Here is a 140,351-nt window from a genome sequence, read left to right as displayed (position 1 = left end):
AAGACGCGCAGCATGTCCGGAGTCGCAGGGCCGCCGCGTGCGGGTTTCCACGCATAGTGGAGACGGGATTTCATAAAATCCCCTCCACTATGCTGGAACATCTGGACGCTGCTTGTTTGACGCTGCAGCTCTGCGCAGCGTCAAACAAGCAGCGTTTCCTGACCGTGGAAACATACCCTAAGACGCATCGGACCATAAGACGCACCCCAAATTTGGGGTGAAAATTGCAGAAAAAAAGATTTTTTTATAAGATGTGGGTCCGTCTTACTGTCCGAATTTACAGTATCTTACCTGAGGGCTGGCGGTGGCAGAGCAGGGTCACAGGAGGCATAGTGTCGACAGAGGTGGGGTGATGCGGGACGGCGTGCACCTGAGCAGGGTCCCTTCCTGCGTAGGTGGTCGACGCCTTGGCCTGGTGTCCATGGGAGGGTTGCTGCAGTGGTATGGCGACGGCAGAGGTGCGGGGATAATGAGCGGTATGGTTTGCGCAGGGTCCCGTCCACAGGTGAGGTCGTCCACAGCATTACACATATATTTTACTCGCTGATATTGCACCTTTAATTCCACAGCACATTACAGACATAATAATTTTTCATTTATTTCATACATTGTACCCCAATATGGTCATAAAAGCCCTTTGTGGGGTGGACAATTCAATATTTATACATTTCATTTAATTGGTGATTTCCCCTGTAACTGAGGCTGGCACATTAGGGTCGGTTACAGGGGACATTCAGCCTGCGGCCTGCACTTGTAGAGCTAATCTGGGATTAATAACACCCAGACAGACATCTGTTTCGGGGTATTTGCCCCTCATCAGTGTGGATGTCTGTGCTGTCTGTGGATGGATTCCATGTTTTGGCATAGGTGGTTTTCCATTATTGGATGCTGCCCTTCCCGTGGTTGTTCCTTCCCGGTGAAAGACCTGGCTATTTATTGCTTGCGTTGAGAAACACGGGATGGTGTCTCCGCGGCTTTTCTGCATGCATTTGCATATTTCCCATAAGGGATGGGGGCAGTGTACTGGATCACTGTGTTGAGAAACAGGTGATGGTGTCTCCGCGGTGTTGGATGTTTTGATCTCCCCGAAGTCATTCATCCTTATGTTTATAGCCTTTTCACTAGGCACTGCTCCATCTAGCCAGTTTCCTACTCCACACTGATGAGGGGCAAATACCCCGAAAAAGCTGTCTGTGGATGGACACCATGTTTTGGCATACTGTAGGTGGTTTTCCTTTATTGGATGCTGCCCTTCCCGTGGTTGTTCCTTCCCGGTGAAAGACCTGGCTATTCATCGCTTGCGTTGAGACACACGGAATGGTGTCTCAGCGTCTTTTCTACATGCATTAGTCCCAAAAGCGTCTGCTCGCCGCTGCCCAGCACTAGCTTCAATGGCAGAAGCTGGAAAAGCAGCAGTAACCCTTTGCCAGACTCAGACTGAGCGAGACGCTGGGACCAACGTCTCCGCTGAGCAGGCTCCACTGCGGCAGAAGAAGAATGGGAGACCGCAGCGGAGATGGCCTGAGATTCCCCCTGTGCAGAGGCGGGAACTCGACCCCTAACACCCGTGCTCTGATTTTGGCAGATCGGTACCTATTCTCTGTAATTCTTGGGTATATTCACACTTTGCACTTTTTAAGGTCATGTGATCCTTTTTTAGACACAAATGTTCCAAATTCGCTAGGTTTCACCTGTACTCGAGAGGTTATAGTTGTATGATTGCTGGGGGTCTCGCTGCTGGGACCTCCACCATTCTCGAGAGTGAGGATCCAAAAGTCAACTGTGTAAATGTAATAGTAGCGATTATGTACCATTATTGTTCCATTCACTGTCTGTAGAAGTGGTGGTCACGCATGCTCACTCCTGCCCCATTCACATAGGGGGCTTCAGGTCTTTCCCGACTAGTGGGAGTCTCCGCAGCCGTACATGAAATGAGAGAACTTTTTTGATGACTTGCAGTCGTATATTCAGTACCCTCTTGACTAAAAGGACTGTTGAGTAGTCTCCAGTCTGTCCACAATAACTATCTCTGGGTCTTGGATAGAAATATTAGGCTAATACTTCTCTCCCAAAAAGTGCCAGATGCCCCACTTTTCAGGGTCTCTACAGGCCTTGTGCCAAACTTCTTGGCCTCCAGCCCACCATATCCTGCAATGGACAAGCCAATCTAGCCTTTGGCCACCAATGCTAGTGCAGCGCCCCAGAATCCTGGTCGTTGCAGTACTGATGCTCCGCCGCTAAGGGGGGCTATGGTACGTCTGATGGCACTGAAGGAGTTCACCTGACCAGGTATCACAGACACCAATACACTTCACAGTCTGGCCTCCAGGGGGAGCTAAGGGTGCTATGTATTAGGCCACTCCTCACAATCTGGTAAAACTGGGAGTTAGATAGCAAGTTAGACAGAAAGCTGACTGGGTTGGAACCAGGCAACATCCTGTGGCAGAGGGTGTTGCAGGGGAAGATTCAGGGGGGTCCCTGTCAGGGGTGGGATCCTGACAGAGGCCTAGCGAACAGAAAGAACGTTACGGGACCGCGCCTGCACTTTATAGCGGCGGTACCCCAAGAAAGGACAAGAAGCGAGGTTTATTGTGCTGAGTGAGAAACGAGATCAACGCAACAAGGAGAAACACCAGTAGGAGTCGTGCTGTAAGACGAGGCAACATCATACTGAGGCGCGCAGCCGGTGGCCGGAAACGCCGAGGAAGTATAGAGCTTCAGGCCTAACTTCAAACCAACGGCAGGACAGTCAGTTATAGGCGGGCTGTCTCACTCAAATCACCTAAGACGACATAGGGGGCAACAATAGGAGAGGGGCGACACTAGGGTCCCGGAAGAGTTCCGAGCCTACCCGTCATACAGGTGCGTCCTAGCCATATCATCTGGGGGACGAAGAAGAACATCATAATCGAGTTGTGAGGGAACTTCAGAAACAGACACAACAGTTGTGGGGACTATCCCATAAGCACAGCAGGGGAGGACCACAACACACAAGTGCTAGAAGGTAGGCACAGATTTCCACCTGCAACGGGAACTCTGGAGGTGCCATCGGACCGGCCGGACTCAAGCAGCCCGGTTAACCGTATTCCGGACTGAGGATCCTGAAGCCTTCAGTAAAGAGGTAAAGAGACTGCAACTTGGTGTCCTCGTTATTTACTGCGACCTGCACTGCACCGCACCGCACCACCATCCACACCTCTCCTTGGGCGCCCCTCAGCAGGGTCACGGACCGGGTCTAGCCACCGTGACAACCCCAGAACAGAGACTCAGAGGCCCGATACCGGGTACCCCTCGGCCCTGCGGCAGTGGGGGCGCTGCAACTTGGCGTCACGAACAGGATCTACTTAAGCTTGAAGAATCAGGTCATATGTGCCTTGGAACTGTGATTTATTGTGCCTGGACTGAGACTTATTGCAAAGACTGTGTGTTGCCACTTGCTGCCAAAAGTTCCTGCCAAAAAAACGCCACCATTGCAGCGCCACAGGGAGCGCAGAGGAAGAAGGGCGTGCCATGGGAGGAGACTACCAAAGCGGCGCCAAAAGCAGAGACCACCCCCTCCGACTTCTGCTGCGAGATGACGACCTGCCCAGCAGCGGAGGAGAACCACCTCCTGATTTGGAACGGCGGGAACGAGGTGAAGAGGGAGCTCGACCTCGGAGAAATGGCGGAGTCAGGTGCATGCACGGCTGCCGATCTCAAGACAGCGAAGATGATCAGCAGGTGCCCGAGCGACGGCGAAGTGATCCCGTACGGGGTTAGTCAGTGAGTCCTCCTAGGAGCCATACAGAGATGGCTCAGTGATCTTGAACTGAGAGAAGGTTGATAAGTTCTATACTGTGTATAGTAGCAGAAAGGCAGTAGGCCCGGGCGAGAAGGGGCGTTCCTGCAACAGAACGAGAGGCAGTAGGCCTGGGGCAGATAGACAGGCGGTCCTGCAGATGTAAAGGTGGAAAATGAAGAAAAGTTGATTAGCCTTATAGTGTTTTATAAGAAGGTCTTTAGTGGATTCAGCGTGTACGTCCTTAAAGGCAATGTTAAATTATTGTTCAAAAATTTGCACTTAGTAGAATACCCGGCTGGGTAAGAAAAGTTATTTATAGTATGTTATTTCAATATTTAACCATGTTTGTAACGTTCAAGTGTCCTTACCTCCCATAAAGGGAAGCTCTGTTCGAATTTACTTGTTATTGCATTTCAAAAATTGTATGTCTTTTTGCTGACATGTATTGTTGTTTTCTTCCCAGTCCAGGAGTATTGGATTTAACCAGGGGGGAGTACAGAGCCCCAGAGTCCTGGTCGTTGCAGTACTGATGCTCCGCCGCTAAGGGGGGCTATGGTACGTCTGATGGCACTGAAGGAGTTCACCTGACCAGGTATCACAGACACCAATACACTTCACAGTCTGGCCTCCAGGGGGAGCTAAGGGTGCTATGTATTAGGCCACTCCTCACAATCTGGTAAAACTGGGAGTTAGATAGCAAGTTAGACAGAAAGCTGACTGGGTTGGAACCAGGCAACATCCTGTGGCAGAGGGTGTTGCAGGGGAAGATTCAGGGGGGTCCCTGTCAGGGGTGGGATCCTGACAGAGGCCTAGCGAACAGAAAGAACGTTACGGGACCGCGCCTGCACTTTATAGCGGCGGTACCCCAAGAAAGGACAAGAAGCGAGGTTTATTGTGCTGAGTGAGAAACGAGATCAACGCAACAAGGAGAAACACCAGTAGGAGTCGTGCTGTAAGACGAGGCAACATCATACTGAGGCGCGCAGCCGGTGGCCGGAAACGCCGAGGAAGTATAGAGCTTCAGGCCTAACTTCAAACCAACGGCAGGACAGTCAGTTATAGGCGGGCTGTCTCACTCAAATCACCTAAGACGACATAGGGGGCAACAATAGGAGAGGGGCGACACTAGGGTCCCGGAAGAGTTCCGAGCCTACCCGTCATACAGGTGCGTCCTAGCCATATCATCTGGGGGACGAAGAAGAACACCATAATCGAGTTGTGAGGGAACTTCAGAAACAGACACAACAGTTGTGGGGACTATCCCATAAGCACAGCAGGGGAGGACCACAACACACAAGTGCTAGAAGGTAGGCACAGATTTCCACCTGCAACGGGAACTCTGGAGGTGCCATCGGACCGGCCGGACTCAAGCAGCCCGGTTAACCGTATTCCGGACTGAGGATCCTGAAGCCTTCAGTAAAGAGGTAAAGAGACTGCAACTTGGTGTCCTCGTTATTTACTGCGACCTGCACTGCACCGCACCGCACCACCATCCACACCTCTCCTTGGGCGCCCCTCAGCAGGGTCACGGACCGGGTCTAGCCACCGTGACAACCCCAGAACAGAGACTCAGAGGCCCGATACCGGGTACCCCTCGGCCCTGCGGCAGTGGGGGCGCTGCAACTTGGCGTCACGAACAGGATCTACTTAAGCTTGAAGAATCAGGTCATATGTGCCTTGGAACTGTGATTTATTGTGCCTGGACTGAGACTTATTGCAAAGACTGTGTGTTGCCACTTGCTGCCAAAAGTTCCTGCCAAAAAAACGCCACCATTGCAGCGCCACAGGGAGCGCAGAGGAAGAAGGGCGTGCCATGGGAGGAGACTACCAAAGCGGCGCCAAAAGCAGAGACCACCCCCTCCGACTTCTGCTGCGAGATGACGACCTGCCCAGCAGCGGAGGAGAACCACCTCCTGATTTGGAACGGCGGGAACGAGGTGAAGAGGGAGCTCGACCTCGGAGAAATGGCGGAGTCAGGTGCATGCACGGCTGCCGATCTCAAGACAGCGAAGATGATCAGCAGGTGCCCGAGCGACGGCGAAGTGATCCCGTACGGGGTTAGTCAGTGAGTCCTCCTAGGAGCCATACAGAGATGGCTCAGTGATCTTGAACTGAGAGAAGGTTGATAAGTTCTATACTGTGTATAGTAGCAGAAAGGCAGTAGGCCCGGGCGAGAAGGGGCGTTCCTGCAACAGAACGAGAGGCAGTAGGCCTGGGGCAGATAGACAGGCGGTCCTGCAGATGTAAAGGTGGAAAATGAAGAAAAGTTGATTAGCCTTATAGTGTTTTATAAGAAGGTCTTTAGTGGATTCAGCGTGTACGTCCTTAAAGGCAATGTTAAATTATTGTTCAAAAATTTGCACTTAGTAGAATACCCGGCTGGGTAAGAAAAGTTATTTATAGTATGTTATTTCAATATTTAACCATGTTTGTAACGTTCAAGTGTCCTTACCTCCCATAAAGGGAAGCTCTGTTCGAATTTACTTGTTATTGCATTTCAAAAATTGTATGTCTTTTTGCTGACATGTATTGTTGTTTTCTTCCCAGTCCAGGAGTATTGGATTTAACCAGGGGGGAGTACAGAGCCCCAGAGTCCTGGTCGTTGCAGTACTGATGCTCCGCCGCTAAGGGGGGCTATGGTACGTCTGATGGCACTGAAGGAGTTCACCTGACCAGGTATCACAGACACCAATACACTTCACAGTCTGGCCTCCAGGGGGAGCTAAGGGTGCTATGTATTAGGCCACTCCTCACAATCTGGTAAAACTGGGAGTTAGATAGCAAGTTAGACAGAAAGCTGACTGGGTTGGAACCAGGCAACATCCTGTGGCAGAGGGTGTTGCAGGGGAAGATTCAGGGGGGTCCCTGTCAGGGGTGGGATCCTGACAGAGGCCTAGCGAACAGAAAGAACGTTACGGGACCGCGCCTGCACTTTATAGCGGCGGTACCCCAAGAAAGGACAAGAAGCGAGGTTTATTGTGCTGAGTGAGAAACGAGATCAACGCAACAAGGAGAAACACCAGTAGGAGTCGTGCTGTAAGACGAGGCAACATCATACTGAGGCGCGCAGCCGGTGGCCGGAAACGCCGAGGAAGTATAGAGCTTCAGGCCTAACTTCAAACCAACGGCAGGACAGTCAGTTATAGGCGGGCTGTCTCACTCAAATCACCTAAGACGACATAGGGGGCAACAATAGGAGAGGGGCGACACTAGGGTCCCGGAAGAGTTCCGAGCCTACCCGTCATACAGGTGCGTCCTAGCCATATCATCTGGGGGACGAAGAAGAACACCATAATCGAGTTGTGAGGGAACTTCAGAAACAGACACAACAGTTGTGGGGACTATCCCATAAGCACAGCAGGGGAGGACCACAACACACAAGTGCTAGAAGGTAGGCACAGATTTCCACCTGCAACGGGAACTCTGGAGGTGCCATCGGACCGGCCGGACTCAAGCAGCCCGGTTAACCGTATTCCGGACTGAGGATCCTGAAGCCTTCAGTAAAGAGGTAAAGAGACTGCAACTTGGTGTCCTCGTTATTTACTGCGACCTGCACTGCACCGCACCGCACCACCATCCACACCTCTCCTTGGGCGCCCCTCAGCAGGGTCACGGACCGGGTCTAGCCACCGTGACAACCCCAGAACAGAGACTCAGAGGCCCGATACCGGGTACCCCTCGGCCCTGCGGCAGTGGGGGCGCTGCAACTTGGCGTCACGAACAGGATCTACTTAAGCTTGAAGAATCAGGTCATATGTGCCTTGGAACTGTGATTTATTGTGCCTGGACTGAGACTTATTGCAAAGACTGTGTGTTGCCACTTGCTGCCAAAAGTTCCTGCCAAAAAAACGCCACCATTGCAGCGCCACAGGGAGCGCAGAGGAAGAAGGGCGTGCCATGGGAGGAGACTACCAAAGCGGCGCCAAAAGCAGAGACCACCCCCTCCGACTTCTGCTGCGAGATGACGACCTGCCCAGCAGCGGAGGAGAACCACCTCCTGATTTGGAACGGCGGGAACGAGGTGAAGAGGGAGCTCGACCTCGGAGAAATGGCGGAGTCAGGTGCATGCACGGCTGCCGATCTCAAGACAGCGAAGATGATCAGCAGGTGCCCGAGCGACGGCGAAGTGATCCCGTACGGGGTTAGTCAGTGAGTCCTCCTAGGAGCCATACAGAGATGGCTCAGTGATCTTGAACTGAGAGAAGGTTGATAAGTTCTATACTGTGTATAGTAGCAGAAAGGCAGTAGGCCCGGGCGAGAAGGGGCGTTCCTGCAACAGAACGAGAGGCAGTAGGCCTGGGGCAGATAGACAGGCGGTCCTGCAGATGTAAAGGTGGAAAATGAAGAAAAGTTGATTAGCCTTATAGTGTTTTATAAGAAGGTCTTTAGTGGATTCAGCGTGTACGTCCTTAAAGGCAATGTTAAATTATTGTTCAAAAATTTGCACTTAGTAGAATACCCGGCTGGGTAAGAAAAGTTATTTATAGTATGTTATTTCAATATTTAACCATGTTTGTAACGTTCAAGTGTCCTTACCTCCCATAAAGGGAAGCTCTGTTCGAATTTACTTGTTATTGCATTTCAAAAATTGTATGTCTTTTTGCTGACATGTATTGTTGTTTTCTTCCCAGTCCAGGAGTATTGGATTTAACCAGGGGGGAGTACAGAGCCCCAGAGTCCTGGTCGTTGCAGTACTGATGCTCCGCCGCTAAGGGGGGCTATGGTACGTCTGATGGCACTGAAGGAGTTCACCTGACCAGGTATCACAGACACCAATACACTTCACAGTCTGGCCTCCAGGGGGAGCTAAGGGTGCTATGTATTAGGCCACTCCTCACAATCTGGTAAAACTGGGAGTTAGATAGCAAGTTAGACAGAAAGCTGACTGGGTTGGAACCAGGCAACATCCTGTGGCAGAGGGTGTTGCAGGGGAAGATTCAGGGGGGTCCCTGTCAGGGGTGGGATCCTGACAGAGGCCTAGCGAACAGAAAGAACGTTACGGGACCGCGCCTGCACTTTATAGCGGCGGTACCCCAAGAAAGGACAAGAAGCGAGGTTTATTGTGCTGAGTGAGAAACGAGATCAACGCAACAAGGAGAAACACCAGTAGGAGTCGTGCTGTAAGACGAGGCAACATCATACTGAGGCGCGCAGCCGGTGGCCGGAAACGCCGAGGAAGTATAGAGCTTCAGGCCTAACTTCAAACCAACGGCAGGACAGTCAGTTATAGGCGGGCTGTCTCACTCAAATCACCTAAGACGACATAGGGGGCAACAATAGGAGAGGGGCGACACTAGGGTCCCGGAAGAGCTCCGAGCCTACCCGTCATACGGGTGCGTCCTAGCCATATCATCTGGGGGACGAAAAAGAACATCATAATCGAGTTGTGAGGGAACTTCAGAAACAGACACAACAGTTGTGGGGACTATCCCGTAAGCACAGTAGGGGAGGACCACAACACACAAGCGCTAGAAGGTAGGCACAGATTTCCACCTGCAACGGGAACTCTGGAGGTGCCATCGGACCGGCCGGACTCAAGCAGCCCGGTTAACCGTATTCCGGACTGAGGATCCTGAAGCCTTCAGTAAAGAGGTAAAGAGACTGCAACTTGGTGTCCTCGTTATTTACTGCGACCTGCACTGCACCGCACCGCACCACCATCCACACCTTTCCTTGGGCGCCCCTCAGCAGGGTCACGGACCGGGTCTAGCCACCGTGACAACCCCAGAACAGAGACTCAGAGGCCCGGTACCGGGTACCCCTCGGCCCTGCGGCAGTGGGGGCGCTGCACTACCGTGAGGAATGAACTCACTTAGGCCGTCAGTTCAACAACGCTCCTCCAATGGACATGCCAAAAGCTGGTCATACCCATTAGAAGCTGTCAGCCAAACGATCGTTCAGCCGACATCTTCCTCCATCTCCTAAATACACAACACTCAGCTCAGCCTTCCTGTGTTTCTATATGAGGGAACCGCTGCTGAGAATTATCTCCCCAGTAAACAAAAAAAGCATCAGGAGACTGAATTCCAACTACCCGATCCTTATTTACCCAAACATCATCTGTTCATGTAGATTTTCAGTGGAAATCAACCATTTTTAAAACAGGATTCCTACGATTATGCCATCTGAGAAAAGTGATGCGAATCATTAGAAATATCATGGCACCGATTACCAGCCATCAAATCCAGCATCCATTTTTACAATCATCCATTGCGTCAGCTTCTGAACTGTAATGACCTGGGGATGAGAGAGCACCAAGATGCACTATGGCGAGGAGCCAGTCTGCTGCACTGGATAAAGCTCTGCTGCGAAACCTTGGATCCTGGCATTCACATGGATGTGACATATATCAGCTACCTAAATAATGGACAGACTGAGTAACACCCTTTGTGGTAGCAGAGACCTCTTGTAGCGGGATGTGACATACCACTCTGAAAACAAAGCTCAGAAACTATTAGAGGATCACGACAAAGGATTTAAGGTTTCTCAGATCTCAGACTGATAGAACATCTGTGAGATGTGATGGAAGAACAAGCCCTACCTGTCACAGCTGGCACTAGCACCTGGCATACCGGGGCAAGTGTCAGGGTCCACTGTACCAAGGGATGGAGGGGCGGACACTCAGCGCAAACTTCCACTCATGATTCATGCTGTATACGTGCACTGAATGTATGTAGCAGTCTCCAGAGCTGAGCCTGCTCCATACAGCAAGGATGCCGGCTGTGTTATACAGTGTAACTGCTGCAATCAAATTTATTTGAACCCCCCCAGAAGCCTCTGTCAGTAGTGAGATCGACATTTACGAGTATCGGAATAATTACAGCAAAGCAGTGTAGTGTACAAGTCATCGATGGATCTCAGGTTAGAGGCCCATTGGGTCATCCAATAAAAACATACAAAAAATAAACAAAGAAATGTTTAACATTTTTTTTGGATGTTTAGTATCACCACATAAAAGAACAAAAGAATAAAATATAATATTTATCACATAAGGTGAGCACCAATAATAAAATGAATAAAATGAAAAATAAAATTGAAACCGCTATTTTTCAGTCATATCACCTCCCATAAAGACAAAGCAATAAGAGATCAGAAAGCGTATGGACCCCAAAATGGTGATGGTAAAAACTACAGATTGGGCCTAAAAAAAAATCAAGCCCAGATGCAACTGTATGGAACAAAAAATGAAAAAAGGTACAGATGTTGGAAAACAAAGAGGAAAAATCAAAAGTGAAGAGGGGCCCAATGAGACATATAAACCTGAAAACTGTAGGTTAGGAAGCCTCCAAATTCCAGGATCAGCTCTTGGGGCCAGATATCACGGGACACCATGAGACGTCTGGTGGAGTCCATGCCTTGATATATCACAGCAGTTTTCGGAGCATTAGGTGGACCTACACAATATTAGTCAGGTGGTGCTAATGTTGAGAATGATCAGCCTTACTATTGGTTTACTTTGCCCATGCATTATCATTGGCAGTCCCGCCTCCGAGGGGTCTTACCACCATTATATATGTACTATAATGCAGTTCAAATGATTTTTTTTTTTAATGAAATTAACTTTTTTAAAACCTGATCAACAAGATGATCCGGTGGGAACCTCATTGCGGCATATTAAAGTAAAAAAACGTTATTACAAGGAGTTTTGCCTCTGTCTCAATGTCTCTGTGCAGTTCCACCTACTTCCACCAGAGGGTGACAGCACCCTGGTACAGAGGAGGAAGGTGATGCTGTCATATTATGTGACTGCACAAAGCTGCTCCTGATCTTCCCTGCTCCCTACATAGCGGTGTCATGGCCTCCAGCTTCACGCCTGTGACCCACTGCCTTCTTTTCCTGACTGCTACCACATTTGGATGTAAGTAACCCATTGATACCCTGGGGATGCGTTGCTGGCTGTCGGGTATATTGTAGGGGCTGTCACTGCTGTATCTGGGAATGGCTATGTCATGCAATTGAATTTATAGGGAGAAAATCTAAGTAACGTAAGATCGGGTAATTACAAATATTCTGCCTCCGAGGTCCGGGGATGTGTGGAACATTTCATTGGCATTTTGCTGCATATTTCGGCATGATGTGGGAATATCTCAGCTGTCATTGATATATTGCAGGATCATTTCTCTGTTGCCATTTTTAGGGACTTTTTGTTTATTAAAGGGAACTGGCCAGGTCCCCAGACCGCCCCCATAGGCTGCACAGCTTTAGTCCTGCATTATAATGATGTGATTCTTGCATTATATAAATTCACCTCCTTGTGTATATAGCACGCAGACGATCTGTGGACTAGTCCGGGGGGCGTTTACTCCCCCATATTAACCCTCCCCTCAGTAGGTTCATCCACACCCCAGCGGACCTGATTGAGGTTCCTTACTCCGCCTGCGTCCTCTCGTCGGCCCCTGTATACACATATTACTATGATATTTGTATACACAGAAGGGAACTCTAGTGGCTAATTAGTGACATCAGCACCAAACACGTTTTACGAGACCGTTGACTTTGGGTTGAGAGACCCGCGACCGGTCTGTACATCACCGTCCGTACTGTTTTATGCTGCATGTATAACTTATGATATGAACCTATATTGAGAGACAAATATATTGGAAGAATAAGATATGCAAGGAAAATGTTAATTATAACTCATAGGGAATTTGTCAGCAATTTTTGCTACGTGTTCTGAGAGCAGAAAAATGTAGGGGCTGAAAGCCTGATTCCAGCGATTTGTCACTTACTGGGCTACTTGCTGCACTTTTGATAAAATCTGTTTTTTTTTCTGCTGCAGATCTACCAATTCTCTTTATAACCCCACCCCCACAGTGTAAACAAAATGCTGCCAAACATGGTGTAGGCGGGGTTATACAGAGTTTAGCATTCCGAGAAGGCAGTTCCCCAATCCGGCTCTAATGGCATATGTCCAGATCTTAGGATCTATGGATACGTCCTTTCTATATGCTGGTTGATTTTCCCGGTGTATATGTTAGGCTGGGGTCACACTTGGCGTAAGACAATACGCCACGTATTATACGTCCGTACTACGCGTTCAATACGCCAAAATGTCTCCGTAAGCGACTTCCGTAGTTCCTGCGTTGCTTAGGTGTGGTTGCGTATTTTGCGCATGTGCTTGTGCGTGTGTAATCCGTATGTGATCCGTATGGCGTATTTATCACGCACCATCACAAAATGGACATTTAACGGTTTTCAGACCTACAAATCATTTAAACCATCATTAACCACACTATTTAAGCCCTCTACAACAGGTGGAGCCCTCCCATCTGCCCTATATGTTCTCTAGCATATTTTGGCTGTGTTGCTTGGAGATTACAAACATGTCTGGCCCTGTGTATTTAAGCACAACTCAGCGGGTGTTGCTTCACTGGGTGTTGTCTTGTCGCTTTGGCCAGCCATATCAGGTCAATGTGGATCCGCGAAGGAGGAGACAAAGATTGTGGGTACATCCTCTATTGACCCAACGCCAGAGTAAAGGCCATTTCCAGAGACCATATTCAGCTTTGAGGGCACATCCAGAGAAGTTTTACCAGTATACTCGCATGTCCATCCGGACTTTTGACATGTTGTTGGAGATCTTACGTCCTGGGATCACCTTTCAGGACACCTGGATGAGAAAAGCCATCTCTGCTGAGGAGCGTCTGCTCCTAACCTTACGGTATGTATTCCACATTTGCAAATACTGTTTGGTTTTTTGGTATTCTTTCCAAATGTGTGGTGTCCTACTAGTTTTCATTAACTTCACTTGGACATGAAGCCACAAGCACATATCAAAGAATGTTGTCAATATTCTAGTCTATTTAGTTTGTCAACTGTAAATTTGTATACTGTAAATAATGTAATAGTAAATGAAATATACACTTTGGCTTATTCCTTTGTTCGTCGTCCTCATGTTTTGTTCTTTTCCCTTTTTGTTGTATTGCAGCTTCCTGTCCACAGGATTGTCCTATGCGGGTCTACACCTTGAGTTTCTGATTGGGCGGTCGACCATTTCAGGCATTGTTAGGACAACCTGTTCACAAATCTGGCAGAAACTACATGAAGCTGTGTTGCCTGAGCCAAAACAGGACGATTGGATTAAAATCGCCACAGGTTTCAGAAATAATTGTGACTTCCCTAATTGCATTGGAGCTGTGGATGGGAAACAAATCAGGGTGCGTAAGCCGCCGAACTCTGGTTCCCAATTCTACAATTACAAGCAGTTTTTCTCTGTAGTTCTGTTAGCAGTTGCTGACAGTAACTACAGGCTTGTAATTGTAGACATTGGGGCCTATGGGCGAACTGGAGACTCTAGGGTCTTCAATTCGTCCATAATGGGTCAGCGGCTACGTGACAACCAGTTGAACCTCCCACCACCACAACAACTCCCAGGCTCCAATGCGGAAGCAGTGCCTTTTGTTTTGGTTGGAGATGAGGCCTTCCAACTGTCGAGGCACGTCATGAGGCCTTACCCCAGGCGCAACCTTGACCACCGGCGGAGGTTGTTTAATTTGAGACTTGCCAGGGCACGGAGACTGGTTGAGTGCGCCTTTGGGATTCTTGTGGCCAAATGGCGTGTTCTTCAGTCTGCCATCCAGCTGAGTGAGGCTACAAGCAATGAGGTGATCAAAGCCTGTGTCATTCTACATAATTTCACAAGAATACATGATTGTTCCTCTCCAAATTTGGAAGATAACCTCATGAACAATGTTCCTAGGCCTACCCCATATGTCCCTCCTTCGCGTCCTTCACTTTCTGGTCTGAAAGTTCGTGATATCTTTACAAATTATTTTTTGACTCCTCAAGGTGCTATTCCCTGGCAAGACTATGCCTTTTTGCATGTGTAATTAATTAGCTCTATAAAGTATGTGTTAACCAAGTTTACAACTGTGTGTGTTGTATTTTATTATTTCACATATGGTTATCAGGATATCATGTGTGTGTGATGGAAGAATGAATACAGCGCATCCAGACGGTGATTGGTAGTAATAAAACGTTTTACTGTATAACTTTTTTAAATGTGTAGGTTATTGTTTTTTCATAACCTTTTTTTGGCCTTATAAAGGCCTATTTTTCTTGTTAGCCAAAAATTGCGCCAACAACCACAAGAAAACATGCTCTGTAGTGACAATACAAGCCAAAATATTGTATACAAATCATATAAAAAAAAAAAAAAAAAAAAAAAGGTTTAAAGAAACATAAAAAACAAACAAAACTAAAACAACAAAATTACAAGTCCTGGTAGGTTGGGGCAGGAGAAGTAGCTTGCTCATTGTCTGCATCAGGTGGCATTTGTAGGCCCAATTGTCCAGCACCCTGTGCAGCTGTTGTAGTGGCCTGAGGGACATTTGCCCAGCTATGATGCTGGGAACTTGGAAGAGTGGGGCGAGGATTTGGGAGATACCCCTGCTGGGGATGACCATATGGCCGGGAATCATAACCCAACCCAAAATGACCATATTGTCCATACCCAGGTTGGGACCAGCCTGCAGCACTGGGTGTGGACAAGTGGCCATATTGGGATGGTTGAAGATATCCCGCCATATGTTGCTGAGGTGGCCATTGTGTGTTTGATGGGGGTTGGGGCTGAGGTGTTGGCTGACGTGGAGGGGGTGCTTCAGATCCTTGTTGAGCTGCCAGGCCTTGTAATCTCTGAGGCCGCAGAACATTTTCAGGTGACATCTGCCACTGTTCAATCATCAGCATGAGATTGTATGGGTTATTTGGGGGGGTGCATGCGTCAACAAGGATCTGAAAACACCCTCTCACACGAAGCCTTAACTCCCGCTCTATGGACCTTAAGTAATGGGCCATGCTCCTGGTAAATCCCTCCTCCCCATCATCGTCTCGAACACGTGCCAAGTAGCTCAGGACCCCAGCATCCACGTTTTGGCGGCTTTGGTTCAATTCTCTTCTGCGGCGTGCACGCTGTGGTCTGACTGCAGCCTGTGGGGATGGAGCCAGGGCAACAGTTGGGCTGCTGCTATTTTCAGGGTCATCCTGGCTAGGTGGTGGTGCTGCTGATGAGGCTGCTGCAGAAGAGGCAAAATGTGGGTCCTCAGGGTGTGGTACGGAGGCAGATGGAGCTGCCTGACCAGATGAGGAGGATCCAGGAGGGATGGAGCCAGAGGGAGCAGCAGATGGACCAGCCACCTCTTCAACTTCCCCAACTGGGTCAATCACAAGTTCCGAGTCAGACCCTGTCTCCCTGTCAGTGAAGTTAGACTGAGTTCTGAAAAAAAAAATGTTTTAGGTACACAAATAATACAAAAACCCACAAAAAAAAATATTGAGATTGGTACTTACGGCCTGAGGTCCATGCTGGGATTCAGAAAGTTGAGCCGGTCAAAATATATGTACTTCTTTTTTTTGGGAGGTGCCCCGGCTCCACTTCTCTCCCGCTGCTGCCTCTCCCTCCTGTACTGGTCGCGGATACTCCGCCACCTTGTTGTAACATCAACCACTGAAACAACACAAAAAACACACATTCTTTAGCACATTAATCAGAGAGCTCACAAAAGGTGGAAATGACTACACAGATTTAAGTGTAGCATCCAAATAGGCCTTTGGGGAGAAGATTTAATCTTAAATATACCAAAAAGCCACAATTAGCAAGCAATGCCACAAGGACAGAGTCCACTAACCTCTATCACAGAAAGGACAAATAATGGGAAACACTGTTAGTAAGTAAAAGGGACACCTATTCTAAACATTCATGAAATCCGTTTATCATGTACAACACCATGTATCTACTGGTGGGCTTTCTAGTTCCTTCATGACTATTTACTAAATTCGTGAAGAGAAATTCAAAGTAGTAAGGGCCTGATAATTCACAAGAACATTACATTTCAAACATGGGTGTACTTATCTGTCGCTGTGCCTGACGTGGCTGCTGGTCATAATGTGGGAAGAGGGCCACACACACGCTCCTCCATGCTGCCTCTTTTTGTGCCCTGTTGGCATAATTAGGGTCTCTTTGGTCCCAGAGGACAGGCCTCTCTTGGACCAAAATGATCAGCATGTCCGCGTTGACAATGTTTGCCATGCTGAATATCACTCCGTGGAGGCGTGCAGCAGACTTCCGGGTTCACTGTCTGGCTTTTTCAGCTAATTAGCATGTCTCACCTGCCTGATTGAGGCCTTTGGACGTTTCAGGACATCTGCCAGTAAATCCGTATTTCTCGCAAGGCACACTGTTGTGAATTAGACTTTTTGGCTCCCTCTTGTGGTCACTAGTGATATGACACTTTGTTATTCCTTCCCTTGCTTGGCACCCACCTGGCCTCGTTAGTCCAGGGGTGTCGCTATTTGAACTTCCTGGATTTTCAGTCTGGTGCCTGGCATCGTTGTAATCAGATCCTTCTGTTTGCTCCTTCCTGCTGGTCCTGGTTCTTTGCAAAATTAAGCTAAGTCCTGCTTTCTTGTTTTTGGTTATTTACTGTGCTCCTATTTTTGTCCAGCTTGTACTAAATGTGATTTCTGATACTGCTGGAAGCTCTAGGGGGCGGATGTTCTCCCCCCGTGCCGTTAGACGGTTCGGGGGTTCTTGAATATTCCGCGTGGAGTTTTTGAGAGGGTTTTTGCTGACCATATAAGTCATCTTCCTATATTCTGCTATTAGTTAGTGGGCCTCTCTTTGCTAAAACCTAGTTCATTTCTTGCGTTTGTCTTTTCTTCTTACCTCACCGTTATTATTTGTTGGGGGCTTGTATCCAACTTTTTGGGGTATTTCCTCTGGAGGCAAGAAAGGTCTTTCTTTTCCCTGCTAGGGTTAGTTAGTTCTCCGGCTGGCGCGAGACGTCTAGAATCAACGTAGGTACGTTCCCCGGCTGCTGTTATTTGTGTGCTAGGTTCAGGTATATGGTCAGCCCAGTTACCACTGCCCTATGAGCTGGGTTTTATGTTTGCAGACTTCGCTATTTGTCTTTGAGACCCCCTGCCATTGGGGTCATAACAGCACACGCATGGTGCGTAAGCATTCCGTATTATACGCTCTCCCATAGACTTGCATTGGCGTATTTTTTGCGCGATACGCTGACAAACGCAGCATGCTGCGATTTTCTGCGCCCGTACAACTCCGTAAATTACGGATCCGTAATATACGCCTGATAGGACTAGACCCATTGAGAATCATTGTGCCGTATGTAATGCGAGTTTTACGTACGTAGTTTCTGCGCTCTTACGTACGTAAAACACGCATGTGTGACCCCGGCCTTAGATTTACAGTATACACTAAGCAGCCTTAAAGGGTTAAGGTACCGTCACATTAAGCGACGCTGCAGCGATATCGACAACGATGCCGATCGCTGCAGCGTCGCTGTGTGGTCACTGGAGAGCTGTCACACAGACAGCTCTCCAGCGACCAACTATGCCGAAGTCCCCGGGTAACCAGGGTAAACATCGGGTTACTAAGTGCAGGGCCGCGCTTAGTAACCCGATGTTTACCCTGGTTACCAGTGTAAATGTAAAAAAACCCAAACACTACATACTTACATTTCGGTGCCTGTCCCCCGGCGTCCGCTTCCCTGCACTGTGTAAGCGCCGGCCCTAAAGCACAGCAGTGACGTCACCACTGTGCTTTACTTTACGTCTGGCACTGACACAGTCAGTGCAGGAAGCTCTGAGCAGCAGCGCGGACGCCGGGGGACGTGACAGACATCAGAGGGTGAGTATGTAGTGGTTTTTTTTTACTTTTACAATGGTAACCAGGGTAAATATCGGGTTACTAAGCGCGGCCCTGCACTTAGTAACCCGCTATTTACCCTGGTTACCATTGTAAAACATTGCTGGCATCGTTGCTTTTGCTGTCAAACACGACGATACACGCCGATCTGATGACCAAATAAAGTTCTGGACTTTCAGCAACGACCAGCGATATCACAGCGGGATCCAGATCGCTGCTGCGTGTCAAACACAACGATATCGCTATCCAGGACGCTGCAATGTCACAGATCGCTATCGTTATCGTTGTTAAGTCGCTCAGTGTGATGGTACCTTTATTCCCAAGGTATTAACTTGCCTCCAATCCATAAGATAGTGGCTAGCTTACTAATCACTGGGGGTCCGACCATTGGGACCCCCAGTGATCCTGAGAATAGTCCTCTTGAACCCTGGAACCAGACTCTTCAACCCTATTGAATTGGAAGAAGGAAGAAATCGGCCCCTCCATCCAAGAATAGATACATTTATCAAAAATGTATTGGAAAATCATTTAAAACATGGGTTCCATGAATGTAAAAAGCTGATGCGTTTCTGGCGTCCAAGCGCCTGTAGTTATCCTATGACTTGAACTCCAGAAACACGTCAGATTTTTACATTCTTGGAATCCATGTTTTAAAAGATTTTCCAATACATTTTTGATAAATTTAATCTATTGTTGGATGGAGGAGCCGATTTCCTTCCTTCTCACAATTCATTGCTGTACTTCACCAGCGGGACCGGCACCCTCCATACGGATTTCAACCTCTAGCACTGGGCTGCACGTGAGCTCAATACATTCCCTCCTCACTTTTCAACCCTATGTTGAAGCGAAGGTGCACATGTCCAACCTTCCTTCCATTCATGTCTATAGCAGGGGTGGGGAACCTTTTTCCAGCCGGGGGCCATTTGGAAATTTCTACCATCATTCGAGGGCCACACAAAAATGAAAACCTTGAAAATTACCCTGGTATAGTTAGTCAAACAATTAATTACAGTAACTCACACTTAATGTGACGGCTGGATTCTCTTTGGTGCAGCTGTGATGTTAGGTGATACTGATCATGTTGCTTCTCACAGCTGCTTTTCCAGGTTTGTGTTGGCCAGGAGAGAAGAGCAGTCAACTTTTTGTCATAATAAGTTTTGTAATCATACACATCACATAGGAGACGCTGGGACTACTGTATATACATCACATAGGAGACCCTGAGACAGCTGTAAATACACCACGATGGGACTGCTGTATAAGCATCACATAGGAGACACTGTAACTGCTGTCTATATATCACATAGAAGACCCTGAGACTGCTGTATCTATATATCACATAGAGGACACTGAGACAGCCGTATATACATCACATAGGAGATGGAGGGACTGCTGTATATATATCACACAGGAGACGCTGGGACTGCTGTTCAAAAAGACAAATAGAGCTCCTTCCCTTGCGAGCCCTGCCATGCACCCAAACAGTACTATTCAATCACATATGGGGTATAGGCGTGCTCAGGAGAAATTGCACAACACATTTTGGAGCGCATTATTTCTCTGTTACCGTTGTGAAAATAAAATTTGGCTCTAATATAACATTTATGTGAAAAAAGTTAAATGTTCATTTTTTACTTCCACATTCCATTAATTCCTGCATAGCTCATTAAAGGTTAATAAACTACTTGAATGTGGTTTTGAGCACATTGAGGGGTGCAGTCTTTAGAATGGTGTCACTTTGGAGTAGTTTCTGCCATATAGACTCCTCAAAGTCACTTCAAAGGTGATGTGGTCCATAAAAAAAGGTTTTGTAAATTTTATTGTAAAAATTAGAAATCGCTGGTCAACTTTTAACCCTTCTAACGTCCTAACAAAAAAATACTAATGTTTCAAAAATGGCGCTGATGTAATGTAGACATAAGGGAAACGTTATAAAATAGAAAGAACTGCGGCACTCACCCTTTTGTGCTTGTGGAATCGTGCTCTTTATTGGACCGATATAGGAACGTTGTTACGTGTCTATGTAATACATCAGGCGTACAGGAGGGTGCGGGGATGGGAGGTGGAAGACAGCTGTTTCGCGCAAAGTGCGCTTCGACAAGTCCAGGTGAGTGATTACTGTTCGTCATTTCCTTTTTAAATGGTTTAGACGTATGTGCATAGATATACATCAACAAATGTATTAGAACATTAATCAAAGTGCATTAAAAACAGATAATCATCTATTACAAACAGACAACTTTAAACGATGTTTTGAAACTTTTTGGCACATTTTTGACATTAATATCGTCAGCTGCGTTTGTAAGAAAAACGGCATGTCTAATCTGTCATTTAGACCAACATTTAGTATCCATCTGGCTTCTTTTTGCATCAATAATCTATTGTGATCGCCTCCCTGTGGGGGGTATTTTATAATTTTCAGACCAGCGAACCTTAACAAATCTGGATTGGAATTATGTTTCTCTTTCATATGCTGTATTAACCTTAAACAGCCTTTACCTGTATTTATCGACTTGTAGTATTCTTTAAATCTCGTTTCTAATGGTCTTATTCTTTTCCCGATGTAGAAATATAAGCAAGGACAGAATAAAACATAAACCAGGAATTTACTTTTACAGAAAATGAAATCCGGAACCATGTGTGTAATTGAACTAAGCTGTATAGGGTTATTCACTATGTGCAAATGGCAGAATTTACCATTGCCGCACCTGTGGTTCCCTATTGGGGTATTACTATTTATCCAGTTGTTATTCTTAGATTACAATATCCTCTTGTGTACCAATACATCTGAAAAATTTTGAGCATATTTATATGCAAATCTCGGAGTACTGGCGTATAGGTCTGCTAGATCTTTGTCTGTCTGCAACACATGCCAGTTTTTACGAATCGAATGTATGATGATATTGTCTAAATTGCTATGCTTAAAGCAAAAGGAAAATCTCTCTTCAGTAGTATTCCCCCCTTGTTGGAAATTCTTTTTAAGAAGTCTGTTTGTGAGTATTTACTAATCCGATTTTCAGCCTCCTCCAACAAAAGTGAAGGATAGCCTCTCTTTTTAAAGCGCAATTTTAGGTCATTCACTTGTTCATTAAAGATTTCATTGTTATTATTAATCTTACGTAGTCTTACCGTCTGGCTATATGGTAGCCCTTTCTTTGTATGCAATGGATGTGCACTTTTAAAATGTAATAAATTATTAGTTGCTGTTGGTTTCTTATATAACTTTGTGATGATTTCACCTTCTATGATCTCTATTTTTACATCCAGATACTCCAGACTATTAGCTCCATAACAAGACGTAAATGACATATTCTCTGGATGAGTTACATTCCGATATTCCACAAAATTATTAAATTCTGCCCTTTCTCCATCCCAGATTATGAAAATATCATCCACAGATCGAATATAAAAACGAATATGCTTCAAAAATGGATTAGTTATGTTGGTTATATACGTTTCTTCAAAGACTGCTAGAAATAGATTAGCATATGTACATGCCGTGGGCGTACCCATCGCAGTCCCAACTCTTTGTTCATACCATTTGTCCATGAACTTAAAGGCGTTATGAGATAAAATAAATTCTAGACCCTCCAAGATAAACGAGGTTAACGCCATGTCTGTGTTCGTGTTTTGTAGAACTTTCTGAATTGCCTTTAAACCTTTCTCTTGGGGAATACGAGTATATAAGTTTACTACGTCTATTGATGTTAGTGAGATTGTACATGGCCAATCTATTTCTTTTAAAGCCAAAACAAAGTCTCCGGAATCTTTAATGTATGATGGAATTGTTGGCAATAATGGTTTTAATAACCAATCTACATATTGGGATAACGATTCTGTTAGTGAATTAATGCCAGATATTATTGGCCGACCTGGTGGTTTTTTCATACATTTATGAATCTTTGGTATACTGTACCAGTAGGGAAATTGTGGGAATTCTGGCAACAGACTTTCTGCATGTTTTTTCGTGAGTACACCTTTTTCTATATGTTTTCTTAACATTGTTCTTAGTGTTATTTTATATTTCTGGGTTGGATTATTAGTTAAAGGACAGTATGTAACGGAATCACCTAATTGTGTGAGTGCTTCTTCAGTGTAATAGTCACGATCTAGTACCACTAAGTTACCTCCTTTATCAGCCCTTCTGATGATTATATCACCCCATTTTTTAAAATCTTTTAATGCTATTAATTCTTTATTAGTTCGATTTTTACTCGGTGTACGGTAAAAGATAGCCTCTACAGCTTTGATTACCAGATCTTGAAAGAGATCAATGGTGTTCCCTGGAGAGATTGGGGGCATATATTTTGAAGATGTTCCTCCTCTGAATGGGGTTTCTTGGGGGGTTTTTGTATTCTCCCTACTACTAACTCGTGGTAAAATAGAATCATTTATACTGAGTAATAATGATGAGTCATCAATATCTGATGTATTTTGAGGTGGGTATACCATGAAACCCAGTGTTATTTTCCATGGTAGGTTGTGAGGTTTGACTAAGTGAGATTTGCTTTTTGCCCTTATTAAAATGTTTTTGTCAGTGAAGTTTTCTCACGCTCTTAAACAGACCTATTTTAAATTCAGTTAAGTCGATTTCTTCAGGCAAACAGTTGTTGAGTCCTTTAGATAGAAGTGAAATATGGTCCGCTGTAAGGCCATATACACACGTTCAGTATGTTTCGCATTTTTTTCGTGCTTTTTCGCTATAAAAACGTGATAAAAATGCGAAAAAGCGAAAAAAATGCTTACATATGCCTCCCATTATTTCCAGTGTTTTCCTCATTTCTTGTGCAAATGTTGCATTTTTTCCACAAAAAAATCACATCGCGAAAAAAAAAAAGCAACATGTTCATTAAATTTGCGGAATTGCGGGGATTCCGCACACCTAGGAAAGCATTGATCTGCTTACTTTCCGCATGTGGCTGTGCACACCATGCGGGAAGTAAGCAGATCATGTGCGGTTGGTACCCAGGGTGGAGGAGAGGAGACTTTCCTCCACAGACTGGGCACCATATAATTGGTAAAAAAAAAAGAATTAAAATAAAAAATAGTCATATACTCACCTTCGATGGCCCCCGGAGTCTTCCCGCCTCTCAGCGGTGCATGCTGCCGCTTCCGTTCCTATAGCTGGTGTGTGTGAAGGACCTGCGATGACGTCGCGGTCACATGATGGCGATGACATCGCGGTCACGTGACCGCGACGTCATCGAATGTCTTACACACACACACCATCTATAGGAACGGATGCCGCTGAGGAGATCGGCTGTCTGCAGGTGAGTATAACCATTTTTTTTAATTATTTTGAAACATTCTATCTTTTACTATTGATGCTGCATAGGCTTTGTTTGTCAATCACTTTAGCATTCTGCAAGCTAATTATGCTTGCAAAATGCTAAAAAAAAACAGGGAAAAAACGCAAAAAAAAAATAATACGGATTTCTTGCAGAAAATTTCCGGTTTTCTTCTGGAAATTTCTGCAAGAAATCCTGACGTGTGCACATACCCTAAGGCTAGGTTCAGATTGCGTTAGTGCAATTCGTTTAGCGCGAGCGCTAGCGGATTGCGCTAACGCAATGTCTTTTTCGGGGCCGCGTTCAGGGGTCGCGTTAACGTCCCCGCTCTCGCAGATCCCCGACCTGCGAGAGCGGGGAACGGACCTCTGGCGCAAGCAGCGTCCGAGGCGCGCTACAAAAGACCGGCACATCGCTAGCGCGTGCCGAAAATGACACGCGCTAGCAATGCGCTCTAACATTGCCGGCAATGGGAGCGCTAACGGACGCGGTGCACGGCATTAATTTCGCCGTGCAACGCTGTCCGTTAGCGCTATCCCATTAACGCAATGGGAACCTAGCCTAAGAGTTCTCTTTGATAGATTTAATACTTGAAGGTCATCCTTTTCTATTTCTGTAATTATTTCCTCCAGGAGACTTGCTTGCGTTTTCTCCAAGCGTTTGCGTTTTCTACCTCCTCTTCTGGTTTTCTTCCCAAAGGGGTTGACGAGCCAGCTTTTTCTGAGGTATTGTGTTTATCATCACCTGTGTCCCCTGCAGCGCTTGATTCGGAGTCGGTAATCCAGCCGTCTTGGTTAGTTTTCTTATAGTTCTTACTCCCCTTAGGGTTACGGCTTAAATTAGAAAATGATGAACGTTTTTTATTATTATTTTTATTCCAAGTGAATACTTGGCCCCTATCAAAGTCGTTCTTATCTCTCAAAAATTTCTCTTTCTTTTTTTGTTTTATTTCCATTTGTAATAATGTTAATTTTCTTTCCAATTTATTCAGGAAGTTTTTATTTTGACTTTCCGTTAAGACGAGTTGATAATTCTGTCTTTGATTTTTCTAACTGTTCACATAAAAGCATATACTCTTTTTCATTTTGAGAAGTTACCAGATTTAACAGGCTACGAGAGCATTGTAGATGTATTTTTTCCCATTCTTCCTGGAAAGTTGTATCATTCTGGAATTAGGAAATTTCTTTAACCCCTTTCTGCCAGCTGACGGAATAGTACGTCAGCTGGCAGAACCCCCGCTTTAAGGTGGGCTCCGGCGGCGAGCCCACCTTAAAGCCGCGACATGTCAGCTGTTTTGTACAGCTGACATGTGCGCGCAATGAGCGCGAGCGGAATCGCGATCCGCCCGCGCCCATTAACTAGTTAAATGCCGCTGTCAAACGCAGACAGCGGCATTTAACTACCGCATCCGGCCGGGCGGCCGGATATGACGTCATCGCCGACCCCCGTCACATGATCGGAGGTCGGCGATGCTTCTAAATGGTAACCATAGAGGTCCTTGAGACCTCTATGGTTACTGATCCTCGGCAGCTGTGAGCGCCACCCTGTGGTCGGCGCTCACAGCACACCTGTAATTCTGCTGTGTAGCAGCGATCTTATGATCGCTGCTACATAGCAGAGCCGATTGGGTTGTGCCTGCTTCTAGCCTCCGATGGAGGCTATAGAAGCTTGGCAAAAGTGAAAAAAAAAAGTAAAAAAAAATGTGAAAAAAATAAAAAAAAATATAAAAGTTTAAATCACCCCCCTTTCGCCCCAATCAAAATAAATCAATAAAAAAAAAATCAAACCTACACATATTTGGTATCGCCGTGTTCAGAATCGCCCGATCTATCAATAAAAAAAAGCATTAACCTGATCGCTAAATGGCGTAATGAGAAAAAAAATCAAAACGCCAGAATTACGTTTTTTTGGTCGCCGCGATATTGCATTAAAATGCAATAACGGGCGATCAAAAGAACATATCTGCACCAAAATGCTATCATTAAAAATGCCAGCTCGGCACGCAAAAAATAAGCCCTCACCTGACCCCAGATCACGAAAAATGGAGACGCTACGAGTATCAGAAAATAACGCAGTTTTTTTTTTTTTGCAAAGTTTGGAATTTTTTTCACCACTTAAGTGAAAAATAACCTAGTCATGTTAGGTGTCTATGAACTCGTACTGACCTGGAGAATCATAATGGCAGGTCACTTTTGGCATTTAGTGAACCTAGCAAAATAGCGAAGCAAAAAACAAGTGTGGGATTGCACTTTTTTTGCAATTTCACTGCACTTGGAATTTTTTTCCCGTTTTCTAGTACACGACATGGTAAAACCAATGATGTCGTTCAAAAGTACAACTCGTCCCGCAAAAAATAAGCCCTCACATGGCCAAATTGACGGAAAAATAAAAACGTTATGGCTCTGGGAAGGAGGGGAGCGAAAAACGAAAATGAAAAAACTGAAAAAGCTCCCGGGGTGAAGGGGTTAAAGACTCGCAATCCTCTGGGAACTCAATCGCAATCAATATATGATTTTAAAGACTTGATGGTCCAAAATAAACGCATCTCTTTTTCGGCCAGTGTATAAATTTTTGTTTCCAACATTTTCGTTCTAATTATTTGTAGTTCATCTTTTAGGTTACAGTCTGCAAAAACTCCACCGCACCCTCACGACCTGCCAGTATTCCTTGTTTGTCCACGGCTGTATTATCGGCTGAATCCATATTCTCATCCATATAGGAGTTGTGAAAGTCCTTGATGTATATAAATAGTCTATGTACTTATTCAAGACAGTCACTCTGTGCTCTGTTCCATAAACATAAGTGTACAACCACTAAAAGAAATGGATGAGAATATGGGTTCAGCCAATAGTTAATAATAAAATTTCCTCTATTATCTGGTGTAACATGACTCTGATTTAAGGGAGTTAAAAAAATAAAAGTTTGAAAATTTGAAAAATGTTCTACATTTTTTTCAATTTTTTCCACAAGAAAAAAGAAAGTATATCTCTATCATGAAGTACAGTACAGTGGTGAAAATACTTATGCACTAATACACTGCAGATTTTGCAAGTTTTCCCACCTACAAAGAATGGAGAGGTCTGTGCAATTAATACAGCTAGTAATAATAATAATCTTTATTTATATGGCGCCAACATATTCCGCTGCACTTTACAATTAATCAATATTAAGGTAATGAGTGCAGAGTAGGAGGGATTCTTAAAGAAAAGTGAACAGGTCTGTGAGAGACAGGCTGGCTGGTAGGTGATTAAATACTTATTTTATGCAATAAAATGCAATTTAATTATTTAAAAACAATACAATGTGATTTTCTGGTTTTTATTTTTAGAATCTGCCTCTCACAGTTGAAGTTTACCTACGATAATTACAGACCTCTCCATACTTTGTAGATGGGAAAACTTGAAAGATCAGCAGTGTATGAAATACTTATGTTCCCCACTATATGTCAGTATGTCTCAGAATCCGTTGGATCCATTGAAGCATTCCAGGGTTATTAAATAAATAAAGTCATAAAGTGACACTGGTCAGAATTGATAAAAATTGTTCTGGTCAGGAAGGTGCAAACAGGCATGTGGGTGAAAGGGTTAAAGTAGCATCCCTTTAAGAGGAATTCCCAATATATTAGCCCCTCAAAGTCACTTCAAAACTGAATAGGTCCCTAAAAAACATGAGTTTTGCACATTGCCTTAAAATAATGAAAAACTACTAAACTTTTAACCCTTCAAACAAAATAAAAGGATGTTTAAAAAATTACTGACATCGAAGACATAAGGTAAATGTTTTTGTAAGTTTTTTATGTAGTATAACTATATGGTTTACAGGCATAAACATTCAAAGCTGGAATATTGCATATTTTTACTTACATTTATTACCAAAATAAAGAACAACATATAAGGAAAAAAATACTTTCAAAATAACTGGGATATGAGACATTCCATCATTTTTTTTTACTTTGTTAAGTAAAAATATACATAAGAACAAACACAAATAAACAGGAGTACGCTTTGTTATTACACTGGTTTACAAAATTAAAAGCAACACTGTATGAATTAGTAGCGTTCATCCCCATGTCTGGTCATAAACCGTCCAGCAATGTTACACTGTGGTTATATATTTCACATACATCTAACCACACATTCTACCTTGGTATCTCAGGATCCATTTACTGGATCGCATATAACTTCGACCTTGAAGCACGGAGATCAATGCCCAATAATTATTTACATATCTAAAAATTCACATTTTTGATGGAAAAACCGATGCACCTTTTTTGGGGGGCATGCGCAGTTGTGCTGCCCTTTCAACTTACAGCGCAGGAGCCGGGGACGCTAATGAAGGAAGAGGAGGCAGCGCCCGGAGGCCCTGAGTGATGACTGGGAGGCGTTTGTGTCAGTGGGGAAAAGACATGCCCCCTGACAAATTGCAGGTATGAGGGGCACATTATAAAAGCCATTATTGCAGCATTGGCAGGGACCAGAACTAAAAGAGCCACCTTGACAGAATGCAGCATTAGTGCTGCACAAGATGGCTCTTTTAGTTAAAAATGCCTGGTGGGGTGACAGGTTCCCTTTAAGAGTTAACACCATCAGGATGTGGTCTGACACTCCTCTGCCTCCATGTTCTACTTTATCTACCCAGAACGCCAAATTATTAGAGCCAAATATAGAGTCCAGATGCGACAAGGTGCGTCTAGTAGAGTGACAGGTGTATTCTCTTGTGCTTGGGTGTCTCAATCTCCACAAGTCTATCCAACCATTCCCTTCCATATATGTATCCATGTTGGTGGGAGAAGGTGTCGTTGAAGTGTCACCACTATCTAGTGGTAGTCTATCTAGGGTGTTATCCATTATGAGGATAAAATCACCCATGCAAAAAATATATGCCTCTGGGTAGTTCAACGCAAAGCTCACAGCTTTTTTTACAATGCTTATATTGGCTTGTGGTGGATTATATATACGGAGAATAACAATTTGTAGAACACTCGCATGGACAAATACAAAGCATCCCTCTCGGGGCTTTACGGGAGGCCTTAACCTCCCAACTTACTGACTTATGTATAAGAGATACTCCTCTTGAATAGCTTGTGTGGAAGGCTTGTAATGACCATTGCACCCATGGCTTATGGATCTATTTGGCTTTATCTCTAGTGAGACCAGTCTCTACCAGGGCTATTACATGAGGGTGTTATTTCTTTACCTGCGAGAAAACTTTGATTCTTTTCCGTGGGGATTTTAGGCCCCTTTCATTCCATGTCATACATATCAGCTCAGAACCCATTACCTTTCTGGACAGTAGGATTATCAGGAGAGTTTACAAATACCACTCTATAACTTTTTACCAGTCTAGTCGTTTGGGCTTCGGTACATTCTTGTGAGATTCCATATTTATCCACATTGCAGAGTTTGCGTAATCTGGAGGGGGTTCCTACTAAAGTACAAAGTATTAGTGCATAATAGTTGGCGAATACAGCAGTCGTTCCGTCGCAATTCATCGCCAATAAAAGTCTATGAGAAAAAAGCGGATCCGGTGGCAACTTTCACCGGATCCATTTTTTTAAACATTCAATGGATTGTGCCTGACGGCAAAACACTGATGTGTGAAAGCAGCCTTAGGCAATATAGGACTTTGCTCACTGTATGTGGGGTATTCTATATTCCTTGCTAATAGCCTGGTCCATTTATATGCAATGTCTGTGTTTTGTTATGCACTGTGGGTCCAGTGATACTCAGCCTGTGTCTATTGTTTGTTAGAGAGTTATATGGCTTGCTATCAGTTCGTTATCACAGGGATCTTAATGAAGCTTAAGGTACCTTCACACATAACGATATCGTTAACGATATCGTTGCAACGTCACGCTTTTTGTGACGTAGCAACGATCCCGCTAACGATCTCGTTATGTGTGACAGCGACCAACGATCAGGCCCCTGCTGGGAGATCGTTGGTCGTTGGGGAATGATCAGGACCTTTTTTTGGTCACTGATCACCCGCTGTCATCGCTGGATCGGCGTGTGTGACGCCGATCCAGCGATGTGTTCACTTGTAACCAGGGTAAACATAGGGTTAATAAGTGCAGGGCCGGCTTAGTAACCCGATATTTACCCTGGTTACCATTGTAAAAGTAAAAAAAAAAACACTACATACTCACATTCTGATGTCTGTCACGTCCCCCGCCATCAGCTTCCCTGCACTGACTGTGTCAGCGCCGGCCATAAAGCAGAGCACAGCGGTGACGTCACCGCTGTTACTGCCGGCGCTGACACAGTCCGTGCAGGGAAGCTGATGGCGGGGGACATGACATACATCAGAATGTGAGTATGTAGTGTTTTGGGTTTTTTTACTTTTACAATGGTAACCAGGGTAAATATCGGGTTACTAAGCGCGGCCCTGCACTTAGTAACCCGATGTTTACACTGGTTACCCGGGTGCTGCAGGGGGACTTCAGCATCGTTGAAGACCGTTTCAACGATGCCGAAGTCGTTCCCCTGATCATTGGTCGCTGGAGAGAGCTGTCTGTGTGACAGCTCCCCAGCGACCACACAACGACTTACCAACGATCACGGCCAGGTCGTATCGCTGGTCGTGATCATTGGTAAGTCGCTTAGTGTAACGGTACCTTTACCTCTGTGCCTGCTGAGAGTCACAATCAAAGTTTTCCATTGCCAGTGAACTAATCTCTGGGAGGAGGGTGAGAGAATCTCCTCACTGAATCAAGATCCCCCCTTAGCTCCTGTGTCCAGCAGAGGAGAAACGCTGGCTGTGGGTCCCTTATTCGGGGCTCTGCACCACAGCTCCCACGCTGTATCTGAAAACGTTCATATCCCACAGCAGGCTGAGAGCAGTTTCACTGCTCTCTCTCTGTACCTTAGAGCTTGGACCCAAGATGGTCCCTGACACCTCCAGAGCTGTATTCTGTGGTTGATTTGCAGTTCCCTGCCCAACTGAGGCTGAACCAAAACAGCCCCTCTGGAGCCAGGCTAAATCCACCCCAGGATGATGAAGTTTACAGGCTTACCAGAGCCTCAGGTGTCAGGTATGATGCATGATAATGTACGGATGGCTGGAGCTCCTCTCAGATGCAACCTCTCAGTGCTTACATATCCACGGCCCCGAGACATTCCATCATTACTACAAAAAGTGACATGTCAGATTTCAAAAATTAAGTTTGGCCACTAAAGGATTACAATGCATTCTTCCCAATGTGAGTCCTCTGATGTCTAACAAGTTGAGATATAGATAAAAAAAATATCCCACATTCAGGACATGAAAATGGCTTCTCTCCTGTGTGAACTCTCTCATGTCTAACAAGATATGATTTCTGTGTAAAACATTTTCCACATTCTGAGCATGAAAATGGCTTCTCTCCTGTGTGCATTCTCTCATGTGTAACAAGACTTGATTTCTGTGTAAAACATTTTCCACATTCTGAGCATGAAAATGGCTTCTCGCCTGTGTGAACTCTCTCATGTTTAACAAGATCTGATTTTAGAGTAAAACACTTGCCACAATCTGAACATGAAAATGGTTTCTCTCCTGTGTGAATTCTCTCATGTCTAAGAAGAGTTGATTTGCGTGTACAACATTTTCCACATTCTGAACATGAAAATAGCTTCTCTCCTGTGTGAATTCTCTCATGTGTAAGAAGAATTGACTTGCATGTAAAACATTTTCCACATTCTGAACATGAAAACGGCTTCTCTCCTGTGTGAATTCTCTCATGTGTAACAAGATCTGATTTTGCTGTAAAACATTTTTCACATTCTGAACATGAAAATGGCTTCTCTCCTGTGTGCATTCTCTCATGTTTAACAAAACATGATTTATCTGTAAAACATTTCCCACATTCTGAACATGAAAATGGCTTCTCTCCTGTGTGAATTCTCACATGTGTAAGAAGATTTGATTTCTCTGTAAAACATTTTTCACATTCTGAACATGAAAATGGCTTCTCTCCTGTGTGAATTCTCTCATGTGTAACAAGAGCTGATTTTGCTGTAAAACATTTTTCACATTCTGAACATGAAAATGGCTTCTCTCCTGTGTGCATTCTCTCATGTTTAACAAGAGATGATTTATGTGTAAAACATTTCCCACATTCTGAACATGAAAATGGCTTCTCGCCTGTGTGAATTTTCTCATGTGTGACAAGATGATATTTTTTAGTAAAACATTTTCCACATTCTGAACATGAAAACGGCTTCTCTCCTGTGTGAATTCTCTCATGTGTAACAAGATCTGATTTTCCTGTAAAACATTTTCCACATTCTGAACATGAAAATGGCTTCTCTCCTGTGTGCATTCTCTCATGTTTAACAAGAGATGATTTATATGTAAAACATTTCCCACATTCTGAACATGAAAATGGCTTCTCGCCTGTGTGAATTTTCTCATGTGTGACAAGATGATATTTTTTAGTAAAACATTTTCCACATTCTGAACATGAAAACGGCTTCTCTCCTGTGTGAACTCTCTCATGTGTAACAAGATCTGATTTTCCTGTAAAACATTTTCCACATTCTGAACACGAAAATAGCTTCTCTCCTTTGTGAAATCTCTTATGTGAAACAAGAGTTGATTTGTTTGTAAAACATTTCCCACATTCTGAACACGGAAATGGCTTCTTCCTTGTGGGAGCTTTATTTTCCACACTTCTTCTGTGACTTTTATTTTGTTTAACAGTCTGTGATGAATTAGGACATTGTACATTGAAAGGATCCATGTCTGAGATGTTGGCATGTTTTTCAAATTGGTCTTGTGCAATCATTTTGGAGCTGCTGGTACGACCATCTGTAAAGAATATAACTGATGTGATTTTTGAGTCAAATAACCTTAATACTTATATTTATCTAAATATAAAAAAAATCAGAAAAGTAAAAATAAAAAAAAACATAGAAATGGAAAAGTTCTATTAACTGACTAAAGGTGTAATTTACATGAGTGATGATTTCAAAAAGAATGTTCATTCTCAATCATTGGCCAGTAAAAACATCAAATAATAAAACTTATGTCATTGGTCGCATATTTTATACGAGAATAAAAATGATTGTTGTTGACAGCAAATCATTCAATTTGTGTAAATTGAAGATGTTCTGCAATAATAAAAAAGTCAGACTTCCGGATCTGGCCCTGAGGATGTAGCATGGCTGAAGGATCAGCTCCCACAACAGACACCCTACTAACAAATCTGCCAACATCTGCACCTCCTAGACAAAAGAAAGATAGATTACCACTGACCCCCATGCCACATCACCTATAAAGGTCAGTCACTACATTCCTGGACCACTCCCGAGACCCCGAGGGACCTGGCCGGCTGCCCATGTGCGCAGCGAGGCCTGGAGGGGCTGCTCTCCCCACAGTAAAATCCACTTACTAAAGGCACAATCCGACTAGCTAGACACACAGAACCTCCCCCCAAGAAAACACTGCTTACCAGAGCATAGCTGCTTTCCCTGTATACTGGTAAAGGGGCCCCTAAAAGTGGGACGGTGACCAGAAAAAGCAGAGAGAAAAAGGTCTCTCCAGCTAGGACAGGGCCCCAGGAGGAAGGTTAAACACAGTTGGCTGGTCATTTCTCCTGGGAAAACTGGTGACATCTGCTGGCCGCTACAGTGAACTGCAACTGCTTTTCGCACAAGGAAAAGCTCTTCTGCCACTTAGTGGACAAAAATAAGAACTACAAGTACCTGCTTTGTGCTATAGGGAGAGAGTTTTATATAGCTGTCCAGAAACATAAGAATTGATAATTCTCTGGAGAAAGGATAAACTGCAAGATCAGAGGGCTCTCAGACACTGACTCCATTTACATCACCAATTCAGCAAATGGATTGCTACGTGTTACGTAGCTCACAAAAGCCGGAGAACCCTAGGCAAACAAGCAGTGGAAACCACAGTAAGGGGGAAGACATGGACCCAAGCCCCACAGGAGAGGATGCTACTGCAACACACTCGCAACAGAAAAACCTTGGTATGGAGGGCATTGAAGACCTAATTGAGTGTAGCAGGGAAGACCCTTCGAGATTGATAACAATAGACTATAACAAACTGGCGGCTGACGTGGCAAGTAGCATCATGCCACACATCCAAAAGACCCGGGAACATGCTATCAAGAAGGTCCTCTAGCACATTCAAGAGGAATTGAGCAAACATAAAAGGACAGATAGATGAGCTGGAGCAGAAGGACCCACAACTGGAGGGTGAAAACGTGCAGCTCTCCTCACAGTTGAAAGAGAACTACAGAAACAAAATGCCTGTCAGAAGGTCGAGGACCTGGAAAACAGGTCAAGGTGCAGCAACTTAAGGCTAGTGGGGCTCTTGGAGTCAATCCCTGCAGCTGAACTGCAAAGACTCTGCAAAAGAGACCTACCGATGGCCCTGGGAATTAATCATGGTTGTAGGGTTGAAAGGGCTCACAGAGTTGGGCCAGATCTACGATCCCACAACCAAGGATCGAGTGACCGGACATTAAGACCACGTCAAGTAATCATGAAATTCCTGGACTATAATGATAAGTTTGACGTAATGAGAGCATATAGAAAATGTTCCCGGCCAGTGACTTTGAGAGGGATGAAAGTCCTACTATTTGAAGACTATTCTGCGGAGGTGGCAAAACGCAGGAGAGCCTTTAGTAAAATATGTGCAGCACTCTGTCAAGCAAAGAAAAGCTTTGCAGTGCAATGCCCGGCAACACTGAGGATTTTCCAAAACAAAGGGGATAACCTCATCTACAACTCGCCGAGTGATGCAGAAAAAGATATGGAAAAAATACTGTGCAACGCAAAAAACATTGAACGAAGAAGAGGCCGTGAGGAAGACCGCTTCCCCTCAACACCAAAGCCTCAGATTGCATATGGCCGGCCCAGGTGAAGCACCATAGAAATGGACTTCACCATATACATCTTGGTCTTGATGGTTCTACCCCCCAACACTACACACACCTTTCCTACAAACAGGACACTGTCTCCTCAAAATGACAAGTGTCCATCAGCTCCATATTTGGGGGAAGGGATCCTAGTTTTGGCAGGGTGGAGGGCAATGAGCTATGCAAAGGTGCTGCCCAGGGCAGAGGAGAAGATGCAGATGGCAATTCTGACAATTATTTATGACGTGATGTGTGGGATATGTTTTTTCCCACAGATTTTTTTCTCTTTTTTTTGTGGTTCTTACGTCCTCAGAAAAAAAGGAAAGTCCACAACGCTATTAGTGGTGTAAGAAGCTAGAAATGCACTACAGCGTATTGAGAACTCACTGCTTGCTTTAAGGTTTTAATCTCTGTCCCCTTTCATATCTTTGTTGAGTCTTTTTTCTTTCTTTTCTACCCTTCTCTAACCACCTGAGAATCTCCCTTTAATCCAGAGAACCCTTAGAAGGAAAACAAAGCAAAAGGCAATAGGCAGTAGTGACAGTGATTATGAAGATCATCTCCTGGAATGTGAAAGGCCTAAGATCCCCGAATAAAAGAATAAAGATACTGAGACATCTGAAAAGGTACTCGCCAGATATTGTATCGCTTCAAGAAACTCATCTAAAGGAAGAGGATTTTTCTAGGCTCAACAAGCTGTGGGTAGGGAAAGTAGTGGGCTCGGCAGCTCAAGGTAGACATGCAGGGGTAGTGATACTATTCCATCGTAATTTTGTATTTAATCTGCTGTACCAGGAGTGTGATGATCAGGGAAGATGGGTTTGGGTCACCATAGAGCATGGAGGAGAAGTCTATTCAATCTACAATGTATATGGACTTAATGGTTCAAACAAAGTCTTCTTTAATGACCTGGAGAGGAAGATTGTCTTGGACAACTCGCCTCCAATAATTACTGGGGGAAACTTGAATAAGGTTCACAATTGGAGGACGGAAAGAGCCAGAGCCTGATCCCTTCAAAAAAGACTATTCTCCCCTCCTTCCTTGAACAAACTGGATTGAGAGATGTTTGGAGTTGGCTCCATCCAGATGATAGAGACTTTACCCACTTCTCTCATGCCCACCAATCCTGGTCAAGGATAGACTATCTGTTGATCTCAGAGAGACTATTAAATAGAACGAAGTCAGTGGAGATCCACAACCTGGTCATATCTGGCCATGCTCCGGTGGAATTGGTAGATAACCAGATGAAAGGAACACATTACATATGGATGGAAATTTCCTGCTTATCTTACAAAAGATGAGGGATTTAATGACAAACTACGGGGCAGGTGAGAGGAATTTGAATGGGACAACAAGGAACATGCAAACCAACACGCTTTGTACTGGAATATGGCCAAAGCGGTACCAAGAGGCAAAATTATGATCTTTGTGGCCTCACTCAAGAAAAGAGTAGCGGAAAAATACTCAGATTCTAGTGCAAAGCTTAGAAATCTACATCCAGAGTTCTTGCAGAGCCCCACAACTCAAAACAGGGAACAATGGAAGCTGGCCAAACAAGAGTTTGAAACCTGGATTGATAGGATGGAGCAGATATTCCGTTTTAGGCAGGAGGCTGAAATGCTGAGATATGGCAACATAGCGGGGAAATTGCTGGCAAGACTGGCAAAAGGGAGACTGCAGGCGAATCCAATAGGTAGATTACGAGATGGCCAGAGAAATATAACCTCCAACCCTAGGAAAATTAATTAAACACTACAAAACTTTTACAAAGAATTGTATAAACCCTCGCAGGGGATTTTATGCAGACAGAGGTTAAACGATGGCTGAGCCCACAAGAAATCATGGACAAATTTCATATAGAGAGCAGACACTTCCTACAGGTCATGCAGGTCCATTCTTTCTGCTTATCTAGACTTTGCAGGCTGTTTAATGAAATGGAACTACATATTCTAGATAATAGAGTGGGTATGAACACTCAGACTGCGAGAATATCCTCCATATACAACACTGTAAGACAAATTCCTGAAGTTAAAGCAGAACAAGCTGTTTAAGACTTGGGAGAAATGGACCGGGGATAAAGATATTGCAGAGACAATTCTTCAGGGGTGGGAACAGGTAAAATAAAAATCCATTTTATGTGAAAGATGGAGGGAAACCTATTTTAACCTCTTTGTGCTGGTATGGCGCTGCGGCAACTGCAATTGTGCCAGCCGCAGTTCTAGTACGGTGCACCGATTACCGCGGTCTCATGCTCACTGCTGTCTCATGCTGAGCGCCATGGTGATCGGGTACGGGTGTCAGCTGTATGTGACAGCTGACACCCAGCCGCAATGCCCACGATCGGTGCTAGCATTTATCCCCTCTGATGCCGCTGTCAGTAGTGACAGCGACATAGAGGGGCATCGCGCAGGGACGCGCGCTCCCATGAGAATAATGAGATAGGATTGCGTTATTCTCATGGTCTCCATGGAGTCCCCCGGATCCAAAATGGCCGTGGGGGTCCTTCAGTGAGGTGGCTTATCAGCGCCTGCTTATAGCAGGCGCCGGCAAGCTTCCTGCACTGTGTCAGATCGCTGATTTGACACAGTGCTTTGCAAAGTGTCAGATCAGCGATCTGACATAATACAGTGATGTCCCAACCTGGGAAAATGTTCTAAAGTAAAAACAATAAAAATAAAATGTGTAAAAATATTTTTTTTTAAAAAATGCCCAAATAAAAAAAAACAACATATTTTTCCAATAAATCAATTAATTTATGTAAATAAAAAAAACAACAAAAGTACACATTTGGTATCGCCGCGTCCCTAATGACTCGCTCTATAAAACTGTCCCACTAGTTAACCCCTTCAGTGAACACTGTAAAAAAATAAAAACACAGATGTAAATAAAAATGGTACCGCTGAAAACATCATCTTGTCCCGCAAAAAACAAGCTGCCATACAGCATCATCAGCAGAAAAATAAAAAAGTTATAGCTCTCAGAATAAAGCGATGCAAAAAGAATTATTTTTTCTATTAAATAGTTTTTATTGTGTAAAAGCGCCAAAACATGAACAAAAAGATATGTGAGGTATCGCTGTAATCGTACTGACCCGAAGAATAAAGCTGCCTTATCAATTTTACCACACGTGGAACGGTATAAAAAAAAAATAATAAAAAAAAAAAACTATTCCTGCTGGTTTTTGTTCATTCATGTGCCCGAAAATGGTGCCAATAAAAACATCAACTCGTCCCGCAAAAAATAAGACCTCAAGTAACTCTGTGGGTCAAAATCTGGAAAAATTATAGCTCTCAAAATGTGGTGATGCAAAAACTATTTTTTGCAATAAAAAGCGTCTTTTAGGCTAGTTTCTCATTTGCTTCTGTGCGCAGCGTATCATACGCAACCGCAAACGCATGCAAAAACGCATACTAATGCAGCGTTTTTTATCCGCGCATTACAGCAAAAAAAAAAACAGGGTTTGCATGCGTTTGCACTTTTTATGTGATGCGTTCGATATTTCCAGCTGGGCGTCTCAATGGGCGGGTCTCAAAACAGTTCCTGGACATGTGCAGTCTGAAGTACACAAGTGCATATCCATGCAAGCGTTCCCATAGACAGTAATGCTTTTTTACGCACTCATTCGCATGCACATGTCTGTGCATATTTGACAGATTTTTGACGCCTCCAAAAATGCAACATGGTGCGTTTGCCGCGGCCAGCCACACACCGTGAAAAAACGCATGTGTACACAAAAGCATGCGAACGCATATCCATGCGTACACCATATTAAAGATAGGGACGCATGACGCATGCGGATCGTACGCTGCGCACACAGACACAAATGTGACAGCAGCCAAATGTAAAAACCCGCTATAAATAGTAAATCAAACCTCCTTTATCACCCCCTTAGTTAGGGGAAAATAATAAATTTTAAAAAATGTATTTATTTCCATTTTCCCATTAGGATTAGGGCTAAAGTTAGGGTTGGGGCTAAAGTTAGAGTTTGGATTACGCTTACGGTTGGGATTAGGGGTGTGTCATGGTTAGGGGTGTGGTTACAGTTGGGATTAGGGTTAGGGGCGTGTTCGAGTTAGGGTTGGGTTTAGGGGTGTGTTGGGGTTAGGGTTGGAGTTAGAATTGGGAGGTTTCCACTGTTTAGGCACATCAGGGGCTCTCCAAACGCGACATGGTGTCAGATCTCAATTCCAGCCAATTCTGCGTTGAAAAAGTAAAATGGTGCTCCTTCCCTTCCGAGCTCTGCTGTGCACCCAAACAGTGGTTTACACCCACATATGGGGTATCAGCGTATTCCGGACAAATTGCACAACAACTTTTTTGGTCCAATTTCTCCTTTTACCCTTGGGAAAATAAAAATTGGGGGCTTAAAAATCATTTTTGTGGAAAAAAAAAATTTTTTATTTCACGGCCCTGCGTTATAAACTTTAGTGAAAGACTTGGGGTTTCAAACTTCTCACAACAAGTCTAGATAAGTTCCTTGGAGGGGTCTAATTTCCAATATGGGGTCACTTGGGGGGTGTCTACTGTTTAGGCACATCAGGGGCTCTGCAAACGCAACGTGACGCCCGCAGACCATTCCATCATAGTCTGCATTCCAAAACAGCGCTCCTTCCCTTTCGAGCTCTGCCATGTGCCCAAGCGGTGGTTGCCCCCCACATATGGGCTATCAACGTACTCGGGACAAATTGCACAACAACTTTTGGGGTCCAATTTCTCCTGTTAACCTTTGGAAAATAAAAAATTTGGGGGAAAAGATCATTTTTGTGAAAAAACTATGATTTATTTTTTTTCCGGCTCTACATTATAAACATGTGTGGAGCACTTGGGGGTTCAAAGTGCTCACAACACATCTAGATAAGTTCTTAGGGGGTCTACTTTCCAAAATGGTGTCACTTGTGGGGAGTTTCCACTGTTTAGGCACATCAGGGGCTCTCCAAACGCGACATGGTGTCCAATCTCAATTCCAGCCAATTTTGCATTGATAAGTCAAATGGCGCTCCTTCCCTTCCGAGCTCTGCCATGCACCCAAACAGTGGATCCCCCACACATATGGGTTATCACCGTACTCAGTACAAATTACACAACAACTTTTGGGGTCCAATTTCTCCTGTTACCCTTGGAAAAATAAAAAATTGGGGGGAAAAGGTCATTTATGTGAAAAACTATGATTTATTTTTTTTCCGGCTCTACATTATAAAATTCTGTAGAGCACTTGGGGGTTCAAAGTGCTCACCACACATCTAGATAAGTTCTTAGGGGGTCTACTTTCCAAAATGGTGTCACTTGTGGGGAGTTTCCACTGTTTAGGGTCCAATTTCCACTTTTGGGGTCCAATTTCACCTGATACCCTTGGTAGAATAAAATAAATTAGATCTGAAGTAAATTTTTGGTGAAAAAAAGTTAAGTTAATTTTTTTTTTTTAAACATTCCAAAAATTCCTGTGAAGCACCTGAAGGGTTAATAATCTTCTTGAAAGTGGTTTTGAGCACCTTGAGGGGTGCTGTTTTACAATGGTGTCACTTTTGGGAATTTTCTGTCATATAGACCCCTCAAAGTCACTTCAAATGTGAGGTGGTCCCTAAAAAAAATGGTTTTGCAAATTTTGTTGTAAAAATGAGAAATCACTGGTCAACTTTTCACCCTTATTACTCAATAAAAAGAAAAAATTATGTTTCCTAAATTGTGCTGATGTAAAGCACACATGTGGGAAATGTTGCTTATTACCTATATTATGTGATATAACTCTCTAATTTAAGGGCATAAAAACTAAAAGTTTGAAAATTGCGAAATTTTCGCCGAATTTGTGTTTTTTTCACAAATAAATGCAAGTCATATCGAAGAAGTTTTACCACTATCATAAAGTACAATATGTCATGAGAAAACATTCTCAGAATCACCAGGATCCGTTTAAGCGTTTCAGAGTTATGACCTCATAAAGGGACAGTGGTCAGAATTGTAAAAATTGGCCCTGTCACTTAGGTGAAAGCAGGCTTCGGGGTGAAGGGGTTAAGCTCATGCATACAGTATTATATGGTTTCAATATAACATCCTCTCCTAGATTTCCGACAGGATTACAACGGGCCCTAAGTGCGGAACACCTTCAACGACTCTCTGGCACGGGGTGTGGGAATGTAGGAAACAGGTAGGAGAGCAGGTTCGATCGTGCTGGGGAAACCTATGCTACTTCACCAGTTATGACCCCCGGAGACACAACCCACAGGAGTTAAAACAAAGGTCCCTAAAACATCTACACATTCTTAGTTGTAGCCTTACGTGGTTTATTTGGCGAATGGCGTAAACCATGCACCCCATCGATGGTGACGATAATAGCCACCTTGTCAGAATGCAGCATTACTGCTGCACAAGGTGGCTCTTTTAGGTAAAAATGCCTGGGGGGGGGGGGGGGTGACAGGTTCCCTTTAATAGAGGCGGAAAGGAGTAATCTGCAGGGAAAGTATTTCCGCTGTGGAAAACGTTCATTGGTTCCCACTATAGCCCTCATGAAATATCAAGAATGATTAGTCCCTTCTGCCACACGGAATGGTACTGTCTGGAGCATCTGAGTGGGACGTTAGGGGTCTTGGGAACTATTGCAGATGTATAATGTCTATTAAAGATACAACATATATTACCATAGAACGACACTCTTGACAATGTGAAATACAGTAAATGAGATTCTCTTCCTTCCCCTATTACCCTTCTATGTAGTCAGTCTGTCCTTTCTTTCTCTTACTGTTTCCCCAAATTCTGTGTTACAAGGCATTGACGGAGATCTATCTACGTATCTATAAACTATTTTAAAACGTTATGCGGACCTGTTGTCTGACAAGTAAGATTTGTATATGTACTTTTGGTAATTTACAGTGTCATTGCTGATGCTATATTCTATCCTACCCTACGTTATCCTATCCAATGTTATGTTAAAAAAACCAATAAAAATTATGTTAAAAAAAAAGCCATGAGATAAGGAAACAAATCATTATTCCTTCATCAAAATGAAAGCTAATAAGCCCCAATCACCTTCCTATACCATCAATCCCTGCTTATAGATGAAATTATATTCTCCTTGCAGCCGCTCGATTTTATTCTTCAGAAGTAGAGGGCTGGAGCAGTCACCTCTCTGTTAGAGCTCCGTGTACAACCTCAATGAATAGAAAACGAAAAAAACTTTATCCAGCACCAATAGAATAAAATCCAGGCTTGTACCTTTATTGTTGCCAATATAAAAACAGTGGTAACACGCTTCTCCATGCACATCAGGGCACAAACAGCGACGCGTTTCGATCTATTGATCTTTATCACAGCTATATACACAGAACAGGATATCCCATATATACCCCCCCTAACCAATAAGAATCAGGAAAAATGATCACATGATTCAACATAAGGTCCTATGCATGTGGTAAATATCCGATACAAAAACCACCAAAATACATGCATAGTGAGTTGAAATTGCACAAATAGCACACAAATGACAGATATAAACAGAATTGTACTGAAAAAATTAATAACAAATTAATAATAAAACATTAACTCATTACGTTTGTTTAGGCCAGTTGGAAACCGAGTGTTTAAATAATAGATCCAGAAGGCTTCTCGGGTATGTAAGATTCGTTTTAAGTCCCCACCTCGTAACGGTCTATTAACCCTTTCTATACCATGAACTTGAAAAAATTTTGTACTGCGTGAATGAACTAAAATAAAGTGTTTAGATGCAGCAGAAATCGTACGGGATGAGTTTCCAGTGTAACCAATGTCATACAAATGCTCTCCGATGCGGATTTTCAATTTCCGAGAGGTACACCCAACGTATGACAAATTGCACGCAATGCAGTCAATTTTATAAATGACAAATTCAGTATTACAATTAATATATTGTTTAATACTGAAGCTCTGTGACTTGTCATGATTGTAGAAAATTTTACTAATATTTGCATGTGCGCAAGTTCTACAAACATTAGCCCCACACCTATAAAATCCACTGCAGTCCAACCAGGTTTTGTTTTTATTCCTATTTTTATTATGATTGGCCCCAAACATACTTGGTGAAATTCTGCTGCCTATAGACGGAGCCTTCCTAGCAACAACGTTGACACCGGCATTTAAAATCCTAGCCAAGTTTTCGTCCTCATATAAAATAGGAAGAAACCTATTGATAATCCCTTTGATTTGTTGGAACTGTGGGCTAAACTGGAAGCACACATAGGGTTTATTATTATCAATGGGGAGCCTAGATTTAATATCCTTCCGAGCGATAAGTTCCTCTCGTTTTTTGTGACTAAGGATGTTATGGGCTCTATTCAATGTCCATTTTGGATACGAGCGTCTTTTCAATTTACTAGAAACCAACTCTAATTCATTCTTTAGAGCAAATTCATTACTGCAGTTCCGTTTGATTCTGATATATTCACCCACTGGAACGGAACGAATAGTATACTTTGGATGTCCACTGTTAGCATGCAAAATAGTGTTTCCACTTAATGATTTATGAAACGTATTCGTGGAGATTAAACAATCTTTAGTACCACTTAAATTCAAATCCAAAAACTGAATATGATCCAAATTATGTCTAAATGTAAACCGGATATTATAATCATTGGAATTTAAATAATTTATGAATTCAGGTATGGCAGATACATCAGAGCCCCACACGATGAGTAGATCATCGATGTATCTGCCATACCATACTATACATGATGAAAATGGATTGAATGTAGAAAAGATAAACTCATGTTCCCAAAACGCCATGACCAAATTAGCCAGCGAAGGGGAATATTTAGCGCCCATTGCTACGCCTGTTTTTTGTAAAAAAAACTCTCCATTGAAAGAAAAAAAATTGTGAGTCATAAGAAAAAATATTGCCTGTAAAATAAAATTCTTTAAATCAATAGAATAATTACTAAATTCATCTAAATGGAATTGAAGGGCACGCATCGCTAAATTGTGTGGAATGCATGTATACAGCGATATAACATCGCAACATAACCACGAATAATTGCTACGCCACACCTTATCCGAAAACACTTTCAGTACCTCCTTGGTATCTTTTATATATCCAGGAATTCTATATACCAAAGGTTTTAACAGGGAATCAACCCACTCGCATAAATGCTCATTTGCTGAGCCAATACCCGAGACTATTGGTCTCATGGGTGGTATAGTATCACATTTATGAACTTTAGGGAGACCATGAAGGATCGGACAAATAGGATCTTTGACAATCAAATAGTCCATCTGTTTTTTTGAAAGCACACCCAAACTAAAACCCTCCTCAATAATCTTATCAATTTGAAGTTTAAATTTAATGGAAGGGTTAAATTGGAGTTTTTCGTACGTCTCTACATCTGAAAGCAATTCCATGATTTTGGAACAATAGTCACTAGAATTGAGTACCACCACCAATCCTCCCTTGTCTGACATCTTGATCACCAGGTCATCCATCTTTTCTAATTCTCGCAGGGCTTGCCACTGTTTGCGAGAAAAATTATTATTAGAGTTATAATGGAGAGTTGTAGATACTTTATCATTGTCTAATTTTCTAAGTTCTTTTTCGACTATTTCCTGAAATCTGTCCATACATTCTGATCTTGCATGGACAGGATAAAAATAAGGATTCTTGGTGACAAGGTCAAGAGATTGATTGATGGTGGGAATGTCCGCATCACTTTCAGTGTTCAAAGACTGTAATGAAACTAAAGCTAACTGTTCAGAAAAATCCATATCAAGAAATTCATTTTCAACAATTTCATTATGTTCAGCATTATTACTATCATCCAAATTTGTTGCACTATCCAAAAAATGTTTCTTTACAGTTAGATTCCGCATAAATTTGTTTACATCCAGAATGGTAGAAAACAAGTCAAATTTCTGATGAGGCACAAAATTAAGACCAAGAGAAAGAACTTCTAATTGATCCTGAGTGAGCTGTCTGTCAGACAAATTCAGAACATTGTCATTATTTGAAGTATTCATTTGAATAGGCGCCTCTTGCGGCGAGTTAGAATTCCATAGTCTTGTACGGTGTTTTCTGCCGCCGCGCCTTTTGCGTTTTTTGAATGACGAAAATATTTTCTTCTTCCAGTGGACGTAGTTTCTCCAGTAGATGCATCCGACATACTACGATTATTATCCGATGATTCAGGATCAGAAGGATTGAAATTCACATGCGGTTTAGCCACCTGTTCTTTCCGATTAGCTGGATTGTTTTTTAGAATAGACCTGGGAGTTCTATTGCCATTACCCCACTGGCCCCACTCGTAAACTTTATTTGTGGCATAATCATTTAAATCACGAGCAAATTTCCTTCTCTTACGTTCCATAATATCTTCTTCCAAAGCGCTAACATTCTCATGTATTTTGTTAACCAAAGAATCAAATTGTGCGACTGTTTTAAATTGTACCAAAGACAGATTGACAGTTTCCATTTCTTGCTGAATCTGTTTTAGTTTGGCATCCTCATATTTAACAATTAATTTCATGAGGTTTATAGAGCAATTGCTCAAAATAAGATTCCATTCATCTGTAAATTCAGTGGAATAGGTTGTAGTCGGTAATTTCTTGATACGCAGTCCTCTGGGGACCATGTCTTTGGTAATATAATTGTTTAAAGTTGTCTGATCCCACCAGATCTTAGTTTCTTGTAATAATAATTTCTCCAAATTATTCAAACCCTCGTGCAAATCAGGTGCAACAATTAACTCATCAATCTCATTAGAGAACACCTTTGCAGCCTTCTGTGATCTGTCTCTAGTTAGATCCATGGCCATGATAGTAAAAACAAACAAAAAAAACTTTGATAAAGGAGGAAAAAAGTTTGTCCTGAGTGCTGCATGTATTTGCAATAGCACAAAGTGTCATATATTAAGAGAGCGGTACTAATGAGGGAGCACGGCCATCTGAAATAGACAGTACTAGAAGAAAGAGAAACGAAGCCAGCTCACCGCATATCCACTGCCGGTGCACGGAATTCCACGTGGAAGGACGCAGTCATCTTGAATAGAAAACGAAAAAAACTTTATCCAGCACCAATAGAATAAAATCCAGGCTTGTACCTTTATTGTTGCCAATATAAAAACAGTGGTAACACGCTTCTCCATGCACATCAGGGCACAAACAGCGACGCGTTTCGATCTATTGATCTTTATCACAGCTATATACACAGAACAGGATATCCCATATATACCCCCCCTAACCAATAAGAATCAGGAAAAATGATCACATGATTCAACATAAGGTCCTATGCATGTGGTAAATATCCGATACAAAAACCACCAAAATACATGCATAGTGAGTTGAAATTGCACAAATAGCACACAAATGACAGATATAAACAGAATTGTACTGAAAAAATTAATAACAAATTAATAATAAAACATTAACTCATTACGTTTGTTTAGGCCAGTTGGAAACCGAGTGTTTAAATAATAGATCCAGAAGGCTTCTCGGGTATGTAAGATTCGTTTTAAGTCCCCACCTCGTAACGGTCTATTAACCCTTTCTATACCATGAACTTGAAAAAATTTTGTACTGCGTGAATGAACTAAAATAAATGTGATACTATACCACCCATGAGACCAATAGTCTCGGGTATTGGCTCAGCAAATGAGCATTTATGCGAGTGGGTTGATTCCCTGTTAAAACCTTTGGTATATAGAATTCCTGGATATATAAAAGATACCAAGGAGGTACTGAAAGTGTTTTCGGATAAGGTGTGGCGTAGCAATTATTCGTGGTTATGTTGCGATGTTATATCGCTGTATACATGCATTCCACACAATTTAGCGATGCGTGCCCTTCAATTCCATTTAGATGAATTTAGTAATTATTCTATTGATTTAAAGAATTTTATTTTACAGGCAATATTTTTTCTTATGACTCACAATTTTTTTTCTTTCAATGGAGAGTTTTTTTTACAAAAAACAGGCGTAGCAATGGGCGCTAAATATTCCCCTTCGCTGGCTAATTTGGTCATGGCGTTTTGGGAACATGAGTTTATCTTTTCTACATTCAATCCATTTTCATCATGTATAGTATGGTATGGCAGATACATCGATGATCTACTCATCGTGTGGGGCTCTGATGTATCTGCCATACCTGAATTCATAAATTATTTAAATTCCAATGATTATAATATCCGGTTTACATTTAGACATAATTTGGATCATATTCAGTTTTTGGATTTGAATTTAAGTGGTACTAAAGATTGTTTAATCTCCACGAATACGTTTCATAAATCATTAAGTGGAAACACTATTTTGCATGCTAACAGTGGACATCCAAAGCATACTATTCGTTCCGTTCCAGTGGGTGAATATATCAGAATCAAACGGAACTGCAGTAATGAATTTGCTCTAAAGAATGAATTAGAGTTGGTTTCTAGTAAATTGAAAAGACGCTCGTATCCAAAATGGACATTGAATAGAGCCCATAACATCCTTAGTCACAAAAAACGAGAGGAACTTATCGCTCGGAAGGATATTAAATCTAGGCTCCCCATTGATAATAATAAACCCTATGTGTGCTTCCAGTTTAGCCCACAGTTCCAACAAATCAAAGGGATTATCAATAGGTTTCTTCCTATTTTATATGAGGACGAAAACTTGGCTAGGATTTTAAATGCCGGTGTCAACGTTGTTGCTAGGAAGGCTCCGTCTATAGGCAGCAGAATTTCACCAAGTATGTTTGGGGCCAATCATAATAAAAATAGGAATAAAAACAAAACCTGGTTGGACTGCAGTGGATTTTATAGGTGTGGGGCTAATGTTTGTAGAACTTGCGCACATGCAAATATTAGTAAAATTTTCTACAATCATGACAAGTCACAGAGCTTCAGTATTAAACAATATATTAATTGTAATACTGAATTTGTCATTTATAAAATTGACTGCATTGCGTGCAATTTGTCATACGTTGGGTGTACCTCTCGGAAATTGAAAATCCGCATCGGAGAGCATTTGTATGACATTGGTTACACTGGAAACTCATCCCGTACAATTTCTGCTGCATCTAAACACTTTATTTTAGTTCATTCACGCAGTACAAAATTTTTTCAAGTTCATGGTATAGAAAGGGTTAATAGACCGTTACGAGGTGGGGACTTAAAACGAATCTTACATACCCGAGAAGCCTTCTGGATCTATTATTTAAACACTCGGTTTCCAACTGGCCTAAACAAACGTAATGAGTTAATGTTTTATTATTAATTTGTTATTAATTTTTTCAGTACAATTCTGTTTATATCTGTCATTTGTGTGCTATTTGTGCAATTTCAACTCACTATGCATGTATTTTGGTGGTTTTTGTATCGGATATTTACCACATGCATAGGACCTTATGTTGAATCATGTGATCATTTTTCCTGATTCTTATTGGTTAGGGGGGGTATATATGGGATATCCTGTTCTGTGTATATAGCTGTGATAAAGATCAATAGATCGAAACGCGTCGCTGTTTGTGCCCTGATGTGCATGGAGAAGCGTGTTACCACTGTTTTTATATTGGCAACAATAAAGGTACAAGCCTGGATTTTATTCTATTGGTGCTGGATAAAGTTTTTTTCGTTTTCTATTCAAGATGACTGCGTCCTTCCACGTGGAATTCCGTGCACCGGCAGTGGATATGCGGTGAGCTGGCTTCGTTTCTCTTTCTTCTAGTACTGTCTATTTCAGATGGCCGTGCTCCCTCATTAGTACCGCTCTCTTAATATATGACACTTTGTGCTATTGCAAATACATGCAGCACTCAGGACAAACTTTTTTCCTCCTTTATCAAAGTTTTTTTTGTTTGTTTTTACTATCATGGCCATGGATCTAACTAGAGACAGATCACAGAAGGCTGCAAAGGTGTTCTCTAATGAGATTGATGAGTTAATTGTTGCACCTGATTTGCACGAGGGTTTGAATAATTTGGAGAAATTATTATTACAAGAAACTAAGATCTGGTGGGATCAGACAACTTTAAACAATTATATTACCAAAGACATGGTCCCCAGAGGACTGCGTATCAAGAAATTACCGACTACAACCTATTCCACTGAATTTACAGATGAATGGAATCTTATTTTGAGCAATTGCTCTATAAACCTCATGAAATTAATTGTTAAATATGAGGATGCCAAACTAAAACAGATTCAGCAAGAAATGGAAACTGTCAATCTGTCTTTGGTACAATTTAAAACAGTCGCACAATTTGATTCTTTGGTTAACAAAATACATGAGAATGTTAGCGCTTTGGAAGAAGATATTATGGAACGTAAGAGAAGGAAATTTGCTCGTGATTTAAATGATTATGCCACAAATAAAGTTTACGAGTGGGGCCAGTGGGGTAATGGCAATAGAACTCCCAGGTCTATTCTAAAAAACAATCCAGCTAATCGGAAAGAACAGGTGGCTAAACCGCATGTGAATTTCAATCCTTCTGATCCTGAATCATCGGATAATAATCGTAGTATGTCGGATGCATCTACTGGAGAAACTACGTCCACTGGAAGAAGAAAATATTTTCGTCATTCAAAAAACGCAAAAGGCGCGGCGGCAGAAAACACCGTACAAGACTATGGAATTCTAACTCGCCGCAAGAGGCGCCTATTCAAATGAATACTTCAAATAATGACAATGTTCTGAATTTGTCTGACAGACAGCTCACTCAGGATCAATTAGAAGTTCTTTCTCTTGGTCTTAATTTTGTGCCTCATCAGAAATTTGACTTGTTTTCTACCATTCTGGATGTAAACAAATTTATGCGGAATCTAACTGTAAAGAAACATTTTTTGGATAGTGCAACAAATTTGGATGATAGTAATAATGCTGAACATAATGAAATTGTTGAAAATGAATTTCTTGATATGGATTTTTCTGAACAGTTAGCTTTAGTTTCATTACAGTCTTTGAACACTGAAAGTGATGCGGACATTCCCACCATCAATCAATCTCTTGACCTTGTCACCAAGAATCCTTATTTTATCCTGTCCATGCAAGATCAGAATGTATGGACAGATTTCAGGAAATAGTCGAAAAAGAACTTAGAATATTAGACAATGATAAAGTATCTACAACTCTCCATTATAACTCTAATAATAATTTTTCTCGCAAACAGTGGCAAGCCCTGCGAGAATTAGAAAAGATGGATGACCTGGTGATCAAGATGTCAGACAAGGGAGGATTGGTGGTGGTACTCAATTCTAGTGACTATTGTTCCAAAATCATGGAATTGCTTTCAGATGTAGAGACGTACGAAAAACTCCAATTTAACCCTTCCATTAAATTTAAACTTCAAATTGATAAGATTATTGAGGAGGGTTTTAGTTTGGGTGTGCTTTCAAAAAAACAGATGGACTATTTGATTGTCAAAGATCCTATTTGTCCGATCCTTCATGGTCTCCCTAAAGTTCATAAATGTGATACTATACCACCCATGAGACCAATAGTCTCGGGTATTGGCTCAGCAAATGAGCATTTATGCGAGTGGGTTGATTCCCTGTTAAAACCTTTGGTATATAGAATTCCTGGATATATAAAAGATACCAAGGAGGTACTGAAAGTGTTTTCGGATAAGGTGTGGCGTAGCAATTATTCGTGGTTATGTTGCGATGTTATATCGCTGTATACATGCATTCCACACAATTTAGCGATGCGTGCCCTTCAATTCCATTTAGATGAATTTAGTAATTATTCTATTGATTTAAAGAATTTTATTTTACAGGCAATATTTTTTCTTATGACTCACAATTTTTTTTTCTTTCAATGGAGAGTTTTTTTTACAAAAAACAGGCGTAGCAATGGGCGCTAAATATTCCCCTTCGCTGGCTAATTTGGTCATGGCGTTTTGGGAACATGAGTTTATCTTTTCTACATTCAATCCATTTTCATCATGTATAGTATGGTATGGCAGATACATCGATGATCTACTCATCGTGTGGGGCTCTGATGTATCTGCCATACCTGAATTCATAAATTATTTAAATTCCAATGATTATAATATCCGGTTTACATTTAGACATAATTTGGATCATATTCAGTTTTTGGATTTGAATTTAAGTGGTACTAAAGATTGTTTAATCTCCACGAATACGTTTCATAAATCATTAAGTGGAAACACTATTTTGCATGCTAACAGTGGACATCCAAAGCATACTATTCGTTCCGTTCCAGTGGGTGAATATATCAGAATCAAACGGAACTGCAGTAATGAATTTGCTCTAAAGAATGAATTAGAGTTGGTTTCTAGTAAATTGAAAAGACGCTCGTATCCAAAATGGACATTGAATAGAGCCCATAACATCCTTAGTCACAAAAAACGAGAGGAACTTATCGCTCGGAAGGATATTAAATCTAGGCTCCCCATTGATAATAATAAACCCTATGTGTGCTTCCAGTTTAGCCCACAGTTCCAACAAATCAAAGGGATTATCAATAGGTTTCTTCCTATTTTATATGAGGACGAAAACTTGGCTAGGATTTTAAATGCCGGTGTCAACGTTGTTGCTAGGAAGGCTCCGTCTATAGGCAGCAGAATTTCACCAAGTATGTTTGGGGCCAATCATAATAAAAATAGGAATAAAAACAAAACCTGGTTGGACTGCAGTGGATTTTATAGGTGTGGGGCTAATGTTTGTAGAACTTGCGCACATGCAAATATTAGTAAAATTTTCTACAATCATGACAAGTCACAGAGCTTCAGTATTAAACAATATATTAATTGTAATACTGAATTTGTCATTTATAAAATTGACTGCATTGCGTGCAATTTGTCATACGTTGGGTGTACCTCTCGGAAATTGAAAATCCGCATCGGAGAGCATTTGTATGACATTGGTTACACTGGAAACTCATCCCGTACGATTTCTGCTGCATCTAAACACTTTATTTTAGTTCATTCACGCAGTACAAAATTTTTTCAAGTTCATGGTATAGAAAGGGTTAATAGACCGTTACGAGGTGGGGACTTAAAACGAATCTTACATACCCGAGAAGCCTTCTGGATCTATTATTTAAACACTCGGTTTCCAACTGGCCTAAACAAACGTAATGAGTTAATGTTTTATTATTAATTTGTTATTAATTTTTTCAGTACAATTCTGTTTATATCTGTCATTTGTGTGCTATTTGTGCAATTTCAACTCACTATGCATGTATTTTGGTGGTTTTTGTATCGGATATTTACCACATGCATAGGACCTTATGTTGAATCATGTGATCATTTTTCCTGATTCTTATTGGTTAGGGGGGGTATATATGGGATATCCTGTTCTGTGTATATAGCTGTGATAAAGATCAATAGATCGAAACGCGTCGCTGTTTGTGCCCTGATGTGCATGGAGAAGCGTGTTACCACTGTTTTTATATTGGCAACAATAAAGGTACAAGCCTGGATTTTATTCTATTGGTGCTGGATAAAGTTTTTTTCGTTTTCTATTCAAGATGACTGCGTCCTTCCACGTGGAATTCCGTGCACCGGCAGTGGATATGCGGTGAGCTGGCTTCGTTTCTCTTTCTTCTAGTACAACCTCAATGACTTTATCCCCTTAACCCCCAGAGCTTTTTTCGGTTTTGCGTTTTGCGTTCTCCTTCTTCCCAGAGTCATAACCTTTTTTTTATTTTTCCATTAATATGGTCGTGTGAGGGCTTGTTTTTTGCAGGATGAGTTGTACTTTTGAACGACACCATTGGTTTTACCATGTCGTGTACTAGAAAATGGGAAAAAAATTCCAAGTGCAGTTAAATTGCAAAAAAAGTGCAATCCCACACTTCCTGAATTTTTTTTCCAAACTTTGTTAAAAGAAAAATGCGCCGTTTTCCTATACCCATAGCGTCTCCATTTTTCGTGATCTGGGGTTGGGTGAGGGCTTATTTTTTGTGTGCCGAGCTGATATTTTTAACGATACCATTTTGGTGCAAATACGTTAATAACGCCCGTTATTGCATTTTAATACAATGTCGCGGCAACGAAAAAAAACGAAATTCTGGCATTTTGATTTTTTTTCTCGCTACACCATTTAGCGATGAGGTTAATTCTTTTTATTGATAGATTGGGGGATTCTGAATTCGGCAATACCAAATATGTGTAGGTTTGATTTTTTTTATTGTTTTATCTTGAATGGGGCAAAAGGTGGCTGATTTGAACTTTTTTTATATAATTTTAAAAACATTTATCTTTTTACTTTTGCCATGCTTCCATAGTCTCCATGAGACGCTAGAAGCGGCCACAACCCGATCGGCTCTTCTACATAGAACAGCTCGTCTCTATGTAGCTGAATTACTGATTTGTTATGAGCGCCGACCACTGAGTGGCGCTCACAGTAATCCGACACTGACAACCAAAGAGGTCTCCAGGAGACCTCTGGTTGTCATGCCGACGAACCGGTGACCCCCAATCATGTGACAGGAGTCACCGGTGTGCGTATTTCTGGCACGATTGAAGGAAGTGCCATTTAAATGCCGCTGTCAGACTTTGACAGCGGAATTTAACTACGGTAGTTAATAGAAGCGGGTGAATTGCGATTCCATCCGCGGCTATTGCAGGCACACATCAGCCTGTCAAAACAGCCGACATGTCCCGGGAAAGATGTAGGGCTCACCACCGGAGCCAACAAGGGAGGGATACTGACATCGGCGCACCATTACACTCAATGTCAGTAAGGGGTTAAGCGAGTAGCTGCAAGGAACATATTTCAATTTCTCCTGGTAGCCGCTCTCCCAGTAAAACAGCCTAACATGCTTTAAATACTATTTACTTACAGATTACCAGTATACCTGCAGGTAAATCGCATTTTTGTAGCTGACAGGTTATCTTTAGGGGTTCATTTACACAGGCAGATAATGACCTGTAACAAGCACTGATTCATGATATGGGAGCAGCTTTGTTCTCTCTCCCCATAGATAATAGATGAATGATTGGCCGAACCGTCATGGCTATGGTGGATTTCGGAGATAGTGCAGTCAGCAGACTCAGGAACAAGTAATGTCTGTACTAACATCTATAATTACATGTCTATGTCTGTGGTCTAAGCTGTTTTAGAATAATAAAGCATAATTGGTTTCAATATTGCATCCTCTGGTGTGTGCTGTGGAAATATATATATATATATATATATATATATATATATATATATATATATATAAAAACTAGCTATTGAACCTGTTCTACGCCCGGGTGTCGAGCATTTATATTGGCATATGGTCTCCATCCTGGTATGTGCTGCTACCATCTTGCGCCCCCATCCTGTCATGTGCAGCCTCCATCCTTTGCCCTCATCCTGTTTTGTGCGCCTCCATCTTGTCATGTGCTACTCTCTTCCTGAGCCCTCATCCTGTCATGTGCTCCCATCCTGCGCTCCCATCCTGTCATGTGGTGCTCCCATCCTGCGCCCTCATCCTGTCATGTGGTGCTCCCATCCTGCGCCCCCATTCTGTCATGTGGTGCTCCCATCCTGCGCCCCCATTCTGTCATGTGCTGCTCCTATCCTACACCCCCATTCTGGTATGTGCTGCTCCCATCCTGCGCCCCCATCCTGTCATGTGGTGCTCCCATCCTGCGCCCCCATCCTGTCATGTGGTGCTCCCATCCTGCGCCCCCATGCTGTCATGTGGTGCTCCCATCCCGTGCCCCCATTCTGGTATGTGCTGCTCCCATATTACGCCCCCATTCTGGCATGTGCTGCTCCCATCCTGCTCCCCCATCCTGTCATGTGGTGCTCCCATCCTGCGCCCCCATACTGTCATGTGGTGTCTTGTGAATTCCGTTCTTGGGCTCCCTCCTGTGGTTGTGAATGGTACTTTTGTGAGTTCTGCTCTTGGGCTCCCTCTGGTGGTTTCGAGTGGAACTGCTGCTCCTTAAGGTTAGCTGTAGCAGCTGCCTTCACTAATCGTTTTGCCTGGATTTTCTATTTAACCTGGCTCTGGGCTTTAGTTCATGTCAGCTGTCAATGTTCTGGGTTGGATTTAGATCTCTCCTTGGATTTCTCATATGGCCTGTCCATTTCAGCAAAAGATAAGTTCTTGCTAAGTTCTTTTGTTGTCCATTGCTGTGGACTTAATTGCTCAGCTCTTGTTTTGTCTTTTTGTCCAGCTTGTCAATATGATTTATTCTGTCTAGCTGGAAGCTCTGGGGGTGGCAGATTTGCCCTCCACACCGTGAGTCGGTGTGGAGATTATTTTTGTAAACTCTGCGTGGATTTTCAGTTTTTAATACTGACCGCACAGTATCCTTTCCTATCCTGTCTATCTACATTAGTAGTGGCCTCCTTTGCTGAATCTGTTTTCATTTCTGTGTTTGTCATTTCCCTCTCTACTCACAGTCAATATTTGTGGGGGGCTGTCTTTCCTTTTGGGGGTTTTCTCTGAGGCAAGATAGCTTTCTGTTTCCATCTTTAGGGGTAGTTAGATCTCCGGCTGTGACGAGATGTCTAGGGAGTGACAGGAACATTCCACGGCTACTGCTAGTGTTTGTGTTAGGATTAGGAACTGCGGTCAGTACAGATACCACTACCTCAGAGCTCGTCCTACATTGCCTCTTAACCATCAGGTCATAACAGTGTTGCTCCTAACCACTAGGTCATAACAATTACCTCCTCCTCAGAGCTCGTCTCATGTTGCCTTTTAGCCACCAGGTCATATCAGTGTGGCTCCTTAACCACCAGGTCATAACAGTGGTGCTCCCATCCTGCACCCCCATGCTGTCATGTGCTGCTCCCATCCTGCGCCTTCATTCTGGTATGTGCTGATCCCATCCTGTGCCCCCATTGTAGTATGTGCTGATCCCATCCTGTCATGTGCTGCTCCAATCCTGTGCCGCCATCATGTCATGTGCTGCTCCCATCCTGCGCCCTGTTCTGTAATGTGCTGCTCCCATCCTGCGCCCCGTTCTGTCATATGCTGCTCCCATCCTGTACCCCGTTCTGTCATGTGCTGCTCCCATCCTGCGCCCCCATCCTGTCATGTGCTGCTCTGTTATGGACCTGGTGGTTAGGTGCACCTGGGATGACCTGATGGTTAAACTAGAAGACAGGACAAGCTCTGGGAAGTGGGAACTCTGCTGACCGCAAATCCTAATCCTAACACACACACTAGAAATAGCTGTGGAGCGTACCTAACTCTCCCTAGACGCCTCTTCACAGCCTAAGAGCTAACTACCCCTAAAGATAGGAAAATAAGCCTTACCTTGCCTCAGAGAAATTCCCCAAAGGTAAAGGCAGCCCCCCACATATATTAACTGTGAGTTAAGAGGAAAGTCACAAACACAGGGATGAAACAGGTTTCAGCAAAGGAGGCCAGACTTACTAGATAGACTGAGGATAGGAAAGGGATCTATGCGGTCAGCACAAAAAACTACAAAAAGCCACGCAGAGTGTGCAAAAAGACCCCTGCACCAACTCACGGTGCGGAGGTGCCACTCTGCAACCCAGAGCTTCCAGCTAGCAAGGCAATATCATGTTAGCAAGCTGGACTAGAACTTAGCAAGCACTAAGAAACATATTCAGTACACAATGAACAACAAATGAACTCGCAGAGACTTAGCTTCTGCTGGAGTAGACAGGTCATCAGAAAGATCCGAGAGAGATCTGAACCAGTACTGATACATTGACAGCTGGCATGGAGTAACGATCTGAGTGGAGTTAAATAGAGAAGCCAGCCTAGCCGCAAACGAGGGCAGCTGAGGAGGCAACCTCAGAACCAGCAGTTCCACTCACAGCCACCAGAGGGAGTCCACGGACACAACTCGCCGAAGTACCATTCATGACCACAGGAGGGAGTTCGAGAACGGAATTCACAACACTGCTCCCTTCCTGCGACCCCATCCTGTCATGTGCTGCTCCCATCCTGCGCCCCATCCTGTCATGTGCTTCTCCCATCCCGCGCCCCATTCTGTAAAGTGCTGCTCCCATACTGCGCCCCCATCCTGACGTGCTACTCCTATCCTGCGCCCGCTCCTGTCATACGCTGCTCCCATTCTGCGCCCCATCCTGTCATAAGCTGCTCCCATCCTGCGCCCCATTCTGTAATGTGCTGCTCCCATCCTGCGCCCCTTCCTGTCATGTGCTGCTCCCATCCTGAGCCCCCATCCTGTCATGTGCTGCTCCCATCCTGAGCCCCTATCCTGTCATATGCTGCTCCCATCCTGCGCCCCCATGCTCTCATATGCTGCTCCCATCCTGTGCCCCCATCCTGTCATGTGCTACTCCCATCCTGTGCCCCCATCCCGTCATATGCTGCTCCCATCCTGTGCCCTCATGGTGTCATGTGCTGCTCCCATCCATATGCCCCGTTCGCTGCTCCATAAAGGGAGATGGCCCCCATAAGATGCTCCATAGTATTATACAGTATGCCCCGTACGCTGCTCCATAAATGGTGATGGCCCCATAAGATGCTCCATAGTATTATATGCCACGTATGCTGATGCAAAAAAAAAAATGACATACTCAACTATCGTCGCTGGGCGCCGAGTGCCTGAGCAGGTGGGACACCGGCGCACTATGGGGGTCAGGTGCCGGAGCCGCCGCTGGATAAGGCCCTTGACACTTGCTATATTCACCTGTCCCCGTTCCACCGCTGCGCGATGCTCCATCTTCTGGGTCCTCTGGCTGTGACTGTTCAGTCAGAGGGCGTGCACTAGCCACGTCATCGCGTCCTCTGACCTGAACATCACAGCAAGAGGACCCGGAAGACGGAGCGGCGCGCAGCGGTGGAACGGGGACAGGTGAATATAAAATACTCACCCTCCTGGAACGTCCCTGCTTCTCCATTGGAGATTGCGGTATGGGTTCAGTGCTTACGCCTACCGCAATCTCCTGGGCTGCGTCACTCTGTGGGGTCCAGACTGCACAGGCGCTTGTGCAGTCTATAAAGTGGTGGGACAGAGTGATGCTCCCCGCATTATGTTATAGATGAGTGCATGCATGTATGTGTGTGCGTGTGTGTGTGTGTGTGTGGGCAACCAATCACTAAGGCTACTTTCACACTAGCGTCGGGAACAACCCGTCGCTGTGCGTCGGCCCGACGTTCCCGACGCTAGCGTGGTCTCCGCTGCACAACGGGGGCAGCGGATGCATTTTTCCCACGCATCCGCTGCCCCATTGTGAGGTGCGGGGAAGTGCGGGGAGGTGGGGGCGGAGTTCCGGCCGCGCATGCGCGGTCGGAAAAAGCGGACCGTCGGGAGCAAAAAACGTTACATGTAACGTTTTTTTCTCCCGACGGTCCGCTACCACACGCTCAAGCATCGCAAAACGGACGCAACGTTTGGCAATGCGTCGCAAATGTTAGTCTATGACGAAAAAACGTATCCAGCAAGAACTTTTGCTGGATGCGTATTTTCGGCAAAACGACGCATTTGCGACGTATTGCAGTTACGCTAGTGTGAAAGTAGCCTAAGCATGTGTGTGTGTGTGTGTTTGTGTGTGTGTGTGTCTCAGCCACGCCCACTCCACATGGCAACCAATCACTAAGCATCTTTCATTTCACCAGAGCGGTTTATAATAAGCTGATCTGTGATTGGTTGCTATGAGCAACAGTTTTCCTTGTGGACAGTTGTGGTAACTGAGGCCTATTATTCTTATCATTTCTATGGTGTTATCATCCGTCTGTAAAGCCGGAAATAAAACATAATTTATTACTGTGCCGACACAGACCACCCTCTGACTCAGACTGCAGGGGGAGTCCAGTATCACACAGCATAGGATTAGATACACGGCTCAACAGACAGTATCACACAGCATAGGATTAGATACACGGCTCAACAGACAGTAACAAACAGGATAAGATTAGATATACGGCTCAGCAGACAGTATCACACAAGATAGGATTAGATATACAGCTCAGCAGACAGTATCACACAGGATAGAATTAGATACACAGCTCAGCAGACAGCAACACACAGGATATAATTAGATACACAGCCCAGTATCACACAGGATAGGATTAGATACACAGCTCAGCAGACAGTATAACACAAGACAGAATTAGATACACGGCTCAGCAGACAGTATAACACAAGACAGAATTAGATACACAGCTCAGCAGACAGTATCACACAGGAGAGGATTAGATACACGGCTCAGCGGACAGTATAACACAAGACAGAATTAGATACACAGCCCAGCAGACGGTATCACACAGGATAGTATTAGATACACAGCTCAGCAACAGGATGTGCCAAAGGAGAGGACCTTTTCATTCCTAGAATTCCTCTCATTTCATCTGATTTGACTTTTGTTTTTAAACACCTCCAGTTTCCAGTTGGACTAGCATTTGCAATGTCCATTAACAAGGCTCAGGGACAGTTCTTGAAAGTAGTAGGGATTGATTTGCAATCTCCATGCTTTTCTCATGTTCAACTTTACGTGGCCTGTTCAAGAGTTGGAACTGCCAAAAATCTGTTCATCTTTGCACCGGAAGGAAAAACCAAAAATGTTGTTTATCCAAAAGGCTCTTGAATGAGTTGAAAATAAAATACTATCAGTACTTGGGTAATCGTTTAGTTAATTTGTGTTGCAAATATGTAGTGTTGAGTATATGATGTGAAATGTTTTTATGTACAATATAATCATTGTAATTTGTTATAACTAACCACAGTTAGTTACTGTGCTCAGGCAACGCCGGGCTCTTCAGCTAGTCATATCTATTCTTCAGTGAACACTACATATCGACCACTGGCACCCCATCTTCCATGTGACAGAGTGCAGGACTTGCTCATATTGTGTTACTTGTGCCTAGAGAAATGCTCAGATGTCAGTGCTACTAGGTGGTGTATTAGGAAGTCATGGCCATGGAGCAAATATAAAGCTGGATAAGCCCAGGCAATTCTCTGCTTTCTCTTATAATCTACTAATGGCTGTGACTATGAGACAATTGTCATAAAACAGTTTTTTTTTTTTAAATCTCCAGCTAGTTCAGTATAACAAATAGATTACTTAGGTTATGTATTAATCCTGGAACCAGAACCATGATGGATATGATGTAAAACACTAAACTAGATACTTTGCCAGTGAGGTCTGTCACGCGTCTTTGATGATCTATAATCCCAGTCTATTCTTAAATCTATATTATAGATACACAATCGGTCTTATTACATATTGCACCATTACATTGTCAGCCCTATATAATCTGTATTTTAGCTGAATAGGGAAATCTATGGCCAAAAAAGATGAGAAAACACATAACATAAAACTTCAATTGTCCGGTCCGGTGAATGAGGAGATATTGAGTCTTTTCTGTTTTATTTAGTGGCGACTGGGGCAGTTACCTGTAGGAACGTCCTCTTTGCACCACTCATCATCCCGCACATCACTTTCTCCTTTCTCCATTATGGCTTCAGCTTTGATAATCTTCAGATATTTTCCTGGATGTCAAAGCTGTGAAAGTAATAATGTAAAAGTCACAGACAGAAGGAAAACTCACATGGAATGTTCTCGATGGAGGCTTTTACTACAAGCTCATGGGGCACCTGAGTCGCCAAAAGATGCTGACATCTCCGCTTCCTATAAGAAGTAATTTCCTTCATTAACCCCTTAGGCCTCTTTCACACTAGCGTCGTGCACTGCACGTCGCTATGCGTCGTTTGGTTGAAAAAACGCATTCTGCAAAAGTGCTTGCAGGATGCGTTTTTTCACCATTGATTTGCATTAGCGTTGCATTGCGACGCTTTGCCACACGTCGCAACCGTCGTGCGACGGTTGCGCTGTGTTGTGGCGGACCGTCGGCTGCAAAAAACGTTACATGTAACGTTTTTTGCTGCCGACAGACCGCCATTTCCGACCGCGCATGCGTGGCCGGAACTCCGCCCCCACCTCCCCGCACCTCACAATGGGGCAGCGGATGCGTGGAAAAACAGCATCCGCTCCCCCCGTTGTGCGGCGCATTCACTGCTAGCGTCGGTACGTCGGCCCGACGCACTGCGACAGGCCGAGTACGACGCTAGTGTGAAAGTAGCCTAAATTTATAATTATTATAAATTATAATGTGCCACTAAAAAACAGTCTCAAAATCAGTGGGATTTGTTGAAGCATTCCAGAGTTGTTACCCCATAAAGTGACATTAGTCAGAATTAAAAAATTTGGCCCAGTCACTTAGGCTACTTTCACACGTACTGACGCTAGCAGTGAATGCGCCGCACAACGGGGGCAGCGGATGCTGTTTTTCCACGCATCCGCTGCCCCATTGTGAGGTGCGGGGAGGTGGGGGCGGAGTTCCGGCCACGCATGCGCGGTCGGAAATGGCGGTCCGTCGGCAGCAAAAAACGTTACATGTAACGTTTTTTGCAGCCGACGGTCCGCCACAACACGGCACAACCGTCGCACGACGGTTGCGACGTGTGGCAAAGCGTCGCAATGCGACGCTAATGCAAATCGATGGTGAAAAAACGCATCCTGCAAGCACTTTTGCAGGATGCGTTTTTTCAACCAAACGACGCATAGCGACGTGCAGTGCACGACGCTAGTGTGAAAGAGGCCTTAGGTTGATACGTTTTGTGTTTATTTAGAAAAAATAATACAAATTTGAGAAAAATGTAAAAAAATAGCCATTTTCAAACTTTGAATGATTATTCCTTTAATCCAAATAGTCATACCACAGAAAAATATTAATAAATAACATTTCCCTCATGTCTGCTTTACATTGGCACCATTTGTAAAATGTTGTTTTATTTTGTCAGCCTTTTAGGTTTAAAAATGTAGCAGAAATTTTTAATTTTTTCATGGAAATTTACAAAATTTATTTTTTTTGAAGGACGTATCCAGATTTGAAGTGACTTTGGGGGTCCTGTATAGTGGAAAAAAACCAAAAGTGATACCATTTAGAAAACATCACCCCCCCCCCCCCCCCCCCCACACACACACACACACACACACACACACACACGTACGCACATTGAAAACTGCTGTCAGGTAGTTTATTAACCCCTTAGGTGATTTTAAGGAATTAATGCAAAATGGCATGACAGGAATGAAAGTGTATTTTTAACACCTAAATGTCGCTAACTTCTGAACAGGCCGCTATAGCCTCTAAGGCCGCTATTTGGTCGTGAATTGCTAGGGCAAACATCAGGATCACACAATCATGATCTCAGGGTGTCGATCAGATTAAAGTGGAAGCGCCGACAATCTGTTAACCATTTATATGATGTAGTCGCTATTGACAGCAGAATCTAAGGGGTTAAACAGATATGGACGGTGCCAACACTGATCGTGGCTGATACAGCAAGTGGTCAGCTACAGCGGACAGCCGACAGCTGCTGGATTGTCACTTGTATGGGGATGCTAGTCTCTTATATCTCAGGTCAGTAGAAAGACATATTAAGGGGTTTAAACGCACTGTTTTATTTTTGCATTATTTAAGTAATGTTTTGTCTGGAGATGTTGCATTTTTGGGATACATGCTATTTTTTGTGAGGTTGGAAGCATTTTTTCTTTTTCTGGCATTCATTTCTGATATAAATGTCATGTGAGAAAAGTTGTCCACTCATTTTTTAATATTTACATGAAGTCCAGTTTGGTTTGAACCACACATGTCAAACTCTGGCCTGTGTGCCAAATCTGTCCTGCAGGGTGATTATATTTGGCCCACGATGTTCGCACCAATCCCTGCCCCCTCCCCGGCATCACTCCAACTGTTCAGCATCCTGGATTCCGATACAGATGAAGGTAATAATGAATGAGGGATCTCAGCCATACACTGTGTGCAGAATTATTAGGCAAGTTGTAATTTACCCCCAAGGGTGGTTTGCACGTTATGGACCGGGCCAATTTTTACAATTCTGACCACTGTCACTTTATGAGGTTATAACTCTGGAACGCTTCAACGGATCCCGGTGATTCTGACACTGTTTTCTCGTGACATATTGTACTTCATGATAGTGGTAAAATTTCTTTGATATTACCTGCATTTATTTGTGAAAAAAATGGAAATTTGGTGAAAATTTTGAAAATTTCGCAATTTTCCAACTTTGAATTTTTATACAATTAAATCACAGAGATATGTCACACAAAATACTTAATAAGTAACATTTCCCACATGTCTACTTTACATCAGCACAATTTTAGAAACAAAAAAGTTGACCAGCAATTTCTCATTTTTACACCACCATTTTTTTTAGGGACCACATCTCATTTGAAGTCATTTTGAGGGGTCTATATGATAGAAAATACCCAAGTGTGACACCATTCTAAAAACTGCACCCCTCAAGGTGCTCAAAACCACATTCAAGAAGTTTATTAACCCTTCAGGTGCTTTACAGGAATTTATAGTGCGTTTTCTAGCGGATTTTTGATTGGCAGCCGTCACACACTAAAAGACGCTTTTTAGTGCAAAAAATGTTTTTTGCGTTACCACATTTTGAGTGCTATAATTTTTCCATATTTTGGTCCACAGAGTCATGTGAGGTCTTGTTTTTTGTAGGACGAGTTGACGTTTTTATTGGTAACATTTTCGGGTACATGACATTTTTTTTATCGCCTTTTATTCCGATTTTTGTGAGGCAGAATGACCAAAGACCAGCTATTCATGAATTTCTTTTTTTTTTTGAAGGGGGGAGGGCGTTTATACCGTTCCGCATTTAGTAAAATGGATAAAGCAGTTTTAGTCTTCGGGTCAGTACGATTACAGCGATACCTCATTTATATCTTTTTTTATGTTTTGGCGCTTTTATACGATAAACACTATTTTATAGCAAAAATAATTATTTTTGCATCGCTTTATTCTGAGGGCTATAACTTTTTTATTTTTTCGCTGATGATGCTGTATCGCAGCTCGTTTTTTGCGGGACAAGATGATGTTTTCAGCGGTACCATGGTTATTTATTTCCGTCTTTTTGATCGCATGTTATTCCACTTTTTGTTCGGCGGTATGATAATAAAGTGTTGTTTTTTGCCTCTTTTTTTTTTTTTACGGTGTTCACTGAAGGGGTTAACTACTGGAACAGTTTTATAAGTCAGGTTGTTACGGACGTGGCGATACCAAATATGTGTACTTTTATTGTTTTGTTTTTTTTATTTAGCTAAAGGAATGTATTTATTAGAACAATATTGTTATTATTATTTATTTAGTTTTTTTTTTTTTTTTTTTACACTTTTACTTTGCCCCGGGGGGGGGGTTTGCGGGCATCACAGTAAAGTGACAGATCGCCGATCTGACACTTTGCTGTGCACTGTGTCAGATCGGCGATCTGACGTGCACAGCTCCAGGCTTCCAGGCTGTGAAGCCACCTCCCTGCAGGACCCGGATGCAGCCCCGTGGCCATTTTGGATCCGGGGCTTGCAGGGAGGAGACACTTGGTACAAGGTGAGCACATCGCCTTGTACCGATCGTCTCAGGGAAGCATGCAGGGAGCCCCCTCCCTGCGCGATGCTTCCCTATACCGCTGGAACACTGCGATCATGTTTGATTGCAGTGTGCCGGGCTTAATGTGCCGGGGACGGTCCGTGCCCGCTCCTGGCACATAGTGCCGGATGTCAGCTGCATTAGTCAGCTGACACCCGGCCACTATCGGCCTCGCTCCCCCCGTGAGCGCGGCTGATCGCGCTGGACGTACTATTCCATCCTTGGGAAGTAAGGCCCACCCCACATGGATGGAATAGTACGTCCAATGGCAGAAAGGGGTTAGAGGATTATTTTTGTTATTAATCACCAACTACTGTATGTTCTCAATCAACCCAAAAAACTCATAAATATCAAAGCTTAATATTTTTGGAAGTTGGAGTGGGTTTTTTAGATTTGGCTATCTTAGGAGGATATGTGTTTGTGCAGGTAACTATTACTGTGCAGAATTATTTGGCAACTTAATAAAAACCCTAATATAATCCCATCTCACTTGTTTATTTTCACCAGATAAACCAATATAACTGCACAAAATGTAGAAATAAACATTTATGACATGCAAAAACAAAACCTAAAAAAATTAGTGACCAATATACTGTAGCCACCTTTCTTTATGATGACACTCAGCAGCCTCCATCCATAGATTCTGTCAGTTGCTTGATCTGTTTACGATCAACATTGCCTGCAGCAGCCATCACAGCCTCCCAGACACTGTTCCGAGAGGCAGGGCCAGACTGGGACTAAAATTCAGCCCTGGCATTTGAAGTTACACAGGCCCACTTGTCACATGGTGACTGTATAATATCTTTGTACACTTGTAGGTTACAAGCACTGAGGGGAGTGTAACACGACTATATAACATATGATCACAGCTGTATCCAGCATTACAGCTCAGTCCTATTTATTGCTTTTAGCTGCAGTACCAAGAAAAGCAGCTACTTTACCTACATAACTGGATCTCGTAGATAATGAAGGGATGAGACGACCAAAGGCTATGGAACCGCATTCTGATGCTCCATACACTTTGCCTACAGCCACTTTTGGTTCCACTGCGCAGCACGAGACCCGGTGACTCTGAAAAGCGGTGACATCAGTAACGTCACCGCTCTTCCGATATTCCGGGTCTTGCGCTGAGCTCAGCGACTGAAGAGCGGTATTGTTAATATCGTCACCGCTCTTCAGAGTCGCTGGGTCTCGCCAGGTCTGGGCTAGTAGTGGAGGTGTCTGATAGACACCTCTCCATTACTTACACCAGGGATTGATAGCAGCTGACATTACGCAGCTGACATCAACCCTAAAAATCATTGCACATACCAGAATTAAATGCTTTGGCGGCTGGGAAAAGCAGTAGAGTTAGAGTTATTCCCAGGCCCCGGGTGCTAACTACAACTGTCATCATCCTTGCCTGGTCTCCCTGCGAAGCATTTCTGCTGTATTTGCATGCACTGATCTCAGGCCGCTAAATGAGCGTGATCGACAATGCTGAAGTCGTTCGCTTGTTTCTCGGCCTCTTTACATCAACTGAGAAAGAATGATTGGGACAGAACAATCACAATTAGATCACTCTGTCCTCATACAGTATCATGTTATCAGCAGCACATCTACAGTTTACACCGGCAATGTGCTGCTGAGAACAAGAATTAGGCCATGTGCACACGTTCAGTATTTTTCGCGTTTTTTTCGCGTTTTTTCGCTATAAAAACGCGAAAAAAACGCTAACATATGCCTCCTATTATTTTCAGTGTATTCCGCATTTTTTGTGCAAATGTAGCCTTTTTTTCCGCGAAAAAATCGCATCGCGGAAAAAAAAGCAACATGTTAATTAACCCCTTCCTGACATCCGACGTACTATCCCGTCGAGGTGGGGTGGGCCCCCATGACCGCCGACGGGATAGTACGTCATAGCCGATCGGCCGCGCTCACGGGGGGAGCGCGGCCGATCGCGGCCGGGTGTCGGCTGCATATCGCAGCTGACATCCGGCACTATGTGCCAGGAGCGGTCACGGACCGCTCCCGGCACATTAACCCCCGGCACACCGCGATCAAACATGATCGCGATGTGCCGGCGGTGCAGGGAAGCATCGCGCAGGGAGGGGGCTCCCTGCGGGCTTCCCTGAGCCCCCCGCAGCAAGGCGATGTGATCGCGTTGCTGCGAGGGTCTTACCTCCCTCCCTGCAGGCTCCAGTCCCGGATCCAAGATGGCCGCGGATCCGGGTCCTGCAGGGAGGGAGGTGGCTTCACAGAAGCCTGCTCAGAGCAGGCACTGTGAAGCAGCCTGCACTTCTCGCAGATCGGTGATCTGTCAGAGTGCTGTGCAAACTGACAGATCACCGATCTGTATTGTCCCCCCCTGGGGCAAAGTAAAAAAGTAAAAAAAAAAATTTCCAAATGTGTAAAAAAAAATAAAAAAAAATATTCCAAAATAATGAAAAAAAAAAAAATATATTATTCCCATAAATACATTTCTTTATCTAAATAAAAAAAAAAAATAAATAAAAGTACACATATTTAGTATCGCCGCGTCCGTAACGACCCCACCTATAAAACTGCCCCACTAGTTAACCCCTTCAGTAAACACCGTAAGAAAAAAAAAAAAACGAGGCAAAAAACAATGCTTTATTACCATACCGCCGAACAAAAAGTGGAATAACACGCGATCAAAAAGACGGATATAAATAACCATGGTACCGCTGAAAACGTCATCTTGTCCCGCAAAAAACAAGCCGCCATACAGCATCATCAGCAAAAAAATAAAAAAGTTACAGTCCTGAGAATAAAGCGATACCAAAATAATTATTTTTTCTATAAAATAGTTTTTATCGTATAAAAGCGCCAAAACATAAAAAAATGATATAAATGAGATATCGCTGTAATCGTACTGACCCGAAGAATAAAACTGCTTTATCAATTTTACCAAACGCGGAACGGTATAAACGCCTCTCCCAAAAGAAATTCAGGAATTGCTGGTTTTTGGTCATTCTGCCTCACAAAAATCGGAATAAAAAGCGATCAAAAACGGTCACGTGTCCGAAAATGTTACCAATAAAAACGTCAACTCGTCCCGCAAAAAACAAGACCTCACATGACTCTGTGGAGCAAAATGTGGAAAAATTATAGCTCTCAAAATGTGGAGACGCAAAAACTTTTTTGCTATAAAAAGCGTCGCTGGTTTCACACTTGCGTTTTTGTCTGCAGCGTTTTTTGCACAAAAAAACGCATGCGTTTTTTCCCTATATTTAACATTGAAAACGCATGCGTTTTTTTTGTACACGTTTGGTCGCGTTTTCAAACGCATGCGGTTTTTTTCTGCATGCGTTCATTTTCAGAAATACAACCTGCAGTATTTTCTTGCGTTTTTAAGCACATGCGTTTGTTTGCGTTAAAAACGCATGCAGAAAACACACTGAAAAGCCACCCACCACCATCATTGTGATAAAGGGATCCAAACCCTAACCCTAACTCTACCCCTAACCTCACCCCTAACCGTTTAATGAACATTTTCTGACAGTCATAGTGCCACGTATTTCAGTGCCACGTATTTCAGTGCCACGTATTTCAGTGCCACGTATTTCAGTGCCACGTATTTCAGTGCCACGTATTTCAGTGCCACGTATCACATATTTCAGTGCCACGTATTTCAGTGCCACGTATTTCAGTGCCACGTATTTCAGTGCCACGTATTTCAGTGCCACGTATTTCAGTGCCACGTATCACATATTTCAGTGCCACGTATTTCAGTGCCACGTATTTCAGTGCCACGTATTTAAGTGCCACGTATCACATATTTCAGTGCCACGTATTTCAGTGCCACGTATTTCAGTGCCAGGTATTTAAGTGCCACGTATCACATATTTCAGTGCCACGTATTTCAGTGCCACGTATTTCAGTGCCACGTATTTCAGTGCCACGTGTTTCAGTGCCACGTATTTAAGTGCCACGTATCACATATTTCAGTGCCACGTATTTAAGTGCCACGTATTTCAGTGCCACGTATTTCAGTGCCACGTATTTCAGTGCCATGTATTTAAGTGCCACGTATCACATATTTCAGTGCCACGTATTTCAGTGCCACGTATTTCAGTGCCACGTATTTCAGTGCCACGTGTTTCAGTGCCACGTATTTAAGTGCCACGTATCACATATTTCAGTGCCACGTATTTAAGTGCCACGTATTTAAGTGCCACGTATTTAAGTGCCACGTATTTCAGTGCCACGTATTAAGTGCCACGTATTTCAGTGCCACGTATTTCAGTGCCACGTATTTCAGTGCCACGTATTTCAGTGCCACGTATTTCAGTCACGTTTAGGGTTAGGGTTAGGGTTAGGGTTGGAGGTAAAGTTAGGGTTGGGGCTAAAGTTAGGGTTGGGGCTAAAGTTAGGGTTGGGGCTAAAGTTAGGGTTGGGGCTAAAGTTAGGGTTAGGATTACATTTACGTTTGGATTAGGGTTGGGATTAGAATTATGGGTGTGTCAGGGCTAGGGGTGTGGTTAGGGTTACCGTTGGGATTAGGGTTAGGGGTGTGTTTGGGTTAGGGTTTCAGGTAGAATTGGCGAGTTTCCACTGTCCAGGCACATCAGGGGCTCTCCAAGAGCGACATGGCGTCCAATCTCAATTCCAGCCAATTCTGCGTTGAAAAAGTAAAACAGTGCTCCTTCCCTTCCGAGCTCTCCCGTGCGCCCAAAAAGGGGTTTACCCCAACATATGTGTTATCAGCGTACTCGGGACAAATTGAACAACAACTTCTGGGGTCCAAGCTCTCTTGTTATCCTTAGGAAAATAAAAATTTGGGGGGCTAACAATCATTTTTGTGGGAAAAAAAAGATGTTTTATTTTCACGGCTCTGCGTTATAAACTGTAGTGAAACACTTGGGGGTTCAAAGTTCTCACAACACATCTAGATAAGTTCCTTGGGAGGTCTAGTTTCCAATATGGGGTCACTTGTGGGGGGTTTGTACTGTTTGGGTACATCAGGGGCTCTGCAAATGCAACGTGACGCCTGCAGACCAATCCATTTAAGGCTGCATTCCAAATGGCGCTCCTTCCCTTCCGAGCTCTGTCATGCACCCAAACAGTGGTTCCCCCCCACATATGGGGTATCAGCGTACTCAGGACAAATTGGACAACAACTTTTGGGGTCCAATTTATCCTGTTACCCTTGTGAAAATACAAAACTGGGGGCTAAAAAATCATTTTTGTGAAAAAAAAAAAGAATTTTTATTTTCACGGATTTGCGCTATAAACTTTAGTGAAACACTTGGGGGTTCAAAGTTCTCAAAACACATCTAGATAAGTTCCTTGGGAGGTCTAGTTTCCAATATGGGGTCACTTGTGGGGGGTTTGTACTGTTTGGGTACATCAGGGGCTCTGCAAATGCAACGTGACAGCTGCTGACCAATCCATTTAAGTCTGCATTCCAAATGGCGCTCCTTCCCTTCCGAGCTCTGTCATGCGCCCAAACAGTGGTTCCCCCCCACATATGGGGTATCAGCGTACTCAGGACAAATTGGAAAACAAATTTTGGGGTCCAATTTATTCTGTTACCCTTGTAAAAATACAAAGCTGGGGGCTAAAAAATCATTTTTGAGAAAAAAAAAAAAAAATTATTTTCACGGCTCTGCGTTATAATCTGTAGTGAAACACTTGGGGGTTCAAAGCTCTCAAAACACATCTAGATAAGTTCCTTAGGGGGTCTACTTTCCAAAATGGTGTCACTTGTAGGGAGTTTCAATGTTTAGGCACATCAGGGGCTCTCCAAGCGCAACATGGCGTCCCATCTCAATTCCAGTCAATTTTGCATTGAAAAGTTAAATGGCGCTCCTTCCCTTCCAAGCTCTGCCATGCGCCCAAACAATGGTTTACACCCACATATGGGGTATCAGCGTACTCAGGACAAATTGCACAACATTTCTTGGGGTCCAATTTCTTCTCTTACCCTTGGGAAAATAAAAAATTGGGGGCGAAAAGATCATTTTTGTGAAAAAATATGATTTTTTATTTTTACGGCTCTGCATTATAAACTTCTGTGAAGCACTTGGTGGGTCAAAGTGCTCACCACACATCAAGATAAGTTCCTTAGGGGGTCTACTTTCCAAAATGGTGTCACTTGTAGGGAGTTTCAATGTTTAGGCACATCAGGGGCTCTCCAAACGCAACATGGCGTCCCATCTCAATTCCAGTCAATTTTGCATTGAAAAGTCAAATGGCGCTCCTTCCCTTCCAAGCTCTGCCATGCGCCCAAACAATGGTTTACACCCACATATGGGGTATCAGCGTACTCAGGACAAATTGCACAACATTTTTTGGGGTCCAATTTCTTCTCTTACCCTTGGGAAAATAAAAAATTGGGGGCGAAAAGATCATTTTTGTGAAAAAATATGATTTTTTATTTTTACGGCTCTGCATTATAAACTTCTGTGAAGCACTTGGTGGGTCAAAGTGCTCACCACACATCTAGATAAGTTCCTTAGGGGGTCTACTTTCCAAAATGGTGTCACTTGTAGGGAGTTTCAATGTTTAGGCACATCAGGGGCTCTCCAAACGCAACATGGCGTCCCATCTCAATTCCAGTCAATTTTGCATTGAAAAGTCAAATGGCGCTCCTTCCCTTCCAAGCTCTGCCATGCGCCCAAACAATGGTTTACACCCACATATGGGGTATCAGCGTACTCAGGACAAATTGCACAACATTTTTTGGGGTCCAATTTCTTCTCTTACCCTTGGGAAAATAAAAAATTGGGGGCGAAAAGATCATTTTTGTGAAAAAATATAATTTTTTGTTTTTACGGCTCTGCATTATAAACTTCTGTGAAGCACTTGGTGGGTCAAAGTGCTCACCACACATCTAGATAAGTTCCTTAGGGGGTCTACTTTCCAAAATGGTGTCACTTGTAGGGAGTTTCAATGTTTAGGCACATCAAGGGCTCTCCAAACGCAACATGGCGTCCCATCTCAATTCCAGTCAATTTTGCATTGAAAAGTCAAATGGCGCTCCTTCCCTTCCAAGCTCTGCCATGCGCCCAAACAATGGTTTACACCCACATATGGGGTATCAGCGTACTCAGGACAAATTGCACAACATTTTTTGGGGTCCAATTTCTTCTCTTACCCTTGGGAAAATAAAAAATTGGGGGTGAAAAGATCATTTTTGTGAAAAAATATGATTTTTTATTTTTACGGCTCTGCATTATAAACTTCTGTGAAGCACTTGGTGGGTCAAAGTGCTCACCACACATCAAGATAAGTTCCTTAGGGGGTCTACTTTCCAAAATGGTGTCACTTGTAGGGGGTTTCAGCGTTTAGGCACATCAGGGGCTCTCCAAACGCAACATGGCGTCCCATCTCAATTCCAGTCAATTTTGCATTGAAAATTCAAATGGCGCTCCTTTCCTTCCGAGCTCTGCCATACGCCCAAACAGTGGTTTACCCCCACATATGGGGTATCAGCGTACTCAGGACAAATTGTACAACAACATTGGGGGTCCATTTTCTCCTGTTACCCTTGGTAAAATAAAACAAATTGGAGCTGAAATAAATTTTGTGTGAAAAAAAAGTTAAATGTTCATTTTTATTTAAACATTCCAAAAATTCCTGTGAAACACCTGAAGGGTTAATAAACTTCTTGAATGTGGTTTTGAGCACCTTGAGGGGTGCAGTTTTTAGAATGGTGTCACACTTGAGTATTTTCTATCATATAGACCCCTCAAAATGACTTCAAATGAGATGTGGTCCCTAAAAAAAAATGGTGTTGTAAAAATGAGAAATTGCTGGTGAACTTTTAACCCTTATAACTCCGTCACAAAAAAAAATTTTGGTTCCAAAATTGTACTGATGTAAAGTAGACATGTGGGAAATGTTACTTATTAAGTATTTTGCGTGACATATGTCTGTGATTTAAGGGCATAAAAATTCAAAGTTGGAAAATTGCAAAATTTTCAAAATTTTCGCCAAATTTCCATTTTTTTCACAAATAAACGCAAGTTATATCGAATAAATTTTACCACTAACATGAAGTACAATATGTCACGAGAAAACAATGTCAGAATCGCCAAGATCCGTCAAAGCGTTCCAGAGTTATAGCCTCATAAAGGGACAGTGGTCAGAATTGTAAAAATTGGCCCGGTCATTAACGTGCAAACCACCCTTGGGGGTGAAGGGGTTAAAATGCGGAATTGCGGGGATTCCGCACACCTGGGAGTCCATTGATCTGCTTACTTCCCGCACGGGGCTGTGCCCACGATGCGGGAAGTAAGCAGATTATGTGCGGTTGGTACCCAGGGTGGAGGAGAGGAGACTCTCCTCCACGGACTGGGCACCATATAAGTGGTAAAAAATAAGAATTAAAATAAAAAATAGTCCTATACTCACCCTCGATGTCTTCCCGCCTCACCGCTACATGCTGCCGTTCGGTTCCTATAGCTGGTGTGCGGTGAAGGACCTGCCGATGACGTCACTTTCTTGTGATTGGTGACGTCATGGAAGGTCCTGCGCGCACACACCAGCTATAGGAAGAGGAACGGACGCCGCCGAGGAGATGTCTGGGTGAGTATAAGCATTTTTTTATTTTTTTTATTATTTTTAAACATTCTATCTTTTACTATAGATGCGGCATAAGCAGCATCTATAGTAAAAAGTTGGTCACACTTGTCAAACGCTATGTTTGACAAGTGTGACCAACCTGTCAGTCAGTTTTCCAAGCGATGCTACAGATCGCTTGGAAAACTTTAGCATTCTGCAAGCTAATTACGCTTGCAGAATGCTAAAAAAACCGCGAAAAAAAACGGAAAAAAAACGCAAAAAAAAAAATGCGGATTTCTTGCAGAAAATTTCCGGATTTCTTCAGGAAATTTCTGCAAGAAATCCGGACGTGTGCACATACCCTTACTGTTCCAACATAAACAATCCAATCACTCGATGAATAGGCAGCATTTTGCTTGTTTAGTATAATACACCCCATAGTCCTCCATATATTATAATGTGCACCTCAGTCCTCCATATAGTATATTACACTGCTCAGTCCTTCATATAGTATAATACACTCCTCAGTCCTCCATATAGTATAATACACTCCTCATAGTCCTCCATATAGTATAATACACTCCTCATAGTCCTCCATAGAGTATAATACACTCCTCATAGTCCTTCATATAGTATAATACACTCCCCATAGTCCTCCATATAGTATAATACACTCCTCATAGTCCTCCATATAGTATAATACACTCCCCATAGTCCTCCATATAGTATAATACACTCCTCAGTCCTCCATATAGTATAATACACTCCTCAGCCTTCCATATAGTATAATACACTCCTCAGCCTTCCATATAGTATAATACACTCCTCAGTCCTCCATATAGTATAATACACTCCTCATAGTCCTCCATATAGTATAATACACTCCTCATAGTCCTCCATATATTAAAATACACTGCAATTTCTCCATATAGTATAATACACTCCTCAGTCCTCCAAATAGTATAATACATTCCTCAGTCCTCCAAATAGTATAATACGTTCCTCATAGTGCTCCATATAGTATAATGCCCCGCCATTGTCATCCATGTAGTACAATTCACTTCTCATAGTATAATGCACGCCATAGTTCTTCATTTAGTATAATGTATTCCCCATAGTCCTCGATACAGTATAATGCAGCCCACATATAGTATAATGATGCCACCCCAGAGTATAATGCAGCCACCCCACAGAATATATTGTAGCCCCGAGTATAATGCAACCCCCAGAGAATATAATGTAGCCCCCTCATATAGTATAATGCTGCCCCTGCATATAAAATATATGGTAGCCCCCTCACAGAGCATAATGCAGCCCCCCATAGAATATAATGTAGCCCCTCTATAGAATTTAATACAGCACCCCATAGAATGTAATACAGCCAGCCCCCATAGAATGTAACGCAGCAAGCCCCCATAGAATGTAATGCAGCACAGCCTCCATAGAATGTAACGCAGCACAGCCCCCATAGAATGTAACGCAGCACAGCCCCCATAGAATGTAATGCATCACAGCCCCCCTAGAATGTAACGCATCACAGCCCCCCTAGAATGTAACGCAGCACAGCCCCCATAGAATGTAACGCAGCACAGCCCCCATAGAATGTAACGCAGCACAGCCCCCATAGAATGTAACGCAGCACAGCCCCCATAGAATGTAACGCAGCACAGCCTCCATAGAATGTAACGCAGCACAGCCCCCATAGAATGTAATGGAGCACAGCCCTCATACAATGTAATGCAGCCAGCCCCCATAGAATGTAATGCAGCACAGCCCCCATAGAATGCAGCCAGCCCCATAAAATGTAATACAGCCCCCATAGAATGTAATACAGCCCCCATAGAATGTAATGCAGCCAGCCCCCATAGAATGTAATGCAGCACAGCCCCCATAGAATGTAATGCAGCCAGCCCCCATATAATGTAATGCAGCACAGCCCCCATATAATGTAATGCAGCACAGCCCCCATATAATGTAACGCAGCACAGCACCCATAGAATGTAACGCAGCACAGCCCCCAGAGAGTGTAACGCAGCACAGCCCCCATAGAATGTAACGCAGCACAGCCTCATAGAATGTAACGCAGCACAGCCCCATAGAATGTAATGCAGCACAGCCCCCATAGAATGTAATGCAGCACAGCCCCCATAGAATGTAATACAGCACAGCCCCCATAGAATGTAATACAGCACAGCCCCATAGAATGTAATGCAGCACAGCCCCCATAGAATGTAATACAGCCCCCATAGAATTTAATACAGCACAGCCCCCATAGAATCTAATACAGCACAGCCCCCTTAGAATGTAATGCAGCACAGCCCCCATAGAATGTAATACAGCCCCCGTAGAATGTAATACAGCACAGCCCCTGTAGAATGTAATACAGCACAGCCCCCATAGAATGTAATACAGCACAGCCCCCATAGAATGTAATACAGCACAGCCCCCATAGAATGTAATGCAGCACAGCCCCCATAGAATGTAATGCAGCCAGCCACCATAGAATGTAATGCAGCACAGCCCCCATAGAATGTAATGCAGCACAGCCCCCAATAGCCCCCACAATCCAGTTATCACTTACTGACGTATTTAAAAAAAAAAACAAAAAAAACACACTCTCCTCACGCCCGCGGTGCTCCCGGCTCCGGTCTCAGCAGCTGCAGCCTGCCCGCCAACACACAGCAGGTGCGCGATGATATGACTTCATCGCGCACCCGCAGTGTCAGCGCAAGGCAGAGCGGGGAATGATGGGAGAGGGAGTGTCAATAGCCGCTCTCTCCTCCATCATTGCATTCAACTGTACCGGCGTCATAGACGCCGGTATAGTTGAATGCGGCAGCGCTGGCGGGGGAGGCGGCGCTGGCGAGTAGCCCACGACTGCCACCGGCCTTCTGGCATTTACCAGAACTGCCCGATGGCCAGTCCGGCCCTGCCGAGAGGTGTACTGTTTTCCCTCCCTGTAGATCTCACATTTTATAAGGGACCACAAGTTCTCTATGGGGTTCAGATCAGGTGAACAAGGGGGCCATATCATTATTTTTTTCTTCTTTGAGACCTTACTGGCCAGCCACGCTGTGGAGTAGTTGGAGGCATGTGATGAAGCATTGTCCTGCATGAAAATCATGTTTTTCTTGAACGATACCAACTTCTTCCTGTACCACTGCTTAAAGAATTTGTCTTCCAGAAACTGGCAGTAGATCTGGGAGTTGAGCTTCACTCCATCCTCAACCCGAAAAGGTCCCACAAGTTCATCTTTGATTTTACCAGCCCATACCAGTACCCCACCTCCACCTTGCTGGCGTCTGAGTCGGAGTGGAGCTCTCTGCCCTTTGCTGATCCAGCCTCTGGCCCATCAAAAGTCACTCTCATTTCATCAGTCCATAAAACCTTTTAAAAGTCAGTCTTAAGATATTTCTTGGCCCAGTCTTGACGTTTTATCTTATGTTTCTTGTTCAAAGGTGGTCGTTTTTCAGCGTTCCTTACCTTGGCCATGTCCCTGAGTATCGCACACCTTGAGCTTTTTGATGCTCCAGTAACGTTGCAGCTCTGAAATATGGCAAAACTAGTGGCAAATGGCATCTTGGCAGCTTCACGCTTGATTTTCCTCAATTCATGGGCAGTTATTTTGTGACTTTTTTGCCCAATACGCTTCTTGCAACCCTGTTGGCTATTTGCCATGAAATGCTTGATTGCCAAATTTTTGAAGCGTGATCACCGAACAATTTCAAGACTGCTGCATCCCTCTGCAAGACATCTCACAATTTTGGCCTTTTCAGAGCCCGTCAAATCTCTCTTCTGACCCATTTTGCCAAAGGAAAAGCGTAGTTAAGGTACCTTCACACTAAACGATTTACCAACGATCACGACCAGCGATACGACCTGGCCGTGATCGTTGGTAAGTCGTTGTGTGGTCGCTGGGGAGCTGTCACACAGACAGCTCTCCAGCGACCAACGATGCCGAAGTCCCCGGGTAACCAGGGTAAACATTGGGTTACTAAGCGCAGGAAATTCTCTGACTGAGGGTGGAACACCGGTCCCTGTGACAGGAGGTCCGGAAGATCCGGAAGAACCCATGGATCGGTGATCGATAGCATCCTCAGCCAGGAGACCAGGCCCTTTTGGGCCAGAAGGGGGCTATTAGGATGAGTCTGGATCTGTCCTGTCTGATTTTTCGCAGAACTGCTGGAATGAGGATAGTGGGAGGAAATGCATATGCAAGAGTCTGTGTCCAGGGAATCGTGAATGCATCTACAGCCTGAGGGTTCCCCCTGGGATCTAGGGAGCAAAAGGTTTCCACTTTTCTTTTGTGTATGTTTGTGAAAAGGTCTATTACAGGGATTCCCCACATATCTATAATTTTGTTGAAGATGTCCTGATTTAGAGACCATTCCCCTTGCTTTAGTTGGGTACGACTCAGGAAGTCCGCTTTCTGGTTCTCTACACCTTTTATATGTAGGGCCGATAGGGATAGAAAGTTGTTTTGTACCAAGCTGAAAATTTCGGAGGTGGTTTTCATTAATGTGTGAGACCTGGTCCCCCCTGGTGGTTCCTCTGCGCGGCAAAATGCCGGAAGCCCCTAACTCCTATCCGGAGTGGCGGCTGCGCTTCCCCCCGCTCACGCTCCGGACCCATCAGTCGTAGCCGTGGCAGCCTCGGATACCGCACCAGCCGTGGCAGGGGCCTCCCACCTGCCAGAACTCGGACTGGCTGCCAGAACCCGGCTCCGGATTCCTCGGTCGGTCTTCAGATTCCAGTCTTCGGCTTTAGCAGGTACCGTCCTAGAAGGTTCCCCGTCAGGGAAAGGAAACCAAACTGATGCAGGGGAGAGATATCGCCCTTTTATCCTGTAGGTTTCCTGTCCCTGAAGGGCGGATCCCCTCTCTCTGGTAGTGCTGTCATGGGCGACTGAGAAAGGAAGTTGCCTAATAATTAATCACACCTTATATAGGGTGTTGAAGTCATTAGACAACACCCCTTCTTATTACAGAGAAGCACATCACCTGATTTACTTAATTGGTAAACAGCCTGAACAGCTTGGAGTAGGACGACATGTATAAAAAGTATCATGTGATCAAAATACAACTTACCTAATAATTCTGCACACAGTGTAATTCTCCTTCTGCATCTGATGTCTCAGCGCAACGGGTGCAATAACATCACTATTCTGCTCCAGCAGTGCTGAGCAGTGAATAGCTTCAGAGTACTCGCTGCCGAGTCAAGCACTGGGGAGAGCTGAGTATTTTCATTTTTAATGTGGGAAACATTACACCATATGGAGTATTTCTTGGGGCCATTATACTGTATGGAGAGTTATGTGGGGCCTATTGTACTGTATGGAACATGTGGGGCCATTATTCTGTGTGAAGGAGTGTGTGTGGCTCATTATATTGTATTGGGGACTATGTGGGGCCCATTATACTGTATGGAGGCCTGTGGGGCCCAATACACGGTGTAGAGGACTATGTGGAGTAATTACACTGTATGGATGACTATGTGTGGCCCATTATAATGTATGGACTAAGAGCGGCCATTATACTGTATAGAGGACTATGTGGGGCCATTATATACTGTATTGAGGACTATATGGAGTCATTACACTGTATGGAGGACAATTTGGGACCCATTATACTGTATGTAGGTGTCACACTGTGACAGACATAAGAGAACGGTGCCTAAAACTGTCCCTGGAACTGGGACCCTAACGATCCCTGTCTCGGGTTCGCTTGGTAGAGAGGCCTGGGTCTCCAACCTTACTATGATCTTGTTAAACCCTAATCTGTCCCCTCCCCTACCCAATGGGGCTTGGTACAAAAATGTAAGAGAAACAAGACACAAATACAAAATGGATAACTGACTACTACTATCATGCGACACTTGCCAAAATAGGCATAAGGATAAAGGTACCTTCACACTAAACGATATCGCTAGCGATCCGTGACGTTGCAGCGTCCTGGCTAGCGATATCGTTGAGTTTGACAGGCAGCAGCGATCTGGATCCTGCTGTGATATCGCTGGTCGTTGGTTAAGGTTCAGAACTTTATTTGGTTGTCAGATCGCTGTGCATCGTTGTGTTTGACAGCAAAAGCAACGATGCCAGCGATGTTTTACAATGGTAACCAGGGTAAATATCGGGTTACTAAGCGCAGGGCCGCGCTTAGTAACCCGATGTTTACCCTGGTTACCATCGTAAAAGTAAAAAAAAACAAACCGTACATACTCACCTTCTGATGTCTGTCACACGTCCCTCGCCGTCCGCTTCCTGCACTGACTGAGTGCCGACCGTAAAGTGAAAGCAGAGCACAGCGGTGACGTCACCGCTCTGCTGTTAGGGCCGGCACTCAGTCAGTGCAGGAAGCGGACGCCGGGGGACACGAATGTAAGTGTGTAGTGTTTGTTTTTTTACATTTTACACTGGTAACCAGGGTAAACATCGGGTTACTAAGCGCGGCCCTGCGCTTAGCAACCCGATGTTTACCCTGGTTACCCGGGGACCTCGGCATCGTTGGTCGCTGGAGAGCGGTCTGTGTGACAGCTCTCCAGCGACCAAACAGCGACGCTGCAGCGATCGGCATCGTTGTCTGTATCGCTGCAGCGTCGCTTAGTGTGAAGGTACCTTAAGGACAGGGAGGAATACACAAACCATCTTATTCATTCAATCTAATCCCTATTCAGAGCAATACTATATCCACCATGACTGCAGTTTATGGGTTAGAGTCTCTATCCCTAGGATACACAGGCATCACTTGTGCTATCTAAAACTAACACATATTTTCCCCAACAAGTTTTGCCTAACATGCTTCCTCATAGGGTTGGGGCTATACATTTTTTTAAAGAGATTATAATAGTGAAATTTAACAGGCACACTGTTGCGTGTTTTTTTTAATTCATGTACCACTTTTTTTCCACAAAGTATAATAAAATCCATGTTTTAATGCATCCCTTAAAGGGAACCTGTCACCCCGTTTTTTACGTATGAGATAAAAATACTGTTAAATAGGGCCTGAGCTGTGCATTGCAATAGTGTATTTTGTGGACCCCGATTCCCCACCTATGCTGCCGAAATACGTTACCAAAGTAGTCGTTTTCGCCTGTCAATCAAGTGCTTTATTACATATATACCTAGCTGCAGGTATCAGTGGCTAGGAATAATTTTTTTTGCACCTGAATCCTGATAATTTTATTACAAAGCAACACAGGGCCCATTTTTTTCTCTATTTGCGTGTTGACACTGCAGAATACAGCCAGATCCTTTTAATAGTACAGCGTGAAAATCCAGCAATTTTAAATGGCTTTGCCCATCCCAGGCATCAGATGTGAGTGCGCAGAAAATTCTGGCATTTTTTGTGGTACTGTAGTATTTTTTGGAGGGTCATACAACATTTTTTGACACCATTTTGCTGACAAAAAAATTATCTGGCCTAAAAATATTCAGCTACAGTTCATATACTATCGCTGTGTTTTGTCAGCCACACGCATCGCGTATCATTGCACTAAATATTTTACAATTTTAGTACTCCAATAATTTTTTTTTAGTGTCATAGCCTACTTATTGACACAATTTTGGTGGGCCCAAAAAAATCCAGGCCACATATTTAACACTGTGCTATCTCCATCAGATGCCAGATCTATCTGTGGACTACAAATTGTGGCATTTCAGGCCTATAGTCCACTTTTTTGCTGTCTGTTACCCTAGGTCTATACACTATTTTGGGATAAAAAAAAAACAGGGCACATATTGAACAGTCTGGTATCTCGGTCAGACGTGAGTCTGGACCGCATATTCATCACCCTGATCCTCCTTCCTCCCAACATGCTGAGTGCCCTGAGACAACTGATCCTACACTTGGACACTCCGAAGAGCTGTTCACTTTTCCATTTAGCGATTCGGGCTTCTTGCCCGATCCACTTGAAGCGAAACAAAATGAGATTCCATGTAGCGATGTCCAAATATTTGAGCAGCCACGGTCACACGAACGCGACGGTGGGAACGTGTCACAAGAGTTGGACGATGATGAGAAACAATTGCCAGAAACTCAGGAGGACCAGGGTGCGGAAGTGGAAGACAAGGTGGTGGATGACATAGTAACTGACCCAACGTGGCAGGAGGACATGCAGAGCGAGGACAGCCGCACACACGGGGAGGGAGGCGTAGCACCCCAACAGGTAGGAAGAAGCAGTGTGGTGGCCACAGACAGAAGGCGGGCAACTGTTCCCGGCAACACCAACATGACAGAAGTTGCCATTCCACCTGCAAGGTGTTCCCGAGTCTGGTTGTTTTTTAATGACTCTGCTGATAACCCCAAACAGGCCATTTGCACCACCTGCCATGACCGCATCAGCAGGGGTAGCAAAACTACCAGCCTGACCACCACCAGCATGATCAGGCACATGGCAGCAAAGCACCCGACTGTGGACCGAACCCCAGGAACAGTGTCTGCGGATGACACCACTGCTTCTTAGGCTGTTGTGCATGGAAGCCAATCTCCAGTCCATGGTGTTTTCTCTTTTTAAATCATAATGACAACCCAAAACATCCCAATGACCCTGATCAAAAGTTCACATGCCCCATTTCTTAATTACCGTGTATTGCCCCCTCTAACATCAATGACAGCTTGAAGTCTTTTGTGGTAGTTGTGGATGAGGGTCTTTATTTTCTCAGATGGTAAAGCTGCCCACTCTTCTTGGCAAAAAGCCTCCAGTTCCTGTAAATTCCTGGGCTGCATGAACTCCCACAGTCCAAAGACTTACTGATAGGGAATGTAGATTGTGAGCCCCATCGGGGACAGCGATGATAATGTGTGCAAACCGTACAGCGCTGCAGAATATGTTAGCGCTAGATAAAAATAAAGATTACTATTACCGTATATACTTGTGTAGAAGCCGAGTTTTTCAGCACATTATTTTGTGCTGGAAACGCCCCCCTCGGCTTATACACGAGTCAATTGTCCCATGGGGCCGGCGGGGGAGGGGCGGGTCACAGAGGCAGGAGGCGGCAGCTGTAACTGTGCCCACTGCTAAAGAGGAATGAATATTAATTTCTCTTATAGCGCACAGTGACATCCGCAGCCGCCGGCTTCCAGCACACATCCTACTCGCCTTATTGCGCTCCCTCGCTGCATCTCGTTGGTTACTGCGCCAGCAGCATTTCCGGCCGAGCGATCACGTGCCTCCGCTCATTAAGGTAATGAATATGCATGCCTCTCCACTCCCATAGGCGTGGAGAGCATATTCATTACCTTAATGAGTGGGGCCACGTAATCGCTCGGCCGGAAGATCTGCAGGCGCTGGAATGAGATGCTGTGAGGGCGCGCAGGCAGGTAAGTAGGATGCTTGTTTTGTTTTTGTTTTTTAATAGGACACATGCATACAATGACAGGACGGGGGAGCCATGCATACCAGGAGAGCGCCATTTGAGAGACCTACTTTGATGCGGTCCTCAGCCTAATCCAGGTGATTGACAGGTCTCATGTGCATACATAGGGAGAGACCTGTCAATCATCTGAAGTGGGGTGAAGTCAAACTAGATTTTGTCAGAAATACAGCAGCATTTTAGAGTAAAATATACCTGGCTGCAGTCCACAGCCATACTTATGCTGCTTGTGGTTCAGGCTGCATGAATCTAATGACAGGTTCTCTTTACAAGGGGTATTCCCATATCCAAGACCCTGTCCCAATATATAGTAGGTGTAATAATAATGAGATTAGCAAATACCTCCAATTAGAAATGTAGTATAGTTCTTCTGATTAGCTATGTCGCAGGGCATTGCAGTAGCTTAGGTATCCATGGTCATGACCACAAACAACTCACTACATGAGTGGTCGTAACCATGGATACCTACACTACTGCAAAGCCTGCACACAGCTAATCAGAAAAACTATACTATATGTCTAACTGGAGGTATTAGCTAATATTATTCCATATTGGGGCAGGATGTTGGAGCTGAGAATACCCCTATAATCAGGCTCTAGCCCCCCACATGGAGAATACATTACTAGCAGATGGCCGCAGTGCATGGGGCACAGAACAGACTGTGACAATTGGAAACATCAATAGAAACAGAACAAATCGCTGCTAATCTCCGCCCACAGCTGTGAGGAGAGGCCTCCAGACCCCGCTTATGGCGCTTATTACTGCAGCATTTCCTTCTTCACACTATGAGGAACACAGGCGCCATCTAGTGGGAGCAGCGCGGTGTGGTGGGAGATCCGGCCAGGAGGCCCGGGCACCGGCCCCAGCACGTCCCCTGTACAGCCGGGCAGGATGGTGCTGCAGCCCCGGGGAGAGCTCCGGCCTCACGCCCGCCCGCTCAGCATTATCACATCATATGGGGACGAGAAACATAAAATCCCCGTCACCCCCAGAAGGCGCCATTCATCAATCTCACCGTGGCGATCACCGCACAACTACCAGCAATGGACACTGGAACCTTCCGCCGTCTCCCGCTCAGCACACATCCCAGAAGCTTTTGCGCGAACGATGAGATCTTCTCTACATCCCAGATAAAACCTTCCAATCTCATCGTTCAGAATGCGATAATAACCCAGATCGCTGATAATATTCGTCGCCATCTCCGTCATTAGTACGTGAAGCCGTTGCAGTAAAGCGATTTGCATTGAGAGGGACTATATTGTGTAGCGGAGGGATACTACTTGTAAGACCATCATATAGATTGTCTTATGATGTCATCAGCCTGCGACGGCAGCGTGAGAATGACGTTCTGCGATCCCATTGGCTCTCGCTGAGTCTGGTTAGAGAGCGCTAATAAAGCTTGGTTGCAGAGTGATAAAGTTCTTTATATAATCTTCTATATAATTGTCTAAGGGTCACTTCCGTCTTTCTGTCTGTTCATCACGGAAATCCCAAGTCGCTGATTGGTCGCGGCAAAACGGCCACGACCAATCAGCGACCGGCACAGTCCGGCGGCGAAATGGCCGCTTCCCACTCCCCCGCAGTCAGTGCCTGCTCCATACTCCCCTCCAGTCAGCGCTCACACGGTTAATGGCAGCGTTAACGGACTGCGTTATGCCGCGGTGTAATGCACTCCGTTAATGCTATTAACCCTGTGTGACCAACTTTTTACTATTGATGCTGCCTATGCAGCATCAATAGTAAAAAGATCTAATGTTAAAAATAATTTTTAAAAAATAAAAAATTGTTATATACTCCCCCTCCGGCGCCTTTCCCGCTCCTCGCGACGCTCTGTCCGGTCCATGCAGTGCGGTCTTGTGAGATGATGTAGCGGTCTCGCAAGACCACACATCATCATCTCGCGAGACAGCAATGCACTCTTGGGACCGGAGCTGTTGTGAATTTGGATTCTGGGCTCCCCCGGTGGCTACTTGTGGAATTGGACTTGCCATCCTCTTTCCTGTTCACCTGTTTCCATTAGATGTGGGTGTCGCTATTTAAGCTCACTTCTCTGTAGTTCCTTGCCGGTCAACAATGTTATCTGATGCCTCTCAGTGCTTGTTCCTGCTTCTAGACAACTACTAGATAAGTTGGACTTTTGTCCATGTTTTGTTTTTGCCTATTTGTTCCAGTTCACAGCTGCAGTTTTGTTACTGTGTCTGGAAAGCTCTTGTGATCAGGGATTACTACTCTGGCGTTATGAGTTAATGCCAGAGTTTAAGGTAATCTCTGGATGGTGTTTTGTTAGGGTTTTCTGCTGACCATGAAAGTATTCTATCTGTCTTCTGCTATCTAGTAAGCGGACCTCAAATTTGCTTAAACTATTTTCCTGCTGCGTTTGTTGTTTCATCTGAAATCACCGTCATTATATGTGGGGGCTACTATCTCCTTTTGAATATTCCTCTAGAGGTGAGCCAGGTCTTATATTTCCCTCTGCTAGCTATTTAGGTCTTAGGCCAGAGCTGGGCATCTAGCGATAAATAGGTAATGCTACCTGGCTATTTCTAGTTGTACGGTAGGTTTAGTTCATGGTCAGTATAGTTCCATCTTCCAAGAGCTTGTCCCTCTATAGGCTTGCCATGTTCTCTGGCCGCAGAGATCATGACAGTTTGACCGGCCAATAAAGTGTTAAAGACCAAGGTTGAGAAAGGAGAGTAATAAGAAGTCTGCTGAGAATTTTTTTTTTTTTTTTTTTTCCTCTAGTTGTGTGTTTGCTTGATTGGTTCACTTCCAGTCTGCCTTGCTGCAGTCTTTTTTCTCTCTCTCCTTCTAATCTCTGTATGGCTCTGCGTGCACCTGTTAATAATGGATCTCCAGAGTGTAACTGCAGGTTTGAATAATCTCATCACGAAAGTACAAAATTTACAAGATTTTGTGGTTCATGCTCCGGTATCTGAGCCGAGAATTCCTTTGCCGGAGTTCTTCTCAGGGAATAGATCTAGCTTTCAGAATTTCAGAAATAATTGTAAGCTATATTTGTCCCTGAAATCTCGTTCTGCTGGAGACCCTGCTCAGCAGGTTAGGATTGTGATTTCTTTGCTCAGGGGTGACCCTCAAGATTGGGCCTTCTCATTACCAGCAGGGGATCCTGCGTTGCGCGATGTGGATGCGTTTTTTCTGGCCTTGGGGTTGCTCTATGAGGAACCTCATTTGGAACTTCAGGCAGAAAAAACTTTGATGGCCCTATCTCAGGGGCAGGATGAAGCTGAAGTTTACTGCCAAAAATTCCGTAAATGGTCTGTGCTTACTCAGTGGAATGAGTGCGCCTTGGCGGCGACTTTCAGAGAAGGTCTCTCTGATGCCGTTAAGGATATTATGGTGGGGTTCCCTGTGCCTGCAGGTCTGAATGAGTCCATGACAATGGCTATTCAGATTGATAGGCGTCTGCGGGAGCGCAAACCAGTGCACCATCTGGCGGTGTCCATTGAAAAGACGCCAGAAAGTATGCAGTGTGATAGAATTCTCTCCAGGAGCGAGCGACAGAATTTTAGACGGAAGAATGGATTGTGTTTCTATTGTGGGGATTCGACTCATGTTATATCAGCATGCTCTAAGCGTACAAAGAAGCTTGATAAGTTTGTTTCCATTAGCACTTTGCAGTCTAAATTTATTTTGTCTGTGACCCTGATTTGCTCTTTGTCATCCATTGCCACGGACGCCTATGTCGACTCTGGCGCCGCTTTGAGTCTTATGGATTGGTCCTTTGCCAATCGTTGTGGTTTTGATTTAGAGCCTTTGGAGACTCTTATTCCTCTGAAGGGGATTGACTCCACCCCATTGGCTAATAATAAACCACAATACTGGACACAAGTAACCATGCGTATTAATCCGGATCACCAGGAGATTATTCGTTTTCTGGTGCTGTATAATCTACATGACGATTTGGTGCTGGGATTGCCATGGTTGCAGTCTCACAATCCAGTCCTTGACTGGAGAGCTATGTCTGTGTTGAGCTGGGGATGTAAGGGTATTCATGGGGACATACCTTTGGTTCCCATTTCATCGTCCATTCCCTCTGAAGTCCCTGAGTTCTTCTCTGATTATCGTGACGTCTTTGACGAACCCAAGCTTGGGTCGTTACCTCCGCATCGTGAGTGCGATTGTGCCATAGATTTAATACCGGGTTGTAAATACCCAAAGGGTCGTTTGTTTAATCTGTCTGTGCCGGAACATGCTGCTATGCGGGAATATATAAAGGAGTCTTTGGAAAAAGGACATATTCATCCATCTTCATCTCCCTTGGGAGCCGGTTTTTTCTTTGTCTCAAAAAAAGACGGCTCTTTGAGACCATGTATTGATTATCGGCTTCTGAATAAAATCACTGTTAAATATCAATACCCATTGCCATTGCTTACTGACTTGTTTGCTCGTATAGAGGGGGCCAAGTGGTTCTCAAAGATTGATCTTCGTGGGGCGTATAATTTGGTGCGGATCAGGCAGGGGGATGAGTGGAAAACCGCATTTAATACGCCCGAGGGCCACTTTGAGTATTTGGTGATGCCTTTTGGTCTTTCTAATGCCCCTTCAGTTTTCCAGTCCTTTATGCATGATATTTTCCGCGATTTTTTGGATAAATTTATGATAGTATATCTGGATGATATTCTGATTTTTTCGGATGACTGGGACTCTCATGTCCAGCATGTCAGGAGGGTTTTTCAGGTTTTGCGGTCTAATTCTTTGTGTGTGAAGGGGTCTAAGTGCGTTTTTGGGGTCCAGAAAATTTCCTTTTTGGGATATATTTTTTCTCCCTCTTCCATTGAGATGGATCCTGTCAAGGTGCAAGCTATTTGTGACTGGACGCAGCCCTCTTCTCTTAGGGGTCTTCAGAGATTTTTGGGTTTTGCCAACTTTTACCGTCGATTTATTGCTGGTTTTTCGGATGTCGTTAAACCACTGACTGATTTGACCAGACAAGGTGCTGATGTTGCTAATTGGTCCCCTCATGCTGTGGAGGCCTTTCAGGAGCTTAAGCACCGTTTTGCTTCTGCCCCTGTGCTGCGTCAGCCTGATGTGAATCTTCCTTTTCAGGTTGAGGTCGACGCTTCTGAGATCGGAGCTGGGGCAGTGTTGTCGCAGAAAAGTTCCGACTGCTCCGTCATGAGGCCCTGTGCCTTCTTTTCTCGCAAATTTTCGCCCGCGGAGCGTAATTATGATGTTGGGAATCGGGAGCTTTTGGCCATGAAGTGGGCGTTTGAGGAGTGGCGCCATTGGCTCGAGGGGGCTAGGCATCAGGTGGTGGTATTGACTGACCATAAAAATTTGATTTATCTTGAGACCGCCAGGCGCCTGAATCCTAGACAGGCGCGCTGGTCATTATTTTTTTCTCGCTTTAATTTTGTGGTGTCATACCTACCGGGTTCTAAGAATGTTAAGGCAGATGCCCTTTCTAGGAGTTTTGAGCCGGACTCTCCTGGCAATTCTGAACCCACAGGTATCCTTAGGGATGGAGTGATTTTGTCGGCCGTTTCCCCTGATCTGCGGCGGTCCTTGCAAGAGTTTCAGGCGGATAGACCAGATCGTTGTCCGCCTGATAGACTGTTTGTTCCTGATGATTGGACCAGTAGAGTCATCTCTGAGGTACATTCTTCTGCATTGGCAGGTCATCCTGGAATTTTTGGTACCAGGGATTTGGTGGCAAGATCCTTCTGGTGGCCTTCCCTGTCACGAGATGTGCGAGTCTTTGTGCAGTCTTGTGACATTTGTGCTCGGGCCAAGTCTTGTAGTTCTCGAGCTAGTGGACTGCTGTTGCCCTTGCCTATTCCTAAGAGGCCTTGGACACACATCTCGATGGATTTTATTTCAGATCTGCCTGTTTCCCAGAAGATGTCTGTTATCTGGGTGGTGTGTGACCGTTTCTCTAAAATGGTCCATTTGGTTCCCCTGCCCAAATTGCCTTCTTCTTCTGAGTTGGTTCCTCTGTTTTTTCAGAATGTTGTCCGTTTGCACGGTATTCCTGAGAATATCGTTTCTGACAGAGGTACCCAATTTGTGTCTAGATTTTGGCGGGCATTCTGTGCTAGGATGGGCATAGATTTGTCTTTTTCATCTGCTTTCCACCCTCAGACTAATGGCCAGACCGAGCGGACTAATCAGACTCTGGAGACATATCTGAGGTGCTTTGTCTCTGCTGATCAGGATGATTGGGTTGCTTTTTTGCCATTGGCGGAGTTCGCCCTCAATAATCGGGCCAGTTCTGCCACCTTGGTGTCCCCGTTTTTCTGTAATTCGGGGTTTCACCCTCGATTTTCCTCCGGTCAGGTGGAATCCTCGGATTGTCCTGGAGTGGATGCAGTGGTGGAGAGATTGCATCATATTTGGGGGCAGGTTATGGACAATTTGAAGTTGTCCCAAGAGAAGACTCAGCTTTTTGCCAACCGTCACCGTCGTGTTGGTTCTCGGCTTTGTGTTGGAGATTTGGTGTGGTTGTCTTCTCGTTTTGTCCCTATGAGGGTCTCTTCTCCTAAGTTTAAGCCTCGGTTCATCGGCCCTTATAAAATATTGGAGATTCTTAACCCTGTTTCTTTCCGTTTGGACCTCCCTGCATCCTTTTCCATTCATAACGTTTTTCATCGGTCGTTATTGCGCAGGTATCAGGTACCTGTTGTGCCTTCCGTTGAGCCTCCTGCTCCGGTGTTGGTTGAGGGTGAGTTAGAGTACGTTGTGGAGAAAATTTTGGACTCTCGTGTTTCCAGACGGAGACTCCAGTATCTGGTCAACTGGAAGGGTTACGGCCAGGAGGATAATTCTTGGGTCAATGCATCTGATGTTCATGCTTCCGATCTTGTTCGTGCCTTTCATAGGGCTCATCCTGATCGCCCTGGTGGTTCTGGTGAGGGTTCGGTGCCCCCTCCTTGAGGGGGGGGTACTGTTGTGAATTTGGATTCTGGGCTCCCCCGGTGGCTACTTGTGGAATTGGACTTGCCATCCTCTTTCCTGTTCACCTGTTTCCATTAGATGTGGGTGTCGCTATTTAAGCTCACTTCTCTGTAGTTCCTTGCCGGTCAACAATGTTATCTGATGCCTCTCAGTGCTTGTTCCTGCTTCTAGACAACTACTAGATAAGTTGGACTTTTGTCCATGTTTTGTTTTTGCCTATTTGTTCCAGTTCACAGCTGCAGTTTTGTTACTGTGTCTGGAAAGCTCTTGTGATCAGGGATTACTACTCTGGCGTTATGAGTTAATGCCAGAGTTTAAGGTAATCTCTGGATGGTGTTTTGTTAGGGTTTTCTGCTGACCATGAAAGTATTCTATCTGTCTTCTGCTATCTAGTAAGCGGACCTCAAATTTGCTTAAACTATTTTCCTGCTGCGTTTGTTGTTTCATCTGAAATCACCGTCATTATATGTGGGGGCTACTATCTCCTTTTGAATATTCCTCTAGAGGTGAGCCAGGTCTTATATTTCCCTCTGCTAGCTATTTAGGTCTTAGGCCAGAGCTGGGCATCTAGCGATAAATAGGTAATGCTACCTGGCTATTTCTAGTTGTACGGTAGGTTTAGTTCATGGTCAGTATAGTTCCATCTTCCAAGAGCTTGTCCCTCTATAGGCTTGCCATGTTCTCTGGCCGCAGAGATCATGACACGGAGCGTCGCGAGGAGCATCGGTAAACGCCTCGCATGGATCCAGGGGCCGATGGAGGGTGAGTATATAACTTTTTTATTTTAATTATTTTTTTAACAGGGATATGGTGCCCACATTGCTCTATACGAGAGGTCCCCAACCGCCGGTCCGCGGACCGGGACCGGGCCGTTGGGGTTTTTCAGCCGGTCCGCGGCGCCCCTGTTCAGCGGTCACGTGGGACCGCTCATTAGAGAAATGAATAGGCTGCTCCACCTCCCATAGGGGCGGAGCCGCCTATTCATTTCTCTAATGAAGCGGTGCCGGTGACCGCTGATAGAGAAAGAGGCTGCGGCACCGAAGACAGGCTGGGGGAAGGAGCGGGACGCCGGGAGCAGGTAAGTATGTCATATTCACCTCTCCTCGTTCCCACACGCCGGGCGCTGTCTCCATCTTCCCGGCGTCTCTCTCTCCTCACTGACTGTGCAGGTCAGAGGGCGCGATGACGCATATAGTGTGCGCGCCGCCCTCTGCCTGATCAGTCAGTGCAGAGAGACGCCGGAAAGATGGCGCCGAGGAGCTGCAAACAAGACAGGTGAGTATGTGTTTTATTATTTTTATTGCAGCAGCAGCAGCACAGCTATGGGGCAATAATGGACGGTGCAGAGCACTGTATGGCACAGCTATGGGGCAATAATGGTGCAGAGCACTATATGGTACAGCTATGGGGCAATAATGGTGCAGAGCACTGTATGGCACAGCTATGGGGCAATAATGGTGCAGAGCACTGTATGGCACAGCTATGGGGCAATAATGGTGCAGAGCACTGTATGGCACAGCTATGGGGCAATAATGAACGGTGCAGAGCACTATATGGCACAGCTATGGGGCAATAATAAACAGTGCAGAGCACTGTATGGCACAGCTATGGGGCAATAATGGTGCAGAGCACTATACGGCACAGCTATGGGGCAATAATGGTGCAGAGCACTGTATGGCACAGCTATGGGGCAATAATGGTGCAGAGCACTATATGGCACAGCTATGGGGCAATAATGGTGCAGAGCACTGTATGGCACAGCTATGGGGCAATAATGGTGCAGAGCACTGTATGGCACAGCTATGGGGCAATAATGGTGCAGAGCACTATATGGTACAGCTATGGGGCAATAATGGTGCAGAGCACTATATGGCACAGCTATGGGGCAATAATGAACGGTGCAGAGCACTATATGGCACAGCTATGGGGCAATAATGGTGCAGAGCACTGTATGGCACAGCTATGGGGCAATAATGGTGCAGAGCACTATATGGCACAGCTATGGGGCAATAATGGTGCAGAGCACCAGGGAAACAAGCATGGTGCTCCCACTCATTCTGAACCTATGGTAAGTTGAATCACATTCTCATTATAAATGTCATAATTATGTGATAAGTATGCACTAAGCTCCATCCCTCCATAACCCCACCCCCATATGACCAAAGCCCCGCCCCTGCCCCACCCCCACCGGGCCATGGAAAACTGGTCTTGCTTAAAGCCGGTCCCTGGTGCAAAAAAGGTTGGGGACCTCTGCTCTATACTAGTTGGGCTGTGTTATATACTACATCTCTGTGCTATATACTATGTGGGCTGTGCTATATACAACATGGGTGTGGTATATATTACGTGGCTGTGCAATATACATCGCTGTGCTCTATACTACGTGGCCTGTGTTATATACTACGTCTCTGTGCTATATACTACGTGGCTGTGCTATATACTACATGGCTGTGCAATATGCTACGTGGCTGTGCTATATACTACGTGGCTGTGCAATATACTACGTGGCTGTGCAATATACTACGTGGCTGTGCTATATACTACGTGGGCTGTATTATATACTACGTGGGCTGTGCTATATACTACGTGGACTGTGCTATATACTACGTGGGCTGTGTTATATACTACGTGGGCTGTATTATACGCTACTTGGCTGTGCTATATACTACGTGGCTGTGCAATATATTACGAGGCTGGGCAATGTACTACGAGGCTGTGCTATATACTACGTGGCTGTGTTATATACTATGTGGGCAGTGCTATATACTACATGGGCTGGACAATATACTACGCAGCTGGGTTATATACTACGTGGGCTGTATGCTACTTGGCTGTGCTATATTTCTCTGCTGTATCTGTGCATCATGAATCGTGGTAATTGTTAAAGAGGGGGGCCCACTGAGATTCTTTTGCCCAGGGCCCTCAAAAACCTGCCTCAACCAAAAGTCTAACCCGTTAATAAACACTCCTGTTTCTCACTGAACCCACTGTCCTCGCTCCCCGCTGCTCACCTACACCGGCATCGGAGGGCTGACACAAAGAGCCGGCTCCCTGCTGTGAACGATGGGAGCCGGCAGCCAGTGAGCGCCAGTAAAATCCTAGAACGGCTCTTGTCGTCGGCGGCTTCTCTCGCTGCCTATTGCCTTTGCTAAGTCAGAACACGCCCCCACCCCCAGTATGACACGCCCCCGGAAATGACGTCACACCTGGAAGGAGCCCATATAGTCTAGCATTTACCATTCGGTGATCGCCACGGTGAGATTTATGACTGGCGCCTTTTGGGGGTGACGGGGGAGATCAGGGGTCGGCGGTTTTGTTTCTCGTCCCCTCCCCATATGATGTGATAACGCTGAGCGGGCGGGCGTGAGGCCGGAGCTCTCCCCGGGGCTGCAGCACCATCCTGCCCGGCTGTACAGGGGACGTGCTGGGGCCGGTGCCCGGGCCTCCTGGCCGGATCTCCCCCCACACCGCGCTGCTCCCACTAGATGGCGCCTGTGTTCCTCATAGTGTGAAGGAGGAAATGCTGCAGTAATAAGCGCCATAAGCGGGGTCTGGAGGCCTCTCCTCACAGCTGTGGGCGGAGATTAGCAGCGATTTGTTCTGTTTCTAGTGATGTTTCCAGTTGTCACAGTCTGTTCTGTGCCCCATACACTGCGGCCATCTGCTAGTAATGTATTCTCCATGTGGGGGGCTAGAGACTGATTATAGGGGTATTCCCAGCTCCGAGATCCTGCCCCAATATGGAATAATATTAGCTAATACCTCCAGACATATAGTACAGTTCTTCTGATTAGCTATGTTGCAGAGCGTAACTCATGTACAGGGCATTGCAGTACTGTAGGTATCCATGGTTACGACCACTGGTGAGTTGTTAGTGGTCATGACCATGGATACCTAAGCTACTGTAATGCCCTGCAACATAGCTAATCAGAAGAACTATACTACATTTCTAATTGGAGGTATTTGCTAATATTATTATTACACTTACTATATATTGGGATAGGGCCTTTTAAAGAGAACCTGTCCTTAGATTCCTGCTGCCTGAACGCCAAGCAGCATAAGTATGGCTGTATGACTGCCGCCAGGTATATTTTACTCTAAGGCTACTTTCACACTAGCGTCGGGCCCGGCCCGTCGCTGTGCGTCGGGCCTAGGTCACCGACGCTAGCGTTGTCTCCGCCGCACAACGGGGGCAGCGGATGCATTTTTCCAGCGCATCCGCTGCCCCATTGTGAGGTGCGGGGAGGTGGGGGCGGAGTTCCGGCCGCGCATGCGCGGTCGGAAAAAGCGGACCGGGTCATTCCATGTCAAGTGAACCAATGATTTTTACCACTATATTTTTAATTCTTTTGAGATTTTGTTATTTGGTAATAGTGTGTCAGAGAATGCAAAATGTGAAGAAGAAAAAAATTCTAGATTTTTTTTTTTATTTTTTATTGATTTTCAAAGTTCGGAAAAAGTGCGAATTTCGGTGTTGCCTGCCTTTACATTTCTCCCCATAACTCAGGCTAGAAAAGAGATAGAGAAACGAAATAAACACCATTCTACTCAGAACAGTACAGGCTTTCACCAGATATGTCACAAGAGTATCTTTGATAATATTTTACCTATGTGAACGCAAGCGCAAAACTTTAAAACGCATTTCCGAAAAAAACGTTTAATTTAAACATTTCAAAAACTGCATATGTGCCTGTTATACTCCTATTCACATCTGTACCAAAATACAAGCTGGGATCATGATGGGATCATATTTTAAAAAATAAAACTATTACAGTGTCAGTTCAAAAATCTTGATTTCAGATCTGCTCAGCCTGTGGTCTAACAGTGTGGGGTCTATATTGCCCAAATAATCCATGATTGTTAGATATTACTGTATTATTTTATTATGTTACCACCTAGAAGCAGGAGAGGACAGAGGAGAAGCTTTGTTAGGGCTGAGGATGACCAGGGGTAGACAGTGACAGCAGAGCAGATGACAGGCCGGCAGCTCGGGCCGTATTCACACCAAATCTTCTCACCCAGGCGACTCCTCAAATGGAGGGAGAAAAATACTCTTACCATCCAGTTCATGTATTGTACAAACCAGGACTACAAAGAGGAGGAGAGTTTGTTATAACATCAGTTACAGGAAGCAGAACCCATCACAGGGACTCAGCAATACCGGACTGTCATCCCATGTAGTGGAAATAAAGACCGTGACGTCCATGAAGTGGTAGAAGGCGGCACAAGATCGGCAATGGATGACATAACTGGCTATGTGACCTGTGAATATGATCGGCGCTGGCGGCTACTAACTCTCCAAAGATTGTGAAAATGAAGACGTAGAAAGGACTTTTCTGCACCTTCTGGTCCAGCGCCGTCCTTTGTGTATCCAAGAAAATCAGACATTGTAAAAGTGAACAAAAATACGACTCAGGTGGAGCCGAGCACCATGACAGGCCGCACATACTCTGACACAGAAGGAAACGGCCATTGCTAGTGAGCGCTTATGGACAAGATGACACTTCATCCTCTAGAAGGGACACATTGATGATAGAAGCCCAGTGTAAAAACCTACTATTAATTGTTTGATTAGTTCATATTTTATAGTACGAGGATTTAACTACTGGACTATTCTTCTTAAACACTTCAGAAATGACATGTTTAGTGATATAGTAGAAAAAAAATTGTTCCATGTATAAATAGGTGGTAGAAATATTGGTTCTTTTAATCTTGTTTGTAACATATAATTAGGATCAGACTGTATTTAGTAAACCACAACTGAGGATATGACCACCTTTTATCTTTTGGCTTGTTCAAAGAATTCAGGTTAAAAATGCTGAGCAAGTTGTTATGATGATTAAGATGCATTTATTCTGGCACTTTGGTATTTGTTTTTTGTGTTTCTTTATTGTTACATATAAATGTTGAATGCAATAAGTTGTAATTTGAAAAGAAAAAAGGAAGAAACTCACACAAACATAAAATCAGATGATTCAAGGCTTAAAAAAAAATACAAATGTGATAGATCCCAAGTTGAATCCCTGTACAAATATAAACAAGGACACAAGTAACACACATGCATGTTTTCACAATTTTAAAAAATACGTTTTTTTCAGAATTGCGCATCAAAGTTTTTAATTTGATTTCTCCAAAACAAAATATAAAGAAACATAGTCTTGTGACACATCAAATGAAAGCCGGTACCGTTCTGAGAAAAATGATGCCTCTCCCAACTCTTTATCTTAATTCTAGCCCGAGATATGATAAAAAATGTAAAGCCATACCAGGCCAAAATCCATGCTTTTTCAAAACTTTAAAAATCTGTAAAAAATTAACTGATGAAGAAAAAAATTCTAAACTTTTAATTTGTATTTAACTAAAGTTGTACTTCATAAAAACAAAAAATAAAAAAAATCTAAAGACGTAAGGTAAAAAAAATATTCATATTTGGATCACTTGATATGGAATGACCCGACCGTCGGGAGCAAAAAACGTTACATATAACGTTTTTTGCTCCCGACGGTCCGCCACAACACGGCACAACCGTCGCACGACGGTTGCGACATGTGACAATGCGTCGCTAATGTTAGTCAATGCAGAAAAAACGCATCCTGCAAGCACTTTTGCAGGATGCGTTTTTTCGGCAAAACGACGCATTTGCGACGTATTGCAGTTAACGCTAGTGTGAAAGTAGCCTTAAATGCTGCTTTTCTCAGTAAATCTAGTTTGACTCCACCCGGCTTCAGATGATTGACAGGTCTCTCCCTATGTACACACATGAGACCTGTCAATCACCTGGATCAGGCTGGGGGCCGCATCAAAGTCGGTCTCTGAAATGGCTTCTCAAGTAGTGTTGAGCATTCCGATACCGCAAGTATCGGGTATCGGCCGATACTTGCGGGTATCGGAATTCCGATACCGAGATCCGATACTTTTGTGGTATCGGTATCGAAACAACATTAATGTGTAAAATAAAGAATTAAAATAAAAAATATTGCTATACTCACCTCTCCGACGCAGCCTGGACCTCACCGAGGGAACCGGGAGCCTTCTTTGCTTAAAATGCGCGCGTTTCCTGCCTTCCGTGACGTCACGGCTTGTGATTGGTTGCGTGCCGCCCATGTGGCCGCGACGCGACCAATCACAGCAAGCCGTGACGTAATTTTCAGGTCCTGAATGCCTAATTCTAGGCATTCAGGATTTGAAAATTACGTTACGGCTTGTGATTGGTCGCGTCGCGGTCACATGGGCGACGCGACCAATCACAAGCCGTGACGTCACGGGAGGCAGGAAACGCGCGCATTTTAAAATTACGTCACGGCTTGTGATTGGTTGCGTGCCGCCCATGTGACCGCGACGCGACCAATCACAGCAAGCCGTGACGTAATTTTCAGGTCCTGAATGCCTAGAATTATGAATTAGGCATTCAGGACCTGAAAATTACGTCACGGCTTGCTGTGATTGGTCGCGTCGCGGCCACATGGGCGGCACGCAACCAATCGCAAGCCGTGACGTCACGGAAGGCAGGAAACGCGCGCATTTTAAGCAAAGAACGCTCCCGGTTCCCTCGGTGAGGTCCAGGCTGCGTCGGAGAGGTGAGTATAGCAATATGTTTTTATTTTAATTCTTTCTTTTACACATTAATATGGATCCCAGGGCCTGAAGGAGAGTTTCCTCTCCTTCAGACCCTGGGAACCATCAGGGATACCGTCCGATACTTGAGTCCCATTGACTTGTATTGGTATCGGGTATCGGTATCGGATTAGATCCGATACTTTGCCGGTATCGGCCGATACTTTCCGATACCGATACTTTCAAGTATCGGACGGTATCGCTCAACACTATTCTCAAGCAAAGGAGACGATTCGTCAAAGTTTTGTCACAAGTCGGTTGGTTAAAAAAAAAAAAAATAGTGACTTTTGGCGTCCTCACTCCATTGTCACCCAGCTCTGAAAAAAGTGGGATTGGGTGGGGACGTGGCTGCCCCCACTCATCAAATTCATGACTTGTAGCGGTCGCTTCTCCACAAGTCTTAGGCTAGTTTCACATTTGCGTTAGAATCCGCAGCGTTTACTCCGCAACCGCAAATGAAGGAAAAACCACATGGGAACGCGTACAAACGCAGCGTTTTGTAGACGCATAAGGTAACGCATGCGGTTAAAAAAAACATGGTGTTTTCCCGCTTTTCCATGCGTTTGCGTTTTCTGTGCGCATGCTGGAAAATTTAACAGGAGAAAAATCTAGATAACCAGACATCGCCAATGGGACTACAGTGGGCGTATTGTGGGATATCTATATATAGACCCCAGGACTGCTGAAATCTTCACAGGTTGCAAAAGTATCCTGTGTCATGATGGATCTTCGCATGGAGAGCTTTTATTTCAACCTGGATTTAAGCATCAAGCTGTTTCTTGCCTGTGCGTTTGCTTGAGAGCAACAAAGAAATTGAGAAAGAGAAGGTCACGGCGTCGGCGATTTTGGAGACACCCCATTATTGAACATCAGGAGAGCCGTGGAGCCTATCACACGCTATATAACGAGCTTAATGCCAACCCGGACAAATTCCCGGAATATACCAGGATGTCTCAAGACTCTTTTTGGGATTTGCTTGGTCGTGTCCAAGGAGCCATCCGGAGACAGGACACCCAGCTCCATAGAGCGATTCCAGCAGAGGAACGTCTCCTGGTTACATTAAGGTACGTAACAATTATAAACAAATGCCAGTCATAATTATTGGTCTGCGATGTATTTGTACTTTCCTTTATGTCTTTAGCTAAACACCACCATAAATGGAAATGATTTTAACTTTATTTTTTTATTTTATTTCAGATTCCTGGCAACCGGAGACAGCTTATCATCCCTCCACTTCCAGTACCGGCTTGGAATTTCCACCCTGTCCGGAATAGTTTCGGACACCTGCTGGCTTTGTGGAACGTTCTCCGGGATGAATTTATACCCCTACCCACCGAGGACATGTGGCTGGAAATTGCAGAGAAATTCTGGAATGTGTGTGATTTCCCCAACTGTTTAGGAGCGGTGGATGGAAAGCACATTTGCATTATCAAACCCGCCAGAACTGAATCGGAGTATTTCAACTACAAAAAATATTTTTCTGTTGTGCTCATGGCAATAGCAGATGCGGACTGTCGCTTCATCGCCGTGGACATTGGAGCTTTTGGCCGTGGCAATGACTCAGACTTTCAAGAACTCTGATATGGGCCGACGTGTGTATGGCAAAAATTTTAATTTTCCCCCGCCACGACCTCTCCCCAACACTCAAGGTCCACCGATGCCATTTGTTATGGTTGGGGATGAGGCCTTTCAGATGTGTGTAAACCTACTGAAGCCATATTCCAGTTGGGACTTGAACCACACTAAAAGGATTTATACCTTCAGATTGACCAGGGCCCTAGAACAGTGGAGTGTACCTTTGGGATTCTAGTCTCAAAATGGCGCATTCTTGCAACAGCCATTAATCTAAAAATGGATACAGTCAATGAGGTGGTCAAAGCCTGTGTGGTTCTCCACAATTACATAATGGCTAAAGAGCGACCCAACATTGAACTGGATGAACCAGTTGCAAACCCATTTCCAGATTACCAACATCATCCGCTGCTGTTAACTGTTGAAGTTGGCCACATGCGGGACCAATTTGCTGCCTTTTTTTATTCTGATATTGGACGTGTGGCATGACAAGACAATATTGTGTAAAATGTCCTGTTGGGTTTGGGTCTGTACCAGTTATGTTTTCAATGTTACTAATTTTTTTTGTTAATAAACTACGTGTTTTGATATCTTGACCGAGTCTCCTATGTATTTCTTCTAAAAACCACTTAGGTTGCTAGCGATAAGGTAGTTGACGTCATTACGTCATGATTCTGTTCTGCAGTATCTATTGGACGCAGACTGAAGAGACGATGGAGGTATAATACAAAGCAGATCTATACTCGCCAGGTCAGGTGTCAGAAATAATGAATTCATGATGCACAAATAACAGCCTCATGAATTCACTATTTCTGACACATGTCCAGGTGAGTATAGATATGCCTTGTATGACCTCCATCGTCCCTTCAGTTTGTGTGAAATAGATTACGTACACAGAAGAGAAAATGGAGGTTATACAACACGGTTCTCTACTCACCAGGTCAGGTGTCATAACTAATGAGTTTTTTGACACATGACCTGTTGAGTATAGTTCTGCTTTGTATTACTGTTATTTTTCTCTTCAGTCTGCGACAGAGTAAGCAGACGGAAGAGATTATGGAGAAAATGCAAGTAATATTTTTTTGGGCCACCTCATAACTCTATACCAAACACATAAAGCTGCAGTGTTGTATTTACTAACTACTGGAGCTATGAGGGCAAAAAAATATAGTGTGCGGTGCAGTGTTTTATTTGGCGCACGGTGTGTGTTGCCGGCGGCGAAATACACAATTAAACAAACATTATTGGGGGCAAAAAACTATTTTTTTTTTTTCACAAAAACAAAATTTAACTGTGCCTGCTGGGGTTAGAGTGACGGAACTGTGGCGTGTGTAGCTGTGAGGCCTGGCTAAGTGTGGACGACGCAGGGGTGGCAGGAGAAGGGGCAATTAAACTAGTGGGGTCTGGGAGTTCGGGGTGGGGCTTGACACATGAGAGGCCTGAGACGCACTGGAAGGGTGAGACAAACCTGACATTACAGACACATTGGGAGGTGAGGGGGAGGAATACAGATGGTATGCAGTTTTTAATTTTTAAAAATTTTTTTTTTCCCCTTTTTGGGATCTACGTGGTTTGGGGAGCCTCGGTGGGCTCATTTGTTGCGACCTGTCAGGGTCCGTCTGCTGCATTGTGCTCGTAGAGCGGGCAGCCATGCCAGTCACTTGTGCTCGTAGAGTGGAAGGCCATGCCAGGGTCCATTGTGCTCGTAGAGCGGGCAGCCATGCCAGTCACTTGTGCTCGTAGAGTGGAAGGCCATGCCAGGGTCCATTGTGCTCGTAGAGCGGGCAGCCATGCAAGAGTCCATAGTGCTCGTAGAGCAGAAGGCCATGCCAGGGTCCTGCTGCTGCATGGTGGTGGGGAAGGCCATGCCTGGGTCCTGCTGCTGCTGCATCATGTTGGTGGAAGGGAAGGCCATGCCAGGGTCCTGCTGCTGCATGGTGGTGGCAGTGGAGGAGGTCCAAGCAGGAGCAGCAGTTGTCATGGTGGTGGCGGTGGGCTTGTCCAACAGCACTCAGCATGGTGCTGGCGCTGTAGTGGTGTCCGGCAGTGCTTGGAATGGTGGTGGCCGTGCAGTGGTATGCAGCAGAGCTCGGCATTGAGGTCAAGCGTGACCGTGTTGGTACAGGTGGATATGCCATTTAAATCAAATAAAAATATAGTACCAGGTAAGAAAAATCAAAGTATAAATCATGTAATCCCTTATTAAAAGCTATCTTTAATGAAAAATATTAAACACCCTCCCGATGCAAAAAAAAAAAAGAAACAATTTTTTGGCGCCCCCCACTCCACGGCGGCTATCTCAAGCTAACCCTGATAATTCCCTGATTTACTACAGGTGGGAAAACAAGCAAATAAAAGAGATGAAGGGATAGTACTTATTATTTAGCAAAATAGGTTATGTGCCAATTGACACCCTTGTATAAATATAATGCGTACCAGGTGGCTTTTATAGGACCCATATAGCATAAATAGATCTCACGGATCCTTTCCAGCTAATTAAAGCCTGCCCGCCAAAAAACCAAGAGGCCATATGACTAGCCTTTCAACGCAGTTTATACATAATCAACTCGCCACATTAAGTGCAAACAAGCAAATGACTATACAATTTGTGGCTATGTAAAAAAAACAGATAAAGAAATAAACACAGTTGGGGTTTAGCCCAAACTTAGCTTCCAGCCTCGACGCATTTCCCCGTCCATACGATTCATCAGGAGGCAAAAGATGCAGAGCCAGTCAATGGATGTGAGGTGTCTTGATAAGAGGACAGACCTGTATAGACCCATACTGGGTCCCTTTAAATATCCCACCAGGAAGTAAAAGGATCCAATCCCTGTCCCCCTTCAGAGCACACCCATTCTCCCATACTGCATCGGGTGTAATATTGATGTAAGTCTCTTATAATTGATCATTTATTCCAAACATCCATTGCCACAGTTTATTCCCAACCACCGCGGCTAATTAGGATCTTTATATGATGTCATTTTCTTAAACTTAAAGAGACTAGATGGAACAAATACCTGTGACCGCGCTGTGCGTTCCAATCCTGGAACGCAAAAACACCTCCTGCCCTCCGTAGATGCGCGTCATGTTACTTTACGTTGCAAGGAGGTGTGTCCCACGCTATAGCGTCTGATCCTGACACTGCTTCTTTGCCGAGTGCCTTAGTGCGCCTGCGCCGTTGGTAAGATAGCGCTTCGCTGCAGACGTCTCAAACCATTATAGGTGTTAGTAAACAAGGTCTGCAGCGCGCACGCGCCGCACCGCTTTGTTCTCATGGCATAATGGCCACTTATCAGCAAGCGCTACCGCGAGTAGCATGCATTTGAATGCGCATGCGCCGCTTACGAATATCCTTCTCAGTGCACTGGCGCCTTGTGTAGTGTCACCGGGCTTTTTTTTTTATAAATGAAGCACAGTGTCTGATTTCATTGTCATGTGGGACAAATCAGAGCGCTCAGGCAGAGAAATTTTTTTATTTTATTTATAACCGCCCAGCCTCTAGTATATCTTGTTGGGATCTATATAAAAAATAACAAAAATATACAATCCAAAATAACAATCCATAAATATATATATAATATGGTGCTGCATTCCGATAACTAGATACTATAAAGTTTTTTTTCTTAGATGCATGGATCCTTTTAAAAATGGCACTATAAGATGATGATGACTCGTCCCCTGTCAAGTATATATGCTGACCAAAAATAACTTTATCAAGACCCCATGTCACAGCGCACAGGTGTATCTGAACCAAAATAATTCTATTAGGAAATAAGATACTTGTATAGTGTACTATAATTGGTACTTGAAATAGTATCAAGATTAGAGCGTGAGTTCTGAAGACAGGACCCCCATCAGGACCACAGGGCTACCCACGACACATCAATAGCACCTCCGGCCAGGTGGGAAATGCATATGCAAGGGATTCATTTAGCCCCCCTGGGGTCGCAGATTGCATCCTAAAAATCCACTCTGCCTCACGCTTCAAAATATCCTTATCAAGGTCCCCCCCCCGCTTTGTTTTGGTCTTACCAGCTCAATCATACAGAAGGAGATCTCCTCAAGTCGGCCCCCATGTATTTCATTCACATGACGGGCAATGGCAGTATCCCTCTTGTTCCTAATGTCCCCCAAGTGCTCACCAACCCTGATTCTTACTTCCCTACCTGTTTTTCCAATATAATCCAGGGGGCATGAACAAGTAGCCTTGTAGACCACCCCTGTGGATCTACAGTTGCCAAAATCCCTGATATAGAAACGTTTTTTATTGGCCGCACTGAAGAACCACTTACACTGTCATATACCGGCATCTGGAACAGTTTCCACATCTAAAGAAACAAATTGGTTTCCTATCCAGCCATGTGCCTGTTTATAGAGGTTTCTGTTAGAGACTGTGCAACCAGTCTGTCACCGATGGATTTACCCCTCCTATATGTGATGCTTGGTGTTGGTGAGATGAAGTCCTTTAGACATGGATCTGCCCCCAATATGCCTCAGTGTTTTTTTATGTTCTGATACACCCTCTCTGATTGTCATAAGTTCCTATCATCCTGACTGGGCCCAACGTATCCCCTGGAGCGATTTCTCCCCCCCCCCCCCAAGAAGAACTGACCTCTCCTTCATAAGAGCATCATTATATGATTTTCTCAATATATCCATTGGATATCCCCTCTCTCTAAACCTGCAGTGTAGATCTCTTGCCTGTTGTTTAAACATTTCAGTATCTGAGCAGTTCCTTCTAATACGGAGGAACTGCCCTTTGGGTATTCCACGTTTAAGAGGTATTGGATGGTGGATTTTCCACTGCAGAAGACTTTGTCGCAGTGGGTTTTCGATAGGTATACTTGTTGATCCTACCCTCTCGGCTCTTTGTGATTGTGAGGTCCAGGAACGCAATACTCTGCTCCTGGCATTCAGACGTAAATTTTAGACCTATCCTGTTGACAATGATCTCCTCAATTGAACCGAGTAAATTCTGCCTCTGGGCCGGACCACAGAATCAAAATATCATCAATATAGCTGGCCCAGAGGCAGATAAGTGGTTGCCACCATTTTTCCTCCTCATGAAATATAATGGTTTCCTCCCACCAGCCCAGGAACAGATTGGCATAGGTGGGGGCACAGGGGCTCCCCATAGCCATGCCCCTGAGCTGACGGAAGTACTTACCATTAAAAATGAAGTAATTCCTGGTGCGAGTAAAGAGGAGGAGTTGTTCAACAAAGTTACTATGCTCCAGACATTCCACAGCTCTAGTTTTTAGAAAATGATCTGCTGCCCGAACGCCAAGATCATGTGGTATGCTGCTGTATAGCGCCTCCACATCTATGGATGCCAACCTGATGTGTGGCTCCACCGCAACATCTTCAAGCAGGCCCAGCAGATGAGAGGTATCTCTGACATAAGATGGTAGAGACAATACAAAGGGTCTCAGAATTTTGTCAATGTACACACCAACATTCTGTGAGAGGGAGTCAATTCCAGCCACAATGGGACGTCCCTTAAGGGGAGTTAAGCCTTTGTGAATTTTGGGGAGGGCATAAAAAGATGGTATAACTGGGGTAAGAAAAGAAAACTCAATTTTGTGATATTGGACCCTTTTCAAGTGCTGGATTCAGGATATACATTGTCATCAATAAATCAATAAATCCCTTTGTTGGGTCCCCCGATAATATTTCATACGTTTCTGTATCATTAACCCCTTAACGACCGCCGATACGCCTTTTAACGGCGGCCGCTAAGGGTACTTAAACCACAGCGCCGATAATTAACGGCGCTGTGGAATAAGTGAATAGCGCCCCCCAGAGTCGGATTTTCTCTGGGGTCTCGGTTGCCGAGGGTAGCCGAGACCCCAGAGAACATGATTCGGGGGGCTTGTACCGACCCCCGAGTTGCGATCGCCGGTAATTAACCGTTTACCGGCGGTCGCAACAAAAAAACAAACCGCGATTTGCCTTTTAATTTCTCTGTCCTCCGATGTGATCGCACATCGGAGGACAGAGAAATAGGGTCCCCGATGGCCCCCAATAGCCCCCCAATACTCACCTACCTCCCTCGGTGCTCCTCGTGGCGCCCGATGGGCGCCGCCATCTTTTTTCCGGGAAAAAATGGCAGGCGCACGCGCAGTACGCCCGGCACCCGGAAGATCTTTGGGGTCTCGGCTGCCGGGGGTAGCCGAGACCCCAAAGAACATGATCGGGGTCGGTTTGCACCGACCCCTGTTTTGCGATCGCCGGTAATTAACAGTTTACCGGTGACCGCAAAAAAAAAAAAAAGCGATCTGTAATTCTCTGTCCTCTGTGAGGACAGAGAAATAGGGGGATTCGGGGACCCTAACATACTCACCCGGTGTCCCTGGGTCCTCTTCTGTCTTCTCCTGCCGGCCGGCTTTTTCCTCATGGCGGGCGCAGTGCGCCCGCCATCTGCTGCCATCTGCCGGCCGGCAGGAGAGACGAGTTGGGGCTAAAATTAGGGTTAGGGTTGGGGCTAAAATTAGGGTTAGGGTTGGGGCTAAAATTAGGGTTAGGGTTGGGGCTAAAATTAGGGTTAGGGTTGGGGCTAGGGTTAGGGTTGGGGCTAAAGTTAGGGTTAGGCTACTTTCACACTAGCGTTTTTTGGCTTCCGTCGCAATGCGTCGTTGGAGAAAAAACGCATCCTGCAAAAGTGCTTGCAGGATGCGTTTTTTTCTCCATTGGCTTGCATTAGCGACGGATTGCCACACGTCACATCCGTCGTGCGACGGATGCGTCGTGCTTTGGCGGACCGTCGGCACAAAAAAAGCTACATGTAACTTTTTTGTGCGACGTGTCCGCTCCCGCCTCCCCGCACCTCACAATGGGGCAGCGGATGCGTTGAAAAAACAGCATCCGCTGCACCCGTTGTGCGGCGCTTACAACGCTAGCGTCGGTACGTCGGCCTGACACTGCGATGGGCCGAGTACGATGCTAGTGTGAAAGTAGCCTTAGGCTTCTTTCACACTTGCGTCGGTACGGGGCGGTCGCAATGCGTCGGCCCGACGTACCGACGCACGTTGTGAAAATTGTGCACAACGTGGGCAGCGGATGCAGTTTTTCAACGCATCCGCTGCCCAGTCTATGTCCTGGGGAGGAGGGGGCAGAGTTACGGCCACGCATGCGCGGAAATGGCGGACGCGACGTACAAAAAAAAGGTTACATTGAACTTTTTTTGTGACGACGGGGGCTAAAGTTATGGTTAGGGTTGGGGCTAAAGTTAGGGTTAGGGTTGGGGCTAAAGTTAGGGTTAGAGTTGGGATTAGGGTTAGGGTTTGGATTAGGGTTGGGATTAGGGTTACGTTTGGGGTTACGTTTGGGTTAGGGTTAGGGTTGGGATTAGGGTTAGGGGTGTGTTGGATTTAGGGTTTTGATTAGGGTTATGGTTAGGGTTGAGATTAGGGCTGTTTTGGGGTTAGGGTTGTGATTATCGTTAGGGTTGTGATTAGGATTATGGATCGGGTTGAGATTAGGGTTAGGGGTGTGTTGGAGTTATGGTTGGAGTTATAATTTGGGGGTTTCCACTGTTTAGGTACATCAGGGGGTCTCCAAACACGACAGCCAATTTTGCGCTAAAAAAGTCAAATGGTGCTCCCTCCCTTCTGAGCTCTGCCTTGCGCCCAAACAGTGGTTTACCCCCACATATGGGGCATCAGCGTACTCGGGATAAATTGGACAACAACTTTTGGGGTCCAATTTCTCCTGTTACCCTTGTGAAAATAAAAACTTGGGGGCTAAAAATCTTTTTTGTGGGAAAAAAATATTTTTTTTATTTTCACTACTCTGCATTATAAACTTCTGTGAAGCACTTGAGCATTCAAAGTTCTCACCACATATCTAGATAAGTTCCTTAGTGGGTCTAGTTTCCAAAATTTGGTCACTTGTGGGGGTTTCTACTGTTTAGGTACATCAGGGGCTCTGCATACGCAACATAATACCCACAGACAATTCTATCAAAGTCTGAATTCCAAAATGGCGCTCCTTCTCTTCCGAGCTCTGCCGTGTGCCAAAACAGTGGTTTACCCCCACATATGGGGTACCAGCATACTCAGGACAAATTGGACAACAACTTTTGGGGTCCAATTTCTCTTGTTATCCTTGTGAAAATAAAAACTTGGGGGCTTAAAAATCTTTTTTGTGGAAAAAAAAAAATTTCTATTTTCACTACTCTGCATTATAAACTTCTGTGAAGCACTTGGGCATTCAAAGTTCTCACCACATATCTAGATAAGTTCCTTGGGGGGTCTAGTTTTCAAAATGGGGTCACTTTTGGGAGGTTTCTACTGTTTAGGCACATCAGGGGCTCTCCAAACGCGACATGGCGTCCAATCTCAATTCCAGTCAATTTTGCATTGAAAAGTCAAATGGCGCTCCTTTGCTTCCGAGCTCAGCCATGTGCCCAAACAGTGGTTTACCCCCACATATGGGGTGTCGGCGTACTCAAGACAAATTGTACAACAACTTCTGGGGTCCATTTTCTCCTGTTACCCTTGGTAAAATAAAAATTTGGAGGCAAAAAGATCATTTTTGTAGAAAAAATGCGATTTTTTTTTTTTTATTTTCACGGCTCTACGTTATAAACTTCTGTGAAGCACTTGGGGGTTCAAAGTGCTCACCACACATCTAGATAAGTTCCTTAAGGGGTCTAGTTTCCAAAATGGTATCACTTGTGGGGGGTTTCCACTGTTTAGGCATATCAGGGGCTCTCCAAACGCGACATGGCATCCGATCTCAATTCCAGCCAATTCTGCATTGAAACAGTCAAACGGTGCTCCTTCACTTCCAAGCTCTGCGGTGCGCCCAAACAGTGGTTTACCTCCACATATGGGGTATCGGCGTACTCAGGAAAAATTGCACAACAAAATTTGTGGTTAAATTTCTGTTTTTACACTTGTGAAAATTAAAAAAAATGGTTCTGAAGTAAAATGTTTGCAAAAAAAAGTTAAATGTTCATTTTTTTCTTCCACATTGTTTCAGTTCCTGTGAAGTACGTAAAGGGTTAATAAACTTCTTGAATGTGGTTTTGAGCAGCTTGAGGGGTGCAGTTTTTAGAATGGTGTCACACTTGGGTATTTTCTATCATATAGACCCCTCAAAATGACTTCAAAGGTGATGTGGTCCCTAAAAAAAACATGGTGTTGTAAAAATGAGAAATTGCTGGTCAACTTTTAACCCTTATAACTCCCTAACAAAAAAAAATTGTTTCCAAAATTGTGCTGATGTAAAGTAGACATGTGAGAAATGTTATTTATTAACTATTTTTTGTGACATATCTCTCTGATTTAAGGGCATAAAAATAAAAAGTTTGAAAATTGCAAAATTTTAAAAATTTGCCATATTTCCATTTTTTTCATAAATAATCGCAAGTAATATCGAAGAAATGTTACCACTAACTTGAAGTACAACATGTCACGAAAAAACAATCTCAGAATCAGCGGGATCCGATAAAGCGTTCCAGAGTTATAACCTCTTAAAGTGACAGTGGTCAGAATTGTAAAAATTGGCTCGGTCATTCAGTAACAAATTGGCTCTGTCACTAAGGGGTTAAGGATTGACCCACACATTTCCAGATATTTTGGATGGTCCATGATCACTAAGTTACCACCTTTTATCTGATGCCTCAAAAATTAAATTTGTATCCTTTTCCAGTATTTTTTAAAGCCAGGGACTCCCCTGCTGTTAAATTGTTGTCTCTATCTTTTTCTAGGCGTAAATTCGAGATTTTGCACAAGTCTGCCTCAACCAGCATGATAAATATATCGACGCTGGTGACATCAGTATTTGGTGGCATTCTTGTACTCTTCCTTTTCAAACTAGTAAAGGGTCTTTGACCTCTGCCCCTATCATTTTCTTGCAACAGACCCACGAGTGCCTGATAGCCCTCAAGGTCCTCTTCCGTGAGTCCTTGTTCTTTACATTGCTCCCAGTCATGTTTTTGAAAAAATAATTTCCATTTTAATTTACGCCTAAATAGATTTACATCTTTCACCCAGTTGAAACAGTTAAAGGAATTTGTGGGAACAAAGTTGAGCCCCTTCTGCAGAATGGCATATTCCTCCCTTGAAAACGTCTGAGAAGTTAAATTTATTATTTGGCCCTGTGTTATTGAGGCCTGTTTCTCAGGTCGTAGCTGACCGATTGCCTCTTGTCTAAAAAAAAGACGATGGGGCTGGGGCAAAAAATATTTGTGAGGATGATGGTGATCCAAAAGTATTGCCCGATGACCCATTTGTGCCTCTCCCCCTTCCCCCTTTGTCTGTGTTGGTTTCTGGGGGCGCACCATCTGTTAGATACCCTGTCACGAAAATTGAATATACCCTTTTCAGACCGCTCAGTATCCGATGTTTCAATATCTGATGAGGATAGTTCTACAGTACTTTGGGTTTGGTAATCATATGCTCTATTGTCTTTAAACTCACCCAAATCCCTTGTTAACTATGAGTGTTTCCCCTCAGCCTGCTCTGGAATTTTTCTACAGATGTTTGTAAAAAATTCTCCCGTCTTGTAAGGTCTCGGTCAGATTTAAATTTTTGCACCTGTTCAATCGATTTTTAATTTTTTGCTGGACTATAGCATGGAACACACCTCCTTGCAACGTGAAGTCACATGACGTGCATCTACGAAGGGCAGGAGGTGTTTTTGCGTTCCAGGACTGGAACGCACAGCGCGGTCACAGGTATTTGTTCCATCTAGTGTCTTAAGTTTAAGAAAACGACATCATATAAAGATCCTAATTAGCCGCGGTGGTTGGGAATAAACTGTGGCAATGGATGTTTGGAATAAATGATCAATTATAAGAGACTTACATCAATATTACACCCGTTGCAGTATGGGAGAATGGGTGTGCTCTGAAGGGGGACAGGGATTGGATCCTTTTACTTCCTGGTGGGATATTTAAAGGGACTCAGTATGGGTCTATACAGGTCTGTCCTCTTATCAAGACACCTCACATTTATTGACTGGCTCTGCATCTTTTGCCTCCTGATGAATCGTATGGACGGGGAAACGCGTCGACGCTGGAAGCTAAGGGTACTGTCACACAATGCAATTTTCATCGCTGCGACGGCACGATCCGTGACGTCGCAGCGATCGTATGATTATCGCTCCAGCGTCGTAGACTGCGGTCACACTTTGCAATCACGGCGCTGGAGCGATGCCGAAGTCCCCGGGTAACCAGGGTAAACATCGGGTTACTAAGCGCAGGGCCGCGCTTAGTAACCCGATGTTTACCCTGGTTACCAGCGTAAACGTAAAAAAAAACAAACCGTACATACTTACATTCCGGTGTCTGTCCTCCGGCGTTCTGCTTCTCTCCACTGTGTAAGCACCATAGCCGGAAAGCACAGCGGTGACGTCACCGCTGTGCTCGCTTTCCGGCAGGCGCTCACAGTGCAGAGAAGCTGAGACGCCGGAGGACAGACACCGGAATGTGAGTATGTACGGTTTGGTTTTTTTACGTTTACGTTGGTAACCAGGGTAAACATCGGGTTACTAAGCGCGGCCCTGCGCTTAGTTACCCGATGTTTACCCTGGTTACAAGCGAACACATCGCTGGATCGCTGTCACACACAACGATCCAGCAATGACAGCGGGTGATCAAGCGACGAAAGAAAGTTCCAAACGATGTGCTACGACGTACGATTCTCAGCAGGGTCCCTGATCGCTGCTGCGTGTCAGACACTGCGATATCGTAACGATATCGCTAGAACGTCACGAATCGTACCGTCGTAGCGCTGAAAATTGCACTGTGTGACAGTACCCTAAGTTTGGGCTAAACCCCAACTGTGTTTATTTCTTTCTGTTTTTTTTACATAGCCACAAATTGTATAGTCATTTGCTTGTTTGCACTTATTGTGGCAAGTTGATTATGTATAAACTGCGTTGAAAGGCTAGTCATTATGGCCTCTTGTTTTTTTGGCGGGCAGGCTTTGATTAGCTGGAAAGGATCCGTGAGATCTATTTATGCTATATGGGTCCTATAAAAGCCAGCTGGTACGCATTATATTTATACAAGGGTGTCAATTGGCAGATAACCTATTTTGCTAAATAATAAGTACTATCCCTTCATCTTTTATTTGCTTGTTTTCCCACCTGTAGTACATCAGGGAATTATCAGGGTTAGCTTGGGATAGCCGCCATGGAGTGGGGGCGCCAAAAAAATCGTTTTTTAGGGCGCCAACCCCCGCTGTTAGGAAGGGTTAGCAGGCAAGTCTAGGGTTGTGGTAGGTTATGCTAGACCATATAACCATATATACATATTGTGTTATTTGCACTGGGAGGGTGTTTTTTAATATTTTTCATTAAAGATAGCTTTTAATAAGGGATTACATGATCTACACAGGTGGATATGCCGCTACTGTCGGCTGAAAATACCGATTCTGCTGCATAGCCTGCACGTAAGCAGCATTGCAGGCCTGCATGACACTAAGCTGGAGATCAGGATTAAGGTGTTCTGACATATGCCCTTCTCTGTTTGATTAAATAAATGATGTGCTTGCCTCTGGAGGTCGGCTTTCACTTGTTCAAGGCTTCTGGTGACATCCTGGATACGTGTATTCATATGGTTTATGGCAATATCCAGTCTGTCACCCATCGCCTTGAGTGCATCATGAAAGATCGAGCTCAAGTGCAAAAACTCGGGCATGAGTGACCTGTCCCGAGGCCCGCTGCCGGGAAGAGCCCCCAAAAAAAAGAGGCAGAAGACTGGGAAAGTGGAACACCTGATGGACCAGCCTCCCGGTCTCCAGTCTGTGCGGCAGGCCCACTTTCTGCTGGATGGCTGGGACGGGTCCGTGGCTGTCTGATGAAGGACCGCTCCAGAACCAGGGTCAAGAGTCCTGCTCTTGGTAATACCAAACCTTTACAAAAGTTAAGCTCCAACTCCTGTGCAATAGAAACATACAGATTTAGGCAATACAACACAACCCAATACACCACAAAAAAATACTTACCTTCTCTGGGCAAGGACCAGTCTCAACAATGCAAGGATTCGGTGATATTTGTATTTGCGGATCCTTGCTCCGGAACCACTAGGAACCCGGCTCTCTTGACGCAGGTCCTTGTTGAAGCGATCCTTCATCGAACGCCAACGTGTTTTGACTTTGAGCACTGTTGAAAAATATAAATAATGGTTAGACAAAGTACTTTTGGCCGTGCTCCCACAAATGTGTGTGATGAGAGAAACTCCTGAGTTTCTCTCATCACACACAGTTGTGTGATCACGGCCAAGGTCACTGCTGCAGCACACCGCATTGCAATACTTACAAAATGCATTTCGGACCCGAGTCGGGGCGTTGTCCCAGCCATCCCACATCGCTTTGGCCACCTCATTCCATAGCCGCCGGATCGTCACGTTGTCAGAGTGCTGCGGAACCCAGGTGTCCACAACGGGACTCGCTCATGGACCAGGGAGATAAGGAGGTCATTTTCAATCAGGTCCTCATCCCGTTCTGGAACCTAAAAAAATAAATAAAGACATTAATGTTGGAGACATTAACATAAGGAAAAGAAAGAAAACAGACAGAAAACTAGCATGAATATTGAAAGTCAAGAAAAAAAAGGAGTCAAGAAGAAAAAGGTAAAGAAAGAGGAAAGTAAAGAAATGAACATTCAAGAATAGTAAAGTGAGGATACAAAAAACAGCCACGTATACGTACATGCTGCCACCTTGCCACCCGACCGTGACCCCGCTGCTCCTGCTCAGCCTCTGCCGCAGTGGAAGAAGTGCTCCAAAAAAAAAGGGAAAAACAATTGTCATATGTGTAGATGTGACAGTGAATACTTATCAATCTGAGGAGGTGAGTAGTCACTTCCTTGACATGTTCGGCTTGTGCAGGCCCAGGCCATTGCTCCTCAGAAGGAGATGACATTCTGATGCATGCAGAAAGAAATGGCAGAAATTAGGACATATAGGGACAGAAAATAGAAAATAAAGACATTGGCTAGGATATACTCACATTGTTCAGAGTGTAGATTCCTTCCTGTGTCTGGTCTGCTGCGTCTGCTCTTGTTCCCAGTCTGCTGAGTAGTGACCTGCAAATATCCACTCCCTCCCTTTATCACCTTGTATGTGGTGGTGGCTAATCAGTGTCTAGACAGGTTTTCCTGTGGTGCAACGCATGCATTCACATACGCAAGCAAACGCATGTGCTTTCGATCGCATGCGTTCACATAGACAGTAATGCGGTTTTTTTGTCGCATTCCTTCCGCTAACAACCGCATACGTTTATAGGTGGCAAAATGACGCCTCTAAAATTAGTACATGTAGCATTTACCGCGCCAAACCGCAGATGACAAAATGACGCATGCGTCATCAAACGCAGAAATCGCAACCAATCGCAGACACATGCGTCCCTAATGTTAAAGATAGGAATATACGACGCATGCGGATAATTGCGGGAGAAACGCTGCGTACACAACCGCAAATGTGAAACCAGCCTAACTCAAGCGAGGACTGGAGTAAGACTTGCAGTGAGGTGCACACCGCTACGCACCTCGCCTGATGCCAGATTTATGAAGTACGCCCCTTAACCCCTTCACGACCTCCGCCGTACTGGTACGTCTGAGGTCAGATCCCCTGCTTTTATGCGGGCTCTGGCACTGAACCCACCTCAAAGCAGCGATATGTCAGCTGTTTTGAACAGCTGACATGTGCGCGCAATAGCGGCGGGTGAAATCGCGATTCACCCGTCGCTATTAACTAGTTAAAGGCCGCTATCAAACACTGATGACGGCATTTAACTACCACTTTGCGCGCATCGCCAACCCCATCACATGATCGGAGGTCAGCGATGCGTTGGTATAACAACCAGAGGTCTCCTTGAGACCTCTATGGTGGTTGATGCCGGATTGCTAGGAGTGCCACCCTGAGCATCGCTTCTATGTAGCAGAGCCGATCAGGCTTTTCCAGCTTCTAGCCTCCCATGGAGGCTATTGAAGCTTGGCAAAAGTAAAAAAAAAATGTTTTAAATATGAAAAAAAATAAGTTTAAACCCTTTCTGACATCGGACGGGATAGTACGTCCGAGGTCAGAACCCCCGCTTTGATGCGGGCTCCGGCGGTGAGCCCGCATCAAAGCCGGGACATGTCAGCTGTTTTGAACAGCTGACATGTGCCCGCAATGGCGGCGGGTGAAATCGCAATTCACCCGCCGCTATTAACTAGTTAAATGCCGCTGTCAAACGCTGACAGCGGCATTTAACCTGCGCTTCCGGGCGTCCAGATATGAGCGCATCACTGACCCCCGGTCACATGATCGGGGGTCAGCGATGCTTCTGTATAGTAACCATAGAGGTCCTTGAGACCTCTATGGTTACTGATCCCGGCTAGCTGTGAGTGTCGCCCGGTGGTCGGCGCTCATAGCACACCTGCATTTCTGCTGCATAGCAGCGATCTAATGATCGCTGCTATGTAGCAGAGGCGATTGAGTTGTGCCAGCTTCTAGGCTTCGAGGCTATTGAAGCATGGCAAAAGTAAAAAAGAAAAAATGTGAAAAAAATAAAGAAAAATATAAAAGTTTAAATCACCCCCCCCCCCCCCCCTTTCGCCCCATTCAAAATAATTCAACTAAAAAAAAATTCAAACCTACACATATTTGGTATCGCCGCGTTCAGAATCGCCCTATCTCTCAATAAAAAAAAAAAAGCATTAACCTGATTGCGTTGCGAGAAAAAAATTTTAAATGCCAGAAATAAGTTTGTGTTTTTTTTGGTCGTCGCGACATTGCATTAAAATGCAATAACGGGTGATCAAAAGAACATATCTGCACTGAAATGGTATCATTAAAAACGCCAGCTCGGGTTGCAAAAAATAAGCCCTCAACCGACCCCAGATCATGAAAAATGGAGACGCTACGGGTATCGGAAAATGGCGCAATTTTGTTTTATTTTTTTTAAGCAAAGTTTGGAATTTTTTTTCACCACTTAGATTACACATAACCTAGACATGTTTGGTGTCTATGAACTCGTAATGACCTGGAGAATCAAAGTGGCAGGTTAATTTTAGCATTTAGTGAACCTAGCAAAAAGCCAAACAAAAAACAAGTGTGGGATTGCACTTTTTTGCAATTTCATCGCACTTGGAATTATTTTCCCGGATTCTAGTACACGACATGCTAAAACCAATGATGTCGTTCAAAAGTACAACTTGTCCCGCACAAAACAAGCCCTCACATGACCATATTGACGGAATAAAAAAAGTTATGGCTCTGGGATGGAGGGGAGCGAAAAACAAAAACGCAAAAACTAAAGGGCAAGGTCTTGAAGGGGTTAATGAATCGGGAGTGTTTTGCTCCAATTCCCCCATTCATCAAGATCAGCGAGAAAATTGCTGGTTTGCTGAATCGGAGCTAATAATAATAATCTTTTTATATAGTGCTAACATATTCCGCAGCGCTGTAGAGTTTGCACACATTATCATCGCTGTCCCCGATGGGGCTCACAATCTACATTCCCTATCAGTAAGTCTTTGGAATGTGGGAGTTCATGCAGCCCAGGAATTTACAGGAACTGGAGGCTTTTTGCCAAGTAGAGTGGGCAGCTTTACCATCTGAGAAAATAAAGACCCTCATTCACAACTACCACAAAAGACTTCAAGCTGTCATTGATGATAGAGGGGGTGTCACGTTAATGTATAAAATCGCAGAAGATTTTTCATTCTCCCTTGTTACCACACGCTACGGGCTCCGACACTCCTTCCTCTTTTCTCTAACCTTCGCTTGGCTAGGCACAATCTTTTTGTAACTTGAAACTCAGTGTGGGGCTCTGACCCCCCCCCCCCCCCCACTCCTCCTTTTCCGAGCTAGGAATGTTAATTAGGAAGGAATTCCTTTGTCCAAAAAGAAACATGTGCTTTCCTTTGTATATAAGGGATATAGTAAAAAGGGCATATCTCCGGCCCAATCAATGAGAGATATGACAGATACATATTCGGAACGGGCTTTGATAGAGCTTTGCTACGGCGCCTTTTGATAAACTCTAACCCCCCCCCCAGGAACCCGAGAAATTGATTTCTCCTGAACCGTGTGGAATAGCTAGCCCAAGCGTAGACCCATAAAGGTATGTTTCCACATTCAGGCAACACTGCGTTTTTGATGCTGCGTTGAGCCGCAGCGTCAAAAACGCAGCGTCCAGATGTTACAGCATAGTGAAGGGGATTTCATAAAATCCCGTCTCCACTATGCATTAAAAGACGCATGTGGCATACCTGTGAAAACGCACATGCGGCGCGTCTTTTAAGAACGCAGCATGTCCTTACGTTGCAGAAACAGCGCAAGAACAATGCAGGTGACCTGCCAGTGACCTCAGGTGCAGATTTGGTCAGGATTTTACCTGCATAAAATCCTGACCAAATCCTGATGCAATCCTGAATGTGGACACATACCCTTAGAAGGCTAATTTCAATAGAAGATGAGTGATGTGGGTGTCATTATTCCACTAGGCACGAAAGCACATTTAGGAGTAAGTTTTCATACCAAAATGTGCACCCGGGCAGCCAGGGAAGGGTGCAGGTAAACCAGCCCCTTTAGTGATGTCACAAGCCTGCAAATTTAAGGCACGGCTCTCAACCCAGCATTCATTCTTGACTGGGACCTCACTACAGAAAGATTCCCTGATGAATTGGGACATCTGGCTCTGCCCACCAGCATGGTTAGCCTGAAATGATCTAAGCAGAATGAGTTTTATCTTCTTTAATCCCTGTATTTTTATAATTGCTGTACATACTTTAATTTGTCTCATATTGTAAAATCTTTATATACCTTTTATAAACACTGCCTAATCTTTTATGGAGTAAAATATATAAACTGTACTAGTTCGTTTTCCTTGCTCTAAAACCCTAAGTCCTCTGAACTTACTTACGCTACTAATTTGGGTTGGCTCGAACACCTCTCTGTGAGAAATCTGAGCTGGTGGCAGCGAAGTGAGTTCTGGGCTAGGTGGGGACAGCTGGCAGCGACGGAACATGGTTTTATAAGCTATTGTCTGGCTGTGGCTTGAGCATTTATATTTCCCTCGCTGCAGCGTGCCTGTTAGCCAGTCCATAGTGAAGCGGCCCATCTGGCGACTAATTATTCTAGGTGTAGTTCCCTGACTGACCTAAGGGTAAGGGGGGCACCGGAGAACTGCAAGTTCTGAAGCGGAACTGAAAAGCGGGATATACGTAAATCCCTGCAGTTCGTGATATATTGTAGCAGCAGTGGGATAACTAAAATAAGCCCCTGCGGTAAAGTGATAGGTCAATAGCCTTGGTTGTGTTTTCATCACATTGTAGCAGTGGAGGGATAACTAAGATAAGCCCCCTGCACATGTTGCAGCCGTGTGCTGGCCAAAGGTCACCGACGATCCGGGACAGGGGTTAATACACGGTATTAAGAAATGGGGTGTGTGAACTTTTGATCAGGGTCTATGGGATGTTTTGGGTTGTCATTATGATTTAAAAAGAGAAAACAGTAGTTTGACAATAAATGGCTTCACCCAACCACAATAGAGTTTATTTAATTTTAGTATCCATGATTAAGGGCTGGTGTACAGTCAGAAATGCTCAGGAAATGTATAATATATTGCTGGATGTTATTGAAAATGTCATTCACTTTTTAACCGCACTGGGATAAATTTCTTATTTTATACCTGGATTTTTTTGTCTGGAGTTTTTCTTTTGGATCTGTATATCATGGAGTGTAGCAAGAGTGGCTTCTGTACTGAGAAAAAAACAGCTCACCCCTGTTATGACCAATCCAACCTGAACAAAACGGAAGCAAATGCCAATATGTAAAAAGATAAATGCTTTATTCAAAACAATTTTAAAAAGTTTTTTAACACATACGTTTAAAAATGAAGATACAAGTGCACAATATAACTGCCCTACTAGGTAGTACACCCTCACATATCTTGACTCTCCCACCAAGAGATTGCCATCCATATAGCTACATATCATCAGGGCAAAAGGAGCTCCTATAGATGCAAATCATGCCCCACTAGTTTCCCTTTACCTAAGGTAACTAATCCTGGTCTACTGCCCCAGTGAGGCCAATACTGTAGGGATATAAGGTTAATAAGCCTAAAAAAACTGTCAAAATAATTGCCGTAGCATATATATATAGAATAGGCTGTTTACCAAACCAGGTGGCACATATTTAAAGTGCATAGTGCTAATTAACAATCTCTCAGGCCTGAAAAAACTGTCAGAATATGCAATTGCCATAATATATACATAGAGTAAACTGTTTACCAAGACTGATGGCATATAGTAAAGTGCATAGTGCTAAATTAGCAATCTCTCACATATAATACAAATATAATATTAACAGGGCAGAGATGCCTCAATATATTAATAAGGTGGTAGACGTTGTTACGTCCCACATATAATGCAATTATAACAGCAGAGGAAAAAGTGCACCGTGCTAAATGGAATATAGCATATATCAGACAGTAAAAACATATGCCTATAATAAGGCAGTGTTACCGGCACCAGCAAATATGGGAGAACAGTCTAAATAAACATAAGTGTGAATGTAAGAGGGTATACAACCTAATTAGGCAGCGTGGGTCCCCGACGCGCGTTTCGCGTTCCGCTTCTTCCTGGGGGATTCGTAGTTATGAGTAGTATGTTATGAGTATGATTCTATTTTTTCAATTTTAGAGGCAGATGATTTCTGAATATCACATCCATCATCTGCTGGCAGAGATGTGGGCTCAATTATTGAGCTTGCATCAAGTTCCTAGTTGCCAACCGTCTGTAAATTTGTGGACAGTCCATAAAAACCTGATGCTTTTCTCTGCCGTCTATAGCCTCCGGCAGAAATAAACACTGTCCATTGAATTTCCTTCCCCACCCCTGAAGTTTGTACTGTGCATGCGCTAAAATGGCTGCCATGTGCAGTACAAACAGGACCTGTCCTGGAAGAAGACTAGGAGAGTCATGTGGGAGCCGGAAGGGTGGTGGCAGAAAATGGCGGAATTCTGCTGCAGACCTTCCTGCTGCTGCTCCCGGCTAGGTGAGCTGATGATCTGGGACTCGGTGCACTACAGGTAGGGGGCCCCGAATCCGATGCCAGCGCGCTGGTGTCCGCTGCTCCAGTCTGCTTAGCGTCATTCTATCTGAGACGTCTCCGTGCAGAGGTCACGTTGTTGTCACTACAGCGCTCTCTGTGCCGAGATGTCACAGGGAGTCAGAACTTAGAATATACTGAGGAGACCTGACCGGAGTAGTGGACTCTGGAGCACTGGTAGCGAGGAACACAACGGGAAGAAAAGAGTATTTGTGTTTTTTGTTTTTTTTAATAAATGGAGCAATATATGGGACCCATTATTCTGTATGGAGCAATATAAAGTACCTGGTCCATTATTCTTTATGGCACATTATATGGGGCCATTATTCTATATGGAGCATTATATGGGGCCCATAGGGATGGCAAATTCAGAATACCAAATTTCCCAGAGGGTAAATAAGCCCTAATTAAGGGATGCATTAAAACGTGGATTTTATTATACTTTGTTAAAAAATAGTGGTACATAAATTAAAAAAAAAAAAAAAAAACACCCAGCAGTGTGCCCCAACCCTATGAGGAAGCATGTTGCGCAAAACTTGTTGGGGAAACTATGTGTTAGTTTTAGATAGCAAAAGTGATGCCTGTGTATCCTAGGGATAGAGACTCTAACCCATAAACTGCAGTCATGGTGGATATAGTATTGCTCTGAATAGGGATTAGATTGATGAATGAATAAGATGGTGTGTGTATTCCTCCCTTTCCTTATCCTCCTGCCTATGTAAGTGCTGTTCTATGATAGTGGTATTCAGTTATCCCTGTTTTGTATTTGTCTTGTTTCTCTTACATTTCTGTACCAAGCCCCATGGGGTTTAACAAGATCATAGTAAGGTTGGAGACCCAGGCCTCTCTACCATCAAGAGAACCCCTGAGACAGGGATAGTTAGGGTCCCAGTCCCAGGGACAGTTTTAGGCACCTCTCTTATGTCTGTCACAGCGTGACACCTACATACAAATTGTCCTCCATACAGTGTAATACCTCCATATAGTCCTCAATATAGTATATAATGGCCCCACATAGTCCTCTATACAGTATAATGTCCGCACTTAGTCCATACCTTTATAATGGGCCCCACATACTCATCCATACAGTGTAATGACTCCACATAGTCCTCTATACAATGTATTGGGCCCCACAGTCCTCAGTACAATATATTGAGCCCCACACACTCCTCCACACAGAATAATGGCCCCACATCTTCCATACAGTACAATAGGCCCCACATAACCCTCCATACAGTATAATGGCTTCAAGAAATACTCCATATGGCATAATGTTTCCCACATTAAAAATACTCCGCTCTCCCCAGTGTTCCAGGCTCGACAGCGAGTACTCTGAAGCTCTTCACTGCACTGCACAGCTGGAGCGGAATAGAGATGTTATCACACCCACTGCACTGAGACATCAGACGCAGAAGGAGAATTATGGCTGAGATCCCTCATTCATTATTACCTTCAACTGTATCGGAATCCTGGATGCTGAACAGTTGGAGTGATGCCGGGGAGGGGGCAGGGATTGGTGCGAACATCATGGGCCAAATATAATCACCCTGCCGGACAGATTTGGCCCACAGGCCTGAGTTTAACATATATGGTTCAAACCATACTGAACTTCATGTAAATACTAAAAAATGGGTGGACAACTTTTCTCACATAACATTTATATCAGAAATGCATGCCATAAAAAGAAAAAATGCTTCCAACTTCACAAAAAATTTATCCCAAAAATACAACATCTCATGGCAAAACATTGTTTAAATAATGCAAAAATAAAACTGCTAGTGCATTTAACCCTTTAATACGTCTTTTTTACTGACCTGAGATATAAGAGACTAGCATCCCCATACAGGTAACAATCCAGCAGCTGTCGGCTGTCCACTATTGCTGAAAACTTGCTGTATCAGCGACTATCAGTGTGGCACCGTCCATATGTTTATAGGAAACCTGTCACCCCCAAAATCGCGGGTGAGGTAAGCCCACCGGCATCAGGGGCTTATCTACAGCATTCTGGAATGCTGTAGATAAGCCCCCGAGGTATCCTAAAAGATGAGAAAAAGACGTTAGATCATACTCACCCAGGGGCGGTCCCGTTAAAGTGGCCTAGGCCAGATTATACCCCGGGTATATTCTGGCCTAGCCCAAACTATACCCTGGGATATAAATTGGACTAGTCCAGTTTATACCCCTCTGGGCCAGATTATACCCCGGGTATATTCTGGCCTAGCCCAAACTATACCCCGGGGTACAAATTGGTCTCCAGGTCAGAATATACCCCAGCTACTGTAGATCAGATTTTTCAGGCTTTTGAGAACCATTGAGTGACATTCTTAATAACGGGGCCCCAGGCAGCACACAGGGGCCCCAGGAAGTGCACGGGGCCTCAGGCAGCCAACAGGGGCCTCAGGCAGCCAACAGCCAACAGGGGCCTCAGGCAGCCAACAGGGGCCTCAGGCAGCCAACAGGGGCCTCAGGCAGCCAACAGGGGCCTCAGGCAGCCAACAGGGGCCTCAGGCAGCCCACAGGGCTCCAGGCAGAGCACAGGGGTCCCAGGCAGTGCACAGGGACCCATGCAGCACACGGGGTCCCAGGCAGCACACAGTGGCCCCAGGCAGCACACGGGGCTCCAAGCAGAGCACAGGGGTCCCAGGCAACACAGGGGCCCAGACAGCGCACAGGGGCCCCAGGCAGCGCACAGGTCACCAGGCAGCACACAGGGGTCCCTGGCAGCACACGAGGCCCCAGGCAGCACACGGAGTGGCAGAGACAGTGCACAAGGGAGGGGAAAGTGAGTGTGCAAGGGGGGAAGAGACAGCGCGAAGGGCCCCTGTGCGCTGTCTCTGCCCCCTGTGCGCTGTCTGGGATCCCATGTGCGCTGTTTGGGACCCCCTGTGTGATGTCTGTGGCCACGTTCTTGAGTATACTAAAGATTAAAGCATATTAAAGATCAGATTTTTCACGTTTATGAGCAACATTGAGTGATATACTCAAGAATTACGTAATTTTTCAACATTTTATTGTTTAAAACTCTAAACACAGACTTTTTTTTTACTTCAACCTGAAAACCTTGACTGTTCATAAAAAAAAAAAAAACTGTTCAGGATATAATAAAAGTTATAACATTCTCAAACTTCAACTTATAAAGATACTTTTACATGGGGCGATTATTGGTTCCAGAGAGGCTTTTGGCTGATCGTACACATGACTGGTGACAGGACACTACAATATAAACGTTCAAAGGTAATCACTGATAACAACATTAAAATGATCATGATTGTTTTCAAGATAAAGTGCATGTTCTGTTGTTGACTGCAGATTGAAGCTTGCGGGATAGGTCAACCAATCCATGGTGTCACCAACTTTGGTGTGGATGACGATGTCACAACTCAACAGATTTGCTGTGGCCATGATTTCAGCATCAGTTGCCCAGACTCCATCACGAGAGATGCCAGAGGTGTTCACATATTCATTCACATCTTGATTACAGTAGCCCTGTGTTTTTTGGACAAGTCAGTTTTCATGTGGTGGATGACTTTAGCTCTGAGAAGGGAGTAGTTGTCCTCTGTTCCTGTCACGAAATAGCTGATGGCACAAAAATAGCAGTTCCCATCACCTTTGGTTTTATACTGTATGTACGCCGTGGTTGTCCAAGATCTCTTGTGCCTCGAAAGTACACAACCCTATTAAACGTAAGGTCAAGAGTGGTGGTAAGATACTTCCTTCCTGAACTTGGTAGTGGGTTGAAAGTCTTGGTTTGCTGGTGTTTCTGTGTGGCAGAGTCACTGGGACAGTCATCAGGGGACTGGGGTGGTAGAGAAGTCTCTTCATCCTGGTAAATCTTAAGGTTGCTGGCATGGTAGGTGTTGCTTAGTATCTTGCCAGTCTTATTGTTCTTAAGTTTTAAGGCCCCGTCACACACTTCGACGCTGCAGCGATACAGACAACGATGCCGATCGCTGCAGCGTCGCTGTTTGGTCGCTGGAGAGCTGTCACACAGACCGCTCTCCAGCGACCAATGATGCCGAGGTCCCCGGGTAACCAGGGTAAACATCGGGTTGCTAAGCGCAGGGCCGCGCTTAGTAACCCGATGTTTACCCTGGTTACCAGTGTAAAATGTAAAAAAAACAAACACTACATACTCACTTTCACTGATAAGATATCAGCATATCAACATGGTACACAGCTGCACCACCTGGCCGGTCCCCTTATCTTAGTAGCGCCTGCACACAAGTGCTAAATCTCGTGTATTATATAGGCTTCCAGTTACCGCCACACAAATAACACCTGGAGTGATTACCCAATTTCCGACGCTTCTATATTAATGGCCCTATAACCTGTATGTTCAAACCGCACTGGCGTCATTAAGAGGCGCGCCGTCGCCACAACAGAACAATAGTGCGCAGGCGCCGGATAATCCAAAGAAGCGCACGTGCCCATTAATATGCGCCTTACTGCCACAATAGACTTAGAACGCTGTACGTTCAAGACGCACTGGCGTCATCAAAAAGGCGTATCCTCGCCATAAAGGGACAAAGCTGCGCGTCAAACATAGCGAGATCGCTACTGAGGTCGCTGTTGCGTCACAAAACTTGTGACTCAGCAGCGATCTCGCTAGCGATCTCGCTATGTGAGACGGGGCCTTTACTCGTCCCTTGGTTAAGGATTCCACAACTAAGTAAGGTCCAACCCAGCGTGGTGTCACCTTTGAACCCATGCGATGAATACGACATTGATTCTTGATATAAACAATGGTGCCAGCAGTCAATTCTTTGTTGCTCTTGTGTCGGCGATCAAAGGCACACTTTTAGTGTTCCTGAGCAGAATGGATATTGGTACTTACAGTTGAGAGGATCCTGTTATGGTTGTGAGTGTATTTAGCACATCAGGGTTGGCATCATCTGAAAGAGACATGACATCCACAGTGTCATTTGCTGATGGATTGAGGTCAATAGGAAACTTAGCCTTTCGTCCATACATGACCTCAAATGGAGTGCAATTGGTTGAGGCATGCACAGATGTGTGATAGGCCAACAAAACACCAGGGATGAACTGGTCCCAGTTGGTTCCTTGGTCATTGACAAGCTTGCAAAGAGATTCTTTGAGTGTTCGATTGTCACGTTCCCGTTGGCCATTTGTTTGTGGGTGGTAGGCAGATGAAATGCGGTGATCTGTTTGAAAATGATCCATCAGGTTGTCGATGATCGAGTTCACAAACTCTCTTCCCTGGTCGCTAATCAGTGTCCATACAGCCTAAGCGGCAAATAACGGTGTACAAAAATTTTGCTGACATGGCACTCTTGTCTGGAACAGCTGTTGCTTTAGTCCACTTCGAGAAATGATCAGTGACAGCAACTATATATTTGTTGCCGTTTGATGTTTCCTGAAGAGGACCGATCATATGAGTCCCAACTAAGCTCCATACTTTTCCAGGCACTGGTATACCGTTGAGTGGTGGAGCTTCTTTGCTGATTTTGGGACATGTGACCAAAACATTTGTGACAGGCTTTGACATGTTGGTAAACATCATTCTTCATTCCCTTCCAGTAATAACGGTCAGAAATTTGGGCAAATGTTTTATCTCTGCCAAAATGGCCACCAGAGGTTGTGTTGTCCTGACAGGCCCTTAGGATATTTGGCAGTCGGCTTTTAGTGAGAACCTCCTTCTTTCCATAGTAAATTATCCCTTTCTCTGCTCGATATGGCTTAGATGTTTGTCTAAACTGGGACTTGGCATTTGAACGTTTCTCTTGAGGTAGATCGTAGATCCACTGGGGGTACTTTTGTTCTGTTGCAGTGTAGAATCTCAAAAGCTGATCATATAGTTGGTCTTCCATTGTTGTCAAAATTAGAAAACTTATTTTTTTGTAGGTGTTCCAAGTTCACTTTATATACCTTATCAGGGTAGAATAGGAACTCACACTGGAGAACTTAAGGTGCATATCATACAGAGCAGGGAGAAACATACATAACAAGTTACAACACATAACATTAACTATGCACTGATGGAACTGCACCATCTACTGTCAGTTCAATGTAATGCCTCCAACACATGCTATAAGTCTAGTCCACCCGTTCCCTTGCACTAGATTTGCTGCTGATTTTCAACAGGGAAAAAATCAGCAGTCAATCTGCATCAAAATCTGCATCCCAACGATGTGGATTTTTTGTGCAGAAGCACAGCAGATTTCTCCGTGTCACGTGGAAGAGGGAAATCTGCTGCAGACTGCATGAAAATCTGACAAAAGCCGCATGAAATGGTATATGGTTTGTGTATGTGCATCTATATATACTGTAGCACTACAGCAGCAAAAACACACTAATATTCATCCCTAGAGTAGTATAGACCATGGGAATATTATACCTAGGCCAGATTATACTGCTCCATGCCAGAATATACCCCTGCTGCTGTAGATCAGATTTTTCACGCTTATGAGAACCATTGAGTGATGTACTCAAGAACGCGGCCCCAGACATCGCACAGGGGCCCCAGACATCGCACAGGGGCCCTAGACATCTTTGGCTAGTTTCACATTTGCACACGGCTGTGTACGCTCTGTGAATCCCTGCCCACTGCCGCGCCCACCAGTTAAGCTCCGCACAGGTACGCATGCGGCCTGCATACCCTATCTTTATCATTGGGTACTCAGGCCCTGCGGATGTTTGCGTCCGCATGCGTTGTTTTGACGATTCGGTGAACGCAAGAAAATCCAACTTGTTGCCTTCGCCGCGTGTTGCAGCACCGTCAAAAGAACGTGGGCGGAGCTTAACCGACGGGGCCCAGCAGTGGTCAAGGTTTCACTGAGAGCGTACGCATGTGCACGGCTGTACGCAAATGTAAAACTAGCCTTACAGGATTGAGTGATATACTCAAGAGCAGGGCCCCAGACATCGCACAGGGGGTCCCAGACAGCGTACAGTGGGTCCCAGATAGCGCAGGGGGTCCCAGACAGCGCACAGGAGACATGTGCTCTATTTCCCCCCCCCCCCCTTGCTCGCTATCTCTTACCCCCTTGCTCACTGTCTCTGCCCCCCTGTGCGCTATCTGGGACCCCCTGTGGGCTGCCTGGGACCCCCTGTGGGCTGCCTGGGACCCCCTGTGGGCTGCCTGGGACCCCCTGTGGGCTGCCTGGGGGCCCCTGTGGGCTGCCTGGGGGCCCCTGTGGGCTGCCTGGGGCCCTGTGCGCTGTATGGGGTTTTATGCTCTGCCTGGGCCCCATGTGCTGCCTGGGACCTCGTGTGCACCCTGAGGCCCTGTGGGCTGCCTGGGGCCCCTGTCGGCTTCCTGGGGTCCTGTGCGCTGCCTGGGGCCCCGTATGCTGTTTGGGGCCCCGTGCACTTCCTGTGGCCCCTGTGATCTGCCTGGGGCCCCTCTGTGCTGCCTGTTGCCCTTGTGCTCTTCCTGGGGCCCGTGTGCGCTGCCTGGGGACCTGTGCGCTGCCTGGGGACCTGTGTTCTGCCAGGGACCCCGTGTGCTGCCTGTGGGGTGCCTGGAGTCCTGTGGGGAGCTTGGGGTCGTGTGCGCTGCCTGGGGTCGTGTGCGCTGCCTGAGGCCCCTGTGCGCTGCCTGAGGCCCCTGTGCGCTGCCAGGGGCCCTGTGTGCTGCCTGAGGGGTGCCTGAGGCCCCTGTGCGCTGCCTGAGGCCCCTGTGCGCTGCCTGGTAGCCCTATGCGCTTCCTGGGGCCCCTGTGCGCTGCCTGGGGCCATGTGCCGCCTGGGGCTCCGTTATTGATTATATCACTCAATAGTTCTCAAAAGGCTGAAAAATCTGATCTACAGCAGCTGGGGTATATTCTGACCTGGAGGGGTATAATCTGGACTAGTCCAATTTATACCCCGAGGTATAGTTTGGGCTAGGCCAGAATATCCTCGGGGTATAATCTGGCCTAGGCCACTTTAACCCCGGGTATATTCTGGGTGGTGGGGTTAATCTAGCCTGTTACACCAGGAAAGGTCAGAGAGGCCGGCGCCTGCGCACTGCAGTACTTTGCTCTGCCCTCAACAGGACAGACAAAGTACGCCTGCGCTGGAGCCATAGCGTGAAGACCAGAAGAGGACGTCATCTGATGAAGATGGGAGTCCCTGGACCGGACCGCAACGCCCATCGTACAGGGACCGCCCCTGGGTGAGTATAATCTAACGTCTTTTTCTCATCTTTTAGGATACATCGGGGGCTTATTTACAGCATTCCAGAATGCTGTAGATAAGCCCCTGATGCCAGTGGGCTTACCTCACCATCGATTTTGGGGGTGATAGATTCCCTTTATCCCCTTAGATGCTGCTGTCAGTAGTGACTACATCATATAAATGGTTATCAGATTGTTGGGGGCTTCCACTTTAATCTGATCGACACCCTGAGATCATGATTGTGTGATCTTGATGTTTGCCCTAGCAATTCATGGCCAAATAGTGGCCTTAGGGTACCGTCACACAGTGGCACTTTTGTCGCTACGACAGCACGATCCGTGACGTTCCATCGATATCCATACGATATCGCAGTGTCTGACACGCAGCAGCGATCAGGGACCCCGCTGAGAATTGTACGTCGTAGCAGATCGTTTGGAACTTTCTTTCGTCGCTGGATCTCCCGCTGTCATCGCTGGATCGGTGTGTGACACCGATCCAACGATGCGTTCGCTTGTAACCAGGGTAAACATCGGGTTACTAAGTGCAGGGCCGCGCAGTGACGTCACCGCTGTGCTCTGCTTTCACTTTACGGCTGGCAGTCAGTCAGTGCGGGAAGCAGACGGCAAGGGACCTGACGGACACCGGAATGTGAGTATGTACTGTTTGTTTTTTTTAACATTTACAATGGTAACCAGGGTAAACATCGGGTTACTAAGCGCGGCCCTGCGCTTAGTAACCCGATGTTTACCCTGGTTACCCGGGGACCTCAGCATCGTTGGTCTCTGGAGAGCTGTCTGTGTGACAGCTCTCCAGCGACCACACAACGACTTACCAACGATCACGGCCAGGTCGTATCACTGGTCGTGATCGTTGGTAAATCGTTTTGTGTAACGGTACCCTTAGAGTCTCCCGGCTATAGCGGCCTGTTCAGAAGTTAGCGACATTTAGGTGGTAAAAATACACTTTCATTCCTGTTATGCCATTTTGCATTAATTCCCTAAATCATCTAAAGGGTTAATAAACTACCTGACAGCAGTTTTCAATATATGGGGGGGTTAATGTTTTCAAAATGGTATCACTTTGGGGGTTTTACCAATATACAGGACCCCAAAGTCACTTCAAATCTGGATATGTCTCTCAAAAAATATATTTTGTAAATTTCCATGAAAAAATGAAAAATTACTGCTATATTTTTAAAACCTAAAAGGCTAACAAAATAAAATAACATTTTACAAATGGTGCCATTGTAAAGCAGACATGAGGGAAATGTTATTTATTAATGTTGTACTGTGGTATGACTATCTGGATTAAAGGAATAATCATTCAAAGTCTCAAAATGGCTATTTTTTTTTACATTTTTGTCAAATTAGTATTTTTTATAAATAAACACAAAACGTATCGACCTAAATGTATCATTATTATAAATTATAACGTGCCACTAAAAAAAAAAATTCTCAATCGGTGGGATTTGTTGAAGGATTCATAAAGTGACATTGGTCAGAATTCAAAAATTTGGCCCGGTCACTAAGGGGTTAATGAAGGAAATGACTTTTTATAGGAGGCGGAGATATCAGCATCTTTTGGCGACTCCGGTGCCCCATGAGCTTGTAGTAAAAGCCTCCATCTAGAACATTCCATGTGAGTTTTCCTTCTGTCTGTGACTTTTACATTATTACTTTCACAGCTTTGACATCCAGGCAAATATCTGAAGATTATCAAAGCTGAAGCCATAATGGAGAAAGGAGAAAGTGATGTGCGGCATCATGAGTGGTGCAAAGAGGATGTTCCTACAGGTAACTGCCCCAGTGAGGAGTCACCACTAACTAAAGCAGAGAAGTCACATTCTCATTGACCGGACTAGACAATTGAAGTTTTATCTTGTGTTTTCGCAGCTTTTTTGGCCATAGATTTCCCTATTCAGCTAACATACAGATTATATAGGGCTGACAATGTAATGGTGCAATATGTAATAAGACTGGCTGTGTATCTATAATATAGATTTAAGAATAGACTGGGATGATAGATCATCAAAGACATGACAAACCTCACTGGCAAAGTATGTAGTTTAGTGTTTTACATCATATCCATCAGAGTTCTGGTTTCAGGATTTATATCTTAAGTAACCTATTTGATATACTGCACTAGCTGGCGATTAAAAAAAACTGTTTTATGACAATTGTCTCATAGTCACAGCCATTAGTAGATTATAAGAGAAAGCAGAGAATTGCCTGGGCTTATCCAGCTTTATATTTGCTCCATGGCCATGACTTCCTAATACACCACCTAGTCGTACTGACATCTGAGCATTTCTCTAGACACAAGTGACACAATATGAGCAAGTCCTGCACTCTGTTACATGGAAGATGGGGTGCCAGTGGTCGATGTGTAGTGTTCACTGAAGAATAGATATGACTAGCTGAAGAGCCCGGCGTTGCCCGAGCATAGTAACTAACTGTGGTTAGTTATAACAAATTACAATGATTATATTGCACATAAAAACATTTTGCATCATATACTCAACACTACAGATTTGCAACACAAATTAACTAAACGATTACCTAAGTATTGATAGTATTTTATTTTCAACTCATTCCAAGAGCCTTTTGGATAAACATTTTTGTTTTTTCCTTCTGGTGCAAAGATTAACAGATTTTTGGCAGTTCCAACTCTTGAACAGGCCACGTAAAGTTGATCATGAGAAAAGCATTTAGATTGCAAATCGATCCCTACTACTTTCAAGGACTGTCCCTGAGCCTTGTTAATGGACATTGCAAATGCCAGTCCAACTGGAAACTGGAGGTGTTTAAAGTCAAAAGTCAATTCAGATGGAATGAGAGGAATTCTTGGAATGAAAAGGTCCTCTCCTTTGGCACATTCTGTTGCTGATCTTTGTATCTAATCCTATCCTGTGTGATACCTTCTGCTGAGCTGTGTATTTAATTCTATCCTGTGTTCTACTGTCTGCTGAGCCGTGTATCTAATCCTATCCTGTGTGATCCTGATTGCTGAGCCGTGTATCTAATCCTATCCTGTGTGATACTGGGCTCCCCCTGCAGTCTGTGTCGGCACGGTAATAAATTATTTCCAGCTTTACAGAGGGACAATAACACCATAGAAATGATAAGAATAATAGGCCTCTGTTACCACAACTGTCCACAAGGAAAACTGTTCCTCATAGTAACCAATCACAGCTCAGCTTCTTATAAACAGCTCTGGTGAAATGAAAGCTGCTTAGTGATTGGTTGCTATGTGGAGTGGGCGTGGCTGATACACACACACATGCTTAGTGATTGGTTGCCCACACACACGCACTCATTAGATAGATGGATATAGATTTCCACAGCACACACCACAGGATGCAATATGGAATCCAATTTTGCTTTATTATTCTAAAACAGTCCAGACCACAGACATAGACATGTAATTATAGATGTTAGTACAGACATTACTTGTACCTGAGCCTTCTGACCGCACTGTCTCTGAAATCCACCATAGCCATGACGGTTCGGCCAATCATTCATCTATTATCTATGGGGAGAGAGAACAAAGCTGCTCCCATATCATGAATCCGTGCTTGTTACAGGTCATTACCTGCCTGTGTAAATGAACCCCTAAAGATAACATGTCAGCTACAAAAATACGATTTACCTGCAGGTATATTGGTAATCTGTAAGTAAATAGTATTTAAAGCACGTTGGGCTGTTTTACTGGGAGAGCGGCTACCAGGAGAAATGGAAATATGTTCCTTGCAGCTTCTCGCTTAACCCCTTACTGACATTGAGTGTAATGGTACTCCGAGGTCAGTATCCCTCCCTTTGATGTTGGTTCCGGTGGTGAGCCCACATCTTTCCCGGGACATGTCGGCTGTTTTGAACAGCTGACGTGCGCCCGCAATATCCGCTGGTGGAATCGCGATTCACCTGCTTCTATTAACTAGTTAAATGCCTCTATCAAACTCTTGACAGCGGCATTTAAATGGCGCTTCCTGCACTCGTGCCTGAAATACGCTCACCGGTGACCCCTGCCACGTGATCGGGGGTTACCGGTTCATCAGCTTGACAACCAGAGGTCTCCTGGAGCCCTGTTTAGTTGTCAGTGCCGGATTGCTGTGAGCGCCACTCAGTGGTCGGCGCTCATAACAAGTCAGTAATTCAGCTACATAGAGGCGAACTGATAATCGCCTCTATGTAGCTGAGTCGATCGGGTTGTTTCAGCTTCTAGCCTCCCATGGAGACTATTGAAGCATGCCAAAAGTAAAAAGAAAAATGTTTTTAAAAATATATATAAAAAATTTGTAAAACGTTCAAATCGCCCCATTCAATATAAAACAAAAAAAATCAAACATACACATATTTGGTATTACCGAATTCAGAATCGCCCGATCTATCAATAAAGAAAAAAAATTAACCTGATCGCTAAACGGCGTAGCGAGAACAAAAATCTAAATGTCAGAATTACACTTTTTTGGTCGCCACGACATTGCATTCAATTGCAATAACGGGCGATTAAAATAATTTATCTGCACCAAAATGGTATCATTAAAAATGTCAGCTCTGCACGCAAAAAATAAGCCCTCCCCCGACCCGAGATCACAAAAAATGGAGATGCTACGGGTATAGGAAAATGGCGCATTTTTTTTTTAAACAAAGTTTGGAATTTTTTTTCACTGCTTAAATACTAAAGAACCTAGACCTGTTTGGTGACTGTGAACTCGTAACGACCTGGAGAATCATAATGGCAGGTCAGTTTTACCATTTAGTGAACCTAGTAAAAAAGCCAAACAAAAAACAAGTGTGGGATTGCACTTTTTTTGCAATTTCACCGCACTTGGAATTATTTTCCCATTTTCTAGTACACGACATGGTAAAACCAATGATGTAGTTCAAAAGTAAAACTCGTCCTCCAAAAAACAAGCACTCACATGGCCATATTAACGGAAAAATAAAAAAAGTCATGACTCTGGGAAGAAGGGGAGCGAAAAATGAAAACACAAAACCGAAAAAAGCTCTGGGGGTTAAGGAGTTAGTCATTGAGGTGGTGCATGGAGCTCTAACAGAGAGGTGACTGCTACTGCTCACTACTTCTGAAGAATAAAATCGAGTGGCTGCAAGGAGAATATAATTTCATTAATAAGCAGTGATTGATGGTATAGGAAGGTGATTGGGGCTTATTAGCTTTCATTTTGATGAAGGAATGATGATTTGTTTCCTTATCTCATGGCTTTTTTTATTATTGCAGAATATCCTCAATTTATACAAAGGGGATGATGTGCTGTCAACAACGATCATTTTTATTCTAAGATATAAAATGTGACCAATTAGAAATGTTTTATTATTTGATGTTTGCACTGGCCAATGATTGAGAATGAACATTAGCACAATTGATTCTTTGTCAAATCATCACATCATGTAAATTACACCTTTAGTCAGTTAATAATAGAACTTTGCTACACACTTTGCAATTTCTATGTTTTTTTTTTATTTTCACTTGTCTTAATGTTTTTTATATTTAGATAAATATAAGTATTAAGGTTTTTTGAATCAAAAATCACATCAGTTATATTCTTGACAGATGGTTGTACCAGCAGCTCCAAAATCCAAAAAAGCATTGCACTAGACCCATATGAAGAACATGCCAACATCTCAGACATGGATCCTTTTAAAGTACACTGTCCTAATTCATCACAGACGTCTGTGACTTTTATTTTGTTTAACAGAAGTGTGGAAAATAAAAAAGCTCCCACAAGGAAGAAGCCATTTTCATGTTCAGAATGTGGAAAATGTTTCACAGAAAAATCACGTCTTGTTACACATGAGAGAATTCACACAGGAGAAAAGCCATTTTCATGTTCAGAATGTGGAAAATGTTTTACCGCAAAATCACATCTTGTTACACATGAGAGAATTCACACAGGAGAGAAACCATTTTCATGTACAGAATGTGGAAAATGTTTTACTAAAAAAGATCATCTTGTTACACATGAGAGAATTCACACAGGAGAAAAGCCATTTTCGTGTTCAGAATGTGGAAAATGTTTTACCGCAAAATCACATTTTGTTATACATGAGAGAATTCACACAGGAGAGAAGCCATTTTCATGTACAGAATGTGGAAAATGTTTTACTCAAAAAGATAATCTTGTCAAACATGAGAAAATTCACACAGGCGAGAAGCCATTTACATGTTCAGAATGTGGAAAATGTTTTATTAAAAAAGATAATCTTGTCAGACATGAGAAAATTCACACAGGCGTGAAGCCATTTACATGTTCAGAATGTAAAAAATGTTTTAAAGAGAAATCAACTCTTCTTAAACATATGAGAATTCACACAGGAGAGAAGCCATTTTCATGTTTGGAATGTGGAAAATGTTTTACAGTCAAATCAACTTTTGTTAGACATGAGATAATGCACACAGGCGAGAAGCCATTTTCATGTTCAGATTGTGGGAAATGTTTTGCACGGAAATCAATTCTTGTTACACATGAGAGAATGCACACAGCAGAGAAGCCATTTTCATGTTCGGAATGTGGGATATGTTTTACACAGAAATCACATCTTTTTACACATGAGAGAATTCACACAGGAGAGAAACTATTTTCATGTTCAGATTGTGGGAAATGTTTTACACGGAAATCAACTCTTGTTACACATGAGAGAATTCACACAGGCGAGAAGCCATTTTCATGCTCAGAATGTGGAAAATGTTTTACACAGAAATCAACTCTTGTTACACATGAGAGAATGCACACATTCCAAGTGATCCAAATATGAATGTTTTTTTTTTACCTGACATCTTTAGATTTTTTTTTATTTTTTGTTTTTATGAAGTACAACTTTAGTTAATTACAAATTAAAAGTTTAGAATTTTTTTCTTCATCAGTTAATTTTTTACAGGTTTTTAAAGTTTTGAAAAAGTGCGGATTTTGGCCTGATATGGCTTTACATTCTTTATCATATCTCGGGCTAGAATTAAGATAAAGAGGTGGGACAGGCATCATTGTTCTCAGAACGGTGCCAGCTTTCATTTGATTTGTCACAAGACTATGTTTCTTGATATTTTGTTTTGGAGAAATTAAATAAAAAAATTTTATGCGTAATTGTGAAAAAAACGTATGTTCTAAAATTGTGAAAACATGCATGTGTGTTACTTGTGTTCTTGTATATATTTGTACAGGGATTCAACTTGGGACCTATCAAATTTGTATTTTTTTTTTTATTTTTTTTTTAAAGCATCGAATCCTCTGATTTTATGTTTGTGCAAGTCTCTTCCTTTTTTCTTTTCAAATTAAAACTTATTGAATTCAACATTTATATACAACAATAAAGAAACACAAAAAACAAATACCGAAGTGCCAGAAGAAATACATCTTAATCATTATAACACAACTTGCTCAGCATTTTCAACCTGAATTCATTGAACAAGTTAAAAGAAAAAAGGTGATCATATCCTCAAGTGTGATTTTCCAAATACAGTTTCATCCTAATTATATGTTAAAAACCAGATTAAAAGAACCAATATTTTTACCACCTATTTATACATGTAATAATTTTTTTTCTATTATATCAGTAAGCATTTCATTTATTAAGTGTTTAAAAAGAATAGTACAGTAGTTAAATCCTAGTTTTAAAAAATCTGAACTAATCAAACAATTAATAGTAGGTTTTTAAACTGGCCTTTTATCATCAATGTGTCCCTTCTAGTGGGTGAAATGTAATCTTGTCCATAAACGCTTACTAGCAGTGGCCATTTCCTTTTGTGTCAGAGTATGTACGGCCTGTCATGGTGTTCGGCCCCACCTGAGTTAATATCTGATTTTTGTTAACTTTTATAATGTCTGGTTTTCTTGGATACACAAAGGACGGCGCTGGACCAGAAGGTGCAGAAAAGTCACTTCTACTTCATTTTCACAATCTTTGGAGAGTACAGTAGCCGCCACCAGTGCCGATCATATTCACAGGTCACATCACCAGTTCTGTCATCCATTGCCGATCTTGTGCCGCCTTCTACCACTTCATGGACTTCACTGTCTTTGCTGAATGAAAAAAACCCTTGTTTTTAATTCTGTTTCACTACATGGGATGACAATGCGGTATTACTGAGTCCCCTTTCTGCTGCCTGTAACCGATGTTTTCACAAACTCTCCTCTTCGTAGTCCTGGTTTGTACAATACATGAACTGGATGTTAAGAATATTTTTCTCCCTCCATTTGAGAAGTTGCATGGGTGTTAAGATTTGGTGTGAATATGGCCTCTGGAGGCTCGAGCTGCCGGCCTGTCATCTGCTCTGCATTCACTGTCTACCCCTGTTCATTCTCAGGCTGACCCCAACAAAGCTTTCTCCTCTGCCCTCTCCTGCTTCTAAAAATAAAATAATACAGTAATATCTAAAAATTATGGATTATTTGGTAAATATAGTGTCATGATCCGTTCCAGGGTTTATTAGTGTCTGCCCTTTTTTCTGGACGGATCATGTCAAGGGTTAACTTTGCTCTGCCTCATTCTGGGTTCAGGTTTGCTATTTGGCTCCCATGAATTTTGCTGGCAGTGTCAGCTATAGTTCTGCCTTCGGCGTGTTAACCTGACCCTGCTGGTAGCTCTTGATTTGCCCTGCTTTGAACCCTGACTTGTTCTTTGTCTGCCCTTTTCCCAGTATTTCTCTGTCTGTTTGTCTGCTTGATTCTCCGGTTCTGATCTCCTGGCTTGGTTATTTACTTTGTTGCTGTTTGTCCCTATTGTACCGTATATTGCCCGTTCTGGTTTACTGATCTCTGGCTACGTCCTGACCATCCGTCTGTCTAATCCTATTATACTGTCGTGCTATCTCGTGCTTTTGACTCAGCTTGTCTGACCACTCTCTCGCCACTTGGTGGCGTCTGTTTTGCGGTCCTGTGTGTGCAGTCTAACTTTCCTCTCAAGCTCCCCCTGATGGAGGTTGCGCTGTACTGCACTGCAGCAGCCTGACATACAGACCCCACACTGTTACACCACAGGCTGAACAGATCTGAAATCAAGATTTTTGAACTAAGACTAATAGTTTTATTTTTTTAAATATGATCTTATCACGATCCCAACTTATATTTTGGTACAGAGGTGACTAGGAGCATAGCAGGCACATGTGCAGTTTTTGAAATTTTTAAATTAGTTTTTTTCAGAAATGCGTTTTAAAGTTTTGTGCTTGAGTTCGCATAGGTAAAATATTATCAAAGATACTCTTGTGACATATATGGTGAAAGCCTGTACAGTTCTGAGTAGAATGGTGTTTATTTTGTTTATATATCTTTTTTCTAGCCTGAGTTATGGGGAGAAATGTAAAAGCAGGCAACACCGAAATTTCCACTTTTTCCGAACTGTGAAAATCAATAAATTTTAAAAAATGTAGAATTTACTTTTTTTCACATTTTGCATTCTCTGACACACTATTACCAAATAACAAAATCTCAAAAGAATTAACCCCTCTCTGACCTTAGACGTACTATCCTGTCGAGGTGACCTGGGCCTATCTGACCCTCGACGGGATAGTATGTCATAGCAATCGGCCGCGCTCACGGGGGGAGCGCGGCCGATCGCAGCCGGGTGTCAGCTGACTATCGCAGCTGACATCCGGCACTATGTGCCAGGAGCGGTCATAGACCACCCCCGGCACATTAACCCCCGGCACACTGCGATCAAACATGATCGCAGTGTTCCGGCGGTATAGGGAAGCATCATGCAGGGAGGGGGCTCCCTGCGGGCTTCCCTGAGACCTACATCGCGTTGCTCTGATGGTCTCTTACCTCCTCCTCCCTGCAGCAGGCCCAGATCCAGAATGGCCGCGGCATCCGGGTCCTCCAGGGAGGTGGCTTCACTGCGCCCGCTCAGCGCAGGCGCCGGGAAGCCTCCAGGAGCTGTGCATGTCAGATCGCCGATCTGACAGAGTGCTGTGCAAACTGTCAGATCAGCGATCTTACACTATAATATGATGCCCCCCCCCCCCCCCCCCGGGCAATGTTATAGTGTAAAAAAAAAAATCCCCCCCCCCCCAAAAAAAAAAAAAATATTTATATTGTTCCTATAAATACATTTCTTTAAATAAAAAAACAAAACAATAAAAGTACACATATTTAGTATTGCCGCGTCCGTAGCGACCCGACCTATAAAACTGTCCCACTAGTTAACCCTTTCAGTGAACACCGTAAAAAAAAACGAGGCAAAAAACAACGCTTTATTATCATACCGCCAAACAAAAAGTGGAATAACACGTGATCAAAAAGACGGATATACATAACCATGGTACCGCTGAAAACGTCATCTTGTCCCACAAAAAACGAGCCGCCATACAGCATCATCAAAGAAAAATTAAAAAAGTTATAGTCCTCAGAATAAAGCAAAGCAAAAATAATTTTTTCTATAAAATAGTTTTTATCGTATAAAAGCGCCAAAACATAAAAAAAGATATAAATGAGGTATCGCTGTAATCGTACTGACCAGAAGAATAAAACTGCTGTATCCATTTTACCAAAAGCAGAACGGTATAAACGCCTCCCCCAAAAGAAATTCATGAATAGCTGGTTTTTGGTCATTCTGCCTCACAAAAATCGGACTAAAAAGCGTTCAAAAAATGTCACGTGCCCAAAAATGTTACCAATAAAAACGTCAACTCGTCCTGCAAAAAACAAGACCTCACACGACTCTGTGGGCCAAAATATGGAAAAATTATAGCTCTCAAAATGTGGTAACGCAAAAAATATTTTTTGCAATAAAAAGCGTCTTTCAGTGTGTGACAGCTGCCAATCATAAAAATCCGCTAAAAAACCTGCTATAAAAGTAAAACAAACCCCCCTTCATCACCCCCTTAGTTAGCGAAAAATTAAAAAAATATTTATTTCCATTTTCCCATTAGGGTTAGGGCAAGGGATGGGTTGGGGCTAGGGTTAAGGCTAAAGTTAGGGTTGGAGCTAAAGTTTGGGTTTGGATTACATTTACGGTTAGGATTAGGGGTGTGGTTAGGGTTACCGTTCGGATTAGGGTTAGGGATGTGTTTGGATTAGGGTTTCAGTTATAATTGGGGGGTTTCCACTGTTTAGGCACATCAGGGGCTCTCCAAACGCGACATGGCGTCCAATCTCAATTCCAGCCAATTCTGCGTTGAAAAAGTAAAACAGTGCTCCTTTCCTTCCGAACTCTCCCGTGCGCCCAAACAGGGGTTTACCCCAACATATGGGGTATCAGCGTATTCAGGACAAATTGCACAACAACTTTTGTGGCCCAATTTCTCCTGTTACTCTTGTGAAAATAAAAATTGTGGGGCTTAAAAAAAATCATTTTTGTGGATTTTTTGGGGGTTTCAAACTTCTCACAACACGTCTAGATAAGTTCCTTGGGGGGTCTAGTTTCCAATATGGGGTCACTTGTGGGGGGTTTCTACTGTTTAGGTACATTAGGGGCTCTGCAAACGCAATGTGACGCCTGCAGGCCAATCCATCTAAGGCCGGCGTCACACTTAGCGTAAGACAATACGCCACGTATTATACGTCCGTACTACGGCCGTAATACGGAGAAATGTTCCCAAAATATTGATCCGTAGTCAGGGTGTGTCAGCGTATTTTGTGCATGGCATCCTCCGTATGTAATCCGTATGGCATATGTACTGCGAGATTTTCTCGCAGGCTTGCAAAACCGACATCTAATGGATTTATGTGCTCAAATGTTCGGGAAAACATATATACAATATGTATATATATATATATATATATATATATCATTGAGACACATATATATATAGTCTGTATTTAGATTTCATTCAGCGCGATATCTGTGAACAGCCGGTAATTCAATTGCCGGCTTTTCATTTCTCCTGCACAAACCCGACAGGATATGAGACATGGTTTACATACAGTAGTAATTTACATTTTAACCCCTTCAGATGGATTACTTCGTGGGATGAGACGGGTCAGCAGAAGGTATGTATATTGTGCGTTTATTGTTTTGCCAAGCGAGGGTTTCATAATGGATTGAGCGAGCAATAAAATATTAAAACAACCGCTGTGTTTATTTCATTAAAATACTTTTTAATCATGTGTGTGTTTTTTAACCCTTTCAGACAATTGGATTAATAATGGATAGGTGTCATAATTGACGCCTCTCCATTATTAATCTGGCTTAATGTCACTTTACAATAGCAAGGTGGCATTAACCCTTCATTACCCCATATCCCACCGCTACAGGGAGTGGGAAGAGAGTGGCCAAGTGCCAGAATAGGCGCATCTTCCAGATGTGCCTTTTCTGGGGTGGCTGGGGGCAGATGTTTTTAGCCACGGGGGGGGGGCCAATAACCATGGACCCTCTCCTGGCTATTAATATCTGCCCTCAGTCACTGGTTTTACCATTCTGGCGGAGAAAATTGCGCGGGAGCCCACGCCAATTTTTTCCGCCATTTAACCCTTTATTTTCTTGTAGATTGTGAGCCTTCGCGGGCAGGGTCCTCTCTCCTACTGTACCAGTTATGACTTGTATTGTTCAAGATTATTGTACTTGTTTTTATTATGTATACCCCTCCTCACTTGTAAAGCGCCATGGAATAAATGGCGCTATAACAATAAATAATAATAATTTTAGCAGCTACAGCGCTGAAATTTTGCACATACACACTACTAACATTAGTAGTGTGGAATATGCAAAAAAAATGGGGATATGAGATGGTTTACTGTATGTAAACCATGTCTCATATCCTGTCGGGTTTGTGCAGGAGAAATGAAAAGCCGGCAATTGAATTACCGACTTTTCACTAACACCGCTGCGTATTTCTCGCAAGTCACACTGCTGGTCCGTGTGGAATCCGTATTTTTCTCGCCCCCATAGACTTTCATTGGCGATTTTTTTGCGCAATACGCTGACAAACGCAGCATGCTGCAATTTTGTACGGCCGTAGAAAGCCGTATATTACGGATCCGTAATATACGACTGATAGGAGCAGCCCCATTGAGAATAATTGTGCCGTATGTTATGCGAGTTTTACGGACGTAGTTTCTGCGCTCTTACGTCCGTAAAACTCGCCGGCCTAAGTCTGCATTCCAAATGACACTCCTTCCCTTCTGAGCTCTGCCATGCGCTCAAACGGTGGTTCCCCCCCACATATGGGGTATCAGCGTACTCAGGACAAATTGTACAACAACTTTTGTGGTCTAATTTCAACTGTTACCCTTGGAAAAATAGAAAACGGGGCTAAAAAATAATTTTTGTGGAAAACATTTTTTTTTTTTATTTTCACGGCTCTGCGTTATGAACTGTAGTGAAACACTTGGGGGTTCAAAACTCTCACAACAGATCTAGATGAGTTCCTTAGGGGGTCTACTTTCCAAAATGGTGTCACTTGTGGGGGGTTTCAATGTTTAGGCACATCAGTGGCTCTCCAAACGCAACATGGTGTCCCATCTCAATTCCTGTCAATTTTGCACTGAAAAGTCAAACGGCGCTTCGTCCCTTCCGAGCTCTCCCATGCGCCCAAACAGTGGTTTACACCTACATATGGGGTATCAGCGTACTCAGGACAAATTGTACAACAACTTTTGGGGTCTAATTTCTTCTCTTACCCTTGGAAAAATAAAAAATTGGGGGCGAAAAGATCATTTTTGTGAAAAAATGTTTTTTTTTATTTTTACGGCTCTGCATTATAAACTTCTGTGAATCACTTAATGGGTCAAAGTGCCACCACACATCTAGATAAGTTCCTTAGGGGGTCTACTTTCCAAAATGGTGTCACTTCTGGGGGGTTTCAATGTTTAGGCACATCAGGGGCTCTCCAAACGCAACATGGCGTCCCATCTCAATTCCAGTCAATTTTGCATTGAAAAGTCAAATGGCGCTCCTTTGCTTCCGAGCTCTGCCATGCGCCCAAACAGTGTTTTACCCCCACATATAAGGTATCGGCGTACACAGAACAAATTGTACAACAATTTTTGGGGTCCATTTTCTCCTGTTACCCTTGGTAAAATAAAACAAATTGGAGCTGAAGTAAATTTTTTTGTGAAAAAAAGTTAAATGTTCATTTTTATTTAAACATTCCAAAAATTCCTGTGAAACACCTGAAGGGTTAATAAACTTATTGAATGTGGTTTTGAGCACCTTGAGGGATGCAGTTTTTAGAATGGTGTCACACATGGTTATTTTCTATCATATAGACCCCTCAAAATGACTTCAAATGAGATGTGGTCCCTAAAAAAAAAAATGGTGTAAAAATTAGAAATTGCTGGTCAACTTTTAACCCTTATAACTCCCTAACAAAAGAAAATTTTGGTTCCAAAATTGTGCTGATGTAAAGTAGACATG

General features: G+C 44.1%; 2 protein-coding genes across 3 annotated transcripts; one reads left to right on the top strand and one right to left on the bottom strand.

Moving 5' to 3' along the window:
- Positions 1–30,103: 30,103 nt before the first annotated feature.
- On the bottom strand, positions 30,104–91,823 carry LOC143785885 (uncharacterized). Its single transcript, XM_077275026.1, has 3 exons — positions 91,700–91,823; positions 59,823–59,931; positions 30,104–32,518 (listed from the first exon to the last, which is right to left on the bottom strand). The coding sequence occupies exons 2-3, from the start codon at positions 59,881–59,883 to the stop codon at positions 30,912–30,914; spliced, it is 1,668 nt and encodes a 555-aa protein (XP_077131141.1). The 5' UTR covers positions 59,884–59,931; positions 91,700–91,823; the 3' UTR covers positions 30,104–30,911.
- Positions 91,824–91,887: 64 nt separating this feature from the next.
- On the top strand, positions 91,888–135,864 carry LOC143785882 (uncharacterized). Of its 2 annotated transcripts, none has more exons than XM_077275020.1 (3): positions 91,888–91,943; positions 127,730–127,838; positions 131,617–135,864. In XM_077275020.1, the coding sequence occupies exons 2-3, from the start codon at positions 127,778–127,780 to the stop codon at positions 132,816–132,818; spliced, it is 1,263 nt and encodes a 420-aa protein (XP_077131135.1). In that variant the 5' UTR covers positions 91,888–91,943; positions 127,730–127,777; the 3' UTR covers positions 132,819–135,864. The 2 variants fall into 2 exon arrangements, with proteins under 2 accessions (XP_077131135.1, XP_077131134.1); XM_077275019.1 differs by having other exon boundaries at positions 91,934–92,121.
- Positions 135,865–140,351: the final 4,487 nt, after the last annotated feature.

The sequence above is a fragment of the Ranitomeya variabilis genome, chromosome 7 (genome assembly GCF_051348905.1).
Source record: "Ranitomeya variabilis isolate aRanVar5 chromosome 7, aRanVar5.hap1, whole genome shotgun sequence".
Lineage (NCBI taxonomy): Eukaryota > Metazoa > Chordata > Amphibia > Anura > Dendrobatidae > Ranitomeya > Ranitomeya variabilis.
This window is presented reverse-complemented; position numbering and strand designations above follow the sequence as displayed.

What these genes read in the sequence shown, in the direction of transcription:
- LOC143785885 (XM_077275026.1), bottom strand. Translation starts at nt 59,883, where the DNA reads ATGGAGAAAGGAGAAAGTGATGTGCGGGATGATGAGTGGTGCAAAGAG. An exon ending in CAAAGAGGACGTTCCTACAG is followed by an intron (nt 32,519 to 59,822) that starts GTAACTGCCCCA and finishes TATTCTTTACAG; the next exon opens with ATGGTCGTACCAGCAGCTCC.
- LOC143785882 (XM_077275020.1), top strand. Translation starts at nt 127,778, where the DNA reads ATGGAGAAAGGAGAAAGTGATGTGCGGCATCATGAGTGGTGCAAAGAG. An exon ending in CAAAGAGGATGTTCCTACAG is followed by an intron (nt 127,839 to 131,616) that starts GTAACTGCCCCA and finishes TATTCTTGACAG; the next exon opens with ATGGTTGTACCAGCAGCTCC.